The sequence below is a fragment of the Pagrus pagrus genome (assembly GCF_965226575.1).
Source record: "Pagrus pagrus genome assembly, chromosome: 11".
NCBI lineage: Eukaryota > Metazoa > Chordata > Actinopteri > Spariformes > Sparidae > Pagrus > Pagrus pagrus.
The window spans coordinates 3,266,330-3,410,508 of record NC_140195.1 but is presented as its reverse complement, the minus strand read 5'-3'; the positions used below and the strand labels follow the sequence as shown (position 1 = coordinate 3,410,508).

The following is a 144,179-nucleotide window of genomic DNA, read 5'->3' as shown; positions in this document are numbered from 1 at the left end:
CAACAAAACAAATCAAAGTAGAAAAAAAACCTAAGGATCAAATTCCAGAAGTCACAATAATAATAAAAAACAAGATAAATGGGAAAAAAACATGGTTAAACGTCCATATTCCTATTCCATACACCTCCAGCAAAAACAAAATCTACCTGCAAAGGCTGTCAAAGTGAGGGAACAGGTGTGTCTGATTGGAAGACACACACCTGATGCACGTCACGCACACAGTCACAAAACGATAGACCTTCAGCGCAAACTGCTAATGGTTGATAGCTAACAGCATGTCCACTTGAAAGAGTGAAGGAAATTTGTTATACCAGTGTTTGCTGGATGTACAATGTCAGCTGAATGCAACCAACCAAAGAGTGAAAACCAGGAGGGAGAGAGACTGTGTGACCCCCACGAGCTGGTATTAAGCTTACCGGCATTTATATATGTAGACGAGACGTCTCCTTGATGACCCGTCTCCATTATCCAGCTCAAAACAATCATCATCATTATATTTTAATTGCATTTTCTGAAAAGGTTAAATTATCCAGCGATTCATCAGAAAGCAAAGATCTGATACAAGAAACGATCAACAGTATAATGTTTCTGGTTCAGCTCACAATACCTGAGGTTTATCATGACCAGTCACGAGATAAACAAACAAACAAACAATCAAGAGAATGGGTCGGGTCAGTTAAGTGGAGTTTGGACTCGACAGAAAAAGAGAGAGAGACATTTAGAGACAGAGAGAGAGAGAGAGAGCGAGCGAGCGAGGTGCCCCTGTGTCCCTGGTCACACCAGTGGGTTAACCACACTCTCCATCTCATGGCTCCAGACACACACACACTCACACACACTGAGGCCAATGATATGTTGGGAAACGTAGTGAGGGGGAAACCTGAGCCGGGGAAAACTGAAGGAAGAAGAAAAACAATAACAAGAAAAGACCAAAAAATATGGACGCCCTGTCTCTGTGTCACTGCCTCTGTCTCTCCGTGTTACTCTGTCGCCGTCTCGTTACAGCATTTACAGTACAGTTCGCACCGCAACCGGTATACGTGCCATAAGAAGCCAGAAGGTTTTCCACTGGTTGGCTCCAGATAAAGTCGTCTTTGTTACCGATTGCAGCAGCGTTTCTGAATATTATATGATTCCACGGTTTCAGACTCAGACTATATAATTTCTCAGAAGAAGAAAATGAAATATTTATAGCTGATGGCCACAAGAAATGCAATTATCCGTGAGACTCCAGCGCTTCGCCGTCGAGAAACAAGAATTTATCATTTAAAAATAGGCCTTGAAATGCAAATTACAGCGAGAACAATGCCTCCTGCTGCGTCGGACATTTTTGCTGATTAGGACACAGATTTTTCTTCTTCGCACTCGGCTTCACTCTCTTTTGTCTCTTGCTTCACCCCCTTTCTTTATTTCTTTCATGTTTCCCTTTCTTCCTCTCTCTCTACATTTTCATCTCCATCACTTTCCCTCCCTCCTCCTTGCCTCTTTTTTTTTTGTCTTCTTCTTCTTCTTTCATTTTTTCCCACACTCCTTCTCTCTCTCTGTCTGCTGGCAGCCGTGTGCGATGCTTACTACGGCGTCATGCTGGGTCACCACGCCACACACACACGCACACACACACTCACTCCCACGCGGCGTCAGTGCCTGTTATAGTGACAACGCCGCGGACGCAAACCAACAACAGACAAATATATAAAAATGGGCTGAAATTCCGGTTAATTTTAGGAGATTTCCACATCAGCGCTGCGCTCATAAAACCCCGTGTTTAGACATGCATGTAGGTTTTAGGAAAAGCCAGGGGAGCCAGAAAGATAAATAGACTGAATTATAACAGAACGTTTTGGAGCCACTCGGCCACAAATAGCACGGGGTACTTTTGTCACGGGTTTAAAAATAGACGTTGGAGACCACAGAGAGCCTGAAGTCCCTAAAAAAATGCCCTCGTCTGTTCTCACACAGGCTGGTTGTCTTTCATTTAGGTTGCTGTTTTCTCTTGTCGGCTCTGCTTTTCCCACGTTTTTTTTTTTTGTTTTTTTTTCAACGTTTTAAACTGTTTCTCATCTTAAATTCTGTTCAGCTGTTCGGGGGAAATGACATTTAGACATTTAGATAAGGCATGCAATTATAAGGAGAGAGGAGAAAAAACGGAACAGTAAAAAGAAAACATTGAATGAGATCTAAATATGAGCAATTATCTTTTCATCGAGCCCTGAAATGCATCAATATACAATAAATGCTTTAATTTTGTTGCCGGAAAAATGTCCGGACCGCTGTGTGTTTTAGTTAAACAAATAACACACTGACCAAAACCTCAGCCTAAATTTAAACAAAAATGTTTAAACCTTGTTTAACCCAAGAATGAATCAACACTTCAGATACTTTTCACCTCTTTTATCATCACTTTAACGTCTTGTTATTTTTCCGTCACATCTACGAAGTGCTAAAACTAATTACTGATGAAGACAGAAAAGTAGAAAAGTGAACTCGGTCTGAGAGGGAAGAATAAAAAAAACAAAAACTGGTCCCTTTCTCTGGATTCCTGCTGACTCAGATTCTGGCTCACTGATTGGCCGTTTTGACTGTTTCCACGGTGATAGATGGGTTCCACCAGTCAGGGTTAGCGGTCAGGCCTGCCCGGGATCTGAACCCGCAACCCACAAGCCCTTCAAAGCCAAGGCCACCAAACCAGCAGACCTCAGAGGTTTAACACCCACACCTTGGCTCCCACTGAGCAGAGAGGGAGGAGGGAAGGAGGGAGAGAGGGGGAGGTAGGACGAAAAGATAGAAACGGGACAGGAGAGCGAGAGAGGGTGGAGAGGAAGGGGAAGAAAAACAGAATAAAAACATTGTTTTATTGCGATCCAAAACTCTCAATCTCACCGTCACACCCACTGGAAGGAGCCACATGGAAGAATTTAAGGTCAAAACATTCAAAAAATGAACGAACATCATCAACAGAATGTGAAGAAACAACATTCCTGACATTATTTCAAAGACATCTATGTGATGTGTTGCAGAGATGTCAAGTGAAGTTTGCATGCTAACCAGTTAGCCTCGCGCCATTCTGTCTCGTAATACCAATTTTACCACAAGAGACAACAGTGAATCACTGCAGCGTTCCAGTCTGCCCTCAGTGAAACATGACAGGTTGAAGACGTCAATCGAGGGGTCAATTTCTAACCACCCGGCTTCTGGCAAGAAACCACATGCGGCAAGTGGCGAAACAGAAGTAAAAGAAGAATTAAAGTTGTTGATGAAGGTTCTCACTGGTTGCATGTACATTGCGGAACGGCTCCGCAACGGTTTTGCTCCGTGCTCCGTCGTCCGTCAACCCCCACCCAGCAGAAATAGAAGCCTTGCGTATCTGCTACGGAGGGGTCCAGACTCCCGGAGCTGCAACGGAGTAGATACGCAACGCAGCGGAGCCAGTGGAAGTACACACATAGACTACAGTGAAGCCTATCAGCTACGCTGCCGTGGTGGATCGGACACGGACCGAACACGGATCTGGTGGAATTTGGGGGTTAGTGTTAAATATCGAAGGCAAATGGACTCGTCTCAGTTTCTTGAAAGAAACACAGAAACAAAAATAATTAAAGTCGGCGTTCCTTTCCACCTCTGCAGACGTTTGGTGAGTAAACAGCAAAAGCTATTTAGCAATAGCTTATAAAGGCAGCTAACTGTTTAACATTGACAGTATTAATGTGTTTGATAAGAAACCTATGAGACCTATGGGGCTGAGCATTTCATTGTTTCCTACAGTAGAGGTGGACGGACCAACTTTCTGGTGATACGCTGCCTCTAATCATGCTGCAGCTATAAACAAGTGGTAATGGTTCGGGTACAGTCTTGGTCATAAGAAATGTTGACTGTCGGTGGAAAAAGAAGACGGGCAGCAGTTCCTCGCATTAAAGTCTGATGATTTATCGACTGTATCACTTTATAACGTCACCTGACTTCTTTTTAATTACTTTGGCTCATCTGGCTCAGTCACATGCATGTAAACATATGTTGTTGTGGGGAAACTTACTGAAAGGATTTATGCTGTTGTTTGTGTTGTGGAGGACAGTCTGCTTTTCCCCAACAGCTTACATGCCAAGCAGGGCTTTGTTTTGTCTGTGATCTTGGAGACATGACATATATCAAAGTACTCTCCTCTATAAGACTTTCATCAACACCTAGAAAAGACTTCCAGAATAAAACTACTTCCTGTCCCAAGACTGCATCACCACTTCTTCAGCAAATCACAAATATTGGTTGTATAAAATCTGGTGGTGAGCAGGGGGGCGACTCCACTGGTTTCAAAAAGAAGTCTGATGTATGTAAGCTAATGAAAAAATGACCCTAAACAGTTTCCTAATGAGTTCATATTCTCGACCTCTATTTTCAAGACTTCTTCAACACAACATGATGTTCATTTTGTAAATTGTGGTCCAACTTTGAGCAAACTAGATGATAAAGCAGGGTATGTTCTCAGTCGGATCCAATCAGGATATCCTTTCCAGCTCCACCCTTTTCGTCCAAATATGGTTCTGGCTCCATAAAAACAAGATGGCGATGGCCAGAAAGCCAAAAAAAAAGTCCACAAACCATTGGCTGATTTACACTTGATCGCAAATATTGCACTTATCTAAATAAAATCTAAATGTTTGTTTCGTGTCACCTGCTGTCACAGTTCCTTGAGAGGTGAATCACTCAAGTCACTCTGCATTCAGTGCGTCTTCACGATGAAATGACTGCAGTCGCTCAGAGCAACACTAAGATCAGACGTTGCTTTGCACAAAGTAGTTTGTTGGAAAAATACTACAGCCTTAAGAAACAAGGGAGTGGGAGGTAGAGAAGAAAATAAGACATGGGAGAGAAAAGGAGTGACGACAGAAGAGGGAGGAGTGAGGACGCTGGTGGCAGACAGGGAGGAGAAGGAAAAAGGACAAGGACAGATGGATAAGTGACAGAGCGAGAAGACAGGAGAATAAAAAGAAAGGAGGAAATGATGGGGAGGTGTAGAGAAAGAACGAGGGCAGTGGGAGGAGAGAAAGAGTCCTGTGGTCAGATCTATGTGTCACGCTGGCGTCTATTAAAAGTAAAGACAGCCTCGGTCGGGGGTCAGAGGTCATTCTGTCTTTCCTGTGAGTCGTGGAAATAGACTGACTGTCACCAGGTTACAGTCGACACAATTCAGCTTCCTCCCTGAAGGGAAAATCTGAATCCCACAGTCTGAATCCAGCACAGAGGCTGGAATGATTTCTGAGTTATTGTCCTTGACCTCACTTTTGATGGTTTTCCTTTCATGTTCTGCACTTTTATTACGCCGTTAAACATATTTAAGTGTAAAGAGCTTTCTGTCTCATGTACTGTAGAGGATAAAGAGTCTTTGTGAGCTCATACAGTCTTACAGCAAACATTTCTACAAGCTCTGCTCCAGTAAACGTCCTCTCTCCGTTCATTCCTGTCCCCAGCAGCCTCTCTGACAGGAAGTGAACGCAGAGACAGGAAACAGGAAGCAGTGGGGGCATGAAGGAGAGCCTGACATCCTGCGGCAGAGAAGGGAAAGAGAGAAACCCCCCCCCCCCACCATGACATCATCTGGTCCAACCAGAGCTGCACAGCAGGCCGGCTGCAGACTGGTTTAGTGTTAAAGGAACGAACGACTATTCACCAACTCCCATCCCTATGGTTACTGTTGCTATGGCTGCCAAGCTTCACATTCCCCACAAAAAGCACATAATGCAGTTAAAAATACTGACAGATAACAGATTTAATGCTGGGAATGAATTATTGAGACAATGGCTCCTTGATTTGACACAGAAGCAGCTTTTAATTTCTCTTTGGTTTCTGTTGATTTCGCTGAAATGACATCCTGCTGCTTTATCAGCCGTAGCTCTCAGCTAGCTAATTAGCTTTGCCTTTAAACTGTCTAAAGCTGTTTCTAACTGATGTTTTAATATTTCTGTCTGACTCTAATTAAAATAAGAAACGTGCAAAAGTGTCTGAGATGAGATGCATTTGATGGCTACATACAGTGTCATGCTTATTCAGTGCTGTGCAATGAAGGCTGGAGTCTACATACTGTATATCCTGAGCAAAAAGGCCAAAGGGATTTTTCAATTGGATTTTGTATAATTACAGAAATATCTGCGGCAAAACATGAGTTTATGATACTTAAATGTTTTTGTTCATCAAGATAACCTTCACAGAGGAACACCACTTTTAAGATTTCTGAAGCGTAGATGACATCTCCAGGAGTAAAAAGCTAACGTTAGGCTATAAACAGACTACATCACAGTCACATGACTTCAGGGTCACCGACACTAAGAGTCCTACTACACGATAATATACACTTTACTACAAACTGATCCATCTGCAAGTTGGAAAGTGAGTTTGCAACTAAAGACGAGTGAGTGGATGTGTCCACGTGTTCGGCGTGATGATGTTTGATATTCCCAACAACCTCTGTAGTCTCATTTAGACACTTAGCAGCAGCCTTTTGTACATAAACATGTTAACACTGTATTATTAAACTTGTATTAACTGATGTTTTATGTTGTAGAACAAAACGTGAAAATTAAGCTAGTGTTGAGCATAGACGCCATTTCTGACTGAAAACCGGCACAAAAAAACAAAAAATCATTGACTTTTACGAGGGAACCGGATGTGCAAAAATGCTAACTCATTCAAAAGACTTAGGGACTTATTCCTGCAGTACTCTCTCACTGCATTAGTGCAAAACTGGGGTACACTTCTCCACATCTGATAAATAGCAGGATGGGACAAAGCCGCTAGTGTTAGCCGAAACTCTGATACAGCGATTTAGCATCCAGGATCAGTGTGACACCAGCTTCCACACAGTCTAATGTCGCCATGCAGCTAGCTAATGATAGGCTAACTCTTTGCACTTGAATTAATGCTGGATATATTGTAGATAACAGGTTAGCTAGTCATGCTAACATTAGTTGCTTAGCTTAGACAAACTGCTTAGTCATTGTGTTGCAATTTCGCTTGTTCATGCTTATTTTTAAATTTAGAAAGGCGACAAAACAGACGAGATCCTGCAAACTTCTTACATGCTGAGTGTCTCTATGCTGCATGCACAGCCCTGCAACATGAAGAAACACAAAGAATAGACAGTTTGTTTTTCTTTTTTCTTAGCATGGCCACTGAGTAAGCAACTTTCACTGCTCTATCTTGGAACATCGTTTTTGGTTCCCATCATGCATCCATCATTTTTATTGTATTCGATGTGTTGCAAAAGGAAAAATTTTACAACTCGTTGACATGTCGGCCATTTATGTGTTTGGTCAAGTTTAGAAGAAAAGTGACGCAGATGAGCCATCCTCGTCTATGTAAAGCTGCAGTAGCACAACAGTTAACTGACACAGGAATCCTCCGCGATGGAAGCAGATGTAAAAAGCTGGAAAACGCAGATGGCTTTATAACAATCACACGATCTTATGTTTTACATTAATATAAAGATTTCCAGCTACAGCTTCTCTGCTTGGAAATGAATTGGCAATGTAGGCACATGTGCAAACTTTGATCTCTATAAAAGAAACTTAATTAAAAAGACTTGAATCATTCTGACGAGGCTCACAAATAAACAGATGGTCGGATGGATACAGTAGGTATGTTTACTAGACCACCGAATGTGAATGTGCTTAGAGAGAAAATATAAAAAGAGATTCACAGAAGAAAAGTCACATATCTGCACATAAAAAAAAGCCCTGAAGCACGACTCTGAGTCTCGACTGTATCTGCCATCAATTCCAGTTTAATATGCACACACACACACACACACACACACACACACACACACACACACACACACACACCATTATTTCATGTTCGGTGGTTAGAGTCAAGGGTGGAAATTCAAAAGCACATGGACATAAAAAAAGAAAGTTTTGGTCACTTACACACACATTTACAGTATAATGACACACACACGGACACACATGCATGCAAATACTGGAAACACACACACACACACACACAAAGGTTTATGCAGGAACATTTCAGTGCTGTCTGTATGTGTGCATGTATGTATATGTTGCGTTTATACACAAAGAAGTCGCAGGTTGCACAAATTCACAAACAAACACATTGACAGTGTAAACCAACTGTCATCTCACATCGCAGTCTGAAATCACACACACATGGACGACCGCAGACACACACACACACACACATGTTAGTGAGTCAGTGTGTAGTTGTGGTGACTGATCTGACATCGTAACCACATGTGGCCAATAAAACACCACAGAGACAGAAAGAGACGGGAAAATCCCTCACTCTCTCTCTTTCTGTCCCTTGAAGTCTCTCGCATAGTCTCTCTCTCTTAATCACTCTCATTCTCTCGCTCTCTCTCTCCAACACATGGATGTACAAATTCCTTTCTCGCTGCCTCTCCCTGTGTTTCTCTCTGGAGCTTTTATTGTTCCTCTGTGTCTCTATCTCCATATGCATCTTTAATGTGTGTCTCCAGGTCCGTCTGTCTGTTCTCACCATGTTTTCACACCGTGAGGACAAAATCAAAGACGTCTCCATCGCTTATTCACAAAAGGAGCTGCACGGACGTGGCTACTCGGCCCCTTGGCCAAATATGTGCGTATATATTACCTGGTCCTCGGTTTGGCATGTGGGAATTTAATCAAACACAATATCCAATCGCACAACTACAATTAGTGCCTCCTACAGTTACTGTGCAGTTTGCTAATTTCTGTTCAGACTCATAATATAACCAATGTTGATGAAGGTTCTCAGTCATCCGGGTCATGGAAAATCTAAGTGCTGTATCGTAGGAAACTGGACTTTTCACCTCTCATCCACGAGGCTTCTTCAGTTCTGACTAACTGGAGGGGAGTCGCAGGCTTTTAAACTCTGTGTGGGAGTGTCCTTACAGAGTCGTTAGGGCCTCATGTGGGTCATTTGTCCAACTGGCCTTCGTGTGGGTTGCAAAGGCCCAGGTGTGAATGGTTGTTAAGCTGTCTGGGGAACGGGCCCGGTTCTAGACTGCCTTGATTGGGGGGGCAGTAAGAAATGTTGATTGGTCACCAAGTGCTGCTGTGTTGAGTGCCATAGGGATGACGTTTGTTTGTATGTCTACCAGTCTATGATGTCAAACCAGATGTAAGCATCGCCGATTCGCCGTGATTCCATCGGCAAAGCTCTGATGGGAATTATTTTTCTGGACTGACGAAGAAAACAAACTGTGTGAACAACAAAGTCTTGATGTCAGTCTACTAACATATTGTGGTGAGCTTAGTAGGAAGACAGTCTCACGAGACAGATCCTTAAGTTCAACGCAGATAAATGACATTAGACAAAAACATTTGATGAACGTCATTACCCGCTATATCATATTCGGCCATGGTGGCACAATGAGTGGCCTGGTTAGCTTTTTTTTCATGTTACAAATGTCATGTCGGGGAAACCGGAGCAACCCGGGGAATTCCCTCATCGTCCTCTTCCAAGAGAAGAAGCGTCTGATGCAATTCTTCTTCTTCTTCTTTGTCCCGATGTCTTCTGAAAATCAAAGGACACTACACACCTCAGCCATACTCCAAAATGCACAACAATTTAGACACAGGTGGAGGCGACTGTTACTTATCACGTGTGGTTGAGTCCTCAGATAATTGAATACTTTGTGTCACTTTCAGTGGATTTCACTGAGGACTCTTCATGCAGCCGTGTGTTTTTGGCTGTCGCAGGCCGAACTAGGATCACGCCTGATGGGAGAATATTGATCGTCTGGTTGGACTTTAACGCTGGCTTCATCCTTCAGAGGAGTGGCAGGTGGCTCACATTCAAAGTCCTTATTTGGATGCATTGAAGCATTAATGCACACTTAAAACATTTTGCAACTCTCATAATACATCTTTTAAACATGGACAGAATAATAAGACAAGGAATCACAGGAATATATGTAACTATACACATTAAATAAATGACAAACACAGCATCCAGGGACGTCGAGCTACATGTGGTTTACTTTACCCCAAAAGCAATCACATAAATTAATGACATACATACAGTACATGACTTAATTCAGGGCAGACAAACAGTTGTGGTACAATCATTTCAATGTTCACTGAGTCACACACACACACACACACACACACACACACACCATGAACACACCCTGGAAGCTCACGTGTGTTCATTTCCAGCTGGGAGCAGGGGAATCTAGCGTTGTGTTATCTTTTCCAGTCAGGGTAACAAGCAGCGGGGTGAGGTGTTCCCATAAAAATATACACCTCTTCCTCTCTCTCCCTGCACACACACACACACACACACACACACGCACAGATACACAGAGGCACACACACCCTTTCCGAACATCCCAAAACTTCCACGGAGTTTCCTTCTCGTTGCTCACATTCCTGTCAGTTACCTCAGCAACACATACACACTGTTAAAAAGCCCTTACACTAACACACACACTGAGCACAGTGCGACCCAATGTAGGAAAACACACTCACACACACACTCCCCACACCACACACACACAATCCCCAGCTTGGTTTTTATAGCCCAGTTAAGGTTTGTAAAACCTTCAGTTCTCCGAACCAAAAGATAATTGAATCTGATGGAAGTGTTCATAAAAAAAGTTGCGAGTCAGACGAAACGAGGGGGAAGAGTGAAGTGAAAAGGGGGTAAATGGGGTGACACAAAGCAAAATCTGGAGGAAAGACGAGGAGAAAGAGGGAGAAGGATGGAAAGTTTGCTAGAAAGAGAAAAGAGAGTCAGAATAAGGAGAAAAAAGAAAGGTTGGATGACAAGATGAACGAGGTGGAAAAAAGGAGTGTGTGAAAGAAGAGAAAGGAGATGAAGACATGAGGGAAAAACAAGGAAAACTGTTGAAAGGGAAATTAAAAGCAAATATGTGATAAAGAGATGGAGGAGGGGGAAAGATGAGGTGATACAGGTGAAACGATGAACGAGGAGAACAGATGAACGGGTTTTGATGAAAGAAGAATAAAGATGATAGAGTGAAAACAAGAGTGGATCGGTCAGCGGGAGATAGATGGCAGAAAGGGATGAATCAGACAAGATGACGAATGGAGACAAAAAAATAGGTCAATAGGAAGAAAGAGGAGGGAGGGAGCGAGGTGAAACAATGTAAAATGGGTTAGTAAAACGAGACGGAGATGGGAAAACTGTTGAGAAAAGAGATTAAGAGACCAAAAGAGGATGATTGGAAGAAGGGTGTTGGTTGAGAAAGAAGAAAGGAAAGGAGAAAAACAAAAATTGGAAGTTGGAAGGTGAAAAGGAAAAGGGGAAAAGTGAACACACACTTTGGGAAAAGCCAGAGGGCATTTGTTTGAGGGACTGGAAGAAAATACGAAGCGTGGGATGAAAGAAGAAGGGAGAGAAAAGAATATGATTTGGACAGAAAAGACCTAAATGTGATGAAAAAAAGAACAACGTAAGAGGACAACCATCAAGAAACCAGATGGTAGAGGCAAAAAGAACAAAGAGGCTGGGAGGAGATGAGATGAAAGGAGGTAAAGCAGAATAGTTACATGAAAGAGTTGGAGATAAAGTGAAATTCAGACAGTAAAAATGAGGTAACGGACAAAGCAGAAAGAAAATGGTGGAAAAAGAGAGATAAAAGACCGAGAAGAGGAAAGAGGTGAGATGTAATCAAACAGAGAAAAGCAAAGATGGGATAAAGGATTGGCAGAAAGAGATGGAGAGGTTTAGAAAATTCCCAAAGACGGAATGAAACAGCAGACAAACTGAATCAAAGTCGTGGGAAAGAAAAGAAAAACGAAGAGAAAATTGCAGCGACTGGGGGCTGAGAGGGAATAAAACGAGAACCAAAAAACTGCAACAAAAGAAGAAGAAAACAGGCCGTCGGAGAGGAGAGAGAGAGAGAACAGTTTTTCCTTGTTCCAAATGTTTTCTTTTGAGTCCGTCGGCGGTTCGTTCGGGGGGGAAACTGTCCTGCCGAGCCAAACTCGTTTAGCGTCGGATCTGGAGACCCGGAGAGGACAGAATCAGAGCAGATCACAGAGGATTAAACACTGAGGTGATTGTCTCTCCGTCAGTGCTGTCCTCCTCTTCCCACCCCTCCTTTAAAACCAACAAGAGGACTGAGATACACAACTTTGACAGTGGACGCTGAAAACACTTCAGTTACAGATGCCGCTTTTCTCGCTGCATTCTCAATAATTGTTCTGTAAAGTTATTCAGTCCATCTGTCGCTCCAAACACTTTGATCTGAACCTGGTCCCAGACCTCTGAGTCACCACCTGCAGCTCTGATTTTGTTCAGCAATTGCAAATAGCTCTGGTGATGTCATCGGTGACTGCTTTCATGTGTTGCTGTGGAGGTGGATTATGAATGGGAACGTCACCGCTTTGCCACAGACATGAAACAAAAAGAAAAACCTGCACCAAGTTCTTGCAGAAGGCTTAGAATTGACGTGAAAGAAATGTACATCTAACTGCTCCGTGCACCCGCAGCCACAGCTTTAGTGTCAACTCAAAAAGAAAAAATGGGTATGTCACTTGCTTCTGATTGGCTTAGGCAAAACAAAACAAGAGTAAACAATGTGAGAGCGCGATGTCAGGCTGAATGAATGTGAAACTAAAATGAAATTCAAGTGCTTTCCAGGGCAGAGCCGAGGTAAACCAACGAACAAGTGGTTCAAGTGAGATGTTGTTGAAATAAAACAAAATGAAATTAACACAACCACACATGTGGAAGACTGCTGGGTGGAAGACAACGTCTGAAATAATGTGCCTTTGTTTGATATTTATAGGTTATTAGTGAGGTCAATCCAAAATGATGTGGCCTGAAGTATCTTGACAACAACTGCATGAATTTCCAGAACTTCCAGTGGAAATTTATGCTCCTAGCAGATGATTCTGGTAACTAAACAAATGATTTTGTTGACCGTCTGACGTTTTCTCTAGCATCACTAGAGACATGGGGTTTATGTGGTGTTTGTTAAATGGCCAAATTTGCTGCAGCTCAGTGCCACAGTCGGCACAGTCGGCTGTCTTCTGGCACAAAGAGGACAGATTATGAGCAGGATCTGGCCTGTAAATGGCTTCAACGAGGTTTTGTGAGTGCAGATGGGAAAGTTTAGGCTGAATAATCCATTTAGCAGCTCTCAGACCAGCTTTGGACAAACGTCACAAACGTATTCCTATTTTAATTTCCCCTGTTGGGATCAATAAAGGATTATCTTATACCATATACCCTGGAGGTCGTATGAACATTTCTGTAAAGGTATGAGCTTTGATGTCCTCTGATTTAATCTCTGTTCTGGTACCTGTGTGAGTGTGTGATTGGCTGCAGGTTATGTGGACGGAGGAAGCTGATTGGTTCAAGCCTCCGAGCTGCAGTTTAAAGACCGGCTCCTCTCAGTTCCCGGGGGCTCTCCTCTCTCCACTTTGAGCCACACTGGCAGCGTTCTGCTTCTTTGTCAAATATTTTAAATAAAACCTTAAAATGGCTGCAAATACTTTGTTGCTGGTGGTGCGTGGGAGCTGGGCTCGTAACAATGAAAAGGAGACTACCTCCCTTTTATCGCTGTCACGTTAAATGGAAATATTCTGGGTTATTCGTGCATGTATTCCCAATAGTCGACCTGAATTGGTGTCTTTTGAAATTTTGGGATCTCTACGTAAACTCCCAAATAAAACCCTGGTGGGTTTTCTCAGCAACATAACAAGAAGTGTTGAAGGTGGACCACCATTAGTGAAAGGTTACAGGAAGGAGCCATGACTGTAAACAGGAAGTGGTTTGACCCGGTTCAGCTGAAAGTAATCACCCGTGTTCAGGTACTGGCTCATATTAGATTTACTATTATATTTCTAACTTGAAACCAATGAACCTGCTTCCAAAATCATAATTTAATTGTATTTTTCCAAAACTAAAAAATGAATATTTACCGAACTAAATATTGTTTTTATCTGTCCAAACACAAAGAATGTGGCTAAACACACTTATCATAATGTGAATAATACTCAAATCCTGACATTGTAACAGAATTAAACAGTTTTGGGCCACAAATCGATATATTACCAAACTAACTAAACATATCATCTAAACAGAGTTTTTTGCTCTTGACAGATTTGTTCTCTGAGGTTTCTGTCGTGTCGCTCGGCTCTGAATGTGAAACAGTCTTTGGATCAAAAGCGTAACAAAAATGTGGATATTTTCACTCCAGAGACTCACAAACCAAAAGTGCAACCTTAGAAGTGTTTATTTTGTAAAATTATTTTATAAAACAGAACAAATCCATTTACAGCCAACGCACATTTTTCAAATATAAACACAAACAGAACAATTTTACTACAGAAAAATATAACACTGGTCCCTGTCAGACATGTTTAAAGGCATCACAGTGACACTTCTGGGAAAATCCTGGTTTTAATTTGTCGTTATATATGACTGCTGAGAAAATGCCCCTTTGATTTCATCCCAAAGTCTTGGGTGTTTCGTTTTTTTTGTTTTGTTTTTTTTCTTCTTCAGATAATTATTACCAAAAGCCTCAGAGTTATTGCACGACTCCAAAAAAAAAACGCCTGTCTCTCTGATGTTCTTTATGTGTCACAATAAATTAAAATGGAAACAAGACTGTGTTTGGTGTCAACACAAAAGAATGTCAAATGCAGATGTAAGAAGTATTTTTTTTTTTTTTTTTATACTTTGCTTGAACTGCTGCTTGTGGCTCCGTCCTCCAGAGGAAATGTTCGGAAAAATCTACTGTTTCTCTGTTTTTTAACCAGCGGCAGCCACAATGAACAGTGTGGTAAATATAAATTGTTTCACTGTACGAGATCCTCGATTTTTCTTCTACTGTTTCATGTCCAAAAAAACGTATTGTCTGTCGGACTAATGCGGAACAGATGCCGGATAAAAATCCTTGAAGAGAGAGAGACTTCTGTTTTTTTGCCCCCGCTGTATACAATAATATTACAGGATAAATGCTACATAAACACACAGAGAGACCTCTACAGTGGCTCCAACTGTTGATTTTCTCAGCACAAACAAAACCACAAGTTCTCATTTTAATTTCCAGTCATTTAGGTGAATAACATCGGTGTGGGAGGGAAAGTTTTACCGTTCGCTGGTGTCACTGGGAGAGCAAACCGTAACATGTAACCCCAATAAACCCCTGAAGACCCACTGAGATCTGAGGAAGACCTTTACAATTATAGACTTCCTTTTGAAGGCGAGTTTATAATACACAACATTGTGGCGGAGCAGAAAGAAGAGACGAGTGGAAACCCCACTGCTTTTATATTCAAATCATCTTTAAAGGAACAGTTCAACATTTTTTGGAAAATTTGCGCATTTACTTTCTTGCTCGGAGAAAACAGGGGCAATCTGCCTTCAAACAAATAAGCCTTTTCCCATAAATGTCATACTTAAAACAGAGCCTATAAAACAAAATAAACACAGTCCTTTCTGTACAAAACATGTTTTAAAATCATGGACGTTTGACTTATGATAAGTAGTGTTTCTTCTATACAGCTAAGACGTTAAACCCAGTGCAAAGAGAACATTTCATAGTCTCAGTTTCTCCTTCACATACTGCCAAGAAGGCATAGCATCTTTATATATACAGTAAACATCAAATCAATGTTTCAAAATATCATAAAACCCCAGCACATTAACCATTATCCCTCAGTTCCCGTAATAATTGCTATGAACTTATAAATGGAGCCGTTTGTAGTTGCAGAGGTCAAACTGCTCACCAATATCTGGGAGTGTAACGTTGCTTTGCGTGATGAAATTCAAGTATAAAATGACGCTGTTGATGTTTTCAGGATCAACCACAAAGGAATTGATACACAGAACCCAATTTTCTGTTATTTGTCAGACTAAATTACACTTTTTGAACTTTGAAAAAGAACATTTTGTTTAAACAAGTGATATCCCGATGAACCAGAGAGGCTTACTGGTTGAAAGAAAGATCTTTTCGAATCACGATCTTGCCAAAGAAGCAAAGCAACTTCGAAACTTGCAGAGTTTGGCATGGAGTTTGACATGAGGCTCTCATGGACTGAGACTGAGAGAGAGAGCGAGAGGGAACGGCATGTATCACGGTCAGAAAAGAACCCGACCCGGCTTGTAAAACATCCTGATAGTTTGTGGGAGACATCAGTGGTCTGCTCTGGGTCTGTGGCCAAGGCTTTTCCCGGCATCACTGCGGAGAAGATATGTGGAGGCTGGATCGAAGCCTCTCCCATCGAGTCTTTTTTCTCACTGTCCATCTCCTGACTTTGTCCTTCTTTTGTTCCCATTAAACAAATGAGATGAATTATCTAAACTTAATGAAGTTCAGTGAGATGAATACGTGTCTGGTCCTGAGATGAAATGTCAAAAAAAAGAAAAAAAAAAAAAAGAGATCTTGAGATTCAGATTTGTTGTAGTTTTCCGAGTACACACAGTGCAATTGAAGAAATAGTTTTGCTAGCATAAAAAATTCCTATAGTTCGTCACCAGAGGGGTCAGAGTGCAGAAAAACTAAACCCGTGGCACCTCATTTAAGAAAAAGTATTTGTTACTATCCTACTTCCTTCAGACTGTGCAGCCACCAGAACAATCCCACATCATAAATGTATCCAGTTATTGATAAAGACCCCCTGATTTATTAGCATTACACGTGCTAACACAGAGACCTATGGTGCATTTCATTTACCTCGGAAGTTGGAAATCAGAGCACAAAATGACGTCATGGGTCTGGTCCGGTTAGCCATTGCTAGCAATACCAATTGATAACAAACACTGAAGCAACATGTCCACAGATAAGCTGGACAACATTTGACAAAAATGCTAGTAAACAGTTTTCAAAGCTGTTGCTGCACACAACAGCCACCTTGGACTTTGAGGTCAGGATCGTTGAGGTGCGCCCGACTTTCCAAGACACAAATTCCAACTTCCCAGTTCAAATGAAATGCACCATCAGCACACCTTGATAAACAACTGAAAACACAATGCTATGCTAAGGTGCGACCCAGCTGCCCTTTTGCCTTTATCTCCCTCGAGCTTTGGTTACTATTCATTTGGATCAAAAGACAATATCTTGAATAAAAGGCATCAAGCTCAGAGTGACACCAACAACAGAAATGGTGAGTTTATTCTCCTTAAGTTAGCGAACACCATAAGCTAATATCATCTGCTATGCTAGCGTAGTGATTGACAGTAGCTAAATTTTGCAGTCGCTCAGCAGAAATCATGACTTGCTGTTCGAACTCCTGCCAACAAAAGGTGCTAAGAGCTACTAATCAATGCATATCCTACAAGTTACCCATGCTAATGTCCCAAATCTAAACTAGCCACACTAGCCTGTAGCTTTCTGTAGCTATCTGAAAATAAGGAATTAGCATTTATATATTTATTTAGGTGCTTTCTTTGTCAGTAATTCTTCTACAGGTTGGCACATTTTTCCAACGACTGTGGGTTTTTTTGGCTCTGCTCAGCTCTGGCTCCAGTCAGCATTTCTACAATGAAAACCACTCATCAGCATCTTTCTTTTTTAGCATTTATAGAAAACCTTTTTTTGGAAACTAAATTTGGAATCATTGAAAGATAAGCAAACAAGGACAATAACTTGACTAAAAGTACAGCCTTTCTGATGTACTTCCTCCCTATCATGTGCTAACAATACTTCAATGGCACCAAACCAAACTGTGTTGTATGCAAGGAGGTAACTATGAGATGAGACTGTGGAGTATTTATCCAGTGATACAGGCGCTGTAGTAGACAGCGCTGCTGGCATCAGAGAGAGCAGATATAAGAGGGCTGCTGCCTTCATCGCAACCGCCAGCACTGTTCAAAATGCTACTGACATCCCTGTTAATAACACTGCTATTCATGCTGTTGCCTGCACTACTGCTACTGCGCCCACTCAGGACTTTCAGCCCACTCCCACAGCCCCCACCACGTCCGTACATCTCCTCTCGATTCCTTCCAACATTTACATACTGGTCGAATTCGTGCCTGTCCACCTCGGACCAAAACTCAGCAGAAGAAGAAGACCCCAGATGGCCGGAGGACTCTGGATTTGAGTGGTCTAAGGACAAAGTGGGAGGGAAGCCTGACTGGACGATGGAGGAGGAGGAGCAGGAAGATGGAGAAGTTTCAGGAGGAGGTGAAAGCTGCCCCAGGTGAGAGGGCATGTAATACGCAGCATTCGGGGCGCTGCTCCCGTACATCTGGCCGAAGTAGCCGACGGGAGCTGTGGCCTGATGTGGAGTTTGGTGGGATTTTATGGGCTCGGGGAGGCTGATGGAGGGCTGGGAGTAGGAAACGGGGGAAGAGGAGTCGGATAGAGGTGGTGGGCACTTCACAGGACTCCTCAAGGCGATGTGGTGACTTGTCGCGTGAGTGGGATTTAACCTGGAGTTGACTGAACTCGCCAGAACAGAAGTGACTGAGCTCATGCTCGAGGTCATATTTGACTCAACAGAACTCATTCTTGAGTCAACTCTAGAACTTCTACCAGGACTCAAACTGGGCCCGACACTCATTCCTGAGCTCTGACCGTATGTTGCTGCACCGTGTATAGAGTTGTGGTGACTGTGGTTGTTGTAATTATGGCTGTAATGCTGGTTGTGATGGTGTAGGTGGTGGTGGTACCCACTCCAACCTCCCATCCCTGCCTCCTCTTGCATATGTTGGGGGAAAAACACAGATTCCCCAGCTCCATCTTCCAGAATATCCAGAGGCGACATCTCCGGAGTGGGCAGGCCGTAGCTCTCCAACTCTGGGTGTCCTGGGGCCTGGAGGTCCCTGAAGTGCCCGAGAGAGGGCAGCAGGTGGTGAGAGTGATGGTGGTGCCCACCTGGATGTCCATAAGCACCTCCAGAGATGCCATCAGCACCCAAGGGATTGACACCATGTCCTAATCCAAGGCCTGATGCCCCACCTTGGGCTAAGCTGTGGAGCAGAAGCCCCGGCTCAACCCGCTTGAGTTTTTTGGTGGTCTTCTTGCGGCGAGGCCTGTACTTGTAGTTCGGGTGATCCTGGAGGTGCTGGACCCGGAGACGCTCTGCTTCCTCCACAAAAGGCCGCTTGTCTGGAGCACTCAAGGACTTCCAAGACTGACCTGAAAAAATCAAAATGGCCAAATAGTTAATATTATTTTTTCATAATTTTAAGACCTTCAGCAACAAAAGAAGGTACGCAAGAAAAGGATCGTCATCAAAATTAAAGTCAACATCACCCTCATCACACAGTAGAGTCTAAGGCTGCAACTAACAATTATTAGTATTATTTTTTACTATCGATCAATCGTAATGTAATTTCTTGTTATGTCCAAACAAAATTAGTCAATTTACTGTCAAAGAAGCCAAAAAAACCCAACATTTTGCTGAGAATTAACTTCAAGAAAGATTGATTAACTAAATCAATCGATCAATCAGTCGTTGGTGTTTGTTGGTAATATCAGTGTACATATTTAAGATGCTGCTGATGTTTCAGAACAGTCCGTTGCTCCAAACAAATCAAACTGCAGTGATGAAAAATACTGAAACAAACTCACAACAGAAGCAAAATGTGACAGCATCGCCACCTGAGCTCGAGGAAAGATGTGTCTACATGTCTGTGTGTCGTTCAAAGCACTCAAGTAAACCTGGTTCATAATTCAGCTTCTATTACAGTCTACAAATCTTAATTTTGTGGGTTTTTCTTAATGTCATCTGGTCTCAAAGCTGCTCAGACACATTAACTGCTGTGAATTCATTAAATACTAGCAATTAATGATTTCTGAGCTGTCCACTGAAAACTTTCTTTCTATCTTTTGACACACGAAGTCCAGTCTTTTAAACACTTCACTGAAAAATGATGCCGTTTGATGTTTACGTAAATAAAAGTGAATTTAAAGAAAATAAACATCTGACCTTTTTGCATCAGATCATTGCAACAGTAACAATGCACTGTCAGCGTTCAGCCCTGACTCTGATTGGTTACATCTGTTTAAATAAAACGACTAAATGTAAATAAATCTCACTGAAAACTCCAACCAAAATGTTTTATATCAAACCATCAACCCCCTGCACAGTTAAGAGGTGGTCGGATAAAGTTTGTAGAGAACAGCGGTTGTGGTCGCTTTGTATTCATGTTGGTGACGGTGTATTTTTAACAAAACGACAGAGTTAAAACATACTGAGCACATGTGACGGGTGGAGAAGTGAAGTTTCTCTGGACACAAACACTGAAGAGACAACAAACTTTATGCTTCTTTCAAGTGTCGCTCTGATTCCATCGCTTCAATGTGAAGATCTGAGCGTGAAATATTACTTTAATTGATCTTTTCTGCAAGATGATTTTCATCAGCTAACATGTGAGACTGCACGGCTGTTCTTAAATTTATTACAAACGTCAGTTTACTGCTTTCATAATCACGAGTGAAGTTGTTAATAAGTAAAACTCCTCCAGCTGTTTGTCTCTGACGGGGCGAACACATGGGCCTAATGATTATAGTTCACACTGTACCTATAAATAATATGGGACTGCAAATGTATTGATTTTAAAACGATGGATGGCGTAATGTGCATATACAGGTAACACTTATTAATAAATGGCAAATTAAAGTTGATTAATACTTTGGTTAATAGTTATTTAACTGTTAACAATGAAATGCTTCACAAATCATTTGAGCAAAGTTGCAGCTGATGTTAACACAGCGTTATAATTGTGTCACAAACAGTTTATAAGGATTTCATTTGTTAACAGTTAAATAACTATTAGCTGAAGTTTAATACATTTACTATTTATTAATGACGGTTGTTATAAAATCTTACTTACTCATATACATATAGTTACGTCTGTGTGTGATACAAACTACAGTGTCCTCATGGTTCATATTAGTACTTTTGGTGTACGACAGTGACACAGACGGGTGGGGTTTGTGACTGAGCGACACTGGTGAGAGAAAAGTTGCTCAAATATTTAGCTACAACACCTGAAAGTCAAATTACAAAGCTTTTGTTTGATACATTGGTTCAGACAATCAAAAACTGTTCAGGGCCCCGTTTCCAAGAACCGTCTTCAGACTATCTGAGCAAACAAACCACAGACTCAGAGCGAAAGATCATCAGAGCCTGAAGATGCTTTTAGAAAACAGGGTCCTGATGTGGGAGAATTCACTCTAAAATAAAATAATGACTGAACTTTGATTCTTTTGAAAAGCTACTTGGATTTCATGATTCTGGTTTCACTAGAAAGTTTTTAAGCCCCACAGTCAGACTTCCCTTAATTGCTTAATGTGTTCCTGTCTTACCGAGCATCTTGCTGAGCACAGCGTTGTGCAGGTCGGGGTTCTGCAGGGCCAGTCGCTTCCTCTCATCTTTAGCCCACACCATGAAGGCGTTCATGGGCCTGCGGATCCTCTGCTCGCCCCCCGCGGCCTTCCCATCGCCTGCGCCCGCGGACGCACCTCCCGCCTGGGTCAAGTCTGGACTCTGTCCCCCCGAACTGGGCGTGAGAGAAATCCTCGCCTCTGCTCTCCTCATGCTCCCGCTTCCGAGGCCGTCGGGAGAACTGCAATCCCCGGAGAGGCTCTGCTCGAAGCCCATCTCAGAATCAGAGGCTGGGCTCGGGGTCCTGGACGCCCAGGGGCCCCCGAGAGACACCCGGCTGGCATGCAGAAGAGTCTCTCTGGACAAGCTGGGCTCCGTTAAATTCATTCCAGAACCGGGCTTGGATTCAACTTTTCTTTTCTTTTCTTTTTTTAGTCCGAGTGAAATCCTGCAAACGTCTGTGTCAGTTTGTTGGGTTGCAAAGTTCTGGAAAAAATGTGTAACTCGAAATGTTTCAGATGACAAAGAGAAAGATCAGAAGAGGAATTTGATGGATTTGGAGCACAAATCCCAAAGCAAAGCATCGAGCTGTGAGAGGAGGGGGGAAGACGAGAGAAAAGAGAAAACAAACAAGTTGTGGTGCAGGATATTCCCCCTGAAAGTGATCCACAATGACTCTGCCTCTTTCTTTTCTTCACTCGCTTTGCTTTCTTTTTTTTTCTTCTCTCTCTCTCAAAAGACAACAGTTCTTGTTTGGAGTGTGTGGTGCAGCGGTTTGTCCAAAGCTCGATTCCCCCGCCGTCACTCAGGCCCGTCCGACTCACTGTCTCTCTCCGTCTGTCTGCCTTGTTTGAAAGTTTTGAAACTTGTGGCCAGATTTAACCGACCCACGCTGAGTATATATACCCCGCCCTGACCAATCATATAAATATATAGCCGGGGATTTAACCAATGAGACGCCAGGCGGGCGCGAGGGGAAGGGACGAGTGTGTGTGGGAGACAGAGCAAAGGAGGGAGGTGGTGGTGGGGGGGAGGCAGGTCCAAGCTTTGCCTCCCCCTCTTTCCTCCTCCACGACCGCCACCCTTTCCTCCCCCCGTGAAGCTTCACGCACACACGCACACACACACACACACACACACACACACACACACACACACACACACACCCTGTCCGCCTGTACAGGGAGATGTAATCAGAGAGGTTCCATTGTTTCTACCCAACTGAGAATGGAGCTTCTCACACACAAATACACACACTCAAGACACACATGCATGCAAACTCTAGCACACACACACACACACACACACACACACACACATGTAAATGCACAGATACATACTCTAACACACATGCATGAAACAAACACATCAAAATGAAAACCAAGTCGACACATGTGTAATTAAGTCGACACACAAATGACAGACAAAACATGGATATACACACATATAGTGTGTGTCTCTAATGTATATGTGTGTATATGCATTAGTGTGTGTGTGCGCATGTGTGTGTGTGTGTGTGTGTATTTGAGGGCAGGACAGCGGTAACACAGTCGACCGCAGTCCCAACCGAGGCGATTAGTGGCCGAGCTTAACAACAACTCAGTGAGAGAGAGAGAGAGCTGGATAGGAGGTGGGAGGAGGTGGTGGTGGTGCTGCTGCTGACAGGGTTTCAGGCATTCTGTACCCCACCAGTAAAGTTCGAGGTTTGGTTGATGCAGCAGCAGCAGCCAGTTCCTCGTACAAGACACTGAACTGAACTAAAGAAAATGGACTCTGAAGTGTGAATCATGAGCCAGGAGCTGAGTGTAGTGATTCAATGGGTGATTAATATTAAATTATATTGATTTAATATTAAAGTTAAATTAGTTGTGGAGCCAAAACGCCAAATATTCAGAAGGAGAATTTCACTGTGGAGGGAACAGATTTGACTCTTGTTCTGTCGGTCAGCTCAAAATACATTACTCATTGATACATTATTTTAAACATAGGAACATTTTCCGTGCATCAGTTAACCCGAGCAGCGTGCGATCACACACTACAGTCTGTAATGGATAAACATGAAAGGACGCATGTTTGCACCTGAGCTGAAATGTTTCCTTCTGAGCGTCACGGTGAAATAATCCGTCAGTTACCTCGTCAAAGTCACGTGGTGTCGTGTGCTGCTCAGTGAATCTTAAATCATGAGATCCAGACACAGAACAGTGTTGCATTCATGAGCTACTTTCAGATGTGGTGAAATGAATCCCAGAAGATGCACAATAACCAAATATTCACATGATAAAACTGTTTTGGGGGGATTTTGACAGCTCATTGGATTAAATCAATGTCGGTGTTGTAAGACTTTATTATACCTTCGTGTAATTTAAAGCTCGGCTAATAATACAGATGCAGATTCTTGAGTTCTTGAACGCAGCTACTGTCCACAAAGTGAAAATAAAAAACTGTTGCTTTAAAGTCAGAAGTAGTTTTTAAACTCATCCGTCACCTAAACGACCTCTTCAGATGAATATTATATGTGGTGTGTCTGTCTGTCTGCCAAGGACATGCCCCCCCCACCCCCTCCCTCCACCACAATATAATGACCCCCTGCACACACACACACACACACACACACACGCACACACACACACACACACACACACACACTTACAGTACTTTCGTCCCCCACGCCCAGCTCCAGGGGAGACTGCAGCGGCGTCTCCGAGCCTCCTGCTCGACCAACCAGGAACTACTCCCACTTACCACTGCTGTCCCAGGCTGCCTGCGTGTGTGTGTGTGTGTGTGTGTGTGTGTGTGTGTGTGTGTGTGTGTGTGTGTGTGTTCAGATACTGCATCTGCTGCATTTTTATGTCTGTAGGTTTTTATAGTGTGTGATTATAGTAACTGTGTTGAGGTGAAACAATACACATTTATGTTTAGTCGAGCGGAAACACAACTGAGAACTCAAGCTCTGACTCTTTGCTTCTGTTTGAGCTGATATGAATCTATTAATACATATTACATCATCTAATTATAGAAGTGACTATATAGAAAGTTGTGTCACAACTGTGGACATTAGAAATGGGTCTTTAATACGTTAGAAAATGATATCATAGCTTGACTTTATTAATTCGTTCAACAGAGTTTTTTGCCCTCCTTTAAATATTTAAGACAAATATTCAAAAATAGCAAATAGCAACTGAGTCTGAAGATGAGTTTTTTAAAGGTAAATGGATGAAACATGGCATCAAACCAGCAATAAGTAAACATGTGAATACCACAATAAAGGGCGTAAGACTGGTTTACCTTCGATATCTACACTCACTCAGATGTGATCATTGCAGGTACAGGAGTAATTACTTGTGGACATTTTTTCTTTCCGTCAGTGAGATGAGAAGATTGATACCACATCTGTGACATTTGTGGTTTTAGAGGAACTTCCTTTTTCTTGGTGGAAAAGAAAAAAAAGGGTTGTACGACACAAAAACTAACATCTGTGCTCCCCGACTCAATCTGGCAACCTGCACCGTCGCCATCTGCCCAGCATGGAAGGATACACTGCAGTTTTTAAGTGGTAGTTCCAGCTTGAAGTTCCCCCCCTCCAAAAAATGTTCACTGTGTCTGTTTCTGTGTGAAAAACAATACAATACATATTTTAATTAGTGACCTATAGCGGTGCATTTCAGGAGGCTCTTTTCCCCTAGCTCCTTTTTACTTTATTCTAAGCCATCGCTGCGTGGATATAAATGAAACTGGTTCATCGTAGGTGGCGCCAATTCTCCAGTCGTGAAGCCATTGCAGGAGAAGAGAGTGCAACAAGAGGATGAAGTTGAAATAACTTTAAAAAACAAAGCAGAAAATAAGTTGGAACTTTTTTTGAGAAATTTGGAGATAGTTTTTTTTTTATTTAATATTTTTTTGCCATTTCCTTCAAATGCACATGAATACATGTTAATGGAAACATGGCTTATGTTTATGTCGATCCATCCAGTGGTCACTGAGATAAAGCCACACAAAAGTAGCAGCCTCCCTTTTTTTGAATTCATATATTATTTATTACTATTAATCAATTCACTTATTTGCTTTCACACACGATAACGTAATCAGAGGCGGAGGAAATAATGGGGTCAGCAGAGGAAACACCACATCGCCGCCCGGCACCCAGCAATCTTCAGCTCCATCTCTAATCTGTTAGGTCCTTTTATCAGCTCATTATTACTTAATATCAAGTCCACAGATGCTTCTATAACTAAACAAGGAGGCATTTGTGTGTGTGTGTGTGTGTGTGTGTGTGTGTGTGTGTGTGAGAGAGAGAGAGAGAGAGAGAGAGAGAGACAGTGTCGTGGCACCACACCTTTGCCACAAAGGAAATTTGGCAGAGACTCCAGACTTTGTGGCGAGAAAGAAAAGAGAGACAGAGAGAGAGAAAGAAGGAGGGACGACATGGAACGGGGGACATTTTTCCTCCCTGGTCCTGATAACACACACACACACACACACACACACACACGCAAACACGCACACTCCGCACAATCACACACAAACACAAACAAACACGCACCCACATTCTGGACGAGAAAACCAAGACACAATGGCATCGTAATGGGTGTGTTTACTAGTGTGTGTATGTGTGTGTGTTTATGTGTGGGAGAGGTCATGTTCACACACCGTTCTATTTTCGAATGCGCTGAAGGAGGGAAGTGTGTGTGATGATGGATGGGAGACACACACACATACACACCGTTAACTCGGGTCGCTGCGGGAATCCCCCACCTCTATCGCCAACAGACACACGCACGCACGCACAAACACACACTTGCATAATGGACAAACACAAAAGAAACATCGGACACACAGAAGCACATAAAAACCAAACACTCATCATTTGTATGACCTTTGACCTGTAAAAATGGGACACTGAAACCCTTCTTGAGCCCTCAGGAGCAACAAAATCCGTGTAAGCTCCTGTGCACTGCTTCTGCAACGACCACTGAAACTTTGAGGTACAGGATAGTTTAACTGAACACGTCTGAAATACGTGCTTGTTTGCAGTCTACATGAATGTATCAGTATTTAAAGTCACCACCAGTGATGCTAAGCTAAGGAAATAATAGTAAATAATAAAAAGTAAATATGGCCGTCCCAATTGAATAATGGTAATTGCATGTTTACCATTTTCAACATCTTTAGATTTACCATGTTTGCATGCTAACATTAGCTAATTAGCACTGAACACAAAACAGAGGTGAGTCGGTTCAGATATGCGTTACATTTTGCAGGTGTTTCTTTGCAGTTGTTTGTTTGTCAATATGTCATGGTAGCCTATGGTTAGTTTGCGTTCCGTTTGTGACCAAGAGTCAGGAGTGATTTGTTTGTAAGTTATGTTGGGTAAGTAACTGAACCGACATAAATGACGTATCTCACCTTATGTAAGTGACGAGACTGAACATAGTTATTTTAACCCAAGGTGTGATAGTTCCCTGTACCTAACCAAGTCGTTTTGAAGCGTAAACCCAACAGAAATGGAGAGAGAAATGCTTTATTTTGAAAGGCCAACAGGACGTTGCATATAATGTATTATTGCTTACCAATAGGCCATGGAGCCAAGTCGTGCAAAACTGATGATGGACAGGTAGGTAGAGCATCACAGTTTGAAGCTTAAGGCCATTGACCAAGCTGCCGTATTCGACAGGTTGTGAGTGAGGACGTGTTGGTCATGTCACTTTTCAGCTTTGTCGCTGAAACATGTTTAGGATATTGACAGAAAAACATTCATCGGCATTAGAAAATGAAACAGAACGTGGAGAGGTGGACTCCATGTGTACGTCATTGATGCTTGGTGCTCAAACATAGTCAAAGTTGATGGACAGGGTTTCCTAGATGTCAAACTTTTATTTTGAAGTTACTGACATTATTTTCACCATCCTGTTGCTGCTTTTGCAGGAGCAAATAAAAATGCACAACAGAATTTCTTCCTGGGTGTACATGTGTTTATGTTGTATGTTTATAAGCTAAATGACTGTATAGATGTTCTATGTTCATGGATGAGTTGCTAAGTTTCATTTTGTTATGCAACCCTGTGTTGTATTATACGCGGAAAATAAAGGAAAATTACCAAAGTCAGAAAGATTAATCCTCTTGGGGCCATAAACATCTGCAAAACACTTATATTTTAATCCAGGTTTTATGGGGTGAGGTGTTGAGGTCTGGACCAAAGTGGTGGACCAACACTGCCGTGCTGCACAAAATTGTCCTGGAATCGAAGTATAAGTGTAAAAATGATCGTAATTAAGACACTTGTGTTGCAGTCTACAAAAGAGATGCTACAATGACATGAAACACGCAGAATTAGGTGTGAACCGCTGCATAAAGTTTATTTTTAGAGCTCTGATTATTTCTCTTTCCAGTTCAATTCTGCACCCTGCTGACACTGCATGAATAAACCTTCTTCTTATATTCTTATAAGATGTAATTATGCTTTATTCTGTTCAAGTCTCTGGCATGCTGAGTGGGCTCCAGGAGGAGTTTCACGATCCCATGAAACTCATTCGAAACCCACTGTACTATTCAAAAGATGCCGCTCGTTGGAAAAAAACAAGTTTGTTTTTCTGAATTCTGCTTGTGTTAGCTGTCTGAACGGTCATTTATGTGTTTATGTGTGATGTTTTATGATCCAAAAATAGAGGGGCGTGATTGAGAAGAACCATTTTTTCCCTTAATTTCTCCTTGAACTGGAGGTTTACACAAACCTTTACGGTTTCAGGGTCCTGGAGTGGATGAAAGTCGCTCCACACTCTGATGGAATAATTTCATAAATGTGGACAAAATGGTGAAAATGAGGTTGTTTATCCAAAACTGCTGTCAAGGGTGATAAACAACTTAATTATCCGCCTTTTGGAGACACAGCGGCATGAAGAAAACTTCACTCCTTGTTTGAAATCTGTCGCTCAGATGGTCCAAGGCGGCAGCAAATACTGATTATGGTCGGTGGAGAGGTTTTACTCTCTTACTTATTGTGTTGATGATGTTGTAACAATTTAACTGTCGTGTCCGTCAGATTCACATTTTGACAGAATATTTACCTCCTGGTCACGCACATTTAATTTAAGTAATTTATGTCGACACACAGTTTTTAATAGAACAACTTGACGCAGATGCTTTCATACCGATCACTCAGGGTCACATGACTGATCAGTCAGCTTCATTGTTCGTTACAAGATGGCGCGATGTGTCTTTGACCTGACTCACTCAGTACAACAATCTGAGTACAATAAGATAAATATGAATAAGTAAATGTTTAATGTCCAGTTTGTAAGATAATTGATTATTGAGTCTCATTCCGCACTCGTCAAATACTGATACAATGATACATCTCTGCAACACCATACGTAGACGTTTGTTTTCTTTGTCATCTGTCTTTATACATCTATGTAAATCAGTTTAATATGAATGTTGTTGCCTTGCTCGTGGCAGGAAAATACTTTGCTTGTTTCTTCCCACATTATTTGAGACCTGTCGGGTATTTGAGTAGCAGAGAAATAACCGTACACTGGTTTGTCGAGTGTGTCCGTCCTTGGCAAGAAAGACATCGAACTCATTTCTACCTGCCCCGACAGCTCGCTTTTCTAACTTCATCTTAAACTGCGAGTAACCCTGAGACAGTCAGCATCCGGTTGCACTGTCAGCTATCTGTCTGTCTCTAACCCGTCTATTCATAGCCCCGCAGCACAGCTTATCATTTCTTTATCCTGTAATTAATGCACTGCAGCACCGCAGGACAATATACGACCTTTCCCACTGAACACAAGGCCTCTGTTCTCGAGTCGAACACTTGTTTTTGTCTCTCATCTCTTGTGTCCTGTTGTTCACTCCTTCTCTCCTCGCCCCTGTCATTTTCTCTCTTTCTTTCAGTGACTCTCACGCTAGTTATTCTCACACAAACAGAAATATTCACATCTTTTAGTTTGTATCTCTTTAATTTTTTTTGTTTTTCAGATCTTAAATCTCCGTATTCCTTTCCACTCATCTTCCTCTCATCTCTCTCTGAGTTCCAGTATAATTTTCTTTCTTTTTCACATTTCAGTCTCAGGAAATCTGGAAACCCCCCGGATTTTTCTCGGAGTCAGACGTGCTCACACCGACATAACTGGAAGGTAGCGGAAAAGGGTCGGGAGATAAAGCAGAGATGCATTATGGGAAAGTGACCTGTGGGCCATGTGATGTTGCGAGCAGGATGGTGTGATTCACATTTTATGACGAGCAGATCAGTGACTCAGTGTTAGCGGTGTGACCTTACAGATAGAAAGTCCTGGTTCGGATGTTGGGCCGGGTCCTTTTTTGCACTCGCAGGGTTTAAAAACATGTGTTTGTATTAAAAGTGACAAATCTACTCAATCAGAAATATAAATTGTGTGATGACAGTGAAAATTATAAAGTACCACTACAGTATATTAAAAAAAATGATTTAAGGTAACTGTCTTAAATACAGTTTTAGGGGAATTGAGTCAAACTCAGACTCTTAAATTTTGCCACCTATCAGAGAATTTGCTTCTCGTCTTTAGAAAAACTTGAATCTTTGATTTTATAAACTATTTTCTTTACACAAATGTTTGAGAATAATGATTAATAATTTGCAATTGCTACTAAATTTGCACCCAATTAATGACCATGATCATGTTTCACAGCTCACGATGAACATTTTTTAATTTTTCTTCTAAACTTTCTTAAGGAAGGAAAGTAAACAATCTCAACAAAAGATTTCTGGTCAGCAAAGTTTGAACTTGACTCAAAACTCAAACATTTATTGAAGACAGTTACCTTGAAATAAAGTGTTTTCTGAACTGCCTTTACAGTTCACAAAAAACACAAACTAAATAAATAATGATCCCTCAGAAATCTATATATCAGGTTCTGTCGTGGTTTGTGTTATTTGGTTTGTTGATATCCTCTTTTATTTTGTAGTTCATATCCTCATGTGTCACGTTTCACTTTTCTGTTTCCTCCCTTTGTCTGTTTTCCCTCCACACCTGCACTGCATCTCCTTCGTTAGCCCCTCTTCCTAGTTTTTTTCCACTCATTACCCTCACCTGTGTTTCTTTCCACCTGCGCCTCATCCCTTCGTAAGTTAAGTTTGTATTGAAGCCCAGTCTTCAGTTCAGTCTTTGTCGAGTCATCGGTTGTGTTTGCCTTTTCTAGTATAGAAAGTAATATGTTTATGTGCAAACAAAGACCGCTAGCACCTAAAGCAACACTAATGTCTGGTGAAAATTTGCCAAAATGTTTTTTTTTTAACTTCATTACAGCATTGAATGTCCTTTCAGCATTTTGTTTTTTATTCCTTTCATCCCCCTCCCTTATCAATTAATATAAAGGTATTTGCTGTGCATTTGAAGCACCGCTCACAGGCCTATCAGAGACATATAGTGACGATGCAAGGTGGCTGTAATGGCCACAAAATTAAGACCATATAAGTCAACCATAAAGTTTGAAGGGTGGTGACCTGTTAAGAGTTTGAATAAAGTTCCCAACTTCAAGTATGACAGTTATACGACTTCCAAAAGGTTTTTCCTCGCATCCCTTTCCCATTACTCTCTCTGGGAATAAAAACCTTCCAGCGATCTTGCATATTTCACTGCCAAAGCCAAGGAATGCCATTCCTCCTGATTACAAGTGTATGTGGCGCCAAGAATGTGGTGGCAACAGGGAAAAAAAATAAATCTGTCAAATTGCGGGAGTTATATATAGGAAACGCCGGTGACATTTTAACATGTCGTCAAATGTTTGGCCGGAAAATAAAATACATATTATGGATCAACATACTTGCGTGTCGGTCATGGTGCCTGCTGACGGCCCTCCGAGACGTTATTATACATATGTTAAGGCGTCTTTGGAGATGTACAGACAGGAAGTGTTAGCTCACCCAAAGCTTTAAATTGCAAACCTCTGCAGAGCTGTTTAGTTATACGTTAGAAGTACTTCTGAAGGGTCGTTTTACTTCAGTAACCACATCAGCCACATAAGCCCCTGTCAAACTGTGCCACTCGGCCTAATAACAGGTTAAAGGTCAAAGAGTCATGATCCCTGCGCTGTCTGGGAAAATCTAACTCCCTAAAGAAGTAATTAACACTCTGCTTTTCTTAATAACCATTTAGAAGGATAAGTTATCTCAATGAAGCATGCAAGTGGTTATAATGTGGCAAAGATGGCATCCAATGGATATGTGGAATCTGAGTCTGGCTGCAAAAGAGACCCAAGAAACCATGTTTGATCATCCAGCTGTATATCTATACTGGCTTATTCATAACCATTCACACTGAAGGGCAATTTCCCTTATTGTTAGGGCCCAAGACCCAAGAGGAAGTTGGCCAATTTGAATTAAGTCCTCTTAGAACGCCTCATAGATAATTAATTGGATTGACTTCACATTGGGTCAGCGCACCGCAAACACCTTAACAATGAAAAGTTATTATATATTTGGTTATGGCAGGTCCGTGGCAGCGCAGCAAATTTAGAGGTTTCGCCATGAAGCGCAAACGTTGTTCAGTTCAATAAGGTAGCCCTCACACTACCTTTCACCTAGAAGCACGAAATTCACTAGAAATATTTATCATATCTAGATCTACAAAAAAGCCTCTTGGTGCCATGATTTAAACCCAACAGGAAGTTGGCCATTTTGAATCAGCTCTGTGCATTGTCCTCAACAAACCAATTAGCCAACAGTTTTTGCAGGGCTGGGGTGAAAAGAAAGTATTTATATATATTTCATACTTTTAAACATCATGAAAGACTTGGATATCAACTGGTTTTGGATAGGCACAACGTATAACAACGTCGAGAAGGAGAAAGTTAAGAAAACATCTTATTTTGATGCAGAAGAAGAGATAAAACTCCAGCCATTCCTCTTCTTCATAAGTTAAGATCAATGACATGTTAGGACAGGAAAAATGGGCAAAAACTATTTTGTGCATGTAAATGTAGTCAGTGCAATCCAATCATATCGAAAGGCAAAAGTGTTGATACCTTTTTCCAAAAAGTGACCAATGTAGATTTTCTCACAGCACCACACATCTGGCAGACTTCACTGTGAAGATTGATTTTGTAAAACTGATCAGGCGCAGCTTCTCTCAATCTACAGCCGGAGAGGTGAGGCAGCGGAGACTCTCGGTCGAAGCGTGCTGACATTTTTAGGATTCGCCCAGACTTTTAAAAACTTACCACCAAATATTTAGAGATTACAGTAGTCTCTGTCTGACTTAAAGGAAATGTTTAAAATTACAAAAACCACATGTGGTCTCTTTAATGTCTTCCCTTGAGACGCATGGTCACAGACTGGGGGCTCCTTGGGGAGTTCATCTCGGGATCGTGCTGGGAGGAGTTTTCCTGGGTTCAAATCATTTTGTCGCAGTCGGCTCATCACTGCTGACAAGTCGGCGACCACATATGACCACATCTGGTACCAAGTATTTAAACCAATATGGTATTTTTAACAGAGGTTAAAAAGATGTGTCTGTAAGTCGATAATGACTTCACGGCTGAGTGAATGAGGACTCAAACCAAAAGACGGTCTTGATCTGTGATGATGAGAAACTGAACCATCTTAAATATTCTGGGTGCCCACGATCACATCTCATGGCCTTTCTATGTATGCTTGATTTCTAATTATCTGGTGTGGCTACAGAGGAAACCATCTTGAAATAATGCCTGAATATTTCCAACCTGGAATAGCAATTTTCCCGTTCTTTCCATTCTGCTGACGTGGAATGAACACAGCTCACAATGTTTTAATTTACTTTTTAATTTGCTGCTGTCAGACAAGGTAAGAATATTTTCCAGCTACATCAAGCGACTTCTAGACACAGCCAGTGGTGGCTTAAATATTGATCCAGTATTGTAAATGACCATTGTGTCAGACTTTCCTGAAATATGCTTTAAATCACTCATATCTGAATCCATGATGGGTTTGATGAGGCAGGGAAAGCAAGTCAGCGACACTGGATGCAGTTAGCCAAGACTTCTTGGTCAATCAGCTGCTGAGCTGACCCTTTCTCTATCTTGATAATCCAGTTTGTCAGGTCCAAACGACTGAGACGAGCCACTCACTGTCTGCCGCCAACCGTTACTCGGCCAAACGCGCCCCCAAGGATGTCCATTCTCTTGGACTGAAGAGGAGCGATCTTATAACGAGAGTGAATGGTAATCAGGATATCAAGTTGGTCTAACATCTCCATCCACATCGAGTAGACAAAGCAACGGTAATATCAACAATGTTCCAAGTAATTTGCAACAATTACGATCGTGTGAAATAAAGGTATTACAGACACAACTCCGACACTAAAATAAGGGTCTGGTTGCTGTTGGCAGTTTCTCAGCACAAAAAACAAAAATACTTTGAGTGAAAACAGTCTAAAGTGACGGAGACGGCTCCAAGTTGCGTCTGGCGTTGACCGACTATACGTTAAACGCTAAATACACACATACTATACATGTAAATTACAGGCTCAACTCTTTCATTCCACGTTACTTTACGCCAAACTAGGTTGACTTCAAGATCATAATTGGGGTACGCTTTCTAGGAGGTAGTAAACTAAAGTATCAACACTTTTAGATTTTTAGACAGGATGGAAGTCTTAACGAACCACCCAGCATTTTCTGAACTATTTTCACACAGACTCTTTACAATTATGACTCAGACATGTTTGCCGTGGAATTCCTTCAAACCCGACTCTGCATTGTTGTGAGCCGCATGTTCTTGGCTTCAATCGCGTACATTCCTGCAGACCAGTACTCGCCACTGACCTTCCAGCAGAGCCCCTCTTTCTACTTTCAAGACTAGATATTCATATTTAAATTTTTGGAGAACAGAGGCTGACTTGAAATCAAAACAGGTCTGTTGTAATCTTGTTCTCAAAAGTTATAGTGTTTTGAGTAGCAGCATCCTGAAAACAGGTCTTCTGTGGCTCAGGGGTGGCGCCAACGTCTTGTTATCAGAAGATCGCTGGTTCGATTCCCCCGGTCTGCAGGTTGAAGTGTCCTTGGTCAAAATACTGAACCCCAAACTGCTCCTGATGCACCTTGCATGGCAGCCACTGCCATCAGTGTATGAATTACTGTAAGTCGCTTTGGACAAACGCATCTGCTAAATGTATATAATAAACAGGTAGCTAACAAGTTCTCAGAGAAAATTAAGTATTAATGGACAAATACAAAGAGGCAGATTCAACCTCGGCTATGCATAATGAGCTGACGACACATTCATGCTTTGCAAACAGCTCAATTTTAGCTGTTGGACTCTTTATTTAACACGTTGTCGAACGAACTTACCTAAACACTCTTCGGAAGAACTTTTTGTGGTTCAGTGTCTTGATCAGCAGAAGGAGTCGGGGATCCAACCACAGACGTAAAGAGAAGAGGGAAAGGGGAGAGAAGCTGGTGTAAAGAAAGAGAAAGATTGCCAGAAGTCCACTCAGTCCACACATGGTCGGTGCGTAGTGTGGCCGACGGTGCCAGCTACAGTCAGAACATTGGATCGCTAGCGAGGAGAAATTGCTTCCATGAATGTGCATTTAAAGGGCTGTGCAGGGCAGAGCTCCAGATACATTTTTATTAATCATTTATTTTCGTGCAAGTTTGAACATCGTGGTTAATAATGACAAAATATCAAGCTTAGCCCAAGATAACAAACATCAGCTGCAACGTATTGTACAACAAAGTACAGCAGAAGTGTTAAAGATGAATAATCTTTTAACAACTGAACAATTAAGACACATCCTGAGACAAACAATAGTGGCACGGCATGTTAACTACTTTGTTTTCTCAACTGACAATGGTATGTTGTAGATTAAGAAGCTGAGGTGCAGCTGAAACAAATCATTACGTAGATTATAATGATTATTAAAGAACGGTGACTATAACAGTAATTATGAACAGATAGCACTGAGTTCTCTCCACAGACAGCTTAACAACCATTCATACCTGGGCTCACCTAGCCCTAGCAACACACATGAAGGCCGGTTGGGTCAACGAACCGCAAGTGGCCTTTGCTGCATGTCATCCCCCCTCTCCAAACTGTCCTGTTTAACAGCAAAAATAATAATAGCAAAAAAGGAAGACAACTAACAGAGTGTTGGCATCTCCTATAACACTCTTGGTGAACCCGTATCCTTCTGGTCTTCTGTATGTTTCAGGCCACGACTATCCATCTTCCTATAAGCTGCTGACACAGCTGGAGGTGTGTGCTTGGCGCCACTGTTTGCAGAGCATCAGCGTCCGTCAGTGTGGGTGCTGACACAGCTGTCATATCAGTGCAGTTATCACTCTCGACGTGGACGGCCTTTCACACTAACTAGACTAGAATAGCAAGTTATTGTTGACTTTTTGTCCAAACCTCAAAATCAAGGATCTGTTCGGCTGCCGGTCTGTAATGAGAATAACAGTGTCAGGATACAGATTTCTAATTTTTCAGCTTCAGAGCGACACTTGGCCCGCGAATCATAACTTTACCTAATAAACATTTTCCCAAGAAGAGGCTGCGAATGAAATCAGCACTGACGACCAAGAATAACCTCTTGTCGTCGGCGCGGCAGCTTCATTCATCATCGGGAGTTTGGTTTACAGTCTTATTTACACGAGGACATGTGTGAGTTTCTGCAACACACTGATTCACAGCAGTACGACGCTACACATCCACTGTGGCATCGAACCAGCGTGCCCGCAGTGATCACGTCTACCCTGGTACATGTGAGCTGCTCAGAATGAAAAGACATTGTGTTTCTTATTTCTTACTTATATTTTCTTGTTGTGCTGACTTCTACTTTGATCGCTGATCCATATTTCCTGTATCATCATTCGTCATCCACTTATTTTTGTTATGTTTTCCAGTTGAGTATGTACCCACGGATTCAAACTGTCAGCTCTCGTGTCACATAATGAGTGTCTCTGATTGATACATGATCCCTGTTGGTATTATTTATCGCTGTGTTTGCAACAACATCAGTTCTGCTTTTGTTAGAGCAGCTGGAGCTTTACAGCACATGGAGAAAACTAAAAAGGCCAGCCAAGTTTGAATCTCAGAGTGGGAGTCGTCACTTCATTAACTGCTGCTTTGAATTTGAGCAAAGAGGTTTAGCGCGTTGTAACCTCTGAGTTTGATAAGTGGAATATGACAAAGTTTAGGATTGTTTTTATACTCGAGACACATTTTTAAGAACAAAGCAAAAACAAAAAACAAAAGTCAGTCTGTGGGGGGAGATAATTCACCTCTTGTTTTCAGGACATTTCTAGAAATCAATGTCTGGAAACAAGACAAAATAAAGCAGATGCTTCGGATAACTGATCTAAACCTGCGCCTGCATTTAATTACCATCGCTATGTTGGACCACGGCTTTTCAACAACATGGTAGCGTTTTTCCCAAAACATCTTATCATGTAGAAATCCATGATAGAAATGGCAGGAACGGGAATCAAACAGCAGTCTCCCATAGTCATGAAGTTTGTTCATCCATCCATGCACCCCAAAGTCCTCCCTGTCCTCCCTGTGAGGTTTTACAGTGGTAAAGACACCAGACCACTGAGACCTTTGCTCATGACGGGCAACAAGAGTCAGGTAAGCCGGTTCCTCCAGGTGTCATGCTTTGGGTTTTATTGGTTTGTGTATTTGAGCTTATTTTTTCTCGTTGGTTCGTCTGTTTTGCTCCTGTGTGTCCTCACCTGTCCCCTGATCCTGTGATCTACCTGTGTTGCTTCCCATGCTTTTACATGCTTGTATTTTGTATTTTCAGATTTGGATTTCAGTTTTCATTAAAGGTCGCGTTTAGTTTTCAACCTTGTTGCTTTTTTTGTAGTTGCTGCAGCCCAAAACTTCTGATTTAACCGCAGCGTTTCAAAAAGCATTTTTTTTGCTATTTGTTCATCGAGCGATATGACTCAACATTTTCCACATGGGAATGTGAACTTATGGGAATGTGCACAGCATTTATCGCGATGGGTTGAATGACGATGCTCTCTTGTAAGGATCCTCTTTAACAACGTGCATTTGTCTGTTTAAACTGTCGTTCTATATTTATTTATTTGAATATTTATGTAACGTATTTGACTGAAATACAATTCATTTGATCTGTTCGTGTGAGAATAAAATAAATATTCTGTTCGTATGATGAGAGACCAGCCTGACAATATTAGTGTGTGTGAGTTGTTGCTCAGCTGTGATTGGAGAGAAAAGAAAGGATCAGTCAGTAATTAATAAAATGATTCAGGATTGAACAATAATTCTCAAATATGTTGCTTTGCGATTCGTAAAAAAACAAATTAAAAAAAAAACATTTTAATGATAAATGTAAACTCAAAAGGAAGTCTGTGATAAATGTTGTATTAAATGCTCGATGCAAGCCTCGCCGTTTAAAGACATCTTGTCATGGGTCAACAGTTTCCAGCATTGCTTTTTCACACGTACTCTCACAAACCGAAGCAGCGAGTCTGTGCGATATTTCACGTATTCTCTCTTTGTTTTCACAATCAGACTCTTGGCCTGTTTAGTCTGTACTGTACATTTCTACTTATCTTATTTTTCCCATTTTTCTCCGCATTGCCCTGCTAACAACAACGCTCTGTAAACTCCCCACATTTTTCCGACCCGCGTTCATTTCCGGCAACAACTGAATATCTTCTGCCCATCAAACATGTGCCTCTGAACAAGAGAGACGAGGGAGAGCGCGACTACAATGTAGGCGAGAAAAAAAAAAATCACAGGAGGGAGGAGGGGGTGCAACAAGTGGGACTCTGGATTGTTTGGCACAGCGAGAGGAGTTTGGTGGGAGATAAAGAGAGTTTTTTTTTTGTGGAGTGCAAGTGAAGTCTATTTTTTTCTTTTGTGGTGTGTGTAAAGTGTGGGGTTTTTTTTCTTTTGTGGCAAGCCTGTGGGAACTGCTGAATGAGATGGAGTGATTCCTGAAGTCAATGCTATCAGCCTCAGACACACTCAAACACTGGCCCTGGTTCAGAGGGGAGGGGGGGGACGATAAGGATTGGGATGGGGCCCGATGGTGGCCCGAGGGGTGATAAAGAATGGGATGGAGCCCGTAAGCTGAATGGAATTTGATCTTGATATCGAACTCAACCAATACAAAAGAAAAAAAAAACACAATCAGACAAATAAATGCAGAATATAGGAGAGAGCGAGATCTGGCCTGGGTTCAAACCTCCGACTGTTACTGTCGCATCTCAAAGTTTCTTCAAAAGCAAACGCCTGATCCATCAGCCCCAACACATGCCAAACACCACGGAGGACATGCATTCAATTATTTCTGAGGTTTTGTTTTCCTGTCATTACAGAATTAAGTTTATTAAACTTTGCTCTGACGTCATGTTGAGTTGACAAAATAATTAGTGTGGGAGCTTTTCTCTTTCTTTTCCTCTTTTGGCAGCGAGTCACGTTTGTTGCAACAAGATAAAATAATCACCAAAAAAAGACACTTTTCTTGTGATCTTAAGACAATAAGCTTATTGTGTCGAGGCCACAGAATAACGTTCGTGTGATCGTGGGAAAACAAAAACTTTCCATGCACAATCTCCATATTGAAGACATTAGCATGTGGTTGTCACTAAATCTTCTAAAAGTTAAGCTTTTCAAGGCTTTGAGGCTTTTTAGTCATTCTGGGTTTGATTTTGGCAGCACAGTAGTCTGTCATTTGGTCAGTCTGTTTGTCCATCTGTCTGTCTATAATAAGATGTGTCAAAACAGATTCAGACTGTTGTTGCTGATGTTTTTCATAGTTCCCAGAGGATAATTTTTAAAAATTCTCTGTGGACGCCTGACCTTTAATCTCGCTATGCAGGTTATCCATTTAAAAAATCTATATATTGACATTTGTATTACTTATAAAACATGTAAGAAATGCTTATCTGAGTCTGTCAATGCTAAAGAAAGTAACATGATGGGCTGTCCTCTTCATTTCTTTAGGTCTTGGAGGAGGAAAAAATGCTGCTCAGTGTCGCTCTCTGCCTCCAAACTCACTATCTCACAGCCTCCAATAATAACTCAGCCTTGAACGCTATACCCACTAATCTAAATCTAAACACTGTGTTGCCCTCCACTCGTCTGGCTGTGTTGTCCTCAGTGTGGTTAACTGGAGGCTGATTTAGCTTTGCAGCTGCCAACCTTTTCTCTAAGGACTCACATAGTCCCTAAACGATTTCTTCTTCCCTTGCAGAGGACAGATGTTGAAGATGAGGATCTTACCAGGCGTTAAGTTTAAATTGGTTTGATTAGGTTTATCAGATTTGTGGTGATGACACGTAGAAACACACTGGTTGCAACCTGAGTGGCTGAGTTTAGCATCAGTGAGCGCAGAGTTTATGCCGTGTACACGTCAGTGTGTAATATCTGTACGCAGATGTCTGCATATGAATTCGGAAATCTCTCTGCAAGGGACAAGATTTTGAACAATCACGTTTGAGTGGGCTTTGGCTGCACGCAGGTAAACGGAGCAAAAGAACACATTAAATTAATTGCAATGTCGGAACCCACCCAGATAGCACCAGATGTTGGACTCGAACATTGAACAGATGTTATATTTTTGTTGGAAATGAACTGAAAATCAGCTCAACGTCAAAATCAATCAACATCGACTGTTGGAAAAGCGTTTGAAATTTAGTCGGAAATGAAAATTGGGTTGACGTCAAAACCCAACATCAGGTTGACATCAGCCTCTGATGCTGGTAATACGTTGAGATTTGGTTACTTCGCATTATAACTTAAAACCAAACAACTATCAATGTCTTACAAAGTTAGGATTTCATGCAGTGTGGACGTTGATATTTTGACGTTTAACCGACGTTGGGTTTTGGTCACCATTCCTCACGACAAAGTTCGCTATTCTACATCAAGAAGACGTCGCCGTCTATTCAACTGAAAGAAAAAAGCACAAAGACAATTGACCTAATGACAATAACACCTAATGCTGCACCTCATCAACTTGATTTTTTGTAATTATATGTTTATTCTGACTTTGATGCCGGCCCTCGGTTAGGTTTAGGAACAAAAACTACTCTGTTAAGTTTAGGAAAAGATACTTCTGGTCAAAATAACTGCGTTCAGTTTCGCAATTCACGTAACATAAGTGACGCAGCTATGTCACTTCATCTTGCTGAGACGTCGGTCATAATTTTGCCTTTCTACCGCCCCACCGACTGTGGAGCAACAACAGGTTTACATAATTTGGAGCCAGAGTCCTGCAGAGCGCTGAAACACAAACACAACCTCAGTCCTAGAGCAAAGCCACTAATTTAAGACTTAAGTGCTATCTACTCCACCACGATCCACTTAGTAAGCCAGCGCTCTGGGCTGCAGTTGTTTTGAGCGTAGTTGGGAGAAAGAGAAAATGATTTAGATCTAAGGTGACATAATTACAATGTTTGTTCTAGTCATTTGTGGTTTACCATTATCATTAATTAAGGCAGAGCCAAGTATCTATGATGATTAAAAAAAACCAGTACCCTGCTCCACGGGACGCCTTTTGTCTGCCGAACACTAAAACAACACCACGTCCAGCCCATAGGCGCTAATTTAAATCCAGCTAAACACTGTGTAATCAGTCACTGTGTATTTTGTTCACTGGGCTGCAGCAGCTGACAGGACGCAGACGGATTCAAGCAGCAATCTTGACGACTTGTTTTTTGCATAAAGTAGATTTTCTTTTTTCTTTTCTGTGATTTGTTTCATTTGTGTTTTTCTACCACAACAATTACAGGTAACTGATGGTTTGATATAAAGTCACTTGACATGCTCGAGATCAAACGGACCTTCAGGCCTCACCCTGAAAAAACAAACCTTAGTTTATTTGCAGTAACACCACATAGTGGCCATGTGCAGAGACTGAATTCATACATAAAACATTGGTATTTAAAGTCATCTTGAGTTTTACAGAGTGGTATCAATGAACTCATACGTCTTTTTATATTCTGCCCTTTGTCCACTGTTTCTTGGGGACATCTCATTACACTAAGCAGAGAAACCTCTTCAAAAGGCCACAAATATGGGAATATATTTAGTTTCTGTGTCAGCTTTGTTCTTTCAACTCAAGAAATTAATCCTAAAGTATCTTTTAAAATAAATTATGATCCATCGCAAATGAGATTCATGATTTTAACTTGACGAGAAAGGTTTTTAAAAATCCTGAAGTCTGGAGTGTCAGCAGCCTCAGATTCCTGAGTTGTCAGAACCCAAATACACGTTCCATTATGTAAGAATTTATATTTTTTGCAAGTTGGTGCAACCAAGCCAGCTATTACTTACTAGTCCAACAGCAACAAGGCCAGGTCAGTGACCGTCCCGCAGCCTTTTGTTTCGCAAAGATCCCTCAACAACTCAAAGCTAGTCTGAGATTCACTCTCGTCTCTAGCCTTTTGCCGGGTTCATCCAGATTTGGTTCTGGTGCCTGTTCCAGCTTCGCTCCCTGCTCCAGGCCTGTGAATCCCCCCACCTTCCTCTCAGTGGTCAGCTCTGTGCTAGCTCCAAGCTCCAACTCCAGTCTAGGTACAGTCAGCTAGATGCACTTTTAACTGAGCTAACTAGCTGACAGCAGCAACAGTTAGCAGTTACTTTAGCAACAAGAAAAGCTAACTGTCCATCAGGCAAACCTGTTAATCACGGAAAGTTGAAGCAGAGCCGCTGGAGGAAAAAAACAGAAAACATTTTGTCCATAAAATATAATCAACTTTCAGCTCCCATAGATCTGTAGATGTCCAAACTTTCTCTGATTCTGAGCTGACTTACTGTAAAAGCTGAGGTTAAAAGTTCACTCTTGATTTTGGAAACTGCAGTTGATGAAACAATCTGTCCATCATGTAACTACAGTATATACAGTATAGTTATAGAGTTTGAAGCAATCACTTTCCCGTCTCTGAAGAAAAAAACAGCAAACATTCACAGCTTTGACCACCGTCTGTTTTCCAGGCCGGGTGTCTGAGCGGACAGACGGTAATTTAGTCATAAAGTTGGATAATGAGAACGTTCATTTTTAGTATTTTTAGTATGCGTTCATCATTTTGTTTTTACATCATCATTATTGGAAACAGGTCAGCACAAACAGCGACGCGACAGCGTCGTAACCCAAATACAAGTTTATATGCGCATGAGTGTTTTCTCTGCTCAGCCCTGAGCTGCGTGTGAAACAACAACACAGACCACTGATTTAAAACCTAAATACTATCCATTATCTAGGCCAGTGTGCTCAGCTGCAGTTGTTTTGAAAGAGAAAGTGATTTAGATGTGAAGTGGGATAATGAGGCTGTTCATCCCAATAATACAATCTCAACAAAACTCGAGCTGTGCCCCAGTTTTGTTCTATTCTGATTCTTATCGGGTTTAGTGAATAAAAAACTCTCAATAAGTTTGTTTGATTTTTTTGTTGATGGATGTTCTCCCAAAAAACATGAATCGAAGAGCAGCTCACAGCTGGAAGACATTTCAACACATCGTGTGCAGCGGTGAAACACCATGAGGACGTCACGAAACGCAAAATAAACTTCTAAATCTTTCAAAAAATATAAAATATTGATCTTTCTCTTTGTTCTGCTGCTAAATATAAAACTGATGATAGCTTTTCCAAATACACTTGATTGACGAGTGCTGGTGACTACATCGTTTTCGTTGTCATAATTTCCTGTCAAATCAAAAACAAAGTTCATTTATTTCTAAACTGCAAAAGTTGTTCTGTATGTCTTCGACCCTCCGTCCCACCCAAAACTGTTGGCCCGGCCATTTGTTAAAACAACACAAACTCATTCCTCCAGTAAAGCCACTAATTTAAAACCTAAGTACTACTTTACCACTTTCCAGAGGCTGCAGCTGTTTTGAGTGCGGTTGAGGGGAGAGAAAGTGATTTAGAGGTGAAATGGGATAATGATGATGTTCATTCTCGTCATTTCTGAAGCAAAAAACATCCTAATTTAAATCAGAGCAGACGATCTGTGATTAAAGCGTGGCAGAGGAGGCCAACGGGCTACAGGCAAATATAATTGTAGGTGCTATTGCTGGCACGAAATTATCAAACTGAAAACATGTCTAACTTCATTTAATTAACATTTTAATTTCTGAGTTCATTTAGGGTTTTTTTTTCCCAGTAGCTCCATGGAGTCTGAGAGCAGGGCTTTAAAACATCATGTCAGGTTTTGATGTCAGAATCAACTCCCCTTCATCCAAAGTCTGTGTAGCTAAAAAGCTGCAGAATAGAGAAACATCACTGATCTTAAGAAAGGAAAGTCCAGGTAATCGTCACATGCAACTAAATCTCATTATAGGGAGGTAGACATGTGAAATTCTGCCTTTTTCAACCAACAATAGAGGAAAAGCTTTCTAGACTTTAAAATATTAACCAGTGTCTAAACATCAGATACAGCAGCTTGGTCGGAGGCTTTGCCCCTCAATTCCACCAGGTCCGTGTTGGGTCCGTCTCCGATCCCCCACGGCAGCAGAACTGATAATGGTGCCATATTATAACATGGGCTAGATGCTCAGTGTTATACGGTTTGTGATAGCTACAGACTCCACGAAGACTTTGTGTAGATTCTGGGTTGTTATGCTACAGAAACAAGAGAAAAGGTAAAGAGACTGGAAGCCAGCGACAGAAGAACCAGAGTTTGTAGTGAGTTCTGAGTTCAGTCAGAGGCTTCATCTGCCAAACAAACACAAATACACATACAGTAAGTGCATCTGTTGCTAGCTAGTTTAAAGCTAACATCCATCTGAGTTCAGTCTATTGGTTATTTGGGGTTGAATTCAAAGATGATACTTATGTTACTCTCACATCAAGCTAAAGATTTTTCATCCCACCTGTAGTGAGGACAGAAAAGCAACAGTTAATTTAACATATTCAGCATTTTATTTTTAGTGTTTAATGAGCATTACAGCCACACTGAGCACCAGTGAGGCTGCAGACTTGGAGCTGCGTCCTCTTCAGTCTTCGTCAGTTGCGTGTTGAAGCCTGTCTGTCCAGGTTCTGGGCCACAGCTCGGTTGTTTTGAGTGCGGCTGACACATCGAGATGATTTAGATGTGAAGTGGGATGTGTGATAGTATTTTGGAGGAGAAGCAGTTAGAGGCAGAGCTGCTGCTGCTACATTACTGAGTCCTCAGCGCTGTGGTTTTAAAACGCTGTAATTCAGCAGAGCCTCCCATCACAGCAGACGGACGGGAGGAATGCAGTGATTCTGATTTTTCTTGGCAGGTTCTTTTTAGTTTTTTATTTAATTGTCCAGTGATGTTTGGTGGATTAAGTCAGTCAGTGAAGTGTATCCCAGAGTTTCCAGAGTGTGGTAGGTCGCCTTAAAGGACCTTTTAAGGATTATAGTGGTATCTTCACATGCTTTACCCAATTTAATACAAATTATGTGTACTTTGAATTACTGTCGACCTTTTCCAAACCATACTGTAAGTTTTTATTTTGATTTCCTCCCTTCCAGGCAGCCTGTGGTTTCAGTTTATTTCTATTAAAATCAATTTGTAGCGACTTGAAACTTGCTGTAGACAGCTTATTCATCACAGTCAGCACTTATTTTTTCTGATGGTGCCTTTAAATGTTCAGTTATGTAAGAATTGGCCTTTTTTTTGGGACATTTCTACTGGTTTGATTTTTTGTCTTTCAGTTCATTTTTATGGTGTGCTTAAACTAGATAATAATAATAATTGTATTTATATACCGCCCTTTAAAACAGAGTGCTTTGAAGAACAAGCAGAAGCAGGAAACTCAGGAAGACATTATTATACAGGAAACACAGGAAACACAAGGAAGCCTCGTCTCAGGTGAAGTTAAACCAAGAAGGGAAAAGAGAAAAAGTAAAATACAAAGAGTCAATATGAATAATTACATGTAACAGGCAAAATCACAGGGGGAAAAGCAGCAGCTTTATGTGAAAACCTTCCCTACAGCTGATGGTTTGGGAATACCATTTCCATATAACAAATAAAAACACGTAGATATATTTTCACAAAACACTGCTCAAATTAATAACAATGTTTTTTTGTTTGTTTGTTCAGTTGTTGTCCAGTGATCACTGTAATCTCCATCTATCTGCACATGACCACTACAGTACAGCTGAGGTGCGGTAATGATTGTAGTTACGGCAGATAAACTATGGTTACAGTAAAATAGGAGTTAGGCAACTAAACCACTGCGCTTATTGAATAAAGTTAAAAGAAAGACAGTGTGCATCCCAAGGTTGTAGCTCAGTTAGGGTTCTGGTGAGGCGAATGCGAGTGACCGTCAGCTGTTTCTTTGCACCCACGACTTGTTTATTGTCGACGCCTTTTTTGAGCCAACCCCTCAGCAGGAGATATGGAGAAACCAGCGAGCTTCCTCGGACGTGCAGGTCCACACAAAGAGCTGTTGACATTTGGGAGGAGTGAGAAATGAGTCCTGCGTCCTGCAAAAGTGAAGAGATGTAGATGTCTATCACACCTCCCACCACACTGCGTAACGGACACACCAACTCCCGTATCGGCACTAAATCTTGGCAGTGGATGTGAATGATGAGGTGCAGAATTGTCCAATTTAGATGTAACACAGTGCAGAGAACTAGAGATAGGTCATAAAGATGATTGTATTTCACAAAATATACTTTATTTTGAACATAATATCTGACATACAGCTTCATTTTTCACAAATTTGTTCTCTAAAATTTAAGAAACCAAAGAAAATGGTAAATCTTGCCCACCAAATCAAAAGTGGAATGAGCATCTGGTGCCTAAGTGGCTGTGACATATACTAAAACTGTGAGTCCTGAAGCATCTCCACTGTCTCTAACAAGCAGAAATGCCAGAAATTAATCTTAAAAATGAATCAAATGGTCACTGCCTTCATGTTTTTATTTGTTGAAGAATGAAATGTAGTTTTAAAAAGAGGATCGTGTTCTTATCGGATAAATAAGGAAGTATGTTTGAAATAATCAACACAATGACAGCTCAAATCTGCAGGAGTTAAAATGTTGTTTTATTCCTGAAATACAGACACAAAGTATGTGACATTAACCACAAAGACAAGCATTTGGAAAGGATTAATACATTTTCCAGACCAGGGAAAAGATCAGGAAAACTCTTCAATGCATTTGATTTTTTCTAAACTTTAAAGATCTTTCGCAAACTGAATGGAAACAGTGAGAACAAGAAGAGGAAAAGAAGCAAAAAAGATGTGGAAACTGTCAGAGTTTCGGCTGAAAAGGCGAGAAATTAAAAGGATCTTTTAAAACTGAAAGAAGAAAAAATAACATGATGACAGGAGGAACGAGGAGTTAACTGGGGACGTATGAAGAGAAGTGATATATATATATACGCTATGGTAGTGACAGACGGCGAGGAGAAGGACGGGATGAGCAGCAGAAAGAGGAGCGAGGAGGAGGAGGAGGGATGGTGAACAAACTCAGAGCCTCCAGCTCAGTCGGCCACAGAAGTTGGGAAAGTATTCTGTGGTCGCTGCAACTATTCAGAAAATGTTAAAGATGGAGGGAGGGGATCACTGAGTGGAGAGAGAGAGAGAGAGAGAGTGTGTGTGTGTGTGTGTGTGTACATTATTGTTTAAGTATTCCTTGGATTCTCTGTACGAGTACACGATGTTCATGTGTGTGAGTTTTAAACAATATACTGTGTGTGGCTGTGGTCATGTGACTTTCTGGATGTGTGTGTTTGTGTGTGAAACACTGTGTGTGTGGATCACTGATGTCTGAATCAAGCTGTGAGACTTTACTGAGAGATTATTTGAAAAGATGTTCATGAAGGTGATAAAGATTATTTATGATCCTGTAGCATTTTTTAATGTGTCACGTCTGGATGAATAAATAAGTTGTTTTTTTTTCTGCAGCTTCACACGCAGCACTGAGAGATCATTTCTCTTCATCTCGACATCAGTTCATCTGTATTTTGATCGACTCTTTCATGCAATATTCTTTAAAAAGATGCTACAGTTGATTTCGTGGCGCCCTCCAGCTACTGAACCCAGAATCTGCTCCGGTGCTGCAGACAGAACCACCTGCAGCCTCAGAGTGATCTGCACTGCGGTGGGCAGCAGCTGATGGAGTTTCTTTTCTTTATTTCAGTTTTATATCACTGGTTTTAAGTGATCAGGAAGAGACTCAGAGCTAACAGAAATCTGTCTTTCTGACTTTTTAGGCAAATGAAGACATCCACGACAACACGAGTTTTGGGATCTTACATGTATATATATATATATATATATATATATATATAAATAAATAAAAAACAGATATGTTCATTAGTACGGACATGATCATGTCGAAGGCTCTGTCATTTGTTTATCCCTTAAACACACACACACATTATTGTATAAGGTCACCTGCTCATCATCACCCAGAAACAAACAACCAGAAAACAGCTGACCGTGCATTCTGTGCGCAGAGACAAACAAAAGACACACAGGTTAACAGAAAAAACACACACATCCCCCTTTGTCGATTACCACACACACACACACACACACACACACAGAGCCATGTCACATACGCTGCGTCCCACCATTGTCCTGCTGCACTTACTTCACACACAATGTAAACACGTCGACACACGTGTAAAACGTGCTGCACTTACACATACACACAGCTGATAGGAATCTATAGAGTGTGTGTGTGTGTGTGTGTGTGTGTGTGTGTGTGTGTGTGTGTGTGTGTGTGTGTGTGTGTGTGCGTATAGGCATGCGTGTGTGTTCTGGTTGGAGGGCAGTTTCTGGGAATTGTGCTGCCGCCACAGTGGGGAGATGCTGAGAGCAGCAGGAGGGTGGAGTGTGTGTGTGTGTGTGTGTGTGTGTGTGTGTGTGTGTGTGTGTGTGTGTGTGTGTGTGTGTGTGTGCGTGCGTGTGTGTGTTCATTGTTTTCACTTGTTACATGGATGAAGATTAGAGCGCCTTTTCAACACTCCAACTCACACACACACACACACACACACGGACACAAAGCCATGCATACACCCTGGTCTGACCTATATCCAACTTTGCATGCAAACACACACACGTATACGCACACACACACACACACACGTATACGCACACACACACACGCACTCTGTCTCTCAGAATAATGAGGGCAGGCATGCTGAAAGAAGGACAAAGCCCGTTACTTCATGACTGTGTTGATGGAAAGTGACAGAGACTCATTTACCTTATAAAACCTCGTTTGACCTGCTGGATGTCAACCTGCTTCACTCGACCACAGATGGTGAACGAAGCAGAAGACTGCAGATTAACACGACTTCTGTTTGAGATTGAAACTTCACCACTGACCTCTCATCATCAGTTTCTATTCATTACAATAACACCGTACTCACCGAGGTAATAGCTGAGATCTGTGAGCAGATTTTCCTTTCAGTCTGACTCACCGAACGTAGACTGTTGGATTTAATGATGCATTCAAGTGCTCCACGGATGGTGCCCATTTCCCGAGGTGGGAAGTCGTTCTTCCGACTTTGGAGTGTTCGTGTGCGTCAAGCTAGAATATGGCATTTTATCGCTCAGAGCATCTAAACTACACGTCGACAGCTGTTTCCAGTATTTGAGTGACAAGGAAGAGCAAAGTTAACGATACCTTGACTATACCACACTTGACTTTGGTAACAGCGTGTTTCAGCCACATATAACGGCAACTTGGCAACTCGTGTACCAAAATTTTCTCTGACTTTCCGAGTTGATGCTCTGACTCGAGTTGGCATTCACGTGAATTTTCCAAATGAATGTAGTCACAGTAATTTTGCCATTGCCGTCGCTCGGGGAAACAACAGCCTCCAAGCTAGCAACCTGCATGCTGAAAATGGATGAAAAGCTACCTTTAGTTATCTTCAACCTGGTTGCTAATAGTACAAACCTAAACAAGCTAGCAGGTCTTACCTTTTATTTTGTGGGAACTGAGACATTTTAATGCTGGGACTCGCCTCCTTACGTGCAAAACAAGTTCCCCCCAACACTATTTTAAACGCTAACGCTTCAAAGCCCTGAAAGCACCAGTGGCTAGAAATATTCCCCGAATCCAAAATTCTTTGAAATTGTTCAAACTTGCATCCGGATTCAGCAAAATTAAACTTGGAGCACAGATTGAACACTGGTTGTTTGATCCGAACAACAAAAAGAAAAAAAGACAGAGACAAACCGACTGAAGGACAGACAGGCAGACTTTTTAAAACTCCCATGAGTCCTATTTAGAGGAAGTGAGGGGGACACAGAGACAGGAAGAAGAAGCAGGGAGCAAACACTTTCTCAGTTTCACACCACTGCAGAGCTGCTGATGCTATTCTTCTGTCCACAGTCCCAGAGGAGCAACACACACACACACACACTTACACACCATGGTCAAACAATACATGACACATGAAGACACACGAACAACAAGAGTGACGACTGAACTAAATAGAGCAATAAACATCATACCAGAAGGGATTGTGGGTGTTTGTGCATCTGAAATGTCTCATTTTGTTACATTTTACGAACACAAATATACTGTTGTGTTTTCTGTTCATACGCTTGTGTTTTTCAAATTTGCAAAGCTTTTTGGTTATGCACATCATTTGACACTTCTAGGCCACCATATAAAGACAATTATTTGCAAATTTCCTCCACATTTTCGCATGAAATTTTTATTTTTCAGAGTTCCCCCCTCATTTTTACCTCATTACTGCCATTTTTTTTTACTCTATTTATATATTTTCAATAGTTCTTCATCACCAGTTTCCCGTTTTTTGGAAGAACAATAGTCCTTCTGCTGAAATTCAATTCAGTCTCTTCGGAATAACGTCTATATTCGACCATCCTGCAGAACTGGATTTACGTCCAACGACGATTTTCAATGCAAAGCAGGAAGTGGTGTGACGTTCATATAGAGCAGTGAAGGACCCGAAGGCCTCGTTCACCATCCGTTAATTTGTTTGTGTCCTTATAGAATATTAATGGCTCATACCTCCAGAATATTACACTGTAAGAGGTTATAATCGGCACTTAAGGTAAAAAAAAAAAGAATATTTGCAATAAATGCGAAAAATAAGACTGAAAACTTGTGTGTCTACATGCAGGATGTCTTTATGAGCAGTGTGTGTGTGTGTGTGTGTGTGAGTGTGTGAGTGGACTACATGTATATGAGGGGGCGTGAGAGGGAAGTGTGTGGGAGTGGGGCTGCCAATGCCTTCCCACACACACACACACATCCTAAAACACTCATAAAACACACACACACACATCAGAACGGACACAAACCCACAGCGCAGCAGTCGACCAGCCGACTTCAGTCCTGCTGTGACCTGGCCAAGAGGAAATCTCACGCATACACACACGCAAACACTGTACAAAGCACTGTCTTCATTCATGAGGACAAATCGTTTCACAGTAAAAAGAAAATTGGAAGCAGACCGAGCGAAGCAGAGAGACTGACTGTAGTATTTCATCTAAAAGTTAGACTCAGTGAGTGTTTGACAGACGGCAACACGCTGCGTCGACCTGGATGAACAAGATTTACAATCTCACGTTCATATTAAAGGTTTACGGTGACATTAAATTTAGTAATATACGTCACTGTAATTCTGAAATTGAAATCAGATGTGATTCTGATCATCAGGCTGCAGGACAACATGTTGCACATGCATGAAAAGTTGTTGAAAGATTTTCTCCAGACACATTTCCCAAAAAACATGGACTCGTCTATCTCAATAAATATGCAAGTATGTGTCATTGCAGATGTTTAATAAGTCCATCCATATATCGTATCATACCATATCGTACCGTACCGTACCGTATCGTATCGTATCGTACCGTACCGTATCGTATCGTACCGTACCGTACCGTACCGCATCGTATCGTATCGCACCGTACCGTATCGTATCGTATCGTATCGTATCGTATCATATCGTACTGTATCGTATTGTATCTTATATTTATTTGTGTACCATTTCAAAGTCTGTAAATCTTGTACCAAACTCGTAGCCAACTTTCCCCATTGTTGTTCCAATTTTCGGGGGAATTTCTGCACATTTTTATGCGGTCCTCATCACAAAAATCATCCAGGACCATATAGGTCGACTGTGAAAACAGCTTTTTATGACCTGTATTTTCATTTCTTTTAACGTTGTGACCTCTAGAGGCTGTAGTGATCATTGTGGAAGCAAAGGAGGAATCCAGGCATACATACTGAGCCTGGTCTGGTCAAACAAGCACATGTGAAAGTGTGAAAGCCAAAGTCACTAATGAGTTTCTTTATGAACTTACGTACAATTCCGGTTATTTTAAGCCAAACCACAACGTTTTCCTAACCAAACTTTGAACTTCCGGTACACCTGTCGCTGGTATGCTGTCATTTTGGGAGTTGCTGACAATAAACCCGTTCAGCTGTTTAGGTTCAAGGATCTGTTGAAATTTTCCCAATCGGGAACAAATTTTTCAGATTTTTTCCGACATCACATGAATTTGCTATTAATCTGAGAATTAAGGTGAACACAGAGAAACTTTCTTCCTTCAGCAGATGAATGTGAAAAAAGCTTTTTAGTATCAAACTCTGGACATACGTCATCTGTGACAGTTAACCAGTAGAAGTGGAAAAGTAAATTGACAGATCCAGTACAGTTTTAATTTTCAGATACTTTTGTAACTTCACACTTTGACTCAACACTTGCTGTTGTGTATAAAAGCTTGTATTTTAGCGTGTATGAATTACAACGCGCTGTTTACGATTAAACCGCTGGTTTTCCAGAAGTTTCAGTTTGTCTAACTGTCTTGAAGATAGAGTGTCTGGTTGGGGCCCCATGTCTTGTTTTACATGTCTGAGTTGTTAGCAGTTCAACCAAAGAGACATTTCCCCTCTGAAATGTTCTCAGATGGTTTTAATTTAAAGAACTGCTTGAGGCCCAAAGAAGTCCGACTCTTCAGTACTCCACAAACAGCACAGACTGGAGAAAAATATGAAAAATAAACACGAATGCAAAATATGTGGTGCAGAACTTTTAATGCATTGCTTTTTCTTCTTTCCTTTCCCTTACAGATTTACCTTGTGACCCTCTGGAGGGGTCCATTTCAACTTGAAGTAAATAACACAACTTGTTCACACACTGCAGTGAGGTAATAAGCACAACTCATGTTTGATGGGTGGGGGACTGATGATGTGTATTGAATGAAAGTATGAATACCGATAGCCTTTTTTGACATCAGTAGCAATGAGTCATGAGTTTTACTTTCCTGCTGACGCTCATGTTGTCAATAGCTGGTTCACTCTTGAAGCAATGGACTGGAATTAATTTTTAATTCCTCGCATGTGTCTCAGGCGGAGTCCTGTTTATCGACGCGCCACATGTTGGAGCCCCTGCCGTGCGGAGAATGACTGGACGTGTGCCGAACCTGTGCCACGCAGGACCGACGGTCTCATTCTCTGTCCCAGGATGATGACATAATAATCACCTCGTTCCTGACTTCCTGTCTCCTGGTGGGGCCGCCTGGCTGGAATGTTGGCACCCGGCCGGGAAACAAACAAATGCACACACGCTTGGACGCACTGGTACCTACGCAGGCTCATTCACACACACAGAAGGTCAAAGTCAACATCATCAGATGTATCGAGGGATAACCATGACGGAATAGTTAGCTTTAATCAGCTCAGATGAATAACTCATGTTTAATCCCAGGACGGTCGTAAGATTTTTTCTGGCAGCAGCGGTTTGACCAGATGAGGATCAGGATTAGAGAAAAAGATACATATCATGAATTCTAGAGGAAATCCAAATACAATCCCTCGTTAGGGAATAACATTAATGCTCTTAAATCATTTCATACTTCTTTTAAGGTGCATCTTGTAGGATAGGGCCACCTTTCGAGGTTGAATTAAAAAACATGTGTGTGTGTGTGTATACACCGATCAGCCACAACATTAAAACCACTGACAGGCGACAGGTGATAACATTGATCGTCTCATCACAATGCGATGTTCTGCTGGGAAACCTTGGGTGCTGGCATTCATGTGAATGCCACTTGACATGCACCACCCATCCAAACACTGTTGTGGACTGAGTACACCTCCTCATCACAACAACACTACCCGATGGCAGTGGCCCCCCAGCAGGACAATGTGCCCTGACACACCTCAAACACTGCTCAGGAACAGCTCGAGGAACACAATAAAGGGCCCGAGGTGTTGACCGGGCCTCCAAATACCCCAGATGCCAATCTGATCCAGCATCTTTAAGACATGCTGGAGCAGGTTCTGATCCATAGAGGCCCCACCCCCCAACATACAGGACCCAGAGGATCCACTATAAAACGCCCTGGTGCCAGACACCACAGGACACCCTCAGAGGTCTGAAGTCCATGTCTTGACAGGTCAGAGCTGTTTTGCCTGCACAAGAGGAACCTTCACAATATTAGGCAGGTGGTCATAATGTTATGCCTGATCGGTGTAGGTGGTAACATAACCACTAACCCCTAAATTCCTCCAGACCCGTGTTCGGCCCGTCTCTGATCCACCACGGCAGCGTATCTACTCCATTACAGCTCCAGCAGTCCGGACCCTTCCATAGAAGATCCGCAATGCTTTTATTACTCTTTGGCTGTAGCTGACGTTAGCAAGTTAGCTCAGTTAGCCGTGCAGCTAAGTGGCCCTGGTGACTCTGGAAAGACAAACTAAGACTGTTTTGGTGAGCTTTATTTTCGTTTATGTGGAATTTGAATTAAGTGTGATTTGTGATGAGATAATGCGGCAATTACATTCTTGAGAAACTTAATTCAGAAGGTGTTTGGTCGGAACAATAGTTGAAGGAATACACATGTCTTTGCTGAAACAAAGGAAGTTATCTGGTTCAAACTGGTGTTATGACATCTGAGAAATTTCAACACTTTTCTTTCTTCACAGTCTGTTGACGAGTTTGTTACAAGGAGGTTATTTGTTCACCCGTGTCTGTTTGTTTGGTTGAGTGGTTGGTTGGTTTGTCAGCAGGATTACACAAAAACTGCAGAACATATTTTCACCAAATTTGGCAGGGCGATGGGTCCTGGCCCAGAATAAAGGGACATATCCAGGAATCCTTCCTCACTTTCTTCAACATTGCGTTTTTCAACATTTTTGTTTATTTCTCAGGGAATAATGCGTGAACCTTGATGAAACTAAGGTGTAATTGGGTGGCTGGTATCTATGAGTGAGCATAATTAATACAAATCTGGATCCAGCAGATTTAAATATGTTCTATTTGATAATCGATTGGGCTGAAATTCTGGCCATATCTTACACATTGCCCCTTTAATGAATACTGGACTTTGCTGTTGCACACAAGACTGTGAATCCATTAGATGTTTACTGAGTGACATGGTTTAAATAAGCAGGATCACCGTCCTGCTGATGCTCGAGGTGTCTCAACCTGCAGTTCCTCTAACAGCCACAAGAAAACTTAGATTGCATTGAAGCGAATGAAAGAATAAAAATAAGGAAGTCCTTTTTGTGAAACTGCAGCCCCGTCAGAACTTTTCATGATGATTCACGCCTCGGTTCCGTCTTGTCAGGTGTCAGACGGCCTTTCATGCCGCAGATTGATCGTCGGTCCGCTCGGTGTTTCCTCTTCCCACAATTGGGGATTTTTCTTCTTTGATGTTTTTAAACTGTATTACAGCATGAACATTATGGGTGGCCAAACTTCCGCGATATAATGACACCATTGTCCTGAACCAATAACCTCAATAGAAAAGTGTACAAACAGTACACAAGTACTTGCCGGCAACTGTTAACACGTTTTCCTACTAAAGCCAAAGATGTATCTGATTTGCTTTGTGTGAAATATTCAAGAGCAGAACATTATTTTTCTGTGTGGCATGACATCCAGATATATTCCCTGCAGCTTTGGTTGCGTTCGATAAGAAAAAAATGTTTTGTTTCAGCGATCTAAAATGTAAAAGATTAAAACGGGGAACGTGTCCCAAGAAGTTTCACTGAAATTACAACATCGAATTTCCCCAGAAAATCTCTTCATGTCCAGTCAGTAACCGAAAGAACCAAATCTAAACAAGCATCTTACTCACATCTAAAAATGATGAAAACAGCCTCCGTTCTGACGAAGCCTCGGCAGACTCATTTACCATCAGAGCGGAAGACGGAGCCGAGTCAACACAATACTTGGCCTGCTTTCTGAAGGAAATAAGAATAGCTCCATCCATCCAACAGAGAGGAAACTTCCTGTCTGAGGTCATAACTAGCACTGACTCCATAGATCTAGTCTAAGTAGAAAAGGACACTTCCTGGTGCCAAGGGGTCAGAATGAACAGCTCCAGATCAAGGAGAGTGGGCACTTCCTGCTTCGGATGGTCAATAACGGAGACTCCAAAGATCCATTTGGAGCAGAGAAACACTTCCTGGCGTCAGAGGTGACTTCGAATGAGTCCATAGATCACCAGAAGAGGGCACTTCCTGAATCCAGCTGCTGATAGCAGGTTTCATTGATCTAATACACGCAGAACAAACACTTCCTGGATACATAGATCTACTGCAGGTAGAGCCAACACTTCCTGCTGTCAGGGGTTAATCCATAGACGAAGGTCAGAGAGCGCAGAAGAACTTAACCAAGAATCCAAACACCATTAACAACAGCCACAAAGCTTAAAGGATAAGTTCACCTTAAAAATGAAATTTCAGTCGTTATCTCCTCACCCTCATGCTGATGGAAAGTTTCGTAAAGTCACGGTACGCCCAAAAATAAAACGCTAAAGTGTCGGTTCAGCGTACCGGTCAGTACCGGCCCACTTCGAACTAATCATCAATCAGAAAGTTATGAAGAAGTAGAACTTGAGGTTTGCTGAACATTCCACAGTTACTCAATAAAAAAAAAGTTAAATTATGATAACGATTTCTTGAAACTGCGTCAGTTCTCAGGAAACGATTGTTAAATCACAGATGTAGAGACGGGACGTGACTCATTTGCTTGATTTTGGTGGTCAATGTTTTTCTCATTATATTACCATCATCTATCACCTCATCCACCGCCCTTTCCGACATTTGCCTTTGTCTGTTTACTTTGCTGGAAATCTAGAACAATTTTAAATATGAATAAACTTCAATGGAAGCTGCTGATGGTCTGCGCAGTAAAAACATCATCAGCATCATCAACGACAATAAGCAGATACATTCTGTTCAATTGCCACATGTTCTTTTACACGTGTTTGGAAGAAAGATTACAGAGGATTAAAAAGTGCAGAGGAAGGATAAAAGAGGCAAAAGGTTACAAATAAGAGAGAAGAGATACCAAGAGGGGCGATGGTGAGAGGACGAGAGCAAAGGACTGATGGAGAGGGACGAGAAGGAATGAAAAGAAAGAAAGAGAGGACAGAAATGGAGATTTTTGTAAACCATGACACAGACACCATGTTCGCTTCATGATTGGGTCAGTGGATGAGGCATCGTTGGTGTATGTGAACTCTGAGTATGGTATGATGTGGAGTATAAGAGTTTGTACATGAACAAAATGTCATATTGTCTATTTAGAAAGTAATAAACAGACATTGGAAATGTCAAATAATCAAAAATGTCTGTTGACAATGTTTTTAAAATCTGAATTATCCAGGAGGATTCTGTGAAGACCCGTCATGTTTCAGTGCCTCGTCATTTTTGTTGCCTGTTGCCTCAGGACCCAGCCGATAGAGTAACTGTAGCTAAGTACGTTTCTTTATGTTAAGGGACAGGATAAAACATCATGGTTTGGCCTAAAATACTTGTGTTATGGTCGTCACGATCACGGACAGAGGTGGTCTGACTTCCCGTGAAAGATCGCTGGTTTTGGTCTCCACAAAACCCGCTGGAAATATCTGCAGCTCTCCTTAGAAGAACCTTGTTTTTACACGACAAAGACGGATGGAAATATCCTCAGGTGTCTTTAACAAGATCCACTGGTGTGACTTGAACTGCTTTCGGCTGTTCACATTCACGACTTTGCAAATGGATTCACATGGCATTGTGCACACTTAAAAGATCATTTGCAGTGCATCTGAAAGGTTTTTTTATAAAGAGCAAGCCTGGTAGATGCAATGAAATAATATCGATCACATTATATTCTCACTCACTGATTCTATCAAGTCAAGCTAAAGTCTGATACTCGGTCCACTTGGTAGGAATCAGGAAACATTTTCCTTTCGAGACTTTGAGGGAAAATGACAACGGTTGCATATTCATTGTTATACTGTATTCCATCGTGTTTTAATGAGAGGAAGAAGAAAAGAAAGACGAAAAGACTCGACAAAGAGTCCAAAAGGATAAAAGAAGAGGAGGAAGAAGAAGCTGCTTTTGTTTCCTTTCAATCAGGTTTTGGAGGAGCATCTTTTCCCCCCTCGTTGCATACCTCTGAGCTCTGCAGGTCCTCTGTAGTAAACACACACACGCACGCACACACACACACACACACACACACACACACACACACACACACACACACACTCGGACTGGCAGCTATCTCACCCGGCAGCTGTCGATGTCGCTGCCAGCTCTGCTCTGCAGATCCTCAGCTGGAGGAGGTTCTTGGCTGCAGACTTCAAGCAGCAAGAATTCATGAGAGCAAAGAAAAAAAAAAAGTTTCTCCAAGAATTATTTACTCGTCTGGAATGCAGAGAGGAGAGTCTGATTTAAATTTAGAGAGAGGGAGAAAGAGACGCGACCACTACAGTAGACCCTGACTGAGCTGTAGCTGGCAGGCAGCGTTGGGGAAGTTTGTTTAAAAATCTAAGATCTGTTCTAGATTACAGCAAAATATAAAAAAAATTGGACATTTCTATTTGTTTTTGCTCGTCCTTGACATAAATCAATACCCGCTGTCTCACAGGGAGCATCCTGAACAGATCACAGTGGTGGTTGCCAACCTTCTTTTGGTTGCGACCCGTTAAAATGACACGAGGTCGTCTTGTAACACCTCATCAGAGTTTGTGACCTTCGAATTCTCTAAAAATTGCAATCAGATGCAGCAGAACCAGAGGAGCTGTCTCTTTTATTACACACTTTATTTATTGTTAAAACTCTTACCCACAATGCAACTTGACTGCTAACAGTTCAGTCGGAGATCTGAGTGTTTTACGCTAACAGAGGCTGATAGAGGCCTCAAGGAACTAGCTTCAATCAGAGATGAGGAGCAGCTGCAGACGGCACACCATCAGTGTTGTTTCATTTTCAGACTTGTTGTCTTCAGATCAACCCGACTTGATTAAAGGGTTTTTCACGTAATGCAGGACGACCCATGAAGAATAAAAGAATAAAAAACAGACTCTGGTGTAAAAGATGGAGTGGGCATGAACTGTAAGCACGTCGACCAAATCGAGATTTTTCCTCTCCTGACTGTTTCATTTGAAATATTCTTAGATGCCCACAAAAGGTGAAAATATCCAAGTGGAATAAGAGATAAGTTTACATAATTTGTGTCCCAGGAAAAGTGTTTTTGTTTTTTCTTATTTATCCAGCCCATTGTCAGAAGATCAGTGGTTCATACAGAGACTTTGTAGCTTTGTCCTGTAATATTGTGGGAGATTTCCAAAAGTAAACTGATGTTTGTTTGACATGTTTTTTTATGAAATGTCTCTTGGAAGTAGAATAAAGCTGCTACGCTGTAATGGGGTCATGGGACAGAGGAGATATGTCGGTTATTTACTTTAAAATCACCTAAAAACCTTAAATTCCTACAACACAAAAATACAGAATCAAACTGTTTCACATGTTAAATGAAACTTTTGAGAAAATCACCACAATCTTGAGTCAGTATAATTTTTTTATTTTCTTTTAAAACATACTTGTTCTTTAGCTTAGTTTGATTTTGGTTTATTTAAATTTTACTTTATTTTTTATAAATCAAATCCATCTGATCACATTTTATTGCCTTGTGTGGTGTGATTTTTGAACTTATATCAGATTATTGACGAAATTCAATATAACTGGACCCTCATCATCATTACTTTATTACACTGGACCCAAATGAACAAAGATAAGCTGAGACAACCTGCAGACAGCAGTAAGTCAAATAGTGTCTAAATAAATGGTGTATTATATATTTACAGAGTTTGCACACACACACACACACACACACAGTATAAATGTACTGTATGTATGAACATGCACTGGACATTTAGTACAAAACAATAAAACAACACTGACATCTAGTGGCAGAACGAGTAAGTACATCCAGAGGAACTGATCATGTCTGATCTGCTTTGTGTGAGGTGTGTATTTCCCCTTAACACAGACACATTGTTTCTCACTTTTTGCTTAAATCGTTCACTGATGTAACTCTGTGTGTCCATTATGAGGCTGCGTCTCTAAAACAGATCTGCAGTTTAACTTCAAGTTCAAGCTCAGAGAGACGTTTCACAGCTCAGTGTCTCTGTGTCGAGAGGCAGGACGGGATCTTTCTTCTCTCATCTTCAAACTGAATGTTTTGGATATTCCCTCAGTTTTTCAGTCTGACTCTGTTTACTGACACGAACGTTAAAAAACAGTGACTTCACTCAGAGGCTCTGGCTTAGAGGCCCCCCTGAGCCCTTTGGGCCCCTGGGCCTGGGGAACCGGTAGGCCCGTTGGGTAATCCACCCATGTGTGGAGTATCCTGTAGTCATTTGTCTGTACTGATCTGTTGTGGCAGGACGGTCTGCGCTGGATTTAGACACACTGTCGAGAATGAACACAATCTGAATGCAGCCAACAGTAAAAACCGTGGTTCTGTCATCAGTGACGACTCTGAGCGGTCAGTAGAGTTCTGCTGGTGTCGGGTCGGGCTGGTGGATGTGGCCGTCCGGCCCTGAAGTGTCAAGATGCCATCTACAATGCTGCCAGAGCATGATGCAAGTCTTTTGCAGTAAACTGTGATGAAGTCTGACTGTGATGTTGTGATTTTGTTGGCAACGTTACAAAAACACAACATGAAATAAGAGAAGTGGCATCAAATAAACACAGCGATGAGGATCGTGACGCAGCAGCCTCACTGATCTGTGATGTTCGGTACTTCACAACACATTTCTGGAGCTGCACAGGAAAACAGGGTTGCTGTTTGACTTTTTAGCTCATAACTTGAGTTTTATCTGATAATTATTATGACTCGCCATGTTTTTTTGTTTTTTTTTTAATCAAGGTGTTCAAAGTTTTCATCATTTTATTTGCTGGGTAGGCCTATATATATATATATATATATATATATATATATATATATCTTGTGTATCGCAATACAGCATATAATTATCGCAGTACTATTTCGTCTGTGACTGCTGCTGGGTCTCATTTAAATGTTTCGGTCCATTGTGACTTTTTTCTCTTAATTATCACTTTTTATGTCTTAATTTTGACTTTTTATTTGATCATTATTATGACTGGCAATGTTCTTTTGTTTTGTTTTTTTAAGATAAGTTTTTTTTTTAAGTTTCAGTCTCGTAATTTTGACTTTTTTTCTCATAATCTTGACTTATGTCATTTTTTTTTTTTACTTTTTATCTCATTTAAAAAAAAAAAAAAAACTTTTTATCTCATTTAAAAAAAAACTTTTTTTTATCTCATTTTAAAAAAAATAAAAACTTTTTATCTCATAAAAAAAATTAAAAACTTTTTATCTCATTTAAAAAAAAACTTTTTTATCTCATTTAAAAAAAAAATTTAAAAACTTTTTATCTCATATAAAATGTAAACTTTTGATCTCATTTAAAAAAAATAAAAAAATGTTTAAACTTTTAATCTCTTATTTTTCTACTGTTCATCTAATTCTAGTATTCTCATACTGTTATCGCAATATAATCCCGTCTGTGGTCGCTGGACGGCTGCTGGGTCGCATTTAAAAGTTTCGGTCCAGTGTGTCCGGGCTGAATTTGGACAGAGCCCAACTAGAAAACTACATCTCCCAGCGTCCCTCAGTGTCCCACAACAACAAACTAGAGGCCGTCAGCAGCTGGGAGGGAAGGAGACAGACAGGCTGCACCGTGAAGAGGAGAGGAGAGGAGAGAAGAGAGGAGAAGAGAGGAGGAGAGACTTTCTCCTCCACATCCATGGAGCTTCTCACCGCGGCGGAGGAGCACAAGTGACGCTCGACATGGCGAAAAACCAGGAAGTGGAGCGCATCGCCAAAAAGCTGGATAAAATGGTGCACAAGAAGAACACGGTGAGTGAAAAGAGGCGCTGCATCCGCTGAAAACACGGTCAGGTGATGAGCTCCACCTTCAGCTGCCGAGAGGAGATCATTCTGGAAAACACACGGCTGCCCGTGTGTCCAAACACAGAGCGAGCCTGAGCTCACAGAACCGAGCCTGAGCTCTTTACCTCACAACTAACTGCTGCTGCTGTTTGTCAGGAAATCACAGCAGCAGCTGCCGATTGAAACAGCCGCACCTTGAGTCAATCATCCAGTCAACTCACCTCACAGTTATTAACTACACATCCAGAGCTCATGTTGGGAGCAGGGAGCTTAAAGTGAGTGAGTGAGGCTGCATATGAACTTAAAACTGTGTGTATCATCTGTAGTTTATTCTACAACACTGACAGTGAAGCACATGATGCTGAACATGTGCTCCCAGGAAGCTTCTATAAAACCCAGTTTTTACTTTTTAAAATGGACGACAAACACCAAGAAATCAGCAAATTAGTGACACAACATGTAGAACTTTATTTTGAAAATATGTCTAATAACGCAAGAAAGTGTGAGGCAAAGTTGGACCTGATATGTTGAGTTTAATGTTCACCTGTGAGGTTGTTTTGTGACATTTAAAAAAACTAGTTGTCGTTTGAATAACTTTAAACATCCGCACAGGCTGTTTGTGTTTTATGTTTTATCTCGTTCACAGAGTACACCTGAAGGTCGACAGGTGTGTAGGAGAAGACCGAAAGGCCGACAAAATCAGGAAAAAGACTCCCGCGCACTGTCCACTTCACTTGCAATTATCGTTAAACTAAACTAAACGCTTGTCTCGATCCCCGCAGAGCTATCGAAGAATCACCGCTAACAAAGCTGCTCCGCTAATTCAGTTACAAACACGTTTAATTGTAACTTCTTCACAATAACAGCCCTCCGTTATTTAGTCGTTTAAAAGCTTTTATTATGAAGCAGCATTACAGGAAACGCTGCGTTTTCACCAGCAGTCACTAAACACGACTCCTGAAGTGGCTGAAAGTGAACACGATGAAACGGTAAAACACAGCAGAACAAACGGGACGAGAGAAGCTAAAGAGAGAGAAACGTCTTCCTCAGGTTTCCTGCACAGACACGAGTTGAGTATCGATTTGAGGGGAGACGGTGCTTGTTGCAGGTTGGCTGGAGTCACGAGTCATCAATGCGGCCTGCTTGGAGGCGGGGTGGCGGCTTGGTGCGTTACCGGCGCGACTCGGCTCAACTCGGCGCAGTAAAACTGGTGATAGAAAAACAAATCAGCGCGGCCAAAAGTGCTACTGACGAGGCGTTTTGTTGGCACAGAATTGGGGCTTTTTAACTTTCATGACCGAAGGAAAAAAATGAAAAAAGCATTATCGTTCTCGTTTAAGGTGAGCAACGAGACGACTGTCCTCCCTCAGCAGATGAAGGTAAAAACAGTTTTGTAGTTTCAAGTTTGTAGTTTCTGAGGCGACGTTGAAAGTCTCTAATATTGTCGTCATGTAAATCTGGAATAATCACAAAAGGAGAGGATTCAGGAAGTTAATGAACGTGTCAGAAGACAAATTGTTATTCAAAGCAATGAGGGGCTTTCTCAGCATCAAATCGTGGCAGGACTAAAGGTTCCTAACGGGGCAGTGATTGTACTGTAAAGCTCTTTGCATCCAAAGTACGATCCGGCAGAACCAGAGTGACCAAACCATCAGGAGAGCCAAACATCAAGCTTATTCCCCTGAGAGATAGAAAAGCAACTTCATCACAGATGCAGGATTTATTAAATAAAGGGGGCTAAGAAATACCAGAATTTCACAATAAAGTCGTTTACTGATGAATCCAAGTCATAGATGTTTTTCAGCAACAGAGGGTGTGTGGAAGGAGACGAAGAGGAGAGAGAACGATACCACAGTGAAACATGGTGGTATGAAGATTCAAGTCTGGGGCTGTTTTGGACTCTTGCTCAGAACTGACTCCACCCTGACCGAGGAGAAGCACCACTCCATCCTTCATGGTGCCAATCCCCACCCTCTGGATTGATCTTTGTGGAGAATGATTCATCCTGCAGCACAACAACAAGTCCAGACACACCTCAGAGCTCTGACACAACTAGAACCTGAAGACCAAAGAAGACCGAGGAGCCCCGACAGTCATGGACTCTCCTCCACAGTCGCCTCTTCCCTTTTCTTTACCTGCCTCTTGTTCTCTCGTCTGTTTCTGAAGGACTTATAAAATGTAAAGCTGCTGTTTGTTCTGTACAACAGCTGCTCCAGCGACTTCTCCATCCCATTTACATGAGCAGCTCTGCGGCTTAATTTGCCTAAATATGAAATTTCCGGCATCGCACATGGACGCCTCTTTGTCCTCATTAAAATTCAATCTGGAGCTTCCATCACTCTCTCTGTAACCTTTAGCACACACTGAACGATCGTCTCGGGGCGTCTGGGTGGCAGCTGTTCGGCTGTGGGTGGGATGTCGGGAAGAAAACCATGAATCTTCACGTGCGTGACAAAACACCACCTTGACTTTAGCGTTTGGATAAACGACGTCCACTGAAACAAATATGTCTCTTTGAACACGGAGACGGATGCTTTGTCATTTCTGTTTAACAGTCGCACATTAAAACAGATTAAACAACGTGACAGATTCATCTGCTGTGTGTTCACTCACTGAGCAGCTCATAACTCTGACTGAGTCAGGACGTGATGATGCTTTATTGTTTTGTCTGCAGGACGGAGCCCTCGACCTGCTGAGGGAACTCAAGAACATCAAGATGTCTCTGGAGACCCTGCAGGTAATCAACTCCACCTCTCTGCGTTGTCACCGAACACCTTAGCGCACCTGAAGTCAAACACGATACTGTTACTTCTACTCCTGAGGCTCATTCATGCCTCCTTCATGTGTACAGAAACAGATACGTCCATCTCAAACAATATAACTGTAACTGCCCATGTACTTTATATCGTCATGGATGGTAAGCAGTGCATCCAGTAGGGGGCAGCTCAGAGTCGAGAGCGAGAAGGAGAATTCTTATGACTTGTATGATCAATGACGAAAATCAACGATGAACGTAATTTCCAGTGAGATGTCCACCATCATTCAGACTTCTTTGTCTATCAGCTACACTGCCCCCCACTGTTTTCGGGAGGTACTGCTGTTTTATTTATCACATCTGTCAGAAAATGTGCAAAGACCAGGATGAAATGAATGCAGAATATGGACAGAGGGCTCTGAACGCGCAGTGGATTGCAGCGATACATGAGTACGCCTAAAGGCTCATTTATGCTCAACGTTCGATGCAAGTCTAGAATTCGATATGTTAGCGTCAGTATTCCTGACTTCCAATTCAGTTGCGTCCCAAACGGATATTTGTGTGGCAAGTCTATAAACTTCACGAGCAGCTGCAGCAGCTGATCTAACAGATCAGGCCAAAGTCTCCTTATCAATCAATCAATACAAAATGCTGCATAACGTGAAAAGATAAAGTTGGACTTTGTGGATTGCTGCATAACTACTAGAACCACTGTTACTAAATCTGGTAAAGCACGGCATGGACGTCACAGTGACAGCGAAGTTAATTGGGAAATTTGGTCAATCAACATTTCCTCATCATGATACGTTGAGGCAGAAAACTTGTCTATTGCCAGTTTAAGAAGGATTGTAATAATATAAAGATACATAAAACATCCAACATCCATATCCAAGTTACTGCTCATTTACAGGCGCAGCTTTGTTTTGTGCTTCATGTTTTATATCCCATGTTTGTGAACCTGTGTCTACATGTCGGTGAAAACAAAACGCCACAAGGCGAGCAGCTACACGCTCTCCTCTCTGCTGTGTGGATGACCTCAGTGTCTCTCTCTGCAGTCGACCAGAGTCGGGATGTCCGTGAACGCTGTGAGGAAGCAAAGTTCAGATGACGAAGTTCAGACTCTGGCAAAAGCTCTCATCAAGTCCTGGAAGAAACTGCTGGGTAAGTAAGTGTGTGCGTGTCTGTGTTGATCTATCTTTGTGTTGACCCAATAGAGGGTTAGCTCAGGGAAGTTTACAAGCACAGGGTTATGGTTGTTGTTATGTCAATAGCCGTGTTTCCATAAAGCATTTTGAAGAATATCACATCAGAATTTTTTATGGAAACAAACTCTGATGTAGCGAACATTCGGCTCACACGACTGATCAGCTGTTTCTGCTGTCTGCATTACAATCATTGCATTTCTTTGTCGTCTCCGGACAGCAGGCAACGTGGCCAACGCTAGCTGACATGCAAGAACAATTACAATTCGCCCAATGGAAAGTAAATCCTCTCTCAATTTTCGCACTTTAATTTTTAATATTCTTTGTGAACTTTCAAAAGTTCACTTAAAATTTGCTTGACATTTTATGGAAACATGGCTACTGACAGGTAGAGACGTAGAAGTGTGTGTGTCAGGTAACTGTTGAAAAATTCCTGTTTTATTATTATTGATTTATCAGAAGACATTTTTTTTCATGTGAGAAACCAATTGAGAAAAAAAGAGAAAAAAGTTTCAGGATTTTTTTTTTTCACGTTTGAAACCGAGAAAAATCAGGAAAATTTTTCTTTTCATGTGTAAAAAAATCCAACTAAAAACAATTTTTCAAGATTACAAGTCTTAAGAGGACGTACTCGAATGTCTTGTTTTGTCGGACCAATAGTCCAAATACCAAATAAATTTAACTTATAATGATATCAAAGGTAGAAAAGCAGCAAATCCTTATGTTTTTGAAGACACAACCACGGAGTGTTTATCAATTTTCTTGCTAAATGACATTGGAGCATCTCATCTGTTGACGCCTGCAGCACAAACTGGATGTGCTGAAAAGAAAGTCAGACGTTGACTCACTGACGCACGTTTCATTGAAAACAGTGGATGAGGGTTTCTGAAGAGCATCACACTGTACGTTATTGTTTCTCACTCTCAGGGTTAAAAACATCAGTGTGTGTTTTCATTGTGTTGTGTGTCGTCCTGCAGACGGTTCAGAGGAGAAGAAGAAGGAAGGCTCTCCTGTGAGGTCATCATCCACCTCCAAGGACTCAGGCAGCAGTGAGAAAAGGTCTGTCGCACAGTGATGATGTCACTTTAATTAAAGATGGACTGATTCTACAGTCAGTTTTTGCATTTCATGGTTCTTTAACAGAAGAAGATTTTAACGGAGTGATGTCCTGTCTCTCTCACTTCAAACTTCTCCTCCTACTCAGCAGTAAGAAGTCAGAGGAGTCCCAGATGACACCCACCACTCCCACCTCCCCCACTACTCCCACTACTCCCACCTCTCCCACCACCCCAACCCTCCCCCCTCGGGTCACCTCCTTCCCCCCGGCGCCCGTCACCACCGACAGCGTGCGGAACAAGTGTCGAGAGCTGCTGGTGGCGGCGCTGCAGACTGACGGTGAGGACAGATTTATTTTATGTTTTCACAATCCAGAAATGTTGACAGGACCCAGAGGCAAAACCTCCCTGGTGAACATGAATAATAGAACATGTGACGGCCGATATTTCTGTATTTCAATGCTTTAGAGTGCACAGAATAAAATAAAAATAGAAATGTGATCTACATTTCTATGACTTCAAGAGCTGGTGAAGATCATGCTGGCTGATTTATTATTCATATCAGTGGATCCAGTCTGTGAAAAATAAATTGGATGGTTGGATTTATTGATCTACTGAGAGTAAATGTGTTTATTTACAAATGTTAACTCACAAGCTTGTTAGAAATTATTCTTCCCATGTTCACAATGCAAGAGAGGAATTCATTTTTTTTCTGGTGATTCATTTTCAAGTCTGATCTCATTTGTTTTCTCTCCCGTGTTGTGAGACCTGCTGGAAAAAAGTTTGGGAAAGTTTTGCCTGGATAGTCTCCCTAATTTTTTTTGTTTTCTATCTTTTTTATTTTTCCTCTGAATTTTTTTTTTCCACAGGTGAAACTGAGTGAAATTTTTTCCCCCCATGTTTGAAACTCTGTCAGACCAAGTGAATTTTTTTCAGGAGACAAAAAGAAAAAACATGTTTGAAACCGACTGAATCTTTTTTTTTTTTTTTTTTTCAGACAATTTTTTTTTCTTCGTGGGTCGAAAAAAAGATTCAGGAAAAAAACTTTTTTTTAGCAACAATTTTTTTATTCATGTGTGGATGAAGAAATAGTTTTTGCCGGAGAACTTTTTTTTGTCCGGCTCATTTTCTTCAGCGGTTGTTTTTGTTAAACCCATTTTGACCACAAGAGGCTGAATTCATGTTTTCTTACAGGGGAGTCTTAATTTCTCTGTGCACACTAAACACAAGACTACAGAAGAAAAAGAAAAATGTATTTTGTTTCTGGTGATCCATTTTCTGATTTGAATTGTTTTCTCTCCTGTGTTTATGACTGGAGAAAAGTTTTGCTAGGATAATCTTCCTAAGTTCCTTAATTTTAGTCAACATGTGTAAAAATGTGTTAAATAAAACAGGTGGGAAAAAAATCAGGAGACTTTTTTTTTTTGTCCTGAACATTTTTTCAAGCCTTTTTTTTTTCTACGTCTTTGAATAAAAAATGCAGGAAAAAGAAAAAAATCATATTTTTCAAAAAAACATTTCTTGTGTGAAACTGAGTGATTTTTTTTATTTATTTATTTTTCCAGGAGAATTTTTTTTTTTTTCATGCGTGAATTGAAATCTCTTTTTTTTAGTAAGCGTCATTTCTTTGAATGTTTTTATTTGTATTACTCATTTTGACCACAAGAGGCTGAAGTGCACAGCTACCTCATGTTCTAAATAGGACTAAAAGCATTCATGTTTTCCTCAGGGGGAGTTTTAATTTCTCTGTGCACACTAAACACAAGATTACAGAAGCCTGGAGGGGCAAGTGAGAAAATGTTTGATTTTGGTGATCCAGTTTTGTATTTAAATAGTTTTCTCTCCTGTGTTTATGACTTGAGAACTGGTGGAAAAAAAGTTTTGCCAGGATAAGTTCATTCCATCTGAAAACGTGTTAAAAAAATATGATAATAATTTGTGAAACCAAGCGGAAAATAATCAATTTCAGGAAAACGTTTTGGCAGAAGTCATAAACACGAGAGGAATTTAAAGACTTGGATCACAAGATTTTTCCAAGTCTTTAAATTCCTCTTCTGTGTTTGTGACTTGAACTTTTTTTTTTTTTTTTTTTTTTTAAGGAGAATTTTTATATGCGAATATGTGTGTGAAACTGAATGGGGAAAAAAAGTTTTGCCAGGAGAAATTTGTGTTTGTTTACTAACACTCATTTTAACCTCACACTTGAATACTATTCAAAATGAGTATTACAAAATAAACACTGAGCCAAAAATGAGCCTTACAAAGTTTCACAAGCTTTGAAAAGATTTTTTAATTTGGTTTCACAGTGGTGGAAAAAATATCTTGAAAAATTGTTACACTGTGGCTTTTTACACATAAAAAAAAATCTCATGATTTTTCTCGGTTGTGTGTGTGTGTTCCAGATGATCACCGGACAATCGGAGTTGACTGTGAGCACCTTGCGGCACAAATCGAAGAAGATATCCTTTTATATCACCAAGACTTTAATTATATGAGATCCACGAGAACAAACAGAGCTGGATTCACACCTGAACGAGAGATGTTAATGTCCCAAGCTGTTTTTATTTTAATAAATGTATTTGTTCGATATGTGTGTTAGCGTTTTTGTCCTTGACCGCTCATCGTGCCCACAGATCTTCCAGGAGTTCAAGGCGACAGACATAAAATATAAAACTCGCCTACGAAGCCGCATCTCCAACCTCAAGGACCAGAAGAATCCAGACCTGCGGCGTAAAGTCCTGTGTGGAAACATTTCGCCTCATCGCATCGCCAGTATGACTGCTGAGGTCAGACATGCAGATATTTTGTCTCATCGTTATCTCCTTGAGGGGTTCTTCTCAGTGTTATGGGTTGTTTTAGGGTTAGAGTTAGGTTTAAGATTAGATTAGTTCAGGGTCAGGGACGAGGGAATGCAGCACATCCATGTAGATGGTTCAAACCTGTGTGTGTGTGTGTGCATGTATGTGTGTAGATGAAGTTTTTATCACAGAGATGTTCTGTGTTTTGGGCGTGGATGGAGCTTTTTCTGATAAACTGATCCAGTATGAATGAATTTATGAATGTAGTTTAGTGATATTGATGTTTGGCAGCCTGGAGCTTGTCCTCAAAGTCTGTATTGTAATCCACTTTTGTTTTGTTTATGACTTGAGAACTGGTGGGAAGAAAGTTTTACCAGGTTAGTTTTTCTAAATTCGTCTTTATCATCTGTGGAAAAACAAAAAAAATCTGGATTTTCCTTTTTTACATGTTTGAACTGTTTGACTTTTTCCCCTTAACTTTTCTCCAAATGTCTTTATTCTCTTAACTTTTCTCCAAATTTTGTCTTTTTTCCAAACTTTCTCAAAATCCTGACTTTTTTTTCAAAACTTTTTCTCAAAATTCTGTCTCCCCCCAAGTTTCTTCTCAAAATTCTGACTTTTCCCCCCAAAATGCACTTTTTCCCCCTAAATGTTTGAAAACTTTTTCTCAAAATTCTGTCTCCCCCCTAAAAGTTTCTCCTCAAAATTATAACTTTTCCCCCTAAAATGCACTTTGTTTTAATGTTTTAAAACTTTCCTCTCAAAATTCTGACCTTTTTCTCAACTTTTTCTCAAAATTTTGACTTTTCTTTCAAACCTTTTCTCAAAATTCTATCTCCTCCCCCCACCCCTCAAAAAAAATTTCTCCTCAAAATTCTAACTTTTTGCCCTTTTTTTCCCCCTTAACTTTTTTTTCAAAATTCTGACTTTTTTCTCAAATTTTTGAGGGTCAGGGTGTTTTTGAGACTTTTTCTCAAAGTTCAGACTTTTTTTCCCTTAACTTTTTCTCAAAATTCTCTTTTCTCACCTAAAAGTTTCTCCTCAAAATTTTAACGTTCCCCCAAAAATTCTGGCTTTTTTTTCCCTAAATGTTTGAAAACTTTCCTCTTAAAATTCTGACTTTCAAACTCTCTCAAAATTCTCTTTCCCCCCTAAAAGTTTCTCCTCAAAATTATAACTTTCCCCCCTAAAATGCACTTTTTTCCCCTAAATGTTGTCAAACTTTTATCTTAAAATTCTGACTTTTTTTTCAAAATTTTGACTTTTGTTACAAACTTTTTCTCAAAATTCTCTCCCCCCAAAAAAAGTTTCTCCTCAAAATTTTAACCTTTCCCCCCAAAAATTCTGACTTCTTGCCCTTTTTTTCCCTTAACTTTTTCTCAAAATTTTGACTTTTTTCCCCTTAACTTTTTCTCAAAATTCTCTTTTAGGGGGTAAAAGTTTCTCCTCAAAATTCTAAGTTTTCCCCCCAAAAGAAAGGGGGTTTCTTTTTCCTAAATGTTTTCAAACTTTTCTTATATAATTCTGACTTTGGTTTCAAATTTTTTCTCAAAAGTCTGTCTTTTTCCCTCAAGTTTTCTGTTAAAATTTTGACTTTTTTCACTAACTTTTCCCCAAAAGAGTTTCTCCTCAAAATTCTGACTTTTGTTCTCTCAACTTTTTCTGAAAATTTTGACTTTTGTTTCACTTTTTCTCAAAATTCTCTTTCCAAAAACTTTCTCCTCAAAATTCTGACTTTTTTCTCCCTACTCAGATTTTTGAGGAAAAAATTGGCCAAAAAAGTCAGAATTTTGAGAAAAAGTTAAGAGAAAAAAGTCTGAATTGTGAGGCAAAAATCTACGAAAAAAGTCAGAATTTTAAGAGAAAAGTTTGGAAACTTTTAGGGAAAAGTCTGAATTTTGGGGGGAAAAGTCTGAATTTTGAGGAGAAGCTTTTGGGGGTTGGGGGGATTTTGAGAAAAAGTGTGAAACAAAAGTCAAAATTTTCAGAAAAAGTTAATGGGAAAATGTCAGAATTTTAAGAAAAGTTAAGATAAAAAAGTCAGAATTTTGAGAAAAAGTTGAGGGAAAAAATAAGAATTTTGAGGAAAAAGTTGAGTGAAAAAAAAGTCTTTTGTGGGGGGAATTTTGAGAAAAAGTGTGAAACAAAAGTCAAAATTTTGTAGAAAAAGTTAATGGAAAAATGTTTTTGAGGAGAAGCTTTTGGGGGGGGGGATTTTGAGAAAAAGTGTGAAACAAAAGTCAAAATTTTGAGAAAAAGAAAAAAGTCAGAATTTTAAGAAAAAGCTAAGAGATAAAAGTCAGAATTTTGAGGAAAAAATCGGCAAAAAAAAAAAATTCTGAATTTTTTGGGGACAAGTCAGAATTTTTTCTTTTAGTTATTGAAACAAAACTCACAATTTTGAGAAAAAGCTTGGGGAAAAAAGTCAGAATTTTGAGGGAAAAAATGGCAAAAAAATCTTAAGAGAAAAGTTGAGGGAAAAAAACAGAATTTTGAGAAAAAGTTGAGGGAAGAAAAGTCAGAATTTTGCTGGGGAAAGTTCAAATTTTGAGGAAAAACTTTTTTGAGGGGGAGATAGAATTTTGAGGAAAGCTTGAAAGGGAAAAAAAGTCAAAATTTTGAGAAAGTTTGAAAGAAAAAGTCAGAATTTTAAGACAAAAGTTTTAAAACATTTATGGAAAAAAGTGCATTTTTGGGGGGGAAATTATAATTTTAAGGAGAAACTTTAAGGGGGGAAAAAGAGCATTTTGAGAAAAAGTTGAGGGAAAAAAGGTCTGAATTTTGAGAAAAAGTGTGAAACAAAAGTCAATTTTGTAGAAAAAGTTAATGGAAAAATGTCAGAATTTTGAGGAATATCGGCGAAAAGTCAGAATTTTAAGAGAAAAGTTTTAAAACTTTTAGGGAAAAGAAGTCAGAATTTGGGGGGGGAAAGTCTGAATTTTGAGGAGAAGCTTTTGGGGGGGGGGGGGATTTTGAGAAAAAGTGTGAAAAAGCTAAGAGATAAAAGTCAGAATTTTGAGGAAAAAATCAGCAAAAAAAAAAAGTCTGAATTTTTTGGGGACAAGTCAGAATTTTTTTTTAGTTATTGAAACAAAACTCACAATTTTGAGAAAAAGTTTGGGAAAAAAAAGTCAGAATTTTGAGGAAAAAGTTGAGGGAAAAAAAGTCAGAATTTTGCTGGGGTAAGTTCAAATTTTGAGGAGAAACTTTTTTTGGGGAGATAGAACTTTGAGGAAAGTTTTAAAGGGAAAAAAAGTCAAAATTTTGAGAAAAAGTTTGAAAGAAAAAGTCAGAATTTTAAGAGAAAAGTTTTAAAACATTTCTGGAAAAAAGTGCATTTTTCGGGGGAAAGTTATAATTTTGAGGAGAAACTTTTAGGGGGGAAAAGAGCATTTTGAGAAAAAGTTAAGGGAAAAAAGGTCTGAATTTTGAGAAAAAGTCTCATAAACACCCCAACCCTCAAACATTTGAGAAAAAGTTGGAATTTTGAGGAGAAACTTTTTTGAGGGGGAGATAGAATTTTGAGAAAAAGTTTTAAACAAAAATCACAATTTTGAACAAAAGCTGAAGGAAAAAAGTCATAATTTTGAGATGTTTTTTATTTTATGTGTGAAACTGAGCAAATAAAATTGTTAAGGTCCACCATACCAGTAAACAATTCAGAAAATAGATCACCAGAATTTTTTTTATTTTTTTTTTTACTTTTTCACTCAAAGAAAAACAAAACACTTGCACCAACTCAGTAACAGGTAACCTGATTGTGTGACAGGTAACCTGACTGTGTGGTGCAGGCAGCGTTTTCTTTTCTCTTTCTTTTCTTTACTCCTAAGCGTCAAAGTGTGTGTGTGTGTGTTCGCGTGCAGGAGATGGCGAGTGCGGAGCTGAAGCAGATCAGAGAGAATCTGACTAAAGAGTCCATCAGAGAGCATCAGCTGTCAAAGGTCGGAGGAACTGAGACGGACATGTTCATCTGCAACAAGTGTCACGGGAAGAGCTGCTCATACACACAGGTATGCACACACACACACACACACACACACACACACACACACACACACACACACCTTTATGGACACAGTTGTGATGAAAATGCTTCAATGTGCAGGTTTTTGTGTATGTGTGCGTTGGTGTTTTACAGGTGCAGACGCGTAGCGCTGATGAGCCCATGACCACCTTTGTGTTGTGTAACAGCTGCGGCAACCGATGGAAGGTAAAGAAACCATGAAGACTTACTGATTTAAACACTTTTGCTCTTTTGTCAGGTAAGAGATTCGACAAACGATTTGATTACAAACAGCAACCCACAAATCCTGCATGGTGTGCATCCCAGAAAAAAAACACACGTCAGAGATTGTCAGATTTTTTATTAATTGAATTATTTACATGAGGCAGGTTGAGTTATACAACTAAATTACAATAGTGACCTGAATGTCAGTACCAGATTGTCACCACAAGATGGCAGCAGAGACTGAACTCTGCTCCTCTTCCTCTCCACTCACCTTCAGTCAGCACCGCTTCCTTCTACCTGTTCATGCTCTCCTCACTGTCTCCTCCCACTGTTTCTCTACATCTTTTAAAATTGTATCTGACTTCTTTGTCTTCTTCATTTCTCCTTTCTTCACCTTTTTTCTTGTCTTCCTTTTTCACTTTCCTCGGTTTTCGTCCCTCCCTCCTCTCTCGTTTACACCTCTTACCTTCCTGTTGTCCTTTTCACCCTCCTCCCTCCATCTCATTCCTTTTTTCCTTCCCTCTCCATGTTTACTCCTCCTCCCCCTCTTTCCTCACAGTAGTTTTTCCGGTCCCTCCCTTATTTAGCCCGCGGCTCTAGGTCAAGGTGAAGCGACTAATTTGACGAGCTGATGGTTTGTGGGAAGTGTGTGTTGTTGTTTTTTGTAGAATCTGAGACCTGGTGTGAGGACGTGACATTTTAAACAGAAACAAATGGGTTTAATGAAGCGACACTGAGTTATACGACCTGTTTAACCTCAGGAACAAATGTGCAAATAAACACTGGAGATAGATTCTCCAAATACACTAAATATGATGACACTGATGTTAATATATCATTTTGAAATTCTTGTAATCTTCTTTCTTTCTGTCTTTTTCTTCCAGTTCTGTTGAAGATGACGTATGCGTGTATATTATTCTATCATGAAGCTAAAAGTGAATTGATTGTGAATTTAAAAAGATGAATTTTCTTTATTTTGTATAATTTCTTTTTTATATATAAAACTAAAAAGCTGTAATATATTTAGAGAGAGAAAAAAATGCCAGTTCATGTTGTCTATTGGTTTAATTTGTTTTGCATGGAGCACTTAGAGTTAATTTCTTACGATAGATGAAGCTTGAAGCCGGACTGAAATCACATTTGGGCCTTTTGTGGAAACAGTGGATGTGCCTTTCTTTGCCATGTTGTGCTGCCACATATTTTGCCCTTAACATTTATATTAAAGTTGCTCTTGGATCAAGATGACATCAGCGTGGTTTCTTTTTTATTTGTCTTCCTGGATTTTCACAGATTTTAATGAAACATGGTAGGCTACTGATAAAATGAGTTTATTTGAGATCTGTATTTCTGTAAATTTCAACAGAAAAATAACAAGTGAGAACACAACTGGCGAGTTTTCTGTGTGAGAGCATCAACAGTTTTGTCAAATGTAAAATGTTGTTTCAAGGAGACCTTTTAATTCAGTGTTTGAGGTTTTTGTAAAATATCTTGAAAGTTAAAAAACTCGCTCTTGAAACGCCTCGTCAGCAGGCCCTCCTTTAATGCCTCGACTTCACTGCACACTATGTCAAAATTTTGAGAAAAAGTTGAGGGAAAAAAGTCTGAATTTTAAGAGAAAAGTTTGAAAATATTTGGGGAAAAAAGTCAGATTTTTTTTAAAACAAAAGTCAAAATTTTGAGAAAATGTTTAGTGAAAAGAATTTTGAGAGAAAAGTTTGAAAACGTTAAGAAAAAAAGTCAGAATTTTGAGGAGAAACTGGGGGGGACAGAATTTTGAGGAAAAGTGTGAAACAAAAGTGAATTTTGAGAAAAAGGTTGAAGGAAAAAACATCAGAATTTTGAGAAAAAGTTAAGAGACAAAGTCAGAATTTTGAGAAAAGTTTGAAAACGTTTAGGGAAAAGAATTTTGAGAGAAAAGTTTGAAAACCTTAAGAAAAAAGAGTCCGAATTTTTAGGAGAAACGGGGGGATTGAATTTTGAGGAAAAGCGTGAAGCAAAAGTCTGAATTTTGAGAAAAAGGTTAAGGGAAAAAGGCAGAATTCTGAGAAAAAGTTGAGAGAAAAAGTCAGAATTTTTTGAAAAAGTTTGAAAATATTAAGAAAAAAAAGTCAGAATTTTGAGGAGAAACTTGGGGAGTGGTGGATAGAATTTTGAGGAAAAGTGTGAAACAAAAGTCAAAATTTTTAGAAAAGTTAAGGGCTTCTTGTCGACTTTTTCTCAAAGTTGGCACCAACAGAAGCTCGTCTCTCCCACACAAAACACTGCTCCTGAAACACCTCGTCAACAGTCCCTCCTTGAATGCCTTGAATTTGTGACATCACTACGTCACCATGTCACACATTTTCCATAATTTATGCCTGGCAGCTAGTTTTGCACATTATAATTGTTTCAGCACAGCTGCTCTGTTGTTGTTCAGGCATGTGTGAGCTGACCAATCAGAGGACGCTGGTCATTCGAAAGAGACGGGAGCTAAAACAGCACTGGACATTATGAGACCTGAAATGAGCATCATATGTTTCCTTTAAAACAAAGTTTATTATTGGAGTTATTAACTCAATATTGGCATCAGAAAATCCTGTAAAAACTCTTTCCACCATCAGTGTGCTGTTATAGAAGTCAGCAGTGTATCTGACCTACTTGTAGACATGACATCCCAACATTTACAGATTTTGACATTAATTCAATATTCAAATTTAAACCAATTTTCTTAATAGACAATTGTTAAAAGAATAACATTTTATGATCACCTTAAATTGAAAAAGGTAACTGTGGCAGAGGCTGAGTTTTCAAGTGGCGTCATTTCTAGATAAAATCAAACTATTACAGAAAACATTAACACGATCACTGTTGATGAAAACTCCCCCCCACATGACATCAGAGGCCTTTGTCAACTTTATTCACCCTGAGTACATTTGACTTAACCAGATTTACAAGTAAAAATAAAAACTAAAATAAATCACAATGACTGGAGCATAAACCAGAGTCGTCGTCGTCTTTGTTTCTTCCAGACGACGCGGGTGTTGACGGAGGTGATGAGAAGTGGTGAGAAAGCGGAGCGGAGAAAGCTCCTGTTGTGTTTGTTGTGGAAACACCGCTGAGCTCTTTCCATACATGAGCATGGGAGAGGGAGAGGAGAGGGAGGGAGGTGGAGGGAAACGCTGGACGGGCCTACGTGACACCAGGTTCTGTTAGGTGTCTTCTTCTCTGGATGGAAAACAGACTGAAGTCTTGAGACAGAACGCAGAGCGGCTGGATCGGAGAGAGGAACGGTTACTGAGTGAACCAGCAAACACATTACAAACTGACCTTATCAACATATCCATATATTTATTTATTCTTTACCATATTTAGTGTCCAGCAGGGGTCCAAACTGAAACTTAGGGTCAAAACTCAACACCTCTTGTATTGTGTTGTATTATTAAGATGCAAAATGTGAAGATAATCCATGTTAATAACAGAAAACCAGAGAGGAAACATGGATGTACAGATCAAGAATGGTGTGTTTGTGTGATGGTATGGTGGTACGAGACAGTGTGTGTCTGTACTGCAGCCTAAATATGTAGGTGTGTGTGTGACATAGAGAAGTCATCCTAAACACAAAGATATCAGGTTACAGTGAAGTGTGGAAAAAGACCAGATCTGTGTGTGTGTGTGTGTGTGTTGGTTTCCTTTAGGAACTGAGTGTTGTGTGTGTCAACACTGACAGTTTGTGTCCGAGCTCAGTTCATGTTCACTTTCAGCTCAAACCATCGACTCGAACTGCAGTCTCATATTAGAAAAGTGGCTTTTCAACTGAAACCTTTTTTTCTATTTGCACCTCGTTAACACGGCCGGTGTAGACGAGGTGTGGGCTCAGCACCGGGCTCGTCTTACTGTCGTCACACTGCGTCTTGATGGAAGGAACCAGACACACATCGAATGATCTTCTTGATTTATCTGTGACATTAACAGTTTGCATGTAGTTAGCATGTGTGAAGAAAAATCAATCTCCTGTACATATTTATTGATCACCCCCTGCAATCCTGAAACAGGCCTATAGGGGTCACAATACTTTTTTATTATTGTTTTTTTTTTTTTTTTTTTTTTTTAAAAAGGGGCATAACCAAAAAGTTTACAAAAATTAAGTTAAAATTTGAAAATGTTATCTGTAGTTTTGGGATGCAGGAGAAAATCATGCTTGGTCTGAATGGATGGGAAGCCAGTGAGGGATCCCGTTTGTGTCACTGCAGTGAGGTTGCTGTTTCAGATTCCAGATCCTGTGTTGCGTAAAAAACAAAGAAACACAGGTGAGTGTGTGATTTTTTTAAAGTTTTGGCAGGAGAAAAAAAAATTCTCCGAACTCATTCATAGTTTCAAGATTTTCTCCTTGAAATACTTCCTTTTTCTGCTGCCCAAACTTCCTGGTTTTGACACATGAAAAAAAACAAACAAATTCACTGTTTCACACAGGAAAAAAAAGTTTTGGCAGGACATCTTTTCAGAAGAATGTTTGATTCTTTTGGCAGAAAATGCAAAAAAATTTCTTTTTTTCTTTAAATGGAGTGATTTTTTTTCAGAAAAAAAAAAAAATCAGCTTTTTTTTTCAATGTTTAAAAAATCAGCTTTAGCAGGAGAAAAAAGGTGAAACATTTTTCAGGATTTTTTTTGTGAAAAGTGAAAAAAAATTGTTATTTTGACTTGAAATGGAGTGATTTTTTCTTTGACAAAAAACAATTCTCCTGAAAAGATTTTTTTCAATGTTTCAAAAAAGAAAAAGGAGAAAAAAGTGAAATATTTCTCGGATTTTTTTTTTCTCGTGTGAAAACCAAGTGGAAAAAAAACTTTTTTCAACAAAAGAAAGAAGAAAAAAATTGCTGTTTCAGACAGAAATAAAGTTTCGGCGGGACAAAACCTTTTTTTTTTTTTCACGTGTGAAACATGAGTGAGAAATCAAGTGAAAAAATAATTCTCTCAGTTTGAGCACCAGAGGCTGAAATGCAGTCCAGCACCTCCTCATGTTCTGAATAGGACTCAAAGCATTCAGGTGTCTTTCCACAGTTTTAATTTCTCTGTGCAAACTAAACACAAGATACATCGACTGTGTGTTAGCAGGTTGTGCAACATTACTGTCATGTCTCTCTTTAAGGAGGATTGTGTTATAATTGGTGCTGATCTGCCGTCAGTGTCGGTGGAACACTGTGTATCATCAGCCGTCAGATCAAGCAGTAGCATTTAACGGCCTCATTCTGATATACGACCCGGTTCATATTACATCCTAGTTAATGGTTATAATGGTTACTGTCAGTTGGAGCAGCTGAAAGAACAGTGCTTTTTTGTTTTCTTATGTTCAGAAACAGAAACGTTAACTTCAGGTGAAAAAAATCCTCCTGCTACAACTTTTTCCCCCCACTCGGTTTCACACATGCAAAAAAAATTCTCTTAATTTTTTTTTTTTTAATTCAATTTCACAAATGGGGGAAACAGATGGAAAAATAATCCTGGGAAAACCTTTTTTTCCACCAGTGCTCAATTCATAATAATACATTTAGATCAGATTGAGAAAATACATCGGCAGCAAAAAAATAGTTCTTCACTTTCCCCTCAGGGCTCCCGTATCGAAGCGACAGGTTTCCAGTTTGATTGCGAGCAGAGACACTCGTACTGATAAGAAGTGAACTCGTACTGTTGTGAGGAACTTCTCACGAAAGAAAAAAGAAATCACTGAGACAAACACGGAACAAACGAAGCTGCTTCTCATTGGATGTTCAAGGGTTTCCGTTTATATATGTACAATTAAAATCACAGTTTTAACAAAATATAAAATAAATAATATTAACAATACTAAGATAAATGCATTCTGAGTGACCAGTCTGGTGAAGACGAGGCATCTCTTTTTTTAAAATCTGTTGTTTCTGCCTCCGCAGACAACTACAAACATTTGTTTTCCTCAAACTACATTTCCCATGAAGCACTGGGTGTAAGCATCCCATCTCACATAATATCTTTTTTCTTCTATATATGTATTTTTTTTTTTATTAGTTTTCTCATTAATATATCTATATATATTTTTTTGCACCTGGGATTTCCTCCCACCCCTCTTCCTGAATCAACCAACCACAGTTCAGCCCTGCGGCCTCCTGCAGCCAATCAGGAGCAGGCGTCCGAGTGGGCGACAGACAGTGGTGAGGTCAAAGGTGAGAGGTCACAGAGGCAGAGGTCAGCAGCAGCAGTGCCCAGGTAGGCCACCCTGGTGTGTGTGTGTGTGTGTGTGTGTGTAATTATTTGTATCACTATACTCATGAGGACATCTTTGACTTTTGTTTTAAAACTCGGGGATCTTTAGAGAACATGGAGGATCGTTTATCTTCTTTGCTCCTTCCTGATAGTTTCATTATTGACCAGATGATGGTATGAAGAGTTTTTTTGAGGTTGGAAATAGTAGTTATGTCAAAATCCATATAACATAAAAGCAGCATAAATTTCACTGTACTGACTTCTGGTGGAAAAGGAAGAGATAGTTTCATTTCATTCCACTGAATGCTGGCTTTAAATAAAGTTATATACATATAGTTTGATTTAAAGATTTCAGTCATATCTTCATCCACATACAGAAGTTTTCCTTCTAGTCTCTGTGCAGGGAATTATTATCACATGAGCTAATTTAAATATTGTCGAGGCCTAAATTTCAGCTCCAGATTTTGTCTCGTGCAACTTTTGAGTTAAGAGCTTTCAGCTTAACCTGCAAGTTATTTTTGGATTGTTTAGTCTTGAAATGCAAAGAAATTCAATTGAAAGTGATACAAATCTCCATAAAGCAGAAAACGTTCATGTTTGAGAAGCTGTCAATCAACCAAATAATGAATCGAATAATTGTTTCAACACTAAATTAATTACGATTAAAAGAAGAAAACATGTTACATAAATACTGTACATCAAAAGGTTCATATATAAATGGTGTATTGTTCTTGATGTGAATAAGCGATTTGTATATTTTAGAAAACAATCTGTGGAGGCTACTAACCTTCGTTGGGTGTGCACATTTTTTATGATTATGTCTCAGAGAGGTTCATCGTGCCTTTAGAAATGTTTCAGAAGACGGATAACATTCAGAAATACTCCACACTGAACCTGAGGTGTAGATTACTTCTGTTTTGGTAGACTGGGTCATATCTCACTGAGGGTTTATGGTTTGGACGAGGAGGAGAGACAGAGCCCATGAAGTATAGTAACACAAATGTTGTAAATGAATGTGTGTGTGTTGTTTTTCCAAACTCCAGTGTTTTATTGCACCTGTCTGTGGCGTCTGTGGTGTTGCGTTGGGTGGAGATCAGTACAGTCTCAGAGGAAATCTTCCTCTTCTTGCAAAAAAAAAAAAATCCAGGAAGGCGGCAGAGTGGGAGAAACCGAATAAACAAAACAAAGTCAACATAGTTAAAATGTTCCGTATAGTTTTCTCTGAAAAAATAGACGTCTTGTCTGTTTGTAAATCAGTAGTCGGAAGGAAGTGACATCCATCCATTCGTCCGTTTGTTTATCACAGGAGTGAAATGATTGATCCAGCAAATCGAGAGGGGGATAAATAAACAACAGGAATAAGAAACACACTTTTTGTTTGCCGGTGGGGATGGAGGGAGCACCCTGTGTTTTCCAGTTGAAAGATAGAAAAAGAAAAAAGAGAAAGAGGGAATCAGACGGCGCTCATCTTCTTCCCTCTCCGTCAGTCCAGACGTAGAAAACAGTCGGATGAAAAACAAGGCGATGAGGTGGGCGGAGGTCAGGGGACATCCCCTTTAATTGGCTCTTAAAGGTGACTGTATGGTCATAATTGGTTAAAAAAAAAATCCACTTAGAATCCATGGCACAGGTGTGTATGTCTCCCACTGCAATGCATTCAAATCTCCCAAGTAATCATGTGCATCTCCACGTAACACTATATGATATCCCAAAGAAATACTTCCACGTCCAGATCGCCTCCTTCTCCGATGTTGAGGCGAAAAAAGAGCAGAGATGAGGGAGGAGAAGAGACAGAAGACTGAATATAAAGGACAGAAGAAAAGAGAAATGAAAGAAGAGAAAAAACACAACATGTGTTGCTGAAAATCAAACTGACGCACCTGCATGGTAGAAAAATAGAAAATTACAAAAGCACATGATAATTTTTCGACTGTAAAATGTCTCAGTCAGTACATATCTTGGTGTTAGCCAAATTTAAGGGATGCTGGTCAAACTTACGTGAGAAGGTTCATTCTCTAACACTGGGTCAGCATGAGCCCACTGCTAATTTAGTGTTTCAGCGTATAAGCCACAATAATCATAAAAAGAATTTCAGTATCAATCTTCATTTCTTGGCCACAATTCATTCATAAACAAATCTGAAGAGACCCTAATCAAAAATATGTGTTTATGTCATTTAGCGATATCGTTATCAGTGACAAAAATCTGATAATGTTTGATCTCGCTCGAGCTGCATTCACGCAGATTTTTCTGGACCTTTGAATCACATCCTCCCGGACGCCGTTCAAATTCCTGAGGAAGACTGAGAAAGATCATGGCCTCAAAATCCATCATCGGTCAGACTCTATTCGTGAAATCAGTTATTGGCTCATCTTCATTAATTATCTTTAAGTTTTACGCCCTCTGATAGTCTCACTACTGTTTCAGAGGCTCACAAGATAACACTTTAAAATGGATTTATGGATTTAAAAAGAAAAGGTAAAATATAACATTTAAAGATGTAATTCTGTTTCATGATTGAATCAACAGACAACTGTCGGACAGATACTCCTATCCTGATTCGTGTTGTTGCTAACTGCAAGAAACTCGCAAGAATTTTACAAGTGAAAAAGAGAAGAGAGGAAAGGAAAGGAAGATTTAATGAGAACAAAGAGACACTAGTGGGAATAAAAGCAGAGGAGATTCAACTGGAGAGCAGCAACGAGAAGAGGAAACGAGAAGAGAGGAGGTGTTGGCAGCAGAACCAAAGGTTTAGGGTATGGAGGGGAAAAAAGAGAGAAGAAAGTCTTGGCAGTAATCGGAGAGATTTGGGATTCAGGAGGAAGAGTCTGATAATTTCTTTTTAAGTTCTGTCCTGGGAGGAGGAGGAGGAGGAGTGTGAGGGAAGCGATGAAATGGTCTGGCATCAATCCTGTGAGTGCAGGATCAGAAGAGGAGGTGGGGGCGGTGTGGGACTAGGACTCGGAGGAGGTACGCGAGCCGCCGTGAACCAGCGACTTGTAGATGTTGGAGGAGAGGAATCTTGGGTAGGAGTCCCTGTGCATCAGCGTGTAGATCTGTAGCTGGGCGTCTTCAAATGAGTGAGGCGTCGGGTCCTGCATCTTCCTGTTGATCACCTCTCGAACCCGGGCATCCAGACTCACCTGGAGGGGACATTTAGTTTGGTTTAGTGAAGAGAGACGACAACACGTCAAAGGACAAACTGCATCTTTAACTACCATCAGACAAAAAATAACAGCTTCTTTTCTCGATTGCTTACACGCTGCAACCTTTTAACTTAAGATCCCAAACCATTAACACCATCTATGGACTAAGACAGACACAAAAACTATAAACACTATTTATTTTTCACACAAGATTTAGATTTTTGAACTTCACTTTGTGTTTGAGGCAAAGTTTAGCTTTGATGTAAGATTACATGGCGAGTTCAGTTTGGTACGATGAGTGAGCAGTTATCCATTTGTGTTTAGAGTTTTGGGAAATGGAGATTCGTTCCAAGAAATGTGCCTTATTAATCAAGAAAAACTCTAAGTATTGGTGTTTAAGTAGAAATGCAGACACTAGAAAACTCACAAAACACCAGTATCCTCCAAAAAAGGAGGTGACCTACACAGCACGACTGGCTGAATGCATCCTGTTTGGACATCGACAGAGGAGTGAAGCTGCTGCACTGTTGCTGTTTTCTCTACAGAGCCATTCTCTACCATTTTAATTTCCAAGATGTCCTCAAAATACTTGTTTTTTGTGTACTTTTTTGTGTAAGTGTGCTGAGATTAACGTCACAATTAAAAAGCACCAACTAGGAAATATGAGTGTGGATCTTTGGCAATTTCACAATTCGACTCCATTCTGATTCTTGGGCGTCTGATTGGATTCAGGATCGGTCTTCGACTCGAAACAATTCTTGATTAGGAACTCATTTTCTGTTGAGCGACTAGGAAGAGGGGGCATTTCTTTCAGTCTTTTGCACCAGTATACTGTGTGCCAAACAACTCACCAATAAAACTGACTGAGCACAGTGTTATTTTCTCCACCACCAATTATAACCGAGTTGCTTGGTGTGTGTTGGTCAGCCGGTCTCGTTTGTTATTTTGGATCGCTGCTCTGCTCTGTTAACGTTGGTCTACTTCACGCTTGTCTCGCAAAGTTAATTACTCAGTCTTTAAACAACAGAAATGCTTGCAACCGCTGCCATTTTTGAAAATGAACTTCAAAATAACTCGTGTGTGCGCGCTGTAAATTGTCCGGCTGGTGCACTCACCTCCCAGTTCAGTTCTACCTTATTCATTCAGTCAATATCGCGCTATTAACTAACATTTAGAAAAATCTGATTTAAGATTTGTGAATTGATTGTGAGTCATAGGAGATAAAAATCTAGATTCTTATGTGAATGGATCTTTTTACCCACCCCAACAGACTCAATCTCAGTCAATCCATTAATCATCTCACTGTTTCTAGTTCGGTCATTCATGATTGGACAGAAAGATCAGGGTTCTGTACTCAATCAAAACTCACACTGTCTATAAATCTGTCCCTGTACTCTCAGAACTGGAGTCACAGGCTGATTAAGGTTTAAAGTTGTTTTGTGTTCTGCACTTTCGTCATTACTTAACTTCCATAGAGGCATGAACACATACAGTTACCAGCGCTGGAGCGCGCACAGACACACACACACACACACACACACACACACACACACACACACACACACACACACACACACACACACACACACACACTTGGAGTGGCCCCGCAGCGACAGCACCAGCTAGATATTTATAGAACGACAAGCTTTCTGTTATGTTTTCCCTCTGCTCTTATTTAGGAAAAGACACACACACACGCACGCACGCACACACACACGCACACACACACACACACACACACACACACACACACACACACACACACACACACACACACAGGCATCCTACCAAGGTCAGACATGCAGACAGACATCCAGGCAGGCATCTTCTCTGCCAAACTCACACGTCTGGATATCTCTGTATTTCAGTGTGTGTGTCTATAAAAAGCATCTACAGCCAGAAGGTGATGAGAGCAGCAGTTTATAGCTTCCTGTGAACACACTGTACACACACATGCAGACAACTGTACATACAAACACACCAGTGTCGAAACATGCCAACACACACACACACGAGGGTGATGGAGCAGAGCCTCCATACTCATACTAAATAAAGCAACCACTGTTAAACACACACAACAGACACACACACACACTTTTAAAAAAAAAAGCAGTACAGCACATAATGCTCCCCCTATTTCTCACCATAAAAAATAAACTTTAACACATTTACCACGTGTGTGTGTGTGTGTGTTGGTGTGTGTGTGTGTGTGTGCCACAGTACATATCTCTAAGTTTAACCACCAGCAGTAATCACTGGCTCAATCAGCAGGGCAACAACCCTGACCCCTGACCTGAGGTGAATAACAGCTGAAGGGTTCATCATCTGGGGAGCGGGATGTGCTCAGAGAAATGGATAGTCATTAACAAAAATGATGCTTTTGTTACCACGAATATTAACAAAGTAAGTGTTATTGAAATAGCTGTTGGCACATCTTGCTGTAAAAGTCATATGTTGGACACAGATGAAGCAACATCTACACTGCAGAACAAAAATGAATCAGCCCGATCTTTCAAAAGAAAATGTTTTCAAAACATCGTAGTTCCCTAAATTAAACTCATCTCCTGAGACACGAGAACAGACCTTGAGCAACATCCGCCTGATGGTTCAACATCCTGAAGTGATTAACGAGCCATAATCTTTTGGAATTTAAACAATGACACAAGCCTTGAATCTGCATCCCTGAAAACAGTCTGAACAGTCCCAGGGAAGAGAAGAGTAAGATGACTGATGTATCAAGAGATTTAAAGTTTGATTGAGACTTGATTTAACCAGCAGCTCTCCTACCTCTTTTGGCGACAGTATGGAAATGTAGTCCTCGTAGATGGTGCGTGCTTTCTCCTCAATGGTGTTCTTGTTGATTTCCTTTTTGAGGTCTTCGCAGGCCAACCAGAACAGCATGTTCTCCTCGCTGTACTCCGTCCGCAGGAACTCCCGAAAAACATTTCGACCCGCCGGGTTCTTCATCAGCTTGTCGAAGGACTGAGACCACAGCCGAATCTCTTCCATCGTGGGTTTGGTGCTGAGGGAGGAAGAGTGGGAAAAAACTGTCAATTTCTTGATTTGTTTATTTATTCATTCACTATTTCTTGTTGATTTGTTTTTGAATGACTGTCATAATCCAGACTGTACACCCTGTATGCAGCTTGCTGACTAAAAACAGAAATGTGAGAGGAAATTGACTTAGTCACTCAGCATTTTTTGAGATGGTGTTTCTGAGTCAACTAAATGCTTTGGATTCTGTTTCTCATACTAACCCTGCTTGATGCCTCCATTACTGTTCAATGAGGTTGAGTTTGATGAACATTACAGCCTCCTGATTTGTAAGACAGCTTAAAACCTAGTTGTCTGTTCGAGAGAAAATACTCAAAATCTTGAGAAGATCTTTAAAAATCTAAGAATTCCTTCTGTTTCCTGACCTACACAAGTCTATCAAAATATTTTATCAAGTTTGAAACCAAACACAATGAGTGTGTGTGTGTGTGTGTGTGTGTGTGTGTGTGTGTGTGTGTGTGTGTGTGTGTTGACAGTGCAGACTAACCAAGCTTCACAGTTTGGTATGGTTTCCATCTTGGTGTCCTGTGATATTCTCTTCCTCCTGCTCCGCCTCCGTCTCTCCTCTTCATTCCTGAAGGTGAGACTGACATGATAAAACGGCTTTCAGACAGGAAACACGCACACACACATGCATACACTCACACACACACCCACACACACACACACACACACACACACACAGCACAGTAATTGCTCTCAGGGCTATAAACACATGTACAATCAGCCACAAGAGCATTACTACCCCATTTAATGGCAACACTAACCACAGTTATGTTAACAGCAGGGTATGGCAGCAGCTACAGGTGTGTGTGTGTGTGTGTGTGTGTGTGTGTGGTGACACAGAAAAAGAGAGAGAGAGAGAAAGCTATAAATAATTAGTTCCCCCTGTGGGAACTTTATAGACCTGATCACTGTACAGCTACTGTCTGACTAATGTCTGGAGACTCAGTGTGTGTGACTGTGAGCAGGTTTGTCCAATGTATTTCTGTGTGTGTGTGTGTGTGTGTGTGTGTGTGTGTGTACATAGCTAGACTGGACCAAACGCTCCGACGTGTGACTCCTAAAAAAATTGTATGCATCAGTGTTCCGGTGGAAACCACAGGAACTGTGATCGGTCAGCTCGGGCTGATTGTGTTGCAAGTGAAGACAAGATAACGCCACTTCAGGAAAGGCTCAGTAATCTGCTCCTTTTGAGTAACATTAAACATATTTTGGAAAATATCCAGCCAAGTCCAGCGAATCCATTTCTACTCCAAACTCTCTGCTCCCTGTGATCACCACTTTTTTTTTTTTAAATCACAGAGCAAATTAGAGAACATAAACATGACGACTTCTGCTGTTAACGACTGCACAACACTCTTACTCAGTAGAGAGACGAGGCAAACAATGCTACACAACTGTCAAAGGGATCCATCTCCTGAAGGACAGCTTTAACATCACCAGGAAGCGGACACACACAGATGAGCACTGGTGACACAGACTGAGGTTTAGTTCTCAGGTCTCTTCAAGCCTCGCAGACATGATGAAGTGGACTGAAACACTGATAAGGCAGCTGTGTGTCTTTTACAGCTGTGTTAACAGGACCAGAGAGCCGCTCTGCCAGCGTGTGTTTGCTTACATTACAAGTGCACATGTGTGCAAGTGTTCCTTTGTGTGTACTCGTCAGTGTAAATGCAGTGTGTGTGTGTGTGTGTGTGTGTGTGTGTGTGTGTGTGTGTGTGTTTGTCTCCTACCATGAGCAGCTGCAACAGCAGCACCAGCAGAAGCAGCAGGCGTTGGGCCGTTGGGAATTCTGGGTAGTGGTCATGCCGCGCCCTCCTCCCGTCCCGCTCAGTGCAGAGGTCTCGCTGCGACCTCCCCCCATGGCCAGCTCGCCCCCTCGCTCGGCCGGGATCGGACCCGTGTACTGCAGAGACAGAGAGAGAAAGATACCGTGATTTCCTCTGAACTGTTGGGTCGAGCCACAATATAAAAAATACTCTCTCAAGTTGAAATCTTTATTTCGCACATGTACATTTTTTGTTTTTAGAGACCACAAACAAACAAACCAACAAAAGAATAGTGCAAATGAAAACAGGCATTTCTAATAACATGTTGGAAAGGCTTATATCCTGCATTCAAAATCAAACTCAAGTCAAAGTATTAATAGCAAAATGTACTAAAGGTACTTATTTAGCAGAAAAATCATCATTATATACTGTATATTATATGTATTATTCATACATACTACATCCGTATATTGTTAATACAAATGCATGAATGCACAATTAGCATTTTACTGTAGCAGGTGGAGTTGAAGCTACTGTATACCGTCAAGTAGTTAAGTGGTTTCCAACCTAGGTTTTGTCCGACCAAAAAATCCTGTGTTTTCATTCCTTTATGGAGCAAAGTAACTGATAAAAATATTGGGAATAATTCTGCAATACCGTATGTTGTAATGTCATGAAAACATGATATTTTCTGAATGAAAAACTCACACCGCCGCAACCCTAATGAAGAGAGGATCGACAGGAGAAAAGTTCTGCTGCACACATTCTGTATTTATCATCTGATCCTCACTTAATTTCCAGATATCATTATAAATCAGGGCTACTTTGGCCAAGCGTGATATGCAAATTGCAGAAGCTGCATAAAGGTTAAATGTGTGGCAAAATAGCACATTACTGTAGAGCTGCAGAGATGCCCTGGCCTACAAATCTCCTTCTCCAGATGTGAGGAACATGTTTGTTTGGTACGGACCTAAACAAATATCACATCATCATGATTTTAATAGTCTTTTTTTCAGTTAGAATAAAAATTGTGAATCATATTATCGTAACCTCTGTCAAAATAATCACAATAACAAAGGTTTGGAAAAGTTCAGTCAGCTTTTTACTAACAATAGAGGACATTCAGGTCAAATAGGAGGCCGGAAAGCTGCATCCAGTGGACACGAGGAGTAAAACGTCAGGACTCACAGTAAGATGGAAAAGGAAGATAACTTCTCATACTCCTGAAAAACAATGTGTTCCAATATATATAGTCTGTAATGTGTGTCAGGATCTGGAGAAACTTGAGCTGGAACAACACTGCTGGTGTTGGAGGCTAAAAATGGTTCTTCACGTGATCATCTTTGTTTACAGTAATCATCGCAAGGTAGCACAGTTAATGTGACAATCGTGTGCGTCAGTGTCAAATGCTACACGTAGCATGTTTGCCTTTACAGACGATTATGAATTTACAGGAAAGGATCTGAAGTCAAATAATAAAAGCTCTCAGCAGGGTTTGGATAAAATGCATACTTTATTAACTTACTGACTGATTAAGAAATACCGTCTCTCTGAAACAGACAATTAATACCAATAACAACAACTGAATTGTAAATTTCTTTCTGGAGAAGAAAGAGAGATGTGCCCGTTAGATAAAGAAGCAGTTTCAGTGACTTGCAGGCAAAGTTATGAGTAACTTCCTTACATTCAAATCTGCTTTGAGGTTTCTAAGGGGGGGTTGAGCTGGAGAGAGAAAAAAACCAAAAGGGCAGACAGCAGAGCTACAAGAAAGAGAGCTATACAGACACAAATAAGAAAAGAGTGAGAGATGATAAAAGATGAGAAAAAAGAGATTATAGAGTAAAAGAGGTAGAAAGAAAGAGACTCACACATTTAGAGAGCGGGTATGGAAGAAGAGAGAGAGAGAGACAGAGAGAGACCATGTAGAATAGAGGAAGTGAAAGAGAGAGGGTATGGAGACAGACCGGGCAATGTGATGCATCATGTGATTGAGCTGTGATCACACACACATGCACCAACACACACAAAGATGATCACACATACACAAATACACACACACACACACAGGTTTCTCAACTTTGCTCTGTGGAGCCTGAGCCCCTGGTGCACTGGATTTTCAGATGATGTGGCAGGAGGATTTAAAAGTATATTTCCTATTTATATATATATATATATTATGCAAAGCTCAGTCGCTCCACTTCTTAACTAGAATCCAAAGAATAAAAAGAAATCCAAGATCTAATTAAGTTAATAATTTTGGTAGGGCGTGGGCCAGGAACAGTTGAAGAAACAGCTGCAGGGGGGCAGATATACACATGCTGTATGGTTGCACACAGTAACACATGTATGAGCACATAGTGTACTCACAGACGTGCACACAAAAAGAGAGCAAATATGCATATACATAATGAAAAAGCACACAGAGACACGCATACACGCACATAAAGGTGCATTCAGACGGACAAAGAAAAAGTAAGCCGTTGCGTATACGCGCACACACACACACACACACACACACACACACACACACACAGATGCAGATAATTCCACGTCAATGCTATCGTTAGATTGGTTGCGTTTGTTATTTTCACATTTCTCTAAAATGGTGAAACTACGGCTCAGCTGACATCAGCCTCCAGCTGTCGACTGTCTGTGAGTGTGTCTGTCTGCCAGCACGGGGACAGAAGTGGGCTGCTGACGTGTGTGTGTGTGTGTGTGTGTGTGTGTGTGTGTGTGTGTGCATTTGATGTTCGCTGATGCTGGTAAATTAATGAATGAAAACATTAACCTGCAACATTTTCATGTTCATAAAAAGCTGCTGCCTGTTGGGTCTGACTGATACAACACAGTCATAATTCGACATAAAAACCAGTAAAGACTTTTGTCTACTGCCATATATTTCATTCTCAGTTATTGTGTGTGTGTGTTTGTGTGTGTAGCGGGGTGTTGCAGGAACAGTTTGGGTGCCCTGCCAACCATAACCAGGATAAATAAAAGGTTAAAAAAATATTTACAGAGAACAGAGTTAAGATGACAAGGAAGTAAACTGCCTTGTGTGTGTGTGTGTGTGTGTGTTATGTGTGGTTTCTAAGTCTTTCTAATGTCATCTAGCTTAATCAGATCAACACTCCGACCCAAATCTTGTTAAACACACACACACACGCACACACACGCGCGCACACACACAATTCACGTGGAACAAAAGAGGAAGTGAGACATGTGCTCAAAAGGAACTGAACATATTAGCCTGTCTTTTTATTTTCTTTCTTTCTCTCTTTCTTTGTTTCTTTCTAACTTTATCTGTATTTCTGTGAAGTCTGTGTGCTATTTTCTTTTCTTTTCTTTTTCTACTTCTTTCTTTCTTTCTTTCTTTCTTTATCTCTTTTCCCCCCGAGTCTCTTTTTTCTTTCTTTCTAACTGAAGTGGTAATGAACCTTCTCGAGTTCAGTCATCAGCTCGAGAACACATGAATTCACACACACTTTTTGTATAGACTTGCCTTTTCTCGCGTACACACACACACACACACACACACACACACACACACACACACACACACACACACACACACACACACACACACACACACACACAAAAGGAGGAAATGTGATAGCTCAGTGTTATAAAAGATGGGGCGGGTGATAAAAGAGGGGAAGGGAGTGCTCCTCTGTCTTTGCTCGAATAGTGCAGGTAAACTGTGACATCATTACAGTGTGTGTGTGTGTGTGTGTGTGTGTGTTTCTGGAGGTGTGTGGTTTTTGTGTTTGCTCCAGTAGTGAGCACACACACACACACCCACACACACAAACACTATAATTCACTGTATATCTAAGGGTGAATGTTTCATGCACAATCTCCAGGTCACTTTTAGCATTAGTCCTCTGTGATCACCTGCTCTGTACTGTGTCATCTCCTCATGCTCTGGCGGCACAGATGGACTCACATACCATGCCAATACAGCAAGATGAAATTTAAATTCAGAGAGAGAGAGACACTGCCAGGGCTTTTGTGTACTCCATTTACATCTACCAATACACACACACACAGACACACACATAAATACACACATATACACAGCTGCACCTGCCAGCAGGGTTTAAGTAATTAAGCGCTCATTTTAAGTATTAATCTGAGAGATTACTGCTCCGTAATCTCACCACACGATTGCCAACAGCTCTCTGTGAGTATGTGTGTGTGTGTGTGTGTGTGTGTGTGTGTGTGTGTGTGTGTGACAGAAAGGTGGGGGTCACAATGACAGATCAAGAGACAGAAAAAACAAGATGAAAGAGGACGAGTAATTAAGTAGAAATCTGTCTTGAAAAAAACTTTTAGGTTTACTGACAGCATTTTAATGTATTTTTAAAAAAAAATACAACAAATGAGACTCTGAGGGACAGAACAAGAAAGTCCCTGTGTTTCCACAGTACTGGCTTTTGTATGTATTGTCTGAATAAGAAAAATGACACTGAAATGAACAAATTAAGTTTTTCTGATGATTCTTGAGACCCCCCGACTCTTCCTTTGGTGCCTCCATCAGACCAAAATCTTTACTTTTAAAACAAATACAAAATGTTAAAATAATATATAAAAATCAAATCTATTGGTTGTCATGCACTAACTCTGTATATTCATGCTCCCCAGAGGAACTACGCTCAGGACAAAATGAATTGAACTTCAGAGATTAAAGTTTCCATAAAACAACTAGTAGAGAGTGATTTGCTTTGGCATAGTTACATGTTTTCTATAAAAAGAGGAGGCTAGTGAAGAACAGACCAACTACAAGTAAAAGCGTCTGCAATTTTGCCACCCGGGGGCAATCAGCACAACTTTCTCTTCGCCTGTCTGTGCAGGTGTACGTGTTTGAGGTTTAATATTTCACAGTATAGAAACCTAAAATGTAAGAGTTCTGTTAACTGTAGCATATTTTTTTGCTGAATACTGGGAAGAGTACAGAGTTCACTCTCGACTGAGGGTCATTGAGGACACTGGACGCATTAGTGAAGAAAGCAGGAGACCCTCTGCAGATTCTTTGATTTCTACAAAGACAGTAAAAGAAAACTGTCAATATATGCTGACTGACTTCTATTGTTCATGTATTCTTCTGCGCTCAATGTATGTTAATTGTTGCTGATCTAAAGACAATTTAAACTGGCAATACACAAGTTATTTGCTTAACATACCCTTATGAAGTAAATGTTGATTGTATAATGTATGACTATTGAATAAGGACCGTACCAGAGTTCGGATCGGTTCCCTTAAACCCTTTTTTTTGTGCTTGTCTGCCACCAGGCACGAAATGTCTCAGAGAGTGAAGGCCGACCGGTGATCCAGTCAGGCTGGCACCATTTCATGGTTCTATTATGGACTAAATGAAGGGATAAACTGTTCTATGTTGTTGGTAGTTGCTACTCTGAGGAAAAATGGAAAATGATCTAGTTGTCTTTGCGACAGCGGTGCCACTTGGAAACACAAGGCGGTAGGAAAGTATTCTGCCTCAACCTAAAGGTCAAACTGCAGCAGGTTTGAAACGTCTCAATGTCAGACAGTACTCTTAAATATGTGTTTATACAAGTATAGACGTGCTAAAAATCCAGGTACCCTGCATGGAAAAGAGATTCTACTGTGGAGAGATTTCCCTGAAGACACTTGGATCTTAGATCGCCAACCCCTGTCCCAACCCTGCAGATCAAATAAAGATATCCCTACTGAACAATCAATCAAGACTGACCATCTTAACTTCACCTCACGCTGGTTAATTATTCGTTGTCATCGGCCCATTTCCAACATATCTGACTTGTGCAACACTACTTCCGTGAAACTAAGGAATTTAAAGAGAAAAATTCCAGTGTGAAAGAAAAAAAGCCAATGGTGAGATCTTTCATCTTACTATTGTAGCTAAGGTAGTGACGTACATCACATAACACAAGTTACTTACGGAGGTATGTGTATAACTCAAGTTATAGAAGTAACGTAGTGATTTTAACCGAATCCACTATGTTTTCTGAAACCTATCCAAGTAGTTGTAGTACTGTAGTGCCTAAACCGCAAACTTACGACCAAGGTCCAGTACACCTGTCGCTTGTACGCAACGCTCATGTTTTAGTGATTGTTTTGGGAGTCCCTGGCAATCAACTATCAATCTGGCAATCAATTTCCTCATTATCAGCTGTAGTTACTCGAGTTGCCACTGCTTCCATTTTCACCCATTTAAACAGTAAATTCACTAAGTTTAAGTGGACCAGTGTTCCACTGTGTATCTGTTTAGATCAGTGTTTTTGTTTCTTGTGAGTCTTATTTTTCCCCAGTCCCCCTTTTACAGCAGTGCAGGTGGATTTTTAGTGAGTCACGCCTCACATCCAGTGCAGGAAAGAGAAATGTTTTATGGAGGAGGGGAGCTTCTCCAAACTCCTGTCCTGACATGTTAAACACTGCCAAAGCTTTGCTAATGCACTGTTTAACACACACACACACACACACACACACACACACACACACACATATGCTTTATACTGTATTTTCCTCTCCTCCCGCTCTTGGTCTGTCTCTCTTCATTTACTCTTTCTTTGAAAATGTCACACACACACACATACACTCCCATGCTTTCACACTGAAACTCTCTTAATTCACAACAGACACACACAAACACACACACAGTAAGTGGGTCTATAAATCCAGTCTAGCAGCACTCTGAGGTGACAGATTCAAGGTTTTTCACCGGAGGGTTGCGCCGACAAACCATATCAGCTCCCAAATTCACCTCCTCTCCTCTCCTTATACGGACACAAACACACACAAACACACAGTGACTAGTAACACTTAATCAAGCTAAAACTGCTCACACGTGCATTTAAGGTTACAGCACACAAACACACTGTGATGCACCCGATTTTAACCACATACACGTGTCCAATAACTGTACCATCACCACAATCTCCCCCCACACACACACACACACAAACACCACTACAACCATTCAAGCTGCAACACGCCCATTTCAAGAGGATGTTGCAATCCTACTAAAACACTTCAAACACATTTTCTAGTCCAAAATGAGAGGCAAGGAACATACAAAGAAAACTTAATATGACAAAATTAAATATATTGTGTTTACAGAGAGGTCAGCGTGTCATCCAGACTGAGATATTATTCTGGATGCTGTCAGATTCTATTAATGGAAAGACTTTCTGCTGAGTTTTTCTAAATGCCATTTTAAGTCCTCTGTCCTTCTGTTCACCTCCCTCGTAATGGGGAGGCGGAAAAACAAGGAAATTCCATCTCTGTGGCTAGATACCATCAAAAGGTGAGTTTTTTTGTCATTTGAGCAAATTGACCCTTTGTACTTAACTTCCAGGAATGCTGTGTATTTGATGCTCCAGGTGCTTCCCAACCAAGCAGCACCTCCAGTTCTTCCCACAGAACGGCAGCATACCTTCTTTCACAATTCAGTTTCTCTCTCTCAGCATGTGTCCGCTCTGTTGACTTTCTTTATCGGCAATATTTTTTTAACAAGTCGCTAAAAAACACACGTCTTGTTTTGCGGATGAAGCTCATCGCTAATTATGTGGCCCATCTAAACGATCAAAACCAATGTGGTACCAAAGGACATCGCAACAACCAGGTGCACTTACAAGCTCGTGTGAAACATTGGCATGAGTGGGCCTACATGAAATAGGAGAGGTTACTTAACAACTGGTGTGTTTGCAGGAGGGATTTAATACTAGAGAACATCTCTCTCTCTTTCTGTTTCTCTGCAGAACATGTGCAAATGTCAGTAGATGGAAGGGGAGGAGCAAGGGCAGATTTTTCACCAGTTAACTGATCTCGGGTGGAGTTGCTCTCAGATGGATAGCAAAATGAAAGTGGAAAATGCTGTAATAGGCAACCCAATACACCTGGGCAGCCCGCCCACCTAAAGTCTATGAGCGGGAAACACTGACATCCGTTTCCAAGGATAAATGTCCTACGTTCTAATTAGGGACGGGAATTGAGAACCGGTTTGAGGTGAGAACTGGTTCAAAGTTAAACAGCAGTTAAACAGCGGAGCCTTTGCACAGCTGAGACACATTCATGCCAATTTTCTTCTCTGTTTCTACACTGTGGTCAGACTCGAGATGATAAACAGTTACGGTGATCCTGAAAACCTGTGCAGACCTATCTCTAAGTGCTGTATCGTAGGCAACTGGACTTAACCCGCCAGTTAGTTAGAACTGAAGAAGCCTCGTGGATGAGAGGTGAAACATCTTCAGGAAACAGAAACAAGTCCAGTTGCCTACGATACAGCACATAGATTTACCATGACCTGGATGACTGAGAACCTTCATCAACAACTGTGTAGACCTCCTATTTTCCACACAGAAAATGTATCAAGAATCAATAAGGGAATTGACAGAAGTAGAACTGGACCAATGCGCAGAATCGACAATGGCGGTTACCTCATGCCAACACACTCATTATCCATGAGCAACGCTTCAACATTTACATCCAAGCACGAGGAGTCTATTGACTACAAACTGTCTAAACTTTACATTACAGCTTAACCTTCTCCACTGGTATCAGTCATGAATATCATTTTACTCAAGCAGTCTGAGCTTTGAAACCAGGTAATCCATCACAGCGAGTGAGCATACAACGAGCTCAAGATGAAACGTTGAGTCAAACAACAGGTTAGCCGATTGACAGACATACTCATCTAGGAAAAAGATGACATCACACTGGGAATTTTTATAGAAAAACATGATGAATAATCTGCAGATTGGTTAATAATCAAAATAACCATTAGTAGCAGCCTGAGAGTGACTTCTGTCATTCCTTACATTAGTAAAGCTGTCAAGTCCAACTCTTCAGTCTCACATGTTAGAGGCTGAGCATCCTTGAACAAACCAAAACTCCCTGCAGGCATTTATATTGGATGCATGTTAAGCATCACCATGTACTGAAATGAACAGATTTGAATAAAGATGCTAAAAAAAGATATTGTTACTGTTGCTGTATTATTTTACTTCATGTATTTTAAATGTAATTTCTGCCCCATTTCTAACATAGAAGTTGCTGCCAAGGCAACTGATGGAGATCCACTTAAACTACAAACAATAAACTGAAGCCAACACCTGCCTGGAAAGTGTGAAATCCCCTCTGAAACTTTCTGATTTGTAACATGTAAAATATGTGGGTTATTTGTTGTTTATCAGCCCCCCAAAAATCCCAAGATGTCGACTTTTCAGGAACTGAGAAGTTCAAAGTTTGATGACAAAGCATTTTTAAGGTTATCTTACAGGGTGTTGAAAGAGTTTCAACAGACAGACAACGAAGAATTTCCCACATAACCCACAGTCGGGTTATTAAATCATGTAAATCTGAAGAATGAAGAGACTTTCACTTTGGTACAATTCTTCTGATTCTTCTAACCCCAGTACTGCCTTCTGCTATCTGTTGAGATTTAAAAGTCAGAACTTTTAAAAGGAGTTCAAGAAACCCAAACCCGGCTCAATAACCAGCCCATTAAACTGTCAGCACACAGAAAACATTCAGCAGCAAAAGCTCACCAGAGACGAGATGTTTCAATGGTGGATCGACGATGGACGACTGAATGAAAGAACAAACGGGTCCTTCTTTTTATTTTCTCCTCACTCTATGGCCACAAGCTACGATGGTTCATCAATCAACACGACTTCACTCCAGTGAAGGAGGAAGAGACATGAAAGACGACAGGAAAGATGGAGAGAGAAACAGAGAGAGAGAGAGAGAGAGAGAGAGAGAGAGCGGCAGGAAACAGAGTCAGAGGTATTGTGACACACAGTGCTTCTTGGTTTCTTTCTGAAACTTGATGAATCAGACCTGGTGTCTACACACACACACACGCCCACACACACACACACACACACACACACACACACACACACCAACCCAACCCTGCCCGTTATGACTACATGGGCCTATTCATGCCAAAATGGCTTACAGAGAAAAGCTCCTAAAACCAGCACTTACATTCTTTCTTCCTTTGAACTTGGACACCCCTGGAGTCCAGTCCAGACTTGTCAACATGTCTCTCCCTCACAAGAATGCCAAATTTTTACAAATCTCACTATGTATCCCCCAAGCTACAGAAATGCTCCAGGCATCCGTGCATCAGACCAAAACGCTTCACCACAACTTTGCCTTTGGTCTGTGTCTGGTTTTCATGGCTTGGGCCGTTAACTTCCTATCAGGTAACTGAATGCTGCAGCATGCGGTGATATTTCAGGCAACAGCGTGCTTCAAACTTTGCAGCAACAGTTTGCAGAGAGCCCTTTCCTGTTTCAGCATGACATTGCCCACGTGCACAAAGCCAGCTTCTAAAATAAACGGTTTCTCCAGTTTGATGTGGACCTTGACTGGCCTGCACAGAGCTCTGACCTTAACCTCATCCAACACCTTTGGGATGAACTGGAGTGCTGACGGTGAGCCAGATCTGATCACCCCACATCAGTATCGTCGGACCCCACTAATGCTCTCAGGGCTGAATGGGAGTAAATCCCTGCAGCCAATTTCCAAAAACTTGTGGAGAGCCTTCCCAGAAGAATGGAGGCAGTTATAGCAGCAGATTAATGCCCATGGTTTCAGAATGAGATGCTCAACAGTCATATGCCGGTCAGGGTTTTCTGCAGCATAAAAAAAGAAGGCGCCACGCCTCGTCTGACATAAAGGATGCCTTCAATAGCATCTGATGGAATTACATTTTAATGAAATATAACACGAGGCTTATCGTGCTTCAGGTGAAAATGAGCAGTGGCACTACATCACAAAGCAATTCACATCACACATTTAATGGGTGAGGCTATTGTTTAAGCCAGTGGTTCAACCTTTTAGAGTCGCAACCCCCCCAGAAAAATCAGGTTGGTGTTCATGAACCCTGTCTTCCCCTCCTGGAACTGAGACTTTTCTCACAAACACTCGCTATAAACCTATTTTAAAGCAAATGATATCATTGTACAGGCAATGTGATGTAAAAACTATTCTTCAGTCTAGAATAAGTTATTTTATTTTTTTCTCCACAACCATTTGGTGACTTTTGGAAATTAACTTGTAAACCCCCTTGGAGGTCTTGACACCCAGCTCAAGAATGAATGGTTTAAACCGTCATATAGTAACTTTGAAAACAAGATGACATGGTCAGGGCCAGCAGGAGATCGATACATTGATCACAGTCTACGTTTGTTTGTTGTAAAAAGTTGGGAAAAGTCAAGACTCAAGACAAACAATCACTGCTACACTTCAGGTTAGAGACCACGATTAAGTTAGTTTGATAATCATTCATTGGAATGAAGGTTTCACCCAACAAAGTCTGCTTCAAGTCCACATTAGTTAAAAGTTTGTCTTGACACATTGGACCTGTTGTCAGGTGGAGAGGAGCCACGCTTACCACCTCCACTAATGGATTACCTGATGGAAACTGTGCGGGTGTAATGTTCAGGTGTCCACATACTTTTGTGAGGCTACTGTGCTGTAGCAACTATGAAGCTACTCTCATGGGAACACACATCTATGCAGATGGTTTCACCCTCATCAGAGGAAATTGTATCAGTACACTTTGCAAATCTGATCACTTCAACCTGTAAAATAGCAAGTTGCCATCGAGCGATCGCTGTATGGCAACATTGTACAAAACACATAACCAGCATACAGTTTCTTTAACATCAATCTTATATAAGGAAACATTCAGATGAAGGATGATAGGAAAGTTAAGATTAGAGGGAGTGAAGACATTGAGTATAATAGAAAAGGGGAGAGAGAGTTGTGAGAGTGAAGGAATTCGGGGGAGTGGGAGGAAGTGCTAGAGAAAGAGAGGGGGGGAGATGAAGAGGCAAAGTGGGTGGATAATGACATAAAAAAGGAGTGGAGGGAATGGGGGGAGAGCGAGATAAGAAAACAAGTAAGGGAGAGAGAGCGAGAGAAGAAATAGATAGATGGCAAACAGAGGGGGAGAGAGGGGAGAGAGAAATGACAAGCAGATACGAGGGAGACAAGCTGACAGCAGTTATATATAGTCGACAGTGGCAGTGACATGTGGAAATTAAATGACAGTTTAATTTAGGAGAATGAGGCGAAGAGGAGGGGAGAGAAAACACTGAAATGACGAGTACAGTAGAGCCCAACTGATACAGAAACTGTGAGGCTGATACCACTAATATCAATATTTGAACGTTACAAATATATATTTGTTCAGTTGAGCTCATTAACCAAATCAAAGTTAGTGGAAAAGGACACAGGCTTCATCTTGTTCTCTATCATTTTTGAAATCCCTTTCCTTTGAAACTAAAATTCAGTTACTTTGCTCCAAAACCAATTATTGGCCCAGTCCATTGGGGATTTAACGAGGGCCTTTCTCAAGCTGCATTCTTGTCTATATTTGTGTTCTCATGGACACTTGAAATGTCATCAGTCACGGCCCAACTACAGTTTCAAGCACTGCTCAAGGTCTACATTTATCCAAATACAGTCCAAATGTTGAGGAATGTTACTGCTACACATTTTTTATCCAGGATGCTTTGGGAGCCGATGTGTGTGTGTGGTTATACATGGATCCCAGCAGCAATGGTGGAAGATACGAACAAGACTCATAACTGTTATGATGCGAAGTGAAATAAACCATTCACATTTCAAATACGTGATAGATTTATCAAAATTAGCGTTGTCAAAAGTATCAAAATATCGATATACAGATACTGAATATTTGAAACAGTTTCAATACTCATTTTTTGCAGTAGCGACACTCTAGTACTAGCTACGTTTTCACTCTACTCTCTTGACCATTGCACCAAGGTAGTTCCTACATAGTCCCACCTCCTCCAAAGGTAAATAAACTCGTGCTCTCATGCTTAACACACAGTACACAAGCCCTATTATATTGTTTTATTAAAAATCTGAGATATTATTCCCTCAATGTTGTGGAAATTTTCGCCCAAGGTATTGAATATCGATATTTTTCAAGGTACTGTATCGAAGTTAGAAATTCCAGTACTGTACACTAATCAAAATAAAGCCCTCTCTACTGAATTTACTACAACTTTTCTGCAATGTCCTGCGTGGACCGGCTGGTAATCTTTGGGGCTAGCAGGACAGCTTCTGAACAAGATAATGTGCCTTTTGGAGGCTGTTGCTGATCAGAAAGGTTGGTCTGAAAGTACGTTTAACAGCGCCCCAAAACACATGTTAAGTTCTTGAAGTCCGGCTGATCAGGGCATTTTTAATGGATCACATTGGCTGAAATTAAGCCGATCAAAATCCAATCCTTTCTTTACTGAACTCAACTGTTTGAGCATTTTGCTGCCTAAGCGAAGATAAATGAGTTTGAGAGTGAGTGAGTGTAAAACTACTTTAGATTGGTAATTTAAGCTTCTGGATTTGAGACCAGAAAGTTCAGAATTCAGATTAGTTTGGCAGATAAGGTGTGCCACATTAGGTAGCTACAGTTGTTAATACACTGTGTCAAAGAAATATTCAATCAACATTTAACTGAGTATCAGATACCTGGTGTTATATCAATCTGATTGGGATCAGGGTCGGACAAAACTTAATCGGGATATCCCCCACTAGCTAGACAGATCCTTTAAATAGTCTTAGATAGTTTCGGTGACCAAAATATTTCCCAGACAGTGAAACAAAGAAATTCAGAGAGAGTTAAAGAAATGAACACAGAGATGAAAAGCAACAATAGTAGTTGATGAGACAGTTAGTTAGAGGAGGAGGAGGTGCAGTTGGTTTACCAGAACATCCGTCATGTTGTGGGGGCGGGCAGTCGGTTAGTGTGCGAGTCGTCAGCGATGTTAGCAGGCCGGACACATGCATGTCATCCCCCCTTCTGCCTCGGACCTCTCCTTTATAAATACACACACACACACACACACACACACACACACACATACGCGCATACATACAAACACACAAATGTACACGCAAACATGCATTCACACAATATGCCACACAAGCACAATGCATTGCAAAAACATCCACATTCATACATGAATGTGTGTGTAAACCCACAAGAACATGCAGTCATGGACCCAAAACACAGCGTGAGACAGCCACAAAATGCACCAAAAAATCCCAGCGGGAATGTATTTATCCACAAAAACATAGGCGCACACAGGTAACACACACACACACACACACACACACACACACACACACACACACACACACACACACACACACACACACACACACACACACACAGAGGAGAGAAAAAAAGGCCATAGTGAGTGTGTGTGGACCAGCCGTCCATTGCCACCTCAAGGATCTTCCATCAGAGGGGGATCCTTCATCTTTGACATAATACATTTCCAAAAAAACATGAACCGCAGAAGTTTTCATTCAAATTTGGCTCGAGTTTTAATCAGATTTCCAAAAGATTTAGTGAAAGAAAAAGTGAATCAGCGTGTTTCCAAGAGCTTCTTTTATGCAAACCTTCTGAGGATGTCCTAACGACATTATCTAATCAAGAGCTTCAGAAAGTCTCTTCTTGGTACATCACGGTGTGTCATGGCTACTTCCCATCGATGACGACATGTGTTACTTTCACACATATTAACTTGGTGCCTCCCCGTTACGTGAAAATCCACCAGGTCAGCATCAGAACCGATACTGACGTTATGGAGCAGATCAGGTTTTGACTTGATGACATGACTGATCCACATTAAAAACAGACTCTTCATCAAAATTCTGTGTTTTAAAATAATTAACTCCCTTTTGGCTGCTGAAGTGATTTCTGGTTTCCAAGCACTTCCTGGCCGTATGTTTAATTATACAAAAGTGATTCAAGTGTTTTCCGTGCAGTGGGATGAAGAGTTGGGGGGAAAATAGAGCTTTAGCGGATCCATACTCCGGAAAAACTGATTTGAGGTATTAGGGGAGGAAAAGTTGATCTGCACATTGTTGGATGAAACACCAGTGCATGGTTGGAAAAAACAAGGGCTGAGTTATCAATGCATTTGAAACCAAACCAGAGCTAGAACATCACCAAGTATTCGACCAAACCAGGATTAAACATGATAGAATATTAGACCAATTCAGGGCTTTAACATCAGTTCAAACTGGACCAAACCAGGACTACAACTCCACCACATGTTGGAAACCAAGACTAAACATGACATCATACTGGAGAAATTTAGGGCTTTGGCATCAGTTCATATTGGACCTAACCAAAAGGACAATTTTGGGCCAAACCAGGCTAAATTAATCAATTAATACTGGACAAAACCACAACTAAACATGGTGTAAAATTGGATCATACTGGACCAACCAAGGACATTGAAGCCAGTTGCTTAAATAATCGGTGAAAATGTAACAAACCAGGGCTGAAACAACAGTGAACACAGGACCAATCAGGGGCTAAAGCTCTTCACGGAAAATTGCTTCAAACCAACTTTGAAATGAGTATAAATTGGTGGATGAACAATCAAACATATCAAAAATGTTAAACTATTTCAAAATGTTAACAACAATGTAAAGAAACGTTACTAAAGAAAAGACAAAAAGAAAGTATGTGTGTGTTAGGAGGCTTGGAGATGTGAGGTTTTTTTTAAAGCAGCTGCCCTCTAGGGTTCATTTCTCTTTGAAATCCCTCTCAAGTGAGTAACTCGGTTTCAAACCTCCAAATTGAAACCATGAGATGGAGATTAGTGGCAAGGTTGTTGCTCATCATGTAATTTAGTTTCAATAAGGAGATCTAATGAAAGCTAAGAAGTCATTTTGGGAGAAATAGAAAGGACTAATTTAGGGACTTTGGCCTCAAACCCAACAAGTGTGCAGTCAAACAAGATTTCAAAGGAGATTTATTGTTCGGTAAAACTTCAGATGTAACCTGTGGACAGTTTTAACACTGTGATGGCCTCATACATGTGATATGTTAACAAAACATGCACATGGAGTGACTGGTGATTGCATCAATCTGATATTGATAAATCAATTTAATATCTGTGTGAAGGCCTGCCAACATTTTCAGCCATCGACCACACGAATAACTTATTCTGGGCAAATGAAGCGAATCTTAAGATTTTCTTTTTTTGGAAAAAGAAAAATGTTATCTGTTGCACACATGTTGTGAGATTGGTTTATCAATTGATTACTTTGTCAATCAACAGAAATATCATTTGTATTTATTACTAACCGATGATTGACTGCTTTCGATAGTAAGCAGTAAGCAGTGGTTTGATAGTAACATAGCCTTAACTTCTTTATACGGTTAGGATTACAGTTAGTTTGTTGAATGGATGATAATATAGCACTGTCACTGGTATCGGCTGATAAAAGATTCACCACCTCTTCATGCCAACTGGAACCACAAAACTATGTGGTGCTCAAACTAAAACTAAGACAGATTCCTGGACAAACAATTGACATTCAAGAGATCTAAGCTGGTTTTATGTCATTTTCTTTGGACATAAAACATCAAACCAGCAGCAAGCAAAGACAAGTGAAACCACCAGACACTCATAGGACAAAATGATAATGAAGACACTTGACAGAATGGCAGCCACATACATTAACACACATCCCCACGGCTGGACAGAAAGACAGAAACAAACAGTAAAAGACTGAAACGAAAAACAAAGGAGGAAACAGAAAGACGCAGGAAGGGAAGACGATGACCATGTTAAAAAAGAGGAAGCAAGCAACAGACACAATGAAGAAAGACGCAGGAAGAGGAAGTGTGTACCAACTGGCAACAAGAAGTAGGAAAAAAAAACTTCTAGACTCCGAATCAGGTCAGTATCTCGGAGGTGGTGTGTTTCTTAATCTCAGGGTTGGGGCCCAAAAATTAGCCACAGAATACTTTTTCTGAAAGCGGATACCGTTGATGATGGTTTTCACAGTGACGCAGTCTACAACTGCTGCTTTAGGTAAAAAAAATCCCCATAAATGGCAGATCATATGTGAGGAGGGATGTGGACAGTGAGGGCGTTTTCACACTGAATGTGTTTAAAGCTGTTCAATCAAACTTTGTCCTCCTTTAGCTCGGTTTATGGAGTGATGTGTGAAAAAGTTTTTACACCCACAAACTCACAGAAACACCTACAAACAAATCTCACTTCTCTTTCGAGAGGATTCGTTTTAGAACTGAGTATGTAATTCGAACAGTGCACAGGAAGGGACTCCCAAAACACAAGGATTTAGGAGGATAAAAGGAGCTGGATGTTGACATTTGATAGCCAGCAGGTCCACATGTTCAGACACACCAAACAGAAAGTAGAAGGCGATGCAAAGAGCCATGCTTTCAAAAAACACACATTTCTGACACCCTCCTTCCACCTTTATTTCCGATTTCAAAAGCACCTTCCTGTGAACTACCCTCAACTAAAGCTGTCCCGTATGATTCATGGAAATACGTTCCCCACACAATGGATGAATAAGGAGGGAGGGATGAGTTGTAAAGTACCATCTCTTTTCAGATTACACACATTATACATTAACGCAGCAACACATTCATTTCTGCTTTTTGTGTCTCTTCCTCATAAAAGTGCCTAACCAGTGGTTACACCTAAAATGGTCATAAAAAGTAATTATTTAAGAATCTTCCAAGTCCCAATGGGAGTATTTAAGTTATAGTTTATACTGAGGGTGTGCTATACAAGACATTGTATACAATAAGACTACTGCTGGACTGCAGATAGAAACTTCTTAGTGTCAGTTTATACATAAACATACCATGAAGTACAGCAAGGTCATGATAAACTGTAAGTACTGTGAGACACTGTAAGTAAAGGGTTTCCGGTCTCAACTGTCCCAAATATGAGCTGAAGCTTTTTAATGTGTCAGTAAATCTGTCTCGACCACACTGGAGTCGGAGCTGAATGCCCCATAAATACAGACAGAGCAAGAGTTTGGGTTTAGTTTATTCTCCGAGATAGTCGGACACAGAACCAGACCTTCTGGAGGAGAAAACACCAAGATTACACCTAACCCTAACTTTTGGGATTAGAAAGTGGATGTATCTCACCCAACACGCGGTCATACACATCCTTAGTGCATGCCATTGCTCGCTAGCCTATGGCTAACGAAAAGTAACTTTTTTTTTAATGCAGTAATGTGCTTTAACAGGGGTGAAATTCATTGGCTATTTCTAGTATGGCTACAGTACAGAGCAACTTAAAATTGAGGAAAAAAAAGATCGCAATTCAGATCTTGGATCGTTTCGATTGCAGCCATAATAGAGTGCATCTAAAAACAAAACCAGGAAATCCAAAAGTGCAGACTGACTCTGTGGTTGCAGAGGTAACACCGCGCTAGATCAGCGACGTGAAGGCCACAATCAAACTATAATTGTTCATTCAGTTAAAGTAACATTCTGTGATGTGAATGCCAAAACTCGCTGCAGCCCTGAGGGAACATCTGCTGCTCTTAATAAAGCAGACATAATAAAAAACAATGATGAAACGTTTTAGCGTACATAGCGAAAACTTGCTTTACGATCGGAGAAAACTGAGGCGATAGCCAAGCCATTCCCGCGTGCAAGATTCTTTCGCATTTCATTGCGGTTGGCGACTAGCACCAGACGCTACCTCTCAAGCTAGCACGCTGCTATCTCGCAAAGCTAGCAAACTGAAAAAAACAAAAACACAAATGTACATTATCGATTTAATTTACCACACCTGACATAAAACTACGCCACAGGTGGCTAGCATTGCTGTTAGCATTATGACTGTGGCAACCACAATTAGCCTAGCTTGAATAGCTAGCTAGGATAGCGACAAATCGCAATTGGTTGACAGAAGAAAAAGTCACGTGACACCGAGGTAGCAAAGCGGGGAAAGAAACAAGAACTTGAAATTGAAGCTAATTTGACAGACTTGTGTTACAGCTGAACCCGGTTGCCCCTATTAGCCTATCAAGGTATCATGGTGAAGCTAACAGTCAGTGTTCAAAACTCACTTAACTTGACATGGAAACAGAAAGAAAACCACAAAGGAAGCAAGACATACACAATACAGTAAAACAACACTTATTTTTTTCCCCTACTTTCTCAGTTTTACAACCAAGAAGCTGTTTGTGTGCTTTAGCTCGCACTGTTCTGTTTCAGGAAGAAGCAGGTAAAGACTGAAACACCCGCTGGTGTCTTTAACAGAACCGTTTAACGGAGCCATGACACGGGTTCACCGGACTCCTCTCCCCCCTCCACAGACTGCCTGCTGCCCGCTTCTTGAGAAGGAACCAAGGAGGTGAGAAAGGAGAGAAGGGAAGGAGGGAGGGGAGGGGAGGGAAGGAGTCACGGAGACCGACCTTTTCCTCAACACCGCGGAGCGAGGAAAAGCTCCGCCGCTGACTGGAGACCAGGGAAGGGGAAATTAAACTGAAACCAGCAGCCCTCCCCTCCGCTGCGCTCCCCTCCCCTTCCCCGTGTTCAAGCTCGTTTCTGCAGCCGATCAGATACTCACAATCTTGGCATTAATAAGGTCCGGAGGGCGGTATCCGCTGCGCTTTCTGAGGCACATCCGTGTGCTTTTTTTTTTTCTTCCTCTGCCGCTCCGCTCCGCACCGCACCGGGGGTGGGGGGGGAAGGTGGGGGTGGGGGCGGGAGGGTGCGTGGATTTTTTTTTTTTTTTTTTTTGATTTATTTTTCTAAATATCCTGCCGCCGCCGCTGTATCGGAAGAAGAAGAAGAAGAAGAAGAAGAAGAAGGAGTCCGCCTCCTCCCCCCTTCTGCTCGCTCTCCTCCTGCTCGGGTTTTTCCCAGAGAGAGGGAGTGATAGAGAGACACACACAATGAGCGCGTGTGTGTGTGAGAGAGAGAGAGAGAGAGAGAGATCACCGCCCTGGTGGACAGAGGCGGCAGAGCGCATGCGCGGATTCACACGTACCATCCAGGCAAGAGGGGGACCCGAGTTCTCTATAATAAAACTTTACACAGCGCATATATTAAGTTTTATTTGCTGTAAATGTCATTACACCTCATAAAATAAGGTTTCGAGTACTAATTTATGAGTTTTAATAATAATAAATCTTTATATTACTTCTATACACTTCTTTTAAAGCCTGCACATACACTAATTATCATTTTTATTCCCACATGCATGTAGAATAAAAAAATGTACATCATAACGCAACTTTACATGTGCATTATAGATATATTTATAGTTTAAGCACCAAACCTCCAGCTTAATGCTTTAGCAATTTTAATAGTATGCAGTTATTCATATATATAAATATATATATGGATTATAGGCAAAGACAATATGATAAAAGGTGCCATTCCAGCCGTTTTAAATGAGAAAACCTAATTTAATGCAAGTACTCAAAATGAGTTAGAGATATTGGGATATGGGTGCAGATATGCATGTGCATGGATTTGCAATAAAACTCCAATAATGTTCACAAAACACAAATTCAGATAGGTCCCAGAATAAACAATCAAGTGACGCACTAAAATATCCCTAACTCATTTTGAGTAGTGTATATAACGTATATAAACTTGTTTTTCATGTATATTTTTATTTATTTATTTAACACTACACCAGGGACTGTTCTGATGAAATAATAATTTTGATTATTACAGATTCTTGTAAAGTGAAATCAAATCAGACAGCAGATTATTTCTTCGATATTTTCAAATCGAGTTTTTAGTTTGTGCAGATGCAGAGCATTCAGAGGAAGTGACAAGCACAGAAGTGAAGTGACCACAAGTAAAAGTTTTTTTTGCAATATCCTGCTTTGCATACGCACCACAGATTGCATTAGATAGGCCACTTGTGGCCGAAGATCAAAATCTCTCGGCCTGCGACTTCTCTTCTGCTGATGACATTTATAGAAGATTTCAAGTTGAAGCCATTTGTAAAAGTCCAGCTGGCATCACAGCTGAGTTTACACCATTACAACATTACAATCTTTACAGGACTTGGCAAAACTTGCTTGTAATCGAGGGGGTGAAGACCGCGACTGAAATATAACACACATAGAAAGACAGAAAAAACAACACCAGGTTTCCTCCCTGAACTTTGGTTCCTTCCTCTCAGAAATGTTAAGGTGTCAAACACATGTTGAGAACTAGTACAAAGCAGCTACCAGTTCAATTATTCTCCAACAGTTTCCTCTGTAGTTCCACTCTCTCTGTTCATACAAGCATAGTTCCTGGCATATAGGAAATAATGTTGCATGCAAGCATATTACAAGAACCATAAGAAGTTCTGGTTCACATACACTTTATTGTATTTCTGGGTATAATAACTCAGCTGCACGTTTTTTTCTTGTTTGGTTAAAAACTGAATTAAAATGCTGAGTTTTAACAGGAGACAGTTGATGTTTTTGTGACTGCTTCACATTATGTGAACATACCGAGAGCAACAGGAGGGGGCGCCATACACCAAGGAGAGGGAGAGAGAGGGAGCGAGAGACGGGGGGTGAGGGTGAGGGGGTCACAATCAAGCTAAATATAAAATCATCTAAACAATAAAATGCTTATGAATAGACTTTCACAAAAGACATTTGTAGTTGATCCTTTAAATTCCAGTAAATAAGATGTCCTACTGTAATTCTGCTGTTGTATAATGACACTTCCTGGGCAGAAGTACCTGATACTTAGATTAAAGCACACAAAAGCAGTCATCAGTAAAAGCTTGCCACGCATTAACAAGTGATTTCATGTCCGACTGCCAGTGAAAATGTCCAATTTGTTCAAAAAAGCCAGATGTTCTTTTTTTATTTGTATTATTTGGATATTAAAGTGTTTCCTGTCTCATTTCCAGCCACATGTGAGTCCTGAATATGCCAAACTTGGCTTTGAAATCCAAAATGTAACTGGTGAGTTCACTGAATCATGTGCCATTTCCTTGAACTTTGACATTTTCATTCACAAGATCACAACCCGGGGCTACAGGAACACTGTTAAGATGCTGTGACCTTTGACTATTCACCTCCTGTGAGTCAGCTGCCTGTAGCATTGATGATCACGGTACTGAAGTCTGAAGAATGAACCCAGCTGTTGTCTTTAAAAATCATTGTATCCTCAGTCAAGCGCCCCCTGTTGGGACCTCGTCACTGACACACACTGGAGCTGGCTTTAGTCTCCAACACTGTGTGTTATCAGAGGTTAACCTTTGATCGCTGATACGATTCTGAATCGTATCTGGTGGCACAAATCTGCTCTGATATGTGAACCGGGTGTGAAGTCTTATCAAATGCATTTCCACCGCCTAATGCATATCTGCTGCTTTGTGTGTAGGTGACATAAAAACATTTTTATGGGCCTTGTTGTATTGTAAAGCTCTCTTATAGGACACCACAGGGCTACAGCACGCTGCATTGTGGCACTTCTGACTAAATTACAATCATGTCTTGCATGTCAGTGTGTCTACAATATATTCAAATGATGCCAAGAAAGGCTGTAAAGTGTGGAAAACATGTCCTTGCCCTTCCCATGAAATATACTGAAACTGCCACTTGTTGATTGTTCTGTGCAGTGATTTCTGTCACCACAGGGGGGCACTGAAGCTGCATATCAAGTCGTTGAGACACACTGGCGTTTTGAGGTTATGCAGATGCAGATGCTCTAGATGATATCGACCAACAGTTGCATTCGGGATGCATTTTGCTCCCTCTGCTGCAAACATTTGATTTGTCCTCAAAGAACCTGGGCTGAGTGCACTTTGTGATTTACTTTATAACTCTTTGATCCAGGTAAGATCGACCGAGTCTGTGATATTTTATCTCAACACCACCGTGACTCACTTTCACATTACTAAGCATTACCACCTGAGTGCCTGCCTACACAACTATAATCCTATAATGATTAGTTCCTCAGAAGGACTTAGGGCCTAATTACTTTGCCTGAGGATAGGACTAGGTATTTTTGAGGGGAAGGCTGAGCATTCCTCATCGAGTGTCATGTCAAGTTAAATTCCCTCTTCATCACTGGTGTGTCTCGAAGGGCATCACAGAGAGAGAGCGCCTGCAGACATCTAGCAAGTCAACAAAACAACATGATGCAGAGGAGTGTACAAATGGAAGGGAGCCACGAACTGCCGGAGAAAATCTATTATGCAATGTTAAAAATAAAGCCGTAAGCGCAGCAATTAGCAGAAAGATTTCCAGCAGGAGAGCAGAGTATCGAGTAGGTGTTAAAAAATACATCGAAAACATTAAATGACACGAACATGACGAGCCAAAAAGATGGAGCTTTTTGGCAAACAACGGTGGGCGTGAAATTGCATGATTCACCTCCAGTTTCCACATTAGTTACCATGTAAACAAAATTGAATTAGTCTGTGTGAAATCACTAGATGTGTAAATGGATTTGTTTCAATAGACTGTCCTGTAATGAGTCAGGTGAAGCTGAGCAGTTAAATAAATATATATTTTTTTCCAGCTTAAAACCTTTTTTGTTGGTTTTAATTATGGAGACAGGATGTGACTCGTTTCTAAATTTACACCACATGTTTGATCAGAATCATCCAATCTCTGCTGAATACAGACACACTGAAATCACAGCGTACAGAGAGATTGTCTTCTCTATTCTTTACCTGCACGCCTGCAGATTTTGTCGGCTTCGAGTTCGGTTGGATCAGGAGGAAGTGAAACCTCCACCCATGTCTGCAAAACAGGAAACACAAACACACACACCCACACACACACACACACACACTGCTTTTAATTTTATCCCCACGTGCATTTATACTTCACTCACTAAGAGAACGTTTCTGCACATTTGTTTTCCTGGAGTGTTCGTAATGACATTTTACCTTGATAATTGTGTTTCTCTGTTGTCCCCGTTGTGTTAAAAACATTTTTCTGTGGCACGACTTTTTGCTGCAATCAGCGAGTCGCCCGTCGAGTTTAGAGCAGAGACTGCAGCCACGTACACACTCCTGCAGACAGACAGGCAGACAGACAGACAGACAGACAGACAGACAGACAGACAGACAGACACTGTAATAACCAACAGTGGAAGACGTATTCAGTTCTTTCCAATCTACGCTGTAAAATTTAATTTAGAATAGCTTGCAACCAAAGCTCGCCTGTAAAGACGGGTCTCTGTGTTCGGTGTAATGATGTTTAATGTCCCTGACAACCTTTTTTAAAACATGTAAAGCTTTAAAATGCACCAACGTCAGGCTCTACCGGGTTTAGCAGCCTGAGCGTTAACAAGCCTGGACACCAGACTGGGACTGAACACACTCGCCTCTAGCTGTACCAAACTTCAGTGGACATCTCTGTAAGACAACACGTCAACACTGTAGTTTCTCCACATTCTGCTGATAAGGTTAGTTCATTGTTCTGAATGTTTTCAAACTAAAATTCTGGCCATATCTTGCAGATTGCTCCTTTAAAAAGTCCGAAGCCACCTAAAAATAGGCTCTATGGGGGAAAGGGAGACAGCTTCCAGTGGTGAGAGTGAGGCTGCATGTTATCTGTACATCCCTCAGGCACATTCGTACAGAATTAGCACTGCTTCCTTTCTCTGCCTGGTGACTTGATGCCTGTGAATCCAGTGTTTTCTTATTTTGTTGAAACTTAAACTCTGCCCTCTCGGATGCACAGAGCGGCAGCAACCCCACTATGGACTTGTGGAGGTGAAGAGATAATAACAGCCTGCGCAAAGAAAGCACTGACAGCTGCTGATTCTGAGGACAGAATGAACATCTACAGTATCTGAATATAAATAAATATTTATAATCAGATGCATCATGTTCTGCTGAAATGCAGCCCACACCATCCGTCAGCTGTTTATTCTAAACATTAACCCGCACTTACAGTACGTGGTCACGCTCATGCACATGCTGGGTGACATAACATATACTGTACAGACCTACTGTATTTAAATACAGAGCCAACTACAGTAGACAGATGCACATACACTCCCATATATGAATTATAAATGCAAGTTTATGTAAGATGTCTTTTGATCACGCAGATGAAAGACTCTGATAGGAACTAAAACTCTTTGATTCTCAGTCTGAATTAATGTGAAGCCAAAAAATGTACAGAAATTCTGTCGGGTCCCATTAGGACAGGTTCGGTTTATCTCAGGGTAACGTGGGCAGTGTTGATACTGGCAGCTATTTTAGATTTAGACTGAACAAAAATGCTTTAGATACATTTTAGTCATCCGTTATAGTTTTAGTCAATGAATTCAAAATAGTTAACTAGTTAATTTTCTCTTTAAACTCATCAGCTTCATGTTTACAGATGTATTTCAGGTATATCAGGTTGTTGTGTAGCAGCAGTCTACCATTGAAATTGAACTCATACACAAATATTTTTCACAAATTGCTGTTCAACTTAGTAAAACAACAGTTTGACTAGATAGTAACACTGTAATGCCATGATCAGAGCTGCCATTACGCTTTTCTGGTGATGACAAGTGGAAACGTATTGAGAATAATTAAAAGCTGCTCGTCTAAATATATGAATGAATAAACTCGCAGGCTAAAAACGTTATTTAGACACATGTCCTCATGTTTCACTGCAGCAGGTGTTTAACCTACAGGTCCCAACACGACAAGTTACATTATTAATGACACAGCTTCATGTTTCACTCACAGCCTTTGAAGCTAACTGACGTTAGCTAACACATTAACCCAGCTAACGTTAGCCTGAAGCCGGACTCACTCATTCAGTACTTTGTGACAACAAACTGAAACTTGGTTCACGTTTCCATCCAGGCTGAGACAGCGTGGTTTGCTAACAGTTGACACAGCTAACTGCCCGCTAACACTGACTCAACATTAATAAATTGATGTGTTTTGTTTACATTAGCACCTAGCTAGCTACAGTTAAGTTAGCTCACTCACCGGGGGGCATTAACAGCAGGGTGGTAGACTCCAGCTGCCTCTTCAGGTGGTTTGTTTTCTCCCCACGTCGTCTCTCAGGCCTCCTCCACTGAAGTGTGTTTGCTTTTTGCCGATTTAGAAACAAAGTGTGTCCACAGATGTAACGTTATTCCTCTCTCCATGTTTGCAGCATCACCTGAGATTCTGCCAACCTGCACACGTCAGTCAATTGCCGAAGCCACGCCCCTTTCCGGTTTCCCCTCATGGGACCTTATTTGGGAAACAGTTTGGACAGTAATCAATGAAGAGAAATAAAAAATATATATTGTTTTTGTTCCAGGTGTGTCATGAATTACACATATGATGTTTGTGAATTAAAAAGATAATTTTTCAAGCCATAAAGTCGCTGTTTGTCGTAAAGACTTTCGCTTTCTATTGTTTATGATGGCCAAAGCCACGCCCCTTCCGGTTTACCTGATGGGACCTTATTTTGGAAACATTTTGTGCAGGTCCCTAAATAAACAGTGACTTTGGGCTATATACTTTAGACTTTAGTCCAGTTTTTGTCACAAAAATCTATTTTTAACTTGTCATCGTTCCGTCTTCGTCATCCACGTGGACTGGATTCATCGTGTCAACACATTTTAATAGATAATACTAAGGAAGACGTGCTGACTCACAACCATTTTATATGTCTTCCATATTATGTAAACTTCTGCTTCTCTTGTCCAGTGTGATGCATGTTTCCTGTTACTGTTCTGCTACCTGACAGATCCCGACACAGTATTGAGTCTTAGGCTTTGATTTGGGAAGTGTTGCCGAATGAAGTTTATGGTGCAGGTGCGGCCATGCGTCGCTCGCAGGGAGCAGACTAAGCTACTACAAAGTGAAGCCAATGCTTTTGTGCTGAAAAGGTGCCAGTAACAAGTAGAATGGATCAGAAATATACTCTCAGGTCACGGGTCTCAAGTTTGGCAGTGGCAGTTGGGGTTAGGCCAGGTCGCTTTTTTAAACTGCACAGATAAAGACTGAGTTCAAGTGTCAGAAACAACTGCAGAGAGGCAAGCACAGAATGCTAATACGTAGATGCAAGCCAGGAATAGAATTAAAAAGCTGATACAAGGTGCCCTGATAGCAACAGAGTCTGAGTCGTCAGCAGCCTCAGTTCATTTTCAGCCAGTCGACCTTTGCTGTGTGTCTTTATCTCTCTCTCTCTCTCTCTCTCTCTCTCTCTCTCTTTACTGTCTGACGAGCTATCCTATCAAAAATACCCCCAAATAATCAGAAATGGTTGATTTGATGAAAACAACCCAAAGTGTTTGACACCCCAGAAAAAAAACACATGTCAGTAATTAAATACCCAAGAATGAGACTCAACAATCAACTACCTCTTTCCATCAGGGGCGGACTTACCATCAGGCAAAACTAGGCGGTTGCCTAGGGCCCCAAGTTCCTGAGGGCCCCATAAAAATCCTCATACACTTATGGTTAATACAGTTATTACTTATTTGCGCACATTAATTATGTTTTTGATTAAAATCCTCTGCCAGCAGAATGCTAATCGTATTATGTGTGTGTCGGCCCCCTGCAGCAGCTCACTGCCGCAGCAGCAGTAGCAGTGGCAATAGCAGCGGCAGCCGCTAGCAGCAGTCGCTAGCAGCAGTAGCAGCGGCAGCGGCTGGCAGTGGCTTGAAGCAGCAGCAGTAGCATGTAAATATTAGCATGTCAGCTCAATAGCTTCCAGGTCATGTGATCAATTGACTCAAAATCAGTGTGGGATCATGTAACTACACTGCCTGCATGAGATACACCTCTTGTTTTTACATTTGACATCTTTTCATATTTTTTAAATTAATTTTTATTATTTGTTATTAATGTCTATATGTAAATATTAGCATGTTAGCTCAATAGCTTCCAGGTCATGAGATCAATTGACTCAAAATCATGTTGGGATCATATAACTACACTGGCTGCATGAGATACGCCTCTTGTTTTTACGTTTTACATCTCTAAATGTTTTTTATTAATTTTTATTATTTTTTATTAATTTTTATATGTAGCCTAAATATTAGCATGTTAGCTCAATAGCTTCCAGGTCATGTGATCAATTGACTCAAAATCATGTTGGGATCATGTAATTACACTGGCTGCATGAGATACACCTCTTGTTTTTACATTTTACGTCTCTAAATAGTTTTTGTTATTTACGTCAGCACTTGAGTAAATATACTTACACTTCACCACTGGGTAAGAGCCTTATACTGTGTTTTGTGTGTGTTTGTTTTCAGAATGAGGGAGAGAGACAACATGAAAAAGGGACAGGAAGAGAGGGACAACAGGTAAAACAAATAATACATGTGTATTCTGTTAAAATGTATCTATCTGTATAATTGACCTGTTGTTTTGTGTGTTGTCTTCTCATTTCAGAGGGCCCCATGCCTGCCTTTGCCTTGGGCCCCAAATTTCTTAAATCCGCCACTGCTTTCCATAATCATCTTTTGCACCTACCTGTACTGTAACTGTTAGCACTTGAGAAGACATAGGCCTGAAGTCAATGTAGTGACGGATGGATGACTTTTGTTTTAAAGCCTGTTTCAAAAGGTTTTAATTTGAAAAAGTAGTAACATAAACAGCAAAGCAGATAAGTCGTATTTAAAAAGGTAATGTATAGCAGACAGCGTTGAGAAAACAGTGTGTCTGTCCTGTCGGCTGCACGTCCTTCCATCAAAACATGATTCAACAACTATAATCCGAGCAGCTTCGGTGTTTGTCTGCACTCAGCAGGTGTTAGGAGCTGAAGAGACTCGAGGGTTTGAGGTGGAAAAACACACATGGCCGATGTGGGATTAACATCACTGCTGACGTTGAATTAAATTACCTGACCTCCCCTGAAGACACCAATCCTGTCTGAACGGAGCTTCTGATGTGGCAGATCACTGACATCACTGCAGCTTCTTCAAAAGGATCCACTGACACTTTGTTAGTGTTGTGCTGGACGTGAACAACCCAGAATCCTTAGCATGATCCAAGCAAGCTCAAGGTTCTGTACAGTTTCCTCCACTGAGGCCTGAAAGCATTTGAATGGCAGCTCCAAATGAGCTAAATGAAATTAGGATTCTGTTACTGTTATGCAGAAGTTATTTTATGTTTAAATAGAAAGGAAAAAGCAGTACTAGTAAGTAAAGTACTTTATTCAAAAGACAAAGAGTGTGGGGGAAACACAGGCTTAAACACACAGTGATGACTAACATAAGAAACACAGGTGTACACAGAGAAAGAGACAAAGACAGGAAGTGTAAAAGCCTCAACAAGGCACATGAGGATATAACTACAAAATAAAACAGAAAACAGCTAACCATGACAGCAGGCTGGTCAGGAAGGCCAGCTCTGTGGTCGGGCTGGAACTGGACTGTCTGGTTTCACTACTTGAGGCGAGGATGGAGGACGAGATCAGAGCCATCCTGGATGACCCTTCTCACCCTCCACATGATGAGCCTCAGCAGATGGGCGGCTCAATGAGCCACTTGATCGTCTCACTGAGGTGTAAACAGCAGCACTTCATTAGTACATGCAGTCATCAGCCCAGGTCCGCTCACACCGCTCTGCCTCTGCACTGCCTCTCTGCTGGACACTTATTCTATGATTTCAATTTATTATTTCTTTATTTTTATTTTCCCACGCTGTGTTGGTTATTAACTGCATATTATACTGTAAGGTTTGTTCGAGGAGAGAACAATGTCTCCGTTGCATAAGAACCATACGATTGTAATGATTGTCCCAGCTACTAGTTACTGCTTGTAATAACAAAAACTAATGTTATTTATTTTCTTTGGCGAGCGACTTCAGTTGTGTGTCGGATGGTTCTGGCCTCTACGTCACCTCATTAGAGGATCAAAAAATATATAAAATAATAAAATAAAATGGCATTTTAGGAAAACATGGCTTTAAATGCAAGTACACCCCTGAGTATTAATATTGAAAGGAAAGGGAGGGTTTTTAGTGCAGATATGCTCTCACTGTGAAGTGAAAACCATCTTTGAAATGTCAGCCTCCAAACAGCCCTGTGCTTTTAGCTCGATGACCATGAATTAATAATGTGATCACTTGATCTTGGAAGGATTTTAATAACCGAGGGGGTTACAAGATTTCCTCTTTTAAAAGACGAGGAGATTGTAAACTGTTGAAATCACTGAAAATCTCTTTTTAAGTGTTTATCTCGGGGTTTTAACGTCAGGTTTTATCTGACAGAAATGTTAAGGACTGGTGTTTATCCATCTGTCAGAGCTGTTACTGCCTGCTGTCCAGCATGGAAGCTCAGCATTTTGCAGGATAGACGCATAAAGGAGAGCATCTGTATCTGAGTCTGACCGCCTTCCTCCTCCTGTCTGTCATATCTAAACATGTATTACTCGGACAGCCACACTAATCAAAGTGCTATCAGGGTGACTCACTCGGACCAAAATCTGTGTGTGTGTGTGTGTGTGTGTGTGTGAGCATGTTCGTCATCAGGCCTCGGCTCTAAATCGATGTTAGTCATTTGCGATCCTCCGTCCTCCATTATCTCCTCCAGTTTCTGTCTCAGGAGAGAGAGAGAGAGAGAGAGAGAGAAACAAATGAAAGAGTTCAAGAGAAAATAGAGACAGACAGAGAAAGTTAATTACTGAAGCAAACTGGACTCAGATTGACAGACACGCTGCAGCTGGCTGCCGAGAGAGGAAGCAGTTCATTGAGGACATTTAGACAAAGTCTGCAACAATGTTTCAGTCAGATCAGCTGACACTAACTAGTGGTTTAAAATAATTTGTCGCAATATGTAAAATATGGCCATAATTTTAGTTTAAAACATGAAGCAACATTATAAAATCAAATCAAATCTAATATAGCCCAAAATCACAATCACATTGCCTCAGTGGGCTTTACAATCTGTACAGTGAACAACATCCTCTGTCCTTAAACAGCTAGCTAACCCGAACCCAGTGCATCCGAGACAGGATGAGGTTACAAAGTCTTGAGGTTTTTACTTTGTGGGAACCTCAAGACGCAGTAATCTGACAGCTCCTCTAGTTTCATCTGGGAGAAGTTCGCCACGTTGCACCAACTCTCTCAATAAATGAACCAAATAAACCCACAACATTTCAAGAAGGAACTGCTCTTACTCTTATTTTCCTCACCACACAATAAAAAATACAATCATACACCTTCAGAATTCAAATATCTCTTTTTTTTACCGAACTAAGAGAAGCTTAATTGGCTCTTTAACTCATATAAAATGCAAATAAAAACATTTTCTACTTCTAAAACCTGCTAGAGAGGAGCGCACACCGGGGGCGCCGTATCATCTGGCGACACTTCTTTGTCTTGACGTGTCTCGGTGTGGTCGTCCTTACACGACTTTTAACATTTAACAGAGACTCTTTTAAAGACTCCCCAAACACCTCAGCCTCTGATACCTTATCAGTGAGGTCACAAGCCCGGCTGATCTGTCAGAACATGTTCGTCATCGTCCTGTAACACTGTCAGTCCGTCTCAATCTCACACTCAGCCGGAGTCTCTCTCTTATTCACACTCGGTCTTATGACAATGATAATGATACGACATGACCACCCCCGTGTGTCTGTGTGTGTGTGTGTGTGTGTGTGTGAATTGTGCTGTCTTCTTCTTCTTCTCGATTGGTTCAGATGTTACGATCGATCCGGGGCGGAGGTTGAAGGCTGAGACTGAGTCAGGAAGGTGAAACAAAGAGATAAAGGCTGTAACAAGTACAAGTAGGAGCGAGTGAGAGCGTCTCCTCTGACACGGTGATGACTGGATGGATAATGCTGCCTTCACTCACCTACTGTATCAATCTATCTGCCACCTGTCCTCCATCATCGCCCTCTTACATCTCCAGCCTACTTGTCTTTTTCTCCCATTAGATTCAAATGCAACCCTGATTTCAAAAGTTGGGACGCTGTGTAAAACATAAATATAAGAGAGCGTAGCAAACATTTACCAGCCCCCTCCAGGATCTCGCAATGATGCGATCGCACCAATTCACACAAATTCAACCAATCACTGTGAATTATTTGCGACTTTGTACTTTTGTCCTAAACGTCTCACATTTATCTACAAAACTCACCGCTGAATACTGTGTAAAACAACTCACTGATGCTCTGCATGAAAGCGAAAGGTGAACTGTTTTCATCACAGAGGAACACGAAAGAAAGTCTTCGCTTGACAAACACTTGACAACGCGTTGACAACAGGAGAGACGAAATCACCACGACAGAGGATGTTTCATCCAAAAGCTGTTGCACGTACTGAAAGAATAGAGGTGAGTGAGTTAACATTTAATGTGCATGTTTAGATGAAACGTTTGTGAAAGATAACGCACCGATAAGGCCTAAGTAGCCCATATAAAAAGACCTGAACTATCCCTTTAATGAATTACAGCAATACAAAAACATTTATTTGTTGTTTTCAATTGCTCCCGCAACTTTATTGCAAAAATCACCTGCAAACATGACAACTTCCAGTGCAATTCTTTAGAAAAGTTTCAGGCTGAAACAATCACAAAAAAGGGAGTGATTACTACATATACTGAAGTGAAAACAACACAGACAGTATGTTTCATGTTATAAAGGACGTCACATGGGTTTGGGAACACTTACACACAACACTTGTATTTGCTATTTCACATCATTACATTGTCTTCACATAGTCATTAAGTACATTGTTGTTCTAAAAATGGAGTTATTATAACCAAGGTTCAGGAACTGGACCGTGCCACTCCACCTCACTGATCTGCCACCCAGGCCCATCCAATTAAACCTGCGTCCCATCAACTCAACCACCTACGTCGCCCCAATTCAATCACCTGTACAACCTATATAGGCAAGCCTGACCACTTCTCTCCAGATCTTCTCAAGTTCTTATAACCCTCCCCCCCAGACCCTCTCCCTCTCCCCTATCCTCTCTAACAGGATCACCTGGTGGTCCAGCCTTCGACAACGCCATCCCATAGCAAGAAGATCCTCCAGAACAGGGACCCGGGCCATTCCAGCACAGGAACTATGGGGGGGAAGATGAAGCCACGCCGACCGGTACCCCCACTCTGAGTGTCAACTCAATCCCCGGCTCCTAGACGGTCCAGCCGTCTCCTCTCCTCTCCTCTCGTCTCCTCTCCTTCTGTCTTTATCTCCCTCCTCTTCCTGCCTGATCCTTTTGCAGTACTACGCTACATAAAACATTAATGCTGTATCTTTATGTAACAGAGACCCTGCCTGTTAATTGTGCTGATTGATGGGTCTATCTGGAGCAGCAAACCAACAGGCACAAAACGGCAAGAATTTTTCACTTCTGGGTCATTAACTGCAGACGGGCTTTATTTTTTATTTTTATCTTCTGATGAATGCTTCACAGCAACGACCCATTTCTCAGCTGGAAACTGCTTCTGTTGTGGAAAAGTAAAGGTTGCGATTAAAATACCATTTATTTCATTGTTAGAAGTAGAAGTTTAGTTTTTAGATTGTTCAGTCAATTCAGATTTTACAGTTAGTTGTGATTGTTGTAATGTCATCAAGCTTTATTTATTTTCTGGCTGACACAATGACACAAATGAATTTGTGAAGCCCATTAAAGAATCTTCACTGTAGCTGCTAAGCTGAAAGCATCAGCGCGCACCACGTCTGAAAATAACATCTTTTCCAGTCACTCTGGGATCTCGGGAAGCTTTAAACGTTCATCTACTTCAGTTGTTTAGCAGAACGCTGCAATGCTGTTTTGCTGTGAAGCTCCAGAAATGTTCAGTGGACGACAAAACCTCATCTGACTCTCCATCGGGCGAGTGGATGATTCATTTTTGGGCAAGGTGATCCCTTAAAGTCAGACAAATTGCACACCAAGGTGAGATTTATATGCCTGAGGGTTTTTTTTTGGTGCACTTTCATTGTTCCCAGGCTTCACTGGTGCCTACGGGCGCCACGTCAGGCTGTATGGTTAACGTCAGGCTTCTCTAATGTTTGAACGTGTGGTGATCCTGCTCTGGTCCATCTGTGTTCACACAGAAATCTGCAGGTGACAATTAATTGGATGAGACTGTTTTGCAGTCTGTGTTAGTCTGTTGCCCGAAATACCCACCGCACAGACGATAGCTGCATGCTAGCCAGCAATGTGTGCACTGACCGTGTGTGTGTGTGTGTGTGTGTGTGTGTGTGTGACAGATCAGACTCAGACTCTGACTCAGAACTCGACGGGAACTTAATTTCTTTTCATTTGATCTAAATATATGAGATATAGAGTCATGAAGCTACGGGATGAGTGCAGCTCTTTTGCTCAAGCTGAATAATTTCCGCCTCCTGCAGGTACTGACGCTAATTTGCAATTTAAAATTCTTACATCTTTCAAATGACTTTAGTTGCAATCACACTTCTTCTGAAGATTGCATCACTTACTGTCAGAACACATCTTAAGATTTAGGTGATTAGCACATTTTAAATGGTAAATGGCTACATTCACAGAGCACTTTTATAATACCAGGCTACAACGTAAGATGCTAGTCTCACCATCGGTAGCAATTTGGAGTTTGGAGTGTCGTGCCGGTGGAGCGTTATCATCAGTTAGGTGAGAAATGTTTGCCTAAACAATCTTGAAATGAGCTAACCATCCATCGTGCCCGTCTCCGCCGTGTTACGGTGGCAAACGGACGTCTTAGCTGAGCTCCGAGACACGAACAGAAGCGGACCTCAGACATGTGAAACTGCACAGAGCAGATGAGCAAGACAGGAAGTCAGGCAGCGGGAAACGCCATAGCGCACAAGGTCGGTTTTCAAAATAAAACACCCTGTGCGGGCTTGGGATCTACAACACAACAAAGATTGGAGATATTAACAATAAAAACACTTAAAACAGACAAATAATGAAACAATCTAACTGTGTAGCCTTCTCAACCACAGCGGAAGCAAAAAAAAACAAGGAATAATGATGAAATAAACGATAAATGAGCAAGTCAACAACATCAGGCAGGAACACAACAAGCGGGAAGAGACAGAGGGCGACAGGAACATGAATATTTACCATCACCATGCTGATTAATGATGTTAGACTGTGCAGCTGTTTCATGTCCGACTTCCTGAGCTCACTTTCTGAGGTCCTTTTGGAAAAGACAGAGTCTAAAATGGAAATGCAGCATCTGGCTGTCCTTGGTACAAACGACCCAGACGCTCCAGCGTTGTGACGGCTAAACACTTCCCCCCTAATACAAAGTGACCGTGACATTGCACCGGCACGGCAATAACATGTGTCCTCCTGCACATTAAACCATGGCACCAAGGACATGAGACTGTCAGCCGTGTCTGTGTGTGTTAGCGACTGCATGCCTGTATCTATTTGTTTGTCTAATTTGTAGCCTAGTATGTTAGAAAAGATAAGTCATTACCACTCGTGCTCACAGCCTGTGTGTCCGAGTGTGTGTGTGATTGAGCGCGAGCCGACAGATGTGACTGAGGGGAATACTAAACAGGTGCCACAGAGCGCCGTGACTGACAGAGGAAGATAAGGGCAAAGAGGAAAGACAGACAGAGAGAGGGAGACGGATGGAGGGATGAACAGGACGACGGGAGGCGTGACGAGAGAGCTGAATGAGAGGGTAGAGAGAGGTGTGTCGACGGGGAGAGAGGACATCCTGTCAGCTTGTAATCATTAAGTTATAGCGTGAAGTTATTGGTCGTTGCAGGTCAGCTTGTTCATATAGTCCATCATTATGTTGTTATGTTGGTTATTTCGTCCAGACCAGCAGACAGCAGTGTGACTGGAGACAGAAAAGGTGCAAACATCCCCAGAACTGAACAGAACAGATCCAGAACAGGTCAGACAGAACAGAACAGATGTTCACTGGAACCAGAATGTATTAACTTTTGGTTCATTCTTCTTACTGACCTGCATGTATCAGAGAATCATGCCAACACGGTCAACAACAATCAATGCACCATTATATGATTCACTTCATAGAGTGCTGCAGGAATGTGCTCTTCGTCTCAAAGTCAACGGGTTTTTGGTTAGATGCCTGATTTAAGGTCTGTGGTTAACATTTTTGTTCTGTGACATGAAACATGTCAGTAAATACTTGTGAATTTTAAGCGTTAACGTGTTTTTAACAAGGCGGCTGCTGAAAAGTGACTAACTGAGACTTGAGAGGTTGTCGGGGACATTAAATGTCATGACACTGAACACAGAGGCTCATCTACTCGCTAGTCCGTCTTTACTACCCGGATTTTAGTTGCAAGCTATTAAAACTCGAGCACGATGTAGTTTGTTTACAGCTTAACGTTAGCTTTCTGCTTCTGGCTCATGAACACATCAACCCTTCATCAATCATAAAGTGCATGGTGTTTATTTGTGAAGGTCATCTTGCTGAACAAAACGTGTACGTATCATAAACTATTTTCTGCAATGACTCCAAAATCCAAGTGAAAACTCCTGTTAGGACCGTTCAGTCACCGCCCACAGCCACGCCCCCCCAGCTCAGCTGTGGTTGCAAAAACACTGGCAGAGCTAATGTGGAAAAAAACACGTTGGCTGATGCCTGCTCGGGCCTGAGAGTGCTGACCAATCAGAGCAGACTGGGCTTTTTTTCCGGGAGGAGGACCTTAAAGAGACAGGCACTTAAATGGAGCATTCAGAGGGTGAATAGAGGTGCTGCAGCAATGGACGGTATGAGACTTCATGAGCTTTAATGTTTCTTGAACATGTTTTTTGAACATTAAAGCATTTAAGCCTTTACATTACAAACTTAAATGACCCATTAATGCATAAAATGTCTTGTTATGCAATGATTAGAGTTTCTTTCCACAGTGACTGAGATGAATGACCCAATGATTTGAGAGTGGGAGATTAAAAATACATGCAGTAAGTATGCTCAGGCAATCTGCCAGCCCATCCATCCATGTGTAACTGTGAAGCTATGTAATAAAGAAAATCCCCTGTGGATCAATTATTCTCGAGTTCTGTTGAGATTGAGCTGTTTGTCAACAATCCCAATAAATCTATGGAGGACCTGCGGACCAATAGGCTGGCACCTTTAAAAACCAATAAATAACAAATAAGCATGGTTTTACTTTGTGTATGTGAGAGAACAGGATCTATTTGGGATAATTGGCTTCGGGGGAATGAGGGGTGTAAAGTGTGTCGGCGTGTTTAACAGAGTCGCCGATGTTTCACAATGTTTCGGTGTATTTCCTCGAATCAATACACAGTTAGATTGGCTCATTTACTTCCCCACATTTAATAGAAGGAGACATTTGAACTCAACGCACACACACACACACACACACACACACACACTCACACTTTCATTCTCTGGACCAGCTACTTTCTATTATGCATGTTGCTCTGTGCACTATACACATTTAGTACACTTCTAACAACATACACTTCCTGTGCATTGTGTTGTGGACATAAATCAATGTGTCATTGCTTGTCACATTTAATTGAGCTGTATAATGAGAGCTTAGTTAGTACAGAGTACTAACAGTACAGACTGGGTCATGGGTTCTGTAAGATCTGTGTCCTGGAGCATAGAGAGGATGCTGCTCCAGCGGTCCTGCAGCAGAACGCCTGGAGCTCGTTGGACTATGCGTCGGTGCTGGCTGGTAAAACAAACCTCGTTACAAACGGTTACAAAAGAAAGCAGGGTAAGAAACAAAATAAGAGACATGTTCTGTCCAACTGTTTACATGACCAAATACATCCCCCTCACTCTTGGTCAACTGCTTTGTCTGGATTTAATCAGAATTTGTGATTGGCGGAGCGCCATATTGCACAATCACTCAGATAGGATCAATGAGTCAGGCAGATTAACTTCATAACCCCTCTGCACCCTCTCTGCTACTAGGAGATGGGAAAGGGGGGATGGCAGGTTAGAAAGGCCGATGCATTTTGGCGTCCCCCTCTTCACTTCAACTCAAATCGCAGACTGTTTATATAGACCGGAATTAAACAACACAACTCCGGGCTAATAAAGCGAGAAGATTATCAAACTAATTAAGTCAAAACAAGGAGGAGATGAACTGGAAAGGTCATGACTGGGGAAAAGGTTAATGGGGTCAGACAGATTAAAGTTTATACTGTAGAAATCCATCATAAAATTTGATAGAAATCTGGCCGGTAGATGCTTCAATTTATTACTCAGGTGTTGGTAAGACAGTCAGAAATACAGACAAATGACACTTGCGTGGTATCAACCAAATGAAACATTATTAGTTAAAAAGCAGCAGTAAAACACATTTCCGTACTATAAACAGTCAGTTTGAAGATGTGATTATCAGCTCAGAGCTGTCGCTTGTTCAATATTTAAATCAAATAACAGCAAAATCAATGACCGCCCTGTGTTCTATCACTCATCAGGATGTTAATTTAGATGCAAATCATGAGGGAAGGAGAGGGAAATAAATGCCACAGGGATCACTTTAGTATGACAGAGACGACACCCACAGGTGACTGCAACAACAATAAAAAAAAAAGATGGAGAGCCCAAAGAGGAGAGACGTTTGATGGATCGTTTCTCATAAACTGGACCTCGAGTCAAGTAAAGAAGAAAGGAAAGAGCCGCGTGTCTGCAGGCAGACGGAGGGAATAAAAAACAAAAGAAGACAGAAAACTGACGAGGAGATGGAAAGAAAAGGGAGAGGACTGAGACGAGCGCAGACAGAGATGGAAATAAAGTGACACGGCGGAGGAATAAGAGAAAAATTGATTTTAAAAAAATGATTGAGTATGTCGAGAGAAATACGACAACAGAAAATCAAAATAAATTGAACAAGATGAGACGAGCAGACGGTATGTCCTGTTTAAATGGAAGGTAGTGGTAACACAAGCACATGATGGAGAACAAAAAGCATGAATATTTGTTGTATTTTAATCAGACTAAGCTGGAACAACAGGTGTGACCGAGCGAGAGAAAACAAAGCACTTTCCTCTTGCAGTCGTTTATCTCCCTTACATGCCGCCGCTCGGCTGTGCTTCCCCTTTTGTTTTCATTGTGTGACTTCGGTGCTGCAGCACAGCGGTGTTCAGCAGGGAGACGAGCGCCTGAGAAAAGACAGCACATTACAGAGAATAATATGCAAATAGAAATGAATCATAGAAAAGTATGAGAGACTCTGTCGACCCTAAATTAATTATCTCGAAAGAGAGCCAGAGAAAAAACCCGACTGATTTGTTAAGTGAGGAAATCCACAGCGATAATTGATTCAACGACTTTGTTCTTTGTTGCACATAAATTTTCTAATTTCACAGAGAATTTCAAATTAGAATAACTTCAAATTTTATTGATTTTTACTTCTGAATTTGAAATTCTGAGAAAATCTGGTGATTCTTCAACATTAAAATCAATAGCCGTGTTCCCATTGAACTGTCAGGAGAAGTTTGAGCAAACTTAGGAAATAAAAAAGCCAGTTAGGCTTGTTTCCATCTCCTGGTTTGAATAAACTAGACTCAGAAGTTGGTGGTGGACCATCTAAGTCTTACCTTGCGAGGCAGCTGGATTAAAGAGATCATCGCTTGTTGCCGAACACACAGTGATTCAACCATTTAGCATCCAATGAGAAAGTTCTGGCATGGTTTAGTTGTGACAACCAGCAAGAGAAGCAACTGCTGGATTTAAAACAACAATGGCGGCTCCTCAAGTGGTTAGCGTAGCTATCATAGCATCAGTCACATCTGAACCGGAGAGTATATTTCATTGAAAGGAGAGTAAAGAGCTGCATGGAAAGCTTTTCCTGATGGACAGATGTTTTTGCCTCCTGACTGACTTCAGTTACCCCAAAATTCCTCCAGGTCCGTGTTCGGTCCGTGTCCGATCCCCCACGGCAGCAGAGCCAATAGGTTTCACTCTAGCCTATGTGTGTACTTCTTCAGTCGACCGTTCTTCTAATCACTCTGTTGGGAAAACTAACCTTTTGTTTGTTTGTTGTTGCGTTTATAACACATACATGTATAATTGCGATCGTGCGTGAGTTTGATTCTGATATACTGCGCAGTTTGTAACGTAAAAAAACGAGTCACGTGACATGCAAGTCTTTGGTGTTGTAGCATTTCACACAACCAATCACCAAACAACTTGTTCATTATTCAACCAGCAGAATATACAGCATGGTTGTGAAACCACATGATTGGCTAACAGTGCTGCAGATCGACTGGTAGACTACCTCACAGAATTACCTCCATGTTTGTCCTGTGAAATGGACACCGACACCTGATGACATCATAGTAATTTTTTTTTAAAAAGGACTTAAATCCTAGATTAGAACAAATTTCCCAAAGGAAGTGCAGAGGGAGGTACTGACATGAAGTAAGCACGGATGAGAGAAAGATCGAAGAAAAATAAAAAGGATCAGTTCGCACGCCTGAATCCAATGAAAGAGAATAAATCCCAAAGGGAAGAGAGCAGGTAGGAAAAAGGAAAAAGGTAAATGAATGTGGATACAGAGGTGTGGATAGAGAGAAAGAGAGGGCTGCTGCAGTGGTGAGAAGACAGAAGACAATCGCATAAGAGAGATGCAATCACACTAAATAAAAAATGACTTGGATGGAAAGAAGAGAAAATATTAGGAGGATGGAGGTCCTATAAACTACAGAGAGGAAGACAGGATGTGCAAACGATGAAATACGGTGAACGGGTTAAACGAAAGGAGAGAGAGTGAATGACAGACAGGAAATTAAAGGTGTTGACAATCATATTAGGATTAATGAAACAGGAGGGGTGAAGCCTTTGGTGAGATTTTAATGAAAAGTTCCTTCAGATAAGCCTGAAGGTCATTTCAGGATGGAGGACTCATTCTTATTCCAGTCTGATAAGAAGGACCAGGAGCTTCAGCGCCTCCGCAGAGGCTCGTTTGTTTGGCTTCGTATCACATGCATGTATTACACATCATATCATGTGTCATACATGAGACTAAAGGCTCATTCTGACCCAGTTTTCATCCAGAAGTAATGCGATTTTTTGTAAAGATAAATAATAGGATTTAATGACCTGACACAGACAGCTGTTGTCCTCTTGTGACATCGGCAGCTTGAAAAATGCTTCCTGAGATAGAAAGTGGGGAGAAAAACACCAAACAAATGAGCTCTGAGTGATGACAAGAATTTCACATTTTTAAAAATGCATTTTTCTGGCCCGTGCAATTATATATGTATCAGAAAAAATGGAAATTGGTGAAGAAAAGGAAATGTTGCGTGGGTAAATATGCCGAGACTTAACACAAAAATAGAGATAGAATGAGTTTGTGAAAGAACTGAAAACAAACGACTTCATGTCTTCTGTTATATCTTTGACTTTTCTAACCTTTACAATTTGTCAGGTTTGGGGCTCCATTACATGAATACCATTTCATTTGTCCTGAGTTATGAGTTGACTTTATCATATTAATACTAGGGACGGGCTGGCGGCCATCTTTTTTATGTCACTGAGCAGAAATCCGATGATCCAGAACTTTAAGATGTCTGAGAAAACAAAAACAAAAACTCCACCGCAACTTCACTGACTCAATCAACCCTCCAACTCCGACCGATCATTAAATGCTCTGTGCAGTAAGATGCTTCCTATTAACCCGCTCGCATTTGTTTCTCTATTTTAGGAGATTAATCAGAATGTGCTCCGTCTTGAGGTGTAACTAATATCCAGATCATTGCTAAGATTTCAGATCTGCAGCTCTGGCTACGCGGTCGGGCGGGGATCCAATTACCACCGTCTGGGCCGCGAGGCTTTTCACCTTCCAGTCCTGCCCTTCTCTGTTGACGCAAAACAAATGAGTCATTTTCTCAGCAGAAATTGATTATCGTGTTTCACAGCAGCGAACGTCTATCATAGAAGTATGATTGTGCCAATTAAAATCTGCTCGTCTCTCTGTTGGGCGACCAGAAATGATGTCGGGCTTTCGGTGACGGCCGACAAACAAACGAATAACAGCAATCTGACGTCAAGGAAGTCTGAGCGAGTACCTCCCAGTTTTACTCAAGTACAGTACTGGAGTAAATATACTCAGTTACATTCCTGCTTTCAAAAACAAAATAAAAACCAAGACTTGTGTTGTAGGTTTGGAAACATAGACACACACACACACACACACACACACACACACACACACACACATACCAAAGAGAGACATACAATTTACTGCCATGTACTGCATCAGCAAATCACTGCATGGCATTTGATCTATGTTGTATATATACGTGTGTGTGTGTGTGTGTGTGTGTGTGTGTGTGTGTGGTCTGAATGTTCAGGTAGGCGTCGGCCTCTACATCGCTTCCTTGTCACCTCCGGAACAAACACTGAGGGCGTTGATCTACGCCGGTCTGTCAGCAGCCAACAAGCTCAACAAAGTCAGTGCTACACACACACACACACACACACACACACACACTCACACTCAGGATTGGTTTGTATATGTTTTTTCCTGTTACCCTGGTAAAGGTACACACATCCGTACATCGACTGCACAGTATTTTTCCTCGACGTCTTGACAGCTCAAGAAAAATTGCACCCGACCATGAAATGATGGACCGAGTCCATTTATAACTGCACCTGCAGCTAAGAGCAAGCTTAGAAGTAGCAGGTGCAAAACACATATTCTAATCTGCACATGAGAAAAACAAAAATAAAAAGCCTTACGTTTGGTGATCACTGTCCTCAGAACCTGCTGTCCTCTTCAAAGAACAGAGACATGTTCTCCGGTTGACAACCTCCATCAACAACATGTTTCATAATCATAATTACTGAGTCCATCACAGGCAGGAAACAACCTTCCTCATCCAACAGGCCTCTGCAGCTGAATCGATACAAAATCCGAGTGTTTTCCAGCAGTTCACTTCCTCATTAAAGAGCAGCGAGCTTCCACATGAGGCCGGCTTTGTTGCCAAACGCTTCAGAAGGAGAAGACTAACTAACCACATGTCGACCAGTGACTTTGGCTAATTGACCGCTGCTGTGTGCCGCATGAGTCAAATATGCAGCCAATTAAATCAGCTGGACTGAACTGAACACTTCTAATTTAGATTTTCTGTCAAGTTGCACAGCTTTTCCAACAGCTCCATGGTTTTTCAATCTATCTGTTTGACCGACTCATAGTCTGCTGGTTATACAGTGCACGCTGGTATTTTGACAGTGACACGTTTTTCTACCTTTTTGAATTGTGCTTAAGTCCTTCGACAACGTATGAGGACAATGATTTTGAACTTGCAGGCAAATCCCACCAAGACATCTAAGTTCATGTTGTTTGGTCTCATCTATTCTGGTCCATTTAAACGCACTATGTAATTTCTTGTGGGAGGAGGGAATCCCCAGAGAAACACCTCACAAATCCAGCGCTGTCACCTGTGACGACACCTTCATTCGCAAATTTACGACCCGTATCAAAACGTGCTAACAAGAGCCAATTAACACCACACAAGGTGAAACAAAGCAGGTTCAAATACTCACAAACATGAGCAGTGCCAAGTCTGATACATACTACAAACTCCAAAGGACAGTACCAGCCCCCCCAAACGACCCAACGCTCCAAAGCCCTGACAAACACAAGGGAGACGCAGGTGAGCTGAGTAATTTATTTGACAAAATAAGACAATTTGTAAGATGACAACAACAAAGGCAACTGGGAATAAGATGAGGTGTGTTTTATCAGTAAAATCAGTGGTCTGGATGTGTGTGTGCACAAGTGTCTTGTGTGTGAGTCATGTTGGATTGATGGAGGATGAAGGGGACCCTCTATCAAAATGAAACAAAAGTGGTTTGCTGAGTGTTGTGTGGGACAGAGTCGGGACAGAACCATCTCTTCTGGAGGAATAAACACCTGAATTTGACCTGAATTCAAACAAACATACGGAGACAAGCTCAGTGCATGTTGCTCACTAGCTTACAGCAATGTAAAGTAATCCGGCTGTAAACACTTGCATAAGTAACGCAAGTAAACACAAATGATCCTGTGGTCAAGAAACAATATGTGAAAATTAACAACATGTTCAAGATCACTGACGACTAATGTTTTCAAGTTTTATTAACATTATGTTTAGTGACGGACGTACAGGAACATGTGCATATGTATTGATACAGAAACAGAGCAGAGGCCACAGGCATCTGGAGCCTCTGGAGAAAACACCACCGCAATATAACCTCAACATAAACCATCCAAAGACGACACCTTGAACTGAGCATCATTTGTTGTATTTCCATATTGCAGCATGCAGTTTGCCAATCAGGTGTTTACTGTCGTGCGTATGTACAGCTGTATCTCTTGGCACACCGACGAGCTTTATAATATTTAATTTATATGACAAATAAGCTTGTAACAGGTCAGCCAGCAAATCCATTACTGTGTTCTCCGGAGAGCAACTGCAGGCTGCTGATCGATATGCAGCCGGGAGCTGCGGTCACATGCATCTAATGTACGTACACAGCAGATTATGAACAATCATCACAAACGAGCCGTGGGACTGTATGTAGCGCTCTGTGGAAGGATGGTGTTTTTCTTTCCTTTTCCATCTTCTCTGTGTGCAGAAAGCACTCATGTACAGCTATGTGTGTCGTGTTTTGAAATGTCTGAAACTTTTAAAACCACTTGTTCCCATTTTTACCTGCAACTGGAGGTATGATCATCGATAAGCAGCCTTTTTTTCCTTCAAAAGGTAGAATTTGTAAATATGGCCAGAGTTCGAAGGTAGCGCCCCTGAAAATAGGGGGCAGCGTGCCACCAGAGTAACCGAGAGCTGCCGCTAGCTACCGTTAGCTACATTTTTTTACCATTAGCTTTGACCAGGACCATGAACGCTTTTTTGTTGAGTTTTATTTTGTTTCTGTCGAGGTTTTACGACGAGTTAATGAGGCAGTTGGTTGTTCAGTAAATTTTAAAAGGTGTATAGTTGTGTTTTTTTTGGTAAGTGCAGCTGATGTTTAGAGTATTGTTAGTTCATGTATCACACTGAAAGCTGGTTTATCTGCCAGTTGAAACTACGAGGGCCATCAGACTGTCGCCTTAAACTTCAAGATAGGATGGGAGGGGCTAGCTGGTTAGCATGCTAACTCTGCAATACAGTACATAGACAATCCTCTTGTTTCTGTACATTATGTTGAAAATGGTAATTATTAATAGTTACAAAACATACACACATTACACATTGGCTCTTATGCATCTGCTCAACATTTCCTCTCTTAAACCTCTTGGTGAAGTCAACATGCTGATGATCTGCAGCTCATGTTTGCCCTCACAGTTAGTATGTTGGTATGCAAACAATGGGTTTTTGATAATAAAGTAGTTATTATTAAAGTATTAGACAATCCAATATGTTGCACGGATGATGGTGGTAGATGGAAAGTCAAGATCAAGTTAATTCTAAGAGGAATATGAGTGTCTGAACCAAAATAGACGTTTCACTGTGGACTCAACATTTCAACCTGATGGTGACATCACCAGGATCTTTATAACTCTCAACCCTCTGAGAATCAAATATTTCTGCATAAAATTTAACGAAAGTATTTTGCAAATGTGTCGAGATATCTGAGTCTGGACCGAAGTGGTGGGCCGACCGACCGATGTTGTCGGCCTCTGAGCCAAACTACTAAAAATGTGATTTAGAAATCCAACAGCAGGATCTCAAAGTTATTCTCTCAGTTATTTTTTATATTCAATAGACGTCACTTCCAACAGTTTTTTAATTGGAACTACTTCCTACAGAAGACACATGTTTGTCCCCATGGAAAGTTGTTAACAGAGCGCTCCACGGGTTATCTGGAGAGACACATTGCTGCTGAACTTTTTTTTTTTTTTAATGCTGTGGGTCTACAAACTAAATTACATTCGCCTCCATGGTTTTGGAGCAGAGGCAGAAAAGTCTGAGGCCGACGTCTCAAAAGCTCAAATAAAACCATCTTAAATGGAAAGGTAAAAATACTGTATATTTAATGTCCTCAAGGTTCTCGATGCTGTTTGCATTTGCATGAAACAGGTGCAGGTATCTCACACTTCATCTCCACTTCCATCTATAATAACAGCAGAAGTGGAAATGTTTTATTCAGTGAATAGCACCAGGAAAAAACCAACCAACCAGCGCTGCTCACCTGTTCTCTTTTTCATCCCACAGACCTGAGGAAATCTTCTCAACAGGAGATCCTTGAATTTCTCGCAGCTCACTTTAAAACGCACCAGCTGTTACCTCTGACTTTATTCCTCTTACGCTCAACTTCTTTCTACTGAAACCTCGTCTTTATGTACTTTCCATTTAAATGTGAACAGCCTTCCCATGAAAACACAACACCTTGGATCGATGCGATAGAATAGACGATGGTTGTGCAGCAATTAAGCAGCTCCTTCAACCTCCGTCAAACAATTATAAGGAGAGTCGGGCTGGATGGTCGATGTGGAGGCATGTGAGTAAGATTGACTGTAGTGTCTCCTCATGTGTTAGAGTCAGATCCGTTATTGAGCTCCTGAAATTGTATATATTGAGTGTGTCCTCTTAGTTGTTAAGCTTTTGTTATTGTCTTAAAGTTCAGTATATCGGCCCGTTTTCCTCCTCACTGTACATACGAAAAAAAGTACTTTTTACTGAACTAGCCCGCGTGAAAAGTTAAAAGGACTTTTATCGCCTCTTTACTTGAGAAAGATAAAATATGTGATCCATTTATGAGTGGTCTGGATAAGGAGCGGTGGCAAGAGAAGACGGCCTGTGACCTGAATGCTGATCGCACCCGGACGAGGCAGGACAAATCTGGGTGGCAAGTGTGAAAGAACATCATCACCACCGCTGAGGTGCCCCTTGAGCAAGGTCTTCAACCCTCAAACTGTTCCGGTGGAGCTGTGCAAGCATGTCAAATCAGGCCGTGCTCGTCTGGGGCAGTTTCCAAGTTGTGAATGTGCGCAAACCTCATATTCCTGAAATAGAGAAAGTTGCCCTCAGTGATACTTCGCCGGCTTTGACTTTGACTTTCAACCTCAACAGAGACTCAGTCAAAGTGCAGCTGTTGTTGTCAGGAATATGAATATTTTATATGATATTGAATATTTTAGGTGTAAGGGAGAAATCCTCAAAAGATTCTCAGTACCTTGGAAAAGTTCCTGTTGTAGAAGCACTGCGTCAGACACACACACCTGTATCAGACACGTTGTTGTTACTATCTGTGTCTTCAGTGATTCTGTTGGTCGATGCACATGACGACCAACAAGAGGTTTTATTTTGAACTTGAATCAAGAGTCTGAGGACAGAAGGTGTCGTACTCTGCACGCACCGCAAACCCCGCTGAGGCAAGATGATTTGTGATTTTGGGCTTTATAAATTAAAACGACTTGACAAACGTAACCTTACCAACAGCATTAGTCTTTTCTGACATTTAAAGTGAACTCTGTTTATGTTTTCCACCTCTCAGTGGTGCAAACTGTTCTCTGTCAGTGACAAGACATTACTTTAATGCTGCTAACACCAGAACGATGAGGTTAGAGCGAGAGATGGGATGTGAACGGTAATCTCACTGAACACATCCTCACACCTAAACGACTGAATAGGTCGGTTGCCGGCGACTCCTAAAGCAACATGATGGATGCGGTGCATCACCGATGGGTGTGGCGGACCTTTGTTGTTGCTCCCAGTTTGGTTAGGTTCAGTAAAACATCTCGGTTTGGTATAAAATAAGTGCGTTATTCATGTAACTTCAGTTACAAATGTACCTACAACTTTCTACCAAACATGGCATATTACATAGGGGCTTCAGATCATATCTTGGGCAGGTATGACATATATAATATCAAAATATCCACCTGGTACGAGATGAATAAACTAAATGTTGCAGGAAATAAATAAATTATGCAAACAGCTTCCCCAATTTCATCCAGACTCCCCACATGGAGCGTTCTGTGTTTCCCGAGGCCAAATTGGAAGCGCTGCCTTGCTAACTGAGAGGCACACAGAGTGCTGCGTTTCTTTGCCAATCACTTCAATCAACACTGTGGCAGCAAATGAGAAATAACTGGAATTATTTCCATCTGATCTGTGCTGAGCAGCGGGGCAGGTACCGTCGCTGCAGAAAGGTTTTAAATATTCTGTCTTTATTCCCGAGGCAAAACAAGGTTAAGGAACGAGTCTCTGTTCATTTATCTTCCAGCAGACAGCCGGCATGCTACGTCGCTGGCCTGGATGCACTAACAAGTTGATTAATGGCTGTGCTGTGCGGTCCAAATTTTTTTCTCCCCGGCCTTCTTCTCCATCCTCCATCTGCCGGCGACGATCGGCTCACTATGGAGGAAAGTTATCTGACGGTGGCGAATAAGGCGGCGTGCTGCTGCATTCAGTGCCAACACGAAAGGGCACCAGCAGTTCTTCACAGGGTCGCACAGAGGATGGTCGCAATGTACTTTTCTGCTCAGACCTGTGGCAACGGACACTTTGTGAGCTACGTTATGAATCAACCTGCTTCTCTTCAGTGTGACACAAACAAGTAATGTTACTTTTCTTCTCACATTGTTGGTGGTTGAGGAGATGATGATCACTGAGTGGTGTCCTTGTTTTATAATCCTTATTAAAGTATCATTGACTGTATCGACTGACAATTCAAAAGCAACCAGATCCAACTACTGAAGTCTTACATATAACTGAGGAGTCGACCTAACACTACTGCTTTTATTAATGTTATTAGAAGAAAAGTCTTTAAGATGAAAAGACCAAAGATACAAATGCAGACATATTCATTATAGACAATAACTATTAAGAGTCCTTCATATGATCATATAACTATTAGAAAAATCAACAAAGTCAGAGTCTTTTGAATTCCCTCTCTTGTTCTGTGTTCTCCTCAACCGTCGACATCTGAAAGAGTTTCTTATAGAAAAGTAGAAAAACACGTCAAGAATCTCCCTGGACCTTGAATAACAAATGAGCTCTGAACAATTACAATTCATGTACCCGGTAAGACGAGCTAATGAGCTGCTCATTAACATTTTCAGTTCACGTACTCGACGACCTTCCTCTCCGCTCTTATTCTGAAGTACAGCCGTCCTGCTGTACGGCAGCCTCTCCTCACATGCTGTACTTTCCCGTCTGTTGGGCAGCTCACTCTGCAGAGCTGGTTTATATGCACTGCTACCTTGCCCAAGGATATTTTCTCATTTTTATGGAGCTGCTGTGCAGCAGCAGCAGCAGCAGCAGCTATGCAGAGTACTTTCTGTCCAGCTCTCAAAGTGCATTTTGGAGAATTTTTTATTTTTTTTTTTGGCATAGAGGAGAAAATCCATAACTACAAATAACTCAGGTGGTATACGGTATAAAACATTTGAGAAGCACTGCTGTAGGTTATTGTTAGTTTGTTTACAAAAAAATGCAATTATGAGAATGCTCCTGATTGGTCCTTAAATATTTTTTCTTAATTTGTTCATTTGTAACTATCAGCCACATTTTTACGGCTATAACTGGATGTAACTCGGCTGCATTCTCAGTGGGTGTTGGACTGACCGAGGCTGTTTCTGTATCTTGTTGCCAGTTGTGTTTTCTCATGGACAGAATCACAGCTGAGGAGCAGAGAGCCTCCAGTTTTGGTGACCTTACGAACGCCCTCTGCCGATGAAAGAAGCATTGCTGGCTTCAACAACCTGCAACTTTCAGTGTGCAACGACGTGGATCGCATCCAAATGAAAAATGGAATGAGAGTCAGCACCTCCGAGTCTGAAGGCACAGCACACGACGGTGAAACCTCTCAGTCCTGTTCCCCAGTCAGGGTGAAATGGGAGGTGAGACCAACAGCAGATCACTGCAGCATCTGCAGTGACTCGAGCGTCACGGCAGTCCTCAGGATAAAATGTTGGCACTTAACATTTCAACAAACCGCCGATGTGTTCGCATTTGTTCGTGTGTCGGGCCACATATCACATTCACACTACATGTTTATGAGCTGCAGTTTCATGTCCAGAGGTGGAGGGGGATGATGGCGGTATTACAGGCGAGAAGGCTGATGAGCCAGTGACCACTGTCCGAGCCTGCAGTACAACATTTATCAATGTTAAATCAACCATTGGATGTGTTTGACGAGGGACCACAGCGGGTCAACGCAAGTCTGACTGCGTTTGTTGCACAAACAAAACGGGATATTTTTGATATGAAGTCCGGACATCTCCAGCTGTGTTTGTGGCGACCAAAAAAAGTATTTTAACCGTAACCAGGTGTCTTTTTGTGCCTGAACCAAACCACAGTATAAGCACAGCGTCATCACAAGAAGAAACATTATCTCCTGGACGACTCCCTGTGGTTTGTGGTGAGTAGATAATAATGATAATGAACTGTCACTTTACACTTCCTTTGTGCTTTGTGAGTCCACCTCTACACGTTGAGTGGAAGAAGATCTCAGACCGGCTCTCCGAGACTCAGAGCCCCGGCTGTCTTTCTCTCCTCAGCGCCTGATAACCATGTTTCCCTTTCATCCCAGCTGTAAATCAGCTCCTGATTGATTCTGAAGCTACAGTGGAAACCAGCAGGGCTCTGGGTCCTGAAGACAGAGAGGTGAGGAGGATTAATGGGCAGAGAGACGGAGGAGCGGGGCCAGAATCCAGGGTGAGAAGAGAACCGCTGAGCAATTTAAAGATAAGAGCTCACAGCAGAGAGACGTTTCCTCCAGCGCCTGATGCTCAACTACTATCATCTGTAAAAGGTATCAATCCAGTTTCCGTTCAGCTTTAATAGAAGATAGAAATCAAATCAAATTAGATCTTTGTGGGTGAATTCAGTGTCTGGGTTCCCGGTGGAGTAGTAATGTTAATTACAACACTGATCTTCAGTCAGAGGATCGTGTTAAATGTGATTATATCTCTTAAAAGTGATTTAATTCATATAATTATGCAAAGTATAGTAAGTGGCATCAGCATCAATGGAGGGTGTCATCTGAAGTGCTGAATGAATCACTGCCCACGAAGCAGTCAGTCTGCACAGAAAGTCACTAATTGGTGCTCGAAAATGACTTTTGTTGTGTTTCCGAATTAATAATTCATAAACACGGCGATCACAAGTTAACACGGCGTTTAAACAAACGAGCGATGCAGCGGAAAACTCTGAATAAATCAAATAAGAGGACTTGAATTTGTTTTCTGCCAGTTTAAACATTTATTTTGTTGCCCCGACAGAGCTGTGGATTAAAGGTTCAGTCTGCAGGATTTTCTGGCATCGAGAGGTGAAGTGACATGAACACACAAAGATGGCAGGCGGTGTTTGGTTTGCCTGTTCTCGATGGATCTCCTCGAATTGAACAGTGTGTTCGCTGAAGTCGATTGTGAAGATGTGTGAAGAAGGAAAAGAGGAATGAGGAAAGACTGAAGAGGAGGACACAGCTGTGGAGGAACAAGTGTCTGTGTAGTTCCTCCTTCTGGTGGAGAGACGTCTTAATGAGGACGCTCGTGACGTCCTCCTCCGCCTGACAGAAGGAAACCTGATATCTTCTCTGCTGCTCTTCAGCTTCTCAAGAGACACTTCAACACCTGCAGGTGCTGCGGAGGTCCAGGTGTGACACGTTCTTATGAACACGTGGAGGCAGCTGCATTCAGTTAATAACATGAGAGGAAAAGGGATTTGATTTGATTTATATATTCATTTTTTTTGTGGCCCATGCAGCGTCAGCGTCCGTCAGCTCCTCCAAACTTTTTCTGTTATTTTTTTTAACTTTATCGATATTTACCTGACAGAAAGACATTCATCAGCTTTCAGAAAAGAAAGCGTGGGTTTTGGATGTGAGAGTGGCGTACTTTAAGACGATCACTGCCCACAGCATCTTTCCACCGTCCAACCCCAGGAAGGAGAGGAAGAGAGCCGGGGATAAGAGCCATGCTAATCCAGCTGGCTGATGCCCGGGTGCAGGAAACTGAAATGGATGAAACTGGACGGCAGATAACGAGCACTCGACGAGCCCGACCCGTAACACCGTACTCCGGCAGACTCTGTGTTCACATCCATCATTGTTGGTGCTCAAACTTGTTCAAAGTGGGTTGAAAATGCTTCCAGATATCCGACTTTTAACGTGACCGACCGGTGCTTGAGGTGAGCTGGGACACATCTGCACACGATACCGCACTCTTGACTTTTTTCTTGTCCAGCGTCACTTCTCACAAGCGGCTTGTAATCTTTGTTTTCCCCCTGTGATACTAAACTGTCTGTGCAGGAGACGTCTCAGTCGTCAGCTCTCTGTAACTGCGTCTCAGCGGTTTGAAATGTACTTTTTTCTCTCCTGTGTTCCTGTTTGTACTTTTTAGAAATCTGCTTTACTTTAAAGTTTCAACACTTCCAGCTGTTTCATGAGTCATGTTAAGTTACTGCTGGTGATTTTGCTGCTTCCTGCTTCGTAATAAAAGCCTTTAAATGTCAAAATAATGGGAAGCATTCGTAGCAAACAATTCGTGTTCATGGTGGATTCAGCACAGCTTTGCTAGCGGGATTCTTCAGTCATACTGCGAGGAGGAAGCACGTATAAAATAAATAACTATATCTACGTATGCTGTGAAGCAGGAGGGAACTACAAACTTTCATTTGGTTTTGCAACCCCGTGTTGATTAAAGACAAATAAATCACCCTGATGCCTCCATATTTGCATTTTCCGTCTGCATTTGCTGCCGATCTGATCTGCACAGAAATAATTGGATGAAAATGCTCATCTGTCTCTCATCCCATTCATCAACTCTCATTTGTTTTTAACAACCACTCAAGCTTGACTTTTATTTTTTGTTTTTTCTCTTCTCCGACTGTTTTTCCTTTTATCTAAGTGTCATTATCCATCTACGTTCTCTCTCAGGGGGGTTTTTCTTTGTTTTCGCCTTGTATCTCTCTCTCGCTCCCGCGGCTCTTATCAGGAGGAGCGACGCACCTGAGAGCACTTCACACTCTGGTGAAGAGGCTGAATCAGGTCCCCGCACTCAAACACAGGAGACGACATCATCAACAGTGCTTACAAATATCCAATGAAAGACGGCTCATTGAAAAACACTGCAGGAACTCCATCAAACACAGAGACTAACGCACTTTCACACTCTGAAATGGACTATTGTCCGCACATAAATCTCCCATCTCCCATGAAACACTAGTTTTTATTCCACATGTGTGTCTCTGAGGTGTCTGACTCCGGCTCTGCCGAACACCAGGATGCAAAACACAGCTGTCATGACGGCGTACCATGTTAACACGGTCTTGACGGCTATCGGGAAGTCGGGATGTGACGTCACTGACTGTCTCCGGCCCAAATGGGGGTAAACCAGCAGACGTATCTCAGCGGCCTGTCGTCCCTGCAGCCAGCAGTAGTAGATACCTAGATACAGAACAGGAGGTACAAACTCTACCACCAACATATCACAGATGATCTAAGAGTGCATGAGGACACCGGGAGGAGGCTACAAACACCACTTGAAGACCAGCAGCATCATGAAATATGAATGTTTCAGGAAGCTCGTCCCGGCTGATTGCATTACAGTGAACAGGAGTTGGTACCTGAGTCCTGAACTTTTGCAGGGTTGAACAGCAGGTGGTGTCCGGTGTCTATCTGCAGCCGGGGGGCCGAGGCGCCAAGGGTGCGACCTGTCGCATGTTCGTATCGGTAGATGGGTTCAGATCCACGGTCCCAGGCCACGGCCATGTTAGCTCGGGCCCCAGGACAGCCCAGGGTCAGGACGCGGCCCGCAGGGTGGTTCAGGTAAAACACTTGTACCTCTACTGGCAGGGAGGCAGAACTACAACACAGAAACAAATAATCATATCAGAGATTCATAACAGTCTCACTAATGGCAGTGAGCTACCATACAACAAACTACCTACACTTACTTGTACCCAAGAAATGCCATCAGAGAGGCGATGTTGGAGGGTCGGGGGGCCGGAGTCGGACAGATCACTTGACAGCTTCGGACCTCCAGCTTGGCTCCGACTCTGCTCTGCTTCAGTTTCCCAAAAGCCCGTGGCACCGCCCCTGAGCCGCATGAAGCGACAGTCTGATTGGCCCGTCTGTAGCGTACATGCAGGAAGCGGGAGTGGACGTAGCAGAGACCGACGCGAACCTGCTCTCCCGGTACTCCACAGCGATCGCAGACTGACCAGGGCCGGAAGCTGGTGAAGACCCGATACCGCGGCTGAGCAGAGCCAAGTCTGCTTTGTTTCCTTTTGCTGCTCGCAGTTTCTGGAGTGGGCCTAGAGGCACGAAAACAGAGTATGAGTCACTTAAAGGCAACTCGAGTCTCTGGTGAGTGTTGACTTGAGTGTGAGGTTGACCTAAAATCTAACACACAGACAGCCTCCCTGCGCGCCATCGCCCGTTTGCTTTATGCAAATACACAGTGAAGTAACTGCTGCAGGTAACACAGATAAACAAATGATCAAACCGGTCAAACCTGCTTTGCCGGTGGAGGACAGGATGTCAAACAACCACCACTGCTGATGATTATCTAGCTGACGTGACTCAGGAACAAACATTCAGCGACAGGGTAACGATCTAGTTTCACATCATGTTTAGTGTCACATGCCTCCTGGAAGTTATAGCAACAGGTGACCTCATAAAACACACTGTAAACCTATTTTTGGGGACATTTGGGATCATGTAACACGATTTAACCAAATATCTAACAAAGATCGAGACACTTTAATCATCCTCTCATATTATATCCATTTAAGTCAAAGGTTCATAAGAAAGTTAAGCCTCTATTATCTCTGGCTTTCACCCACCAGTGTGAACATGTGGGAGGTGAGACGTGACTCATTTAACAGTGAACAAAAGTCAAATATTGAAAATGCCTCAGGTGATGATGGGACGTCTCCATCATACCTGCAGAAACACGTTAACACAGAGCTGACTGCGGGTGTCGATGCATGTTCAGCACACAGTGGCGAGTCAACTGTACTGAACCCATTTATCATTATCAGCACGAAAACCCGACAGCTGCGATGTCCGACTCGTCTTTTTCTCGTCACCTCGGAGTGAAGCTGAGCGTGCGCGCCTCCTGGATGTCCACGTCGTAACCGTAGAAGAAGTCTTTGCGGGCGGAGCCGCAGATGTAGACGCCGGAGTCGTCGGTGCCGGCCCTGAAGATCAGCAGGCTGAAGAGGCGGATGGAGAATCGACTCTGCAGGCCGGCGCTGTGAGGGACACGCCTGGGGTCCAGAAGCTTGTTGCCATGGTGATCGGTCAGGGCTCTGGTCTCCCCGGAGCTGGCCAGATGTTTCCGAAAGAACCACACGACTGATTGGACCTGAGACGCACAGGGGAACGTAATGACCGAAATATATCTGCTGCGAGTCGATAATGCTGTTCGGCTGATAAATACCACAGACTCAAATTACTTCAGCAGATGCTGAAGATTAAAGTCTCTCATTCTGTCTCGGAAGCCAAATACACCAGAGATTCTCCCTCTGACTCTGTTGAGCAGCAGCATTTAACTCTGCTTGATTTCTTCCTCTGTCTGCCACAGTTCCTACTTTTCCATACTAGAGGCTGCAGATTGCAGCGGCAGCTCGATAATAACCGTCAGTCATTTACACAGCTGCTATTGTACAAAGAGAGGAGGAGAGGGTGTTTTCTTGCACTGATAACTGCACAAATATTTGTTTCTGACAGGTGTTATTAGCTCAACAATGTATTAACTTGTGGAGATCTCAAGAGGCAGGGAAATGTGAGCAATTAATGTTTCTGCAAACCACTAATATGTTTTACATATCATAGGTCACGTACCAAGTTATATCATGTTCACATTACATGTTTATGACCTGACTTTGTTATCTGGAGGTGGAGGAGATGGTGGAGGACTTACAGGTGAGCAGGCGACCAAGCCGGTGAGCTCAGTTTGAGACTGTGTTCCAACATCTGTAAACCTGACACCTCTGGATATTTTTTAAAAAGACCTTTTGCTTTCCAGACATGTTTGTGGCGACCAAAACACGTATTTAAAGCAAAAATCGTAATCTTCTCCTGATCCTAACCGAGTGGTTCAGGTGCCTAAACCTAACCAGACAATAAGCACAGCGCTGTCAAAACATGAACTTACAGCAACATGAAGATGAAACGTATCCGTGGTTTGCAGAAAACTTCAAGTCAAGTCCGGTGCCAACGTTTATTCTGGTGATCCGGTTTTTACTTATATTTCAAAATTGTAAACTTCATGTTGGGTCCTGTTACCTGTTGTGGTTTGCAGCGGCAGGGCAGCTCCAAGGTGACTCCAGCCAGGTAGGCAGCGTTAGTGAAGGTCAGGAAGGCAGGACAGGCTGTCGTAGCAAACACATCCTGCTTTTCCTTAGGAGGCTCGTAACTCCACACCTCAGGACACAGGACGAGGGCGAGGAGGAGGAGGATGAAGGGGATGGAAGAGGCATTAGACATCTTCTGTAAAAAGTCACAACTTCAGTTAAATATTTGTGCATGTCAGAGGAACCAGAGGAGAGTTCGCATCTGAAGAATGAAACTTACTTTCAAAACACAACAGGTCTGATGGCATCTGAGGACCCGTCCTCTGTTGTCAACACAAACATTTTCAAGTCCGAACCCGGAAATGTCCTCCTGTCTTCCTCTCGGTAAAGTTTAACACCTTCTACCTCCTCGAACACGTCCTCCAGCATTTTTTATCATGTTGTGCTGTTTCTTTTATAAAATATACACAAACTGGGGTTGCTATGGTAACAACATGCACCTTTGCAATAAAAAGAAGACATTGACTGACAGACGTTCCACTGGACATACTTTAAAGTACAAATGTAACTCTTACAGTCATATCATGCGAGTTATTGCAGCCATGGATCAGACTTTACTAGAAAAGGTGCAGTTTTTTTCAGACCTGTTCGACAGAAGTTCACGTTTCTAACTGAGGTTGCTCCACCAATTATATCT

The 144,179-nt window shown here is 41.3% G+C and overlaps 4 protein-coding genes across 15 annotated transcripts; 1 reads left to right on the top strand and 3 right to left on the bottom strand.

Annotated features, from left to right (window-relative positions):
• Positions 1–14,200: 14,200 nt before the first annotated feature.
• sox18 (SRY-box transcription factor 18) lies at positions 14,201–22,115 on the bottom strand. The gene is made up of 2 exons (XM_084365766.1): positions 21,248–22,115; positions 14,201–19,072 (listed from the first exon to the last, which is right to left on the bottom strand). The coding sequence occupies exons 1-2, from the start codon at positions 21,651–21,653 to the stop codon at positions 17,700–17,702; spliced, it is 1,779 nt and encodes a 592-aa protein (XP_084221892.1). The 5' UTR covers positions 21,654–22,115; the 3' UTR covers positions 14,201–17,699.
• Positions 22,116–61,097: 38,982 nt separating this feature from the next.
• tcea2 (transcription elongation factor A (SII), 2) lies at positions 61,098–74,662 on the top strand. Of its 2 annotated transcripts, none has more exons than XM_084366270.1 (10): positions 61,098–61,346; positions 64,054–64,116; positions 65,190–65,295; positions 66,314–66,395; positions 66,544–66,731; positions 68,794–68,851; positions 69,024–69,177; positions 73,053–73,199; positions 73,328–73,399; positions 74,302–74,662. In XM_084366270.1, the coding sequence occupies exons 1-10, from the start codon at positions 61,278–61,280 to the stop codon at positions 74,308–74,310; spliced, it is 948 nt and encodes a 315-aa protein (XP_084222396.1). In that variant the 5' UTR covers positions 61,098–61,277; the 3' UTR covers positions 74,311–74,662. The 2 variants fall into 2 exon arrangements, with proteins under 2 accessions (XP_084222396.1, XP_084222395.1); XM_084366269.1 differs by having other exon boundaries at positions 61,099–61,346; positions 66,541–66,731.
• A 4,491-nt stretch (positions 74,663–79,153) lies between these two features.
• Positions 79,154–113,567, bottom strand: rgs19 (regulator of G protein signaling 19). Of its 6 annotated transcripts, XM_084366077.1 has the most exons (8): positions 113,360–113,567; positions 111,308–111,433; positions 111,089–111,158; positions 101,345–101,455; positions 87,567–87,739; positions 86,318–86,416; positions 85,564–85,798; positions 79,154–82,773 (listed from the first exon to the last, which is right to left on the bottom strand). In XM_084366077.1, exons 4-8 carry the CDS (start codon positions 101,357–101,359, stop codon positions 82,585–82,587), a joined length of 711 nt encoding a protein of 236 aa, XP_084222203.1. In that variant the 5' UTR covers positions 101,360–101,455; positions 111,089–111,158; positions 111,308–111,433; positions 113,360–113,567; the 3' UTR covers positions 79,154–82,584. The 6 variants fall into 6 exon arrangements, with proteins under 6 accessions (XP_084222203.1, XP_084222205.1, XP_084222204.1 ...); XM_084366079.1 differs by lacking the exon at positions 101,345–101,455; XM_084366078.1 differs by lacking the exons at positions 111,089–111,158; positions 111,308–111,433; positions 113,360–113,567 and adding an exon at positions 107,012–107,113.
• Positions 113,568–117,501: 3,934 nt separating this feature from the next.
• Positions 117,502–143,931, bottom strand: LOC311264690 (Ig-like V-type domain-containing protein FAM187A). 6 transcript variants are annotated; one of them, XM_084365774.1, is made up of 8 exons: positions 143,763–143,931; positions 143,475–143,678; positions 142,274–142,551; positions 141,137–141,496; positions 140,807–141,045; positions 140,495–140,627; positions 128,346–128,399; positions 126,254–126,403 (listed from the first exon to the last, which is right to left on the bottom strand). In XM_084365774.1, the coding sequence occupies exons 2-8, from the start codon at positions 143,673–143,675 to the stop codon at positions 126,385–126,387; spliced, it is 1,284 nt and encodes a 427-aa protein (XP_084221900.1). In that variant the 5' UTR covers positions 143,676–143,678; positions 143,763–143,931; the 3' UTR covers positions 126,254–126,384. The 6 variants fall into 6 exon arrangements, with proteins under 6 accessions (XP_084221902.1, XP_084221900.1, XP_084221901.1 ...); XM_084365776.1 differs by lacking the exons at positions 126,254–126,403; positions 128,346–128,399 and adding an exon at positions 117,502–117,911; XM_084365775.1 differs by lacking the exon at positions 128,346–128,399.
• Positions 143,932–144,179: the final 248 nt, after the last annotated feature.

What these genes read in the sequence shown, in the direction of transcription:
- sox18 (XM_084365766.1), bottom strand. Translation starts at nt 21,653, where the DNA reads ATGAATTTAACGGAGCCCAGCTTGTCCAGAGAGACTCTTCTGCATGCC. An exon ending in TGTGCTCAGCAAGATGCTCG is followed by an intron (nt 19,073 to 21,247) that starts GTAAGACAGGAA and finishes TGATTTTTTCAG; the next exon opens with GTCAGTCTTGGAAGTCCTTG.
- tcea2 (XM_084366269.1), top strand. Translation starts at nt 61,278, where the DNA reads ATGGCGAAAAACCAGGAAGTGGAGCGCATCGCCAAAAAGCTGGATAAA. An exon ending in TGGTGCACAAGAAGAACACG is followed by an intron (nt 61,347 to 64,053) that starts GTGAGTGAAAAG and finishes TTTTGTCTGCAG; the next exon opens with GACGGAGCCCTCGACCTGCT. An exon ending in GCGGCACAAATCGAAGAAGA is followed by an intron (nt 68,852 to 69,023) that starts TATCCTTTTATA and finishes ATCGTGCCCACA; the next exon opens with GATCTTCCAGGAGTTCAAGG.
- rgs19 (XM_084366075.1), bottom strand. Translation starts at nt 107,068, where the DNA reads ATGTGCCTCAGAAAGCGCAGCGGATACCGCCCTCCGGACCTTATTAAT. An exon ending in ATACCAAACTGTGAAGCTTG is followed by an intron (nt 85,799 to 86,317) that starts GTTAGTCTGCAC and finishes TTCCTCCCTCAG; the next exon opens with CACCAAACCCACGATGGAAG. An exon ending in CCATACTGTCGCCAAAAGAG is followed by an intron (nt 82,774 to 85,563) that starts GTAGGAGAGCTG and finishes TGTCCCCTCCAG; the next exon opens with GTGAGTCTGGATGCCCGGGT.
- LOC311264690 (XM_084365771.1), bottom strand. Translation starts at nt 143,675, where the DNA reads ATGTCTAATGCCTCTTCCATCCCCTTCATCCTCCTCCTCCTCGCCCTC. An exon ending in GCCGCTGCAAACCACAACAG is followed by an intron (nt 142,552 to 143,474) that starts GTAACAGGACCC and finishes TGTGCGTCTCAG; the next exon opens with GTCCAATCAGTCGTGTGGTT. An exon ending in ACGCTCAGCTTCACTCCGAG is followed by an intron (nt 141,497 to 142,273) that starts GTGACGAGAAAA and finishes TCGTGCCTCTAG; the next exon opens with GCCCACTCCAGAAACTGCGA.